At 41.3% G+C, this 134,651-nt stretch overlaps 2 protein-coding genes and 1 pseudogene across 3 annotated transcripts; 2 read left to right on the top strand and 1 right to left on the bottom strand.

The window, feature by feature from the left end:
• Positions 1-21,747: 21,747 nt before the first annotated feature.
• Positions 21,748-61,869, top strand: Cpb2 (carboxypeptidase B2). The gene is made up of 12 exons (XM_059274295.1): positions 21,748-21,802; positions 22,829-22,919; positions 26,273-26,348; positions 27,925-28,049; positions 31,292-31,400; positions 38,019-38,120; positions 41,278-41,382; positions 50,681-50,791; positions 52,020-52,113; positions 54,464-54,666; positions 57,321-57,408; positions 61,681-61,869. The coding sequence occupies exons 1-12, from the start codon at positions 21,748-21,750 to the stop codon at positions 61,863-61,865; spliced, it is 1,344 nt and encodes a 447-aa protein (XP_059130278.1). The 3' UTR covers positions 61,866-61,869.
• Positions 61,870-62,777: 908 nt separating this feature from the next.
• On the top strand, positions 62,778-132,374 carry Zc3h13 (zinc finger CCCH-type containing 13). Of its 2 annotated transcripts, none has more exons than XM_059273329.1 (19): positions 62,778-63,118; positions 70,334-70,459; positions 70,949-71,058; positions 72,931-73,042; positions 90,053-90,161; positions 95,441-95,580; positions 96,093-96,250; positions 101,600-101,797; positions 105,964-106,271; positions 107,342-107,905; positions 110,224-110,415; positions 113,693-114,263; positions 116,133-116,236; positions 116,539-117,741; positions 118,296-118,811; positions 122,614-122,766; positions 123,869-124,069; positions 126,337-126,510; positions 131,145-132,374. In XM_059273329.1, the coding sequence occupies exons 2-19, from the start codon at positions 70,343-70,345 to the stop codon at positions 131,219-131,221; spliced, it is 5,007 nt and encodes a 1,668-aa protein (XP_059129312.1). In that variant the 5' UTR covers positions 62,778-63,118; positions 70,334-70,342; the 3' UTR covers positions 131,222-132,374. The 2 variants fall into 2 exon arrangements, with proteins under 2 accessions (XP_059129312.1, XP_059129311.1); XM_059273328.1 differs by having other exon boundaries at positions 62,780-63,118; positions 126,337-126,500.
• On the bottom strand, positions 104,708-104,947 carry LOC131919225 (large ribosomal subunit protein eL43-like; annotated as a pseudogene).
• Positions 132,375-134,651: the final 2,277 nt, after the last annotated feature.

Raw genomic sequence — 134,651 nt, 5'->3', positions numbered from 1 at the left:
AACTGATGACGAGGTCCCATTGCTGAAGACAACAGCCACACAATTCATTGAACATGAAGAGGTTGAACTGGTGCCTGCACAGAGCCTTCACCCCTATGTGCTAGCGTCTTTGGTGCAGAAAGGCACTCTGTATGCTGCCAAAGAAGAAGTGTAAACACCAACCCAGCTAAAAACCCATGGATCTACCGTGGTGTCCCGCCTGCAAGATATGCTAGTGCAATGGTGACATGAAGCTTGTCGGAGTCACCGACCAATATATGACCTGACTGAAGGCCCGCTCCACTCCAGGAGATGGAACCCATATCTGACACTGCTCGAGTGACTAAAGAACCTGAAACTAGATAGCCCAGGGATCTAGGGTAAAACCAAGTACTACGATTCTACTAAAAGAACATAGCAGTAAAACGGCTCCTAATGACCTTCTGCTACACTCGTAGATCAGTGCCTTGTGCAACAGTCATCAGAGATCCTGCAGTAGATGGGGACAAATACAGAAGCCCACAGACAGACAACATGCAGAGAGTGAACGTGGGAAGTCTCCATCAAATGCCTCCCTTTGGGGATCAGGGAACCCTACAGAAAGGGGGCTGAAAGAGTGTAAGAGCCAGAGGGGATGGAGAACACCAAGGAAGCAAGGTCCTCTAAATCAACAGGATCAGTGTACGTATGAGTTCACAGAGACTCAGGCAATGTGCATGGGGCCTGCACAGGTCCTTTGGGTATATAGTATGGTTTCCAGTTTAGTGTTTTTATGGGGTTCTCTCATGTCTATATTTGTTTCTTGTGTCTTTTCTTAGGCTCTTTTCTTTCTGATTGTTTGTTTTGTCTTATTCTGGTGTATCAGTTTTTGTTTTATCTTATGATGTTATATTTTATTTTGTTACTATCCCTTAGAGGCCTATGTGCTTTCTAATGAGAGACAGAAAGGGGTGGCTCCAGATGGGAGGGGGATGGGGAGGAACTGAGAGGAGTAAAGGGAGGGGAATCATAGTCAGGATATATTATATAAAAAAAATCCATTTTCAATAAAAGGGAAAAAAGAATTTAATGAAATTAAAAAAAAGTCATGACAGGCACAAATCCTAGGCAATTTTGTTAATGCACACTCGCCGTCAACAATTCAGAGACAAGAAGGCAAGATGATGGTAATTTTTACGTTATCTGACATTTGAAAACTGAAGAATTCCATTTAAATAAGTAGCTTGGTTAATAGAGAGCTATCACACATTATTTTGGAACAGAAATCTCTAGAAAACTACAATGTGAGCAAATATTTCATTCTAAGGCTCTATGGAATCTGACATAAAATTGAATGACTCCATAGGCAGCTACAACAAAGGCTCACTGTTTGTTGTAAGTCCCAACTATTCAGTACTTTCTGTTCCAATTGTGGTACCTGGACAAAGTTCACTTGGAACCTGTCTGGAAATTTGGATCTCGGCCATCCACAGAATCTGCATTTTCAAAGACCCCCACTTGATTCACGCTTTGGTTTGAATGTTTCTCCAAAAGATTCACATGCTGCAAATGTAATCCTCAAGGTCATATGTCAAAGCTAACTGGAGGTGGGATCTTTGGGAAGTGTGGTGGTTTGAATAAAAATGGCCACCATGGGTTCATAGGGAGTGGCACTATTAGAAGGTGTAGCCTTGTTGGAGTAGGTGTGTTTTTGTCAGAGGAAGTGTGTCACTAGTGGGTGGGCTTTGAAGTCTCAAATGCTCAAGTCAGGTCTAGTGTGACATTCACTTCCTCATGCCTGCTGATCCAGATGTAGAATTCTCAGCTCCTTCTCCTGCACCATGCCTGCCAGCACACCACCATGCTTCCTGCCATGACCTCTGAACTGTAAGCAATCCCCAATTAAATGTTTTCCTTTATAAGAGTTGCCTTGGTCATGGTGTCTCTTATTATGTGGTGAGGGGACTTTTTTTTTGGGGGGGGCAGTCTATTTGGTGTTCTGTAAGCTTTTTGTATCTTCATAGGCATCTCCTCCTTTAGGTTGGGAAAGTTTTCCTCTATGATTTTGTTGAATATATTTTCTGTGCTTTTGAAATGGTATTCTTCTATCCCTGTTATTCTTAGGTTTGGTCTTTTCATGGTGTCCCAGATTTCCTGGACATTTTGTATTATGACTTTGTTGGCTTTAATGTTTTCTTTGACTTGCGAAACTATTTCCTCTATTGTATCTTCAATGCCAGAGATTATCTCTTTCATCTCTTGCATTCTGTTGGTTATGCTTGCATCTGTAGTTCCTGTTCATTTACTCATTTCCATTTCTAGCATTCCCTTGGTTTGTGTCTTCTTTATTGCCTCTATTTCAATTTTCAAGTTTTGAACTGTATCTTTCACCTGTTTAATTGCTTTTTCTTGGTTTTCTTGGCTTTCTTTAAGGGATTTATTGATTTCTTCCAATTTTTTTTTGTCTTTTCCTCAATTTCTTTTAGAGAATTTTTCATTTCCTCTTTAAAGGTCTCTATCATCTTCATAAAGTTATTTTTAAGGTTGTTTCCTTCTGCTTCTTCTACGTTGGGATGTTCAGGTCTTGCTTTTATAGAACTGCTAGGTTCTGGTGTTGCCATATTGCTCTTTATGTTATTGAATGTATTCTTGCACTGGTGTCTACCCATCTCTTCCTCCAATTGGTGCAAGTGTTATCAGGGAGCTGCTCATGGTCCAGTCAGCACTCTTGGTCTAATTGGAGGTGGCAGAGTCTGTGTCTCAGGGAGCCATTGAGGTCTGGGGGTGGGTGGGTTTGGGGGATGTAGTGGGGCTTTTAGATTGCAGGGTCTGATGGGGGATGGTGCTGGGAAGGCCTGCCCACAGGATTCTTGCCTGCTGGCCTGCAACTGAATCTGCAATGGGTGGTGGTGGGGGGGGGAGTAGGACACGGATTGTGCCTCAGGGCCTAGGGCCTGGAGACTGGGCTGACCAGCTGAGAGAACAGTCACTCACCTCTTGGTCCAATCAGATCTGGCAGAGTCTGTCAGTCATGGTGTCTCTTTACAGCAATAAAACTCTAAGACAGGAGGTGATTTGTAAACTAGGGGGTCTACCCACATATATAGATCAATCAACTCATAGATTACTGGGGTATCATGGGAATAGCTTTACTATTAAAAACAACAACAACAAACAAGCTCTCTTGGTCATGCTTGCTCAGTCTCACCAAGGTGTCTTTTGTCACCTTGGGACTCTACAGAGAAGACCTTCAGCAGAGGTAGTTCCTTGGTCTTGGACTTCCCAGGATCCATAATTATAAGAAATAAAAGTATACTCTTTATGAATTGCCAAGGCTGCGGTGTTCAAGTGCAACCTTGGAGAATGGACTGAGATGCTTCACATTCACATCAAAGCTTGAGAAACACTAAGAGGAACAGAGGTCTTCATAAAGATGTACAGCTGATAGGAAATGAAATCAGACAGGATTAAATTACCCTTTCCAACAGATGCTGGGCTTGAAAGATGAAAACATCTTTCCAGGGCCCTCCCACCGTTAGAGCTTGAGACAGCCAGGGTACCTTTTCCCTCCATTTCTGCATCCTCCACAACCCAGCTTGGCCTTTCAGTGTTCTCCTTCCTCACGCTCCCTCTCTTACAGCATCCTCTCTTCACACAGGTCCAAAGCTGTGTCTTCTGGTCCTCTTGGGTTCACTAAGAGTGTCTTTTGGCACAACCTTCTCCCAGCGGCTGGGCACTCGCTACCTTCTCCCAGTGGCTGGGCACCACCTTCTCCCGGTGGCTAGACACTACTTTTCCTGATGGCTGGGCACTACTTTCTCCCAGTGGCTGGGTACTACTTTCTCCCAGTGGCTGGGCACTACCTTCTCCTGGCGGCTGGACACTCACTACCTTCTCCTGTTGGCTGAGCATTACCTTCTCCCAGTGGCTGGGCACTACTTTCTCCCGGCTGCTGGGCACTACCTTCTCCTGGCGGCTGGGCACTCACTACCTTCTCCCGGTGTCTGGGCACTACCTTCTCCTGGTGGCTGGGCACTGCCTTCTCCTGGTGGCTGCCTCATTAATGGATCTAACCTAGTCTATGCCTAATCCCACAAATCTTCCCTCTCTCTATCTGCAACTCACCTCAACCTCAGATATTTTTCTTCAAGCGTCTCTAGGATGATTTGTCTATCATGCCCAGTGACAGTCAGGTAACTTGGTAAACAAACTGCCCCCAAACCTCCATCCTTACTCTTCTTCTCCCCAGATGTGCGGTTTACAATGACTTCCTAGGGTTGGAACTTCATTGTTGTAACCTCTGCCAAATCGCCCACAGCAGGGGAGGGAGAAGGTGTGTCTACCAAGTAGGGTAATACAAAAGGTACTCAAGAGGGAAAGGGTTCAGCATCTTTGAGGAACTAAAAGCCCAGTATGGTGCTGGGAGGATCATTTGTAAAGTGTGGGACCTAAGTTTGATCTCAGAACCTATGTAAAAAGCCCAAAGCCAGTGTAGTAGTGTGTAATTGTCATCCCAAGCAGAGGGAAGCTTGGGACCAGTAGATCGGGGCTCACTGGCCGGCCAACCCAGCCTGCTTGGAAAAATCCCAAGCTAACAAGAGACCCCGTTTCCAATAAAGGGGAAGGTGCCTGAGGAATGATATCTGAGAGATGACACTGGAGGAGGTTGACTTCTGACCTCCTTGTGCATTTACAAACACACACACACACACACACACACACACACACACACACACACACACACAAAACAAACAAACAAAAAAAGACCAGTACGGCTGGGACTGGGAACTGCCTTATCTTGGGAAACAGGTAGATAAGGGAAAAGCTTTGGAGAGATTCTCACACTTTAAAGTATGTAGGAACCACCTGGAGCTCGATCCCACAAACACCTCATATCCCACTTTTGAGACTCAGTTCCTCCAGGGCTGATGAGGTCTGTAATTTACCCCCAAAAGATTCTACAGCTTGTGTTTCATGCACCACACTTGGAGAGGGCTTGGCTGACTTGGATCAACTGCCCAGCAGCCTGGCGGCTCATTGGAATCACCATAGGAACTTTAAAAAAGTTTGTGCCTATCATCATTGTCCCAACATTCAGATACAGTTGGTTTAAACATGAATATTGAAAAGATCCCTATGTGACTGAGTGTACATGGACGTTTGAGATCTGCTGTTTTATATCTGGAGTATTGCTCCAAAGGGCAGGCCTGGCTGGAGCTTCTGGCTGGAGCATCCCAGCAGGCGAGCCGAACATCAAAGTGAGTATGAATTCATGGAAATGTCCCAACATTAGCCTTGCTCTCTCCACGGCTTTAACCAGCCAGCCAATGAGCACTCTCCTGTGTGGGTACCAGGCAACCCTCCTGGTGCTCCAGATCTCAGGCTCCGTATTTTGCTCACCACAACAAGGAATTGGAACCCAGGATTGAGCTGTCTGCTGTCAGCTTTTTAAATGTCTTTTAAAGTGTGTCTTCTTTCCTCCCCTTTAGAAGTAGAAGAGGCCAAATACCCCAAGACTTGGTATAAATTATAACACAGATTCATTTTCTATGAATAAACATGAGAGAAAATGTGTGAAGCGTAAAAAGATCTATCAATTATGTTCTTCAAAGCCTCCCAAGATTATGCAGCTTTAATGGCTGAGTAATTTTGAAAGGAAACCTTGGAAATTGAGCTGCACCTGAACTCATATTTTTTTTTAAAAAAAGGCATCCAATTAATTGGCTCTCGACGCTTCCCTAACAATGAGTCTGAAGTGCATGTTTGAAATGAGCTGCCGAGGCCACCACTGTGGCCATGGCCCTGGTTCTCACTCTGCTTGAAGTCGGGAGGAACTCCAAGGCAGTAATCGGTGCAGAAGCATCTGCCTTAATAAAGACAGAGGATTAGGAGGCTTCGAGACATCCTTGTTAGGTGATTTTTGCCTCCTAATATTCCAAATTAGCTGGAGAACCAATCTATGAATGAGACTGATCCCACAGAGGGGCCATGATCCGATTCGCTGTATTGACCAGGCTATTTCTTTGCTGGTCATTTACCGCCTGAAATAGCACAGAAAGAGGGTTAGCTGTTCTGGGGTCATGATGGGCCAGGCGAGGTTCTGAGTGGAGCATACACTGGCCTATGCTCACGCTTTTTCGCTTACCTCTTTAATATGAATGAGCTGTGCTGAGCGCCTGTTTTGTGGTCGCTTTCAAATGTCACCGCATTCAGCCCTCACCACAGCTCTCTGATATAAGCTCTTACTAACCTTATGTTTTCAGAAGATGCACTTCTATGAGATCAAGAGATTGTGTGTGTGTGTATGCATAATCTATATATATCAAAGTACTGAGTTCCAGAAGTAATAATTCCTACTCATTAGTAATAAGACAAACATCTGATTAAAAATAAGATAGAGGGGCCAGCAAGATGCCTCAGCAGGCCAAGTAAAGTACTTACTGCTAAGCCTGATGACCTGAATCTGATCCCTGAGACCAACATGGTGGAAACAGAAACAACTCCTGCAAGTTGTCCTTGCACACCAACCTCCACATTTGAACAGTGGCGTCTGTACTACCCATACAAAATCCCAAACAAAATCAGACACATGATTGGAACCAACACTTCTCCCTGCCTATGCCTACATAATGACTATATACACACTGAATATATAATACATATACACACTAAATACGTATATACGTATGTAATATATCAGATATATGCTATCATTTTTCATATATATCACCACATATATCATTCTCCATATACGTATATGTGTATACACACACATGGTTGATAGGAATGGAAAAATGTTTCCCAACATTACATCATGGAAATATAAATTAAAACCAAACTGAGAAACACCACACACTTGCTTTCCGGTGCCAAGACTCAATGCAGCAAATAATGAGAAGAATATGAAGTGGTTAGGACTTTAACAACTACACATGCTTGTTCCCTACCAATGGCACTCATGCAAAAAGCCTTGTAGACAAATATCCAGAGCAGCTATATTCATAATACCTCCAAACTGAGAGCATCCCTGGTGTCTTTTCACGAAAAAATTGAGTAAAGAGTGTTACAGTTATAACTGAATGCCACCCAGCAGTAAGAAAGAATCAGTTACTAGTGCACAGAATGATGTGGAAGATTCTTTTACATAAACTAACAAATGAAGCCTGAGAAAAAAGACAGCTCACAGCATGACCATTTACGTTCCAGAGCAGGTGAAGCTACACTACAGAGGTAGAGTCATAGCAGCGGCTGCTGTGGTAGGGGAAACTGACTGGGGTAGACAGGGTGACACTGCTGTACCTTGATGGGGGGTGTGTGTGTGGCACTCCAGTGCAGACATTTTGTAAGGCAAATCCAACTTCAGAGATCTGTGTGTTTTTCTGTACGTCCACAATCAAAAGAATCTCAGAGGGCTGCTCACTGATACCTGGAGTGGTTTACAAACAGCTGCTGGTTTGCAGGCAATAAAAGAGCAAATAAATCAGTAAAGGTGTCACTTTGCCCTCCCCTGGTGCCTGCATTTCAAATGCCATTAGCATTAGTTTGACATAGGAAATCCAAAATCTGCTATAAGCCAAGACTTGGAGCAGACGTTCAAGAGTTACTTGCAGAGGACGGGTGGATGTCTGAGTTCCGGGCCAGCCTGGTCTACAGAATGAGTTCTAGAGCAGCCAGGGGTACACAGAAAAACCCTGTGTGTGTGGCATGGGGGAGCTACTTGGGGCTGGTAGTGGGGAGTACAGAACATCAAAACGTGAGCAGAGAGAGAGAGAGAAACAGAAACTTCCTATGCAAAAGTCACTCTGCTCAAAATGAGCCTGCAAATCAGGACTCTGTCCTGAAAACACAGACGCTAATGAGGCCAGCAGCAAAATCAGCAGTAGGCACAGATTCGCTCTGAATGTAATTGACTTGGCAGAGCAGTGTGACCCTGACTTTAAAGAAATATTCTGAGTACTCTCGTTATCTGAGAGAGACTGGCTGAGGGCACAGGGCGGCGAGGTACTTGTCAAACACAGGCAAGGCCCCGGAGTTTATTCCCAGCACAGCAGCAGAAAGAGGGTGGAGAGGAGAGAGGAAGGCAGGGGGGAGGGGAGGACGGGAGGGAGACCTTAAGCAATCTTACTGTAAAAGATTGAGCAATAAAGTAGTTTGACACAATATTGTAAAATACCGTTATAAAAACAAAATTGGTAAGCATATAAACTCCCGATGAAAGGTTTATAATTGCTGAGATCATTTTCCAGTGACTATGTGGCCACTGTTGGAATAGTGAATCTGAAGATAGTGCAGAGAATGCACCCAGTATGGAATATACAGGGACAAAGGTCATGATTTCCTCAAACGTGAGGGGACAGATCTAGGACACGAAGGAGTGACTGACAGACTCCAGTAGAAGTCCCAGCATAGGACTAGCAAAGATTTAATGGCCAAAGAAGGAAGAGTGATTTTTCTAAAATTGAAGAGACACCTAAATCCTCAAATCAGAAGATAATAACAAATAAAACCGCATCTAGACCAGAGGGACAGATCTGAGAAGCACCAAGAAGAAAGGACAGCCAGCCTGCCCGGGAGCAACAACGATCCTGTTGCAGAGTCCCAACACGGCAAGAGATACTACCAGACAGGAAGCCTCTGTCACACACGCTATGGGCAGCTAGACTAGTGTTCGGGACTAAGGGAAGAAGAAGTTAAGGTCAGCGTTCTGGGTGGTTTTATGTCAACTTGACACAAGCTAGAGTCATCTGAGAGAAGGGAACCAACCTCAAATGAGAAAATGCCTCTGTGAGATCAGGCCGCAGGCAAGCCTGTAGCATTTTCTTCATTAGTGATGATGGGGGAGGGCCCAGGGCATTGTGGGTGATGCTATCCCTGGGCTGGTGGTCTTGGGTTCTGTAAGAAAGTAGACTGAGCAAGCCATGAGGAGCAAACCAGTAAGCAGCGCTCCTTCATGGCTTCTGCATCAGCTCCTGCCTCCAGGATCCTGCTCAGTTTGAGTTCCTGTCTTGGCTTCCCTCGGTGTACTGTGATTCAGTACATAGAAGCTGAATAAACCTTTTCCTCTGCAGGTAACTTTTGGTCATGATGCTTCTTTACAGCAACAGGAACCCTAACTAAATATAGTCAGACACAAAGAACATAGAAGATCATGTCACTCTGTAGAGTTTTGCTAAAGAAATGTCCAGATTACTTCAACAGAAAGAGATGTAATTCAAAACATATTGATTTTCATACTTTCTCTAGGAAACACAGAATACAAAATGCATAGTGTAAAATTTGTTACCTCTTGACTACTTCTTGTGCTAACAAAAGGAAAAACTTATGCACACATGCATATGTCCACCAGACCACACACACACACACACACACACACACACACACACACACACACACACACACGCATTAAAAACTAGCACAGATGTATTTTCAGAGACTGCGGCAGCATGCACAGGCTCTGCATTGCTTGGGCTAGATGGGGTCCCAGTGCTGGGAGAGCAAAGTGGACACGAACTCCCATACCCAACCAAGAAGCCATCTCCAATTGATAACTGCTCAAAAGTGAAAAAATAGTTTTCTCCAATGGAGTCTCACTGAATAATCAAACCACACTTAAGGGTAGGCCCTCTATCCAGCAGTAGATGGCTAACTCAAAACAAACTCAATGGTATTTTTGTATTTTTATTTGTTTATTTTTGAAGACAGAGTTTCTCTGTGTAGCCCTGGCTGTCCTGGAACTCACTCTGTAGAACAGGCTGGCCTCAAACTCACAGAGATCAGCCTACCTCTGTCTCCTGAGTGCTGGGGTTAAAAGTATGAGCTACCATCACCAGGCTGCTTGGGCATTTTTACTGTTACTGGTTTTTTGCTTGTAAATTATGGTTTCCAGTTCTGTGTTTTTATGGGTTTTGTATGTTTATGTATTTCTTGTGCTTTTTCTTTGTTTTGCTTTATTTTATTCTGTTTTGTTTGGGTTTTTTTTTTGTTTGTTTGCCTGTTTTCTAAAGAGAGAGAGAGAGAAAGAAGGCATGGAGTTGGAAAGGTGGGGAGGAGGGGAACATCTGGGAAGAGACAAGGGAAACCGTGATCAGAATATGTTGTATGACACAAGTTTATTTTCAGTGAAGGAGAGTTATGGTCTACTTCCCCTCCTCTCCACTGTGTCTACTATCTATGTCCTCTTATTTGCACTCATCATTTAAATTTATGCTCCTTTATTTTGGTGATGTGAAAACATAGCGCGACCCTATTCAAAAGGTTTATTCAAACAAATGTCTCTCCTTTGCCATTGCTACTCTGATATCTTTCCACGCGTGCCTGTGGAGAGCAAACCCATCAATTTATGACCCATCCTTCCTGTATTTCCTCCCCACAAATGGGCAGATGTGTTTATATTTTCTTATTTCTCTTTTGCTTTACAAAAAAAGAAAAAACAAACAAACAAATAAAAAACCATTTTCAGTAGAGGTCACCTTAACCCACTGACTTTCAGTTTCGGGGGGTTTTAAATCTCAGAAGTCTTCTGAAACATCACATCATTTCTTTTTTCACTCTCAAGTGTTTGTTGTGGACTCTTTTGCAAATTTTCCTGCCCTCACCTCAGGAACATTTACAGGTATTTACCAGGTGGAACATGGGGAGGGCTGTCAGGACTCTGTCCACTTACAGAGGTCAGATGTGGCCCGACGCTAGACAGAATGTTAGATGATGCCACCTGCAGAATGACGGGTGGTGGCCTTGCTGGAGGTGGTGGCTACTGTGAGGACTTTCTCTGAACAAACTGTAATTCAGAGCCGCCTAAACTCTTTACTGCTTGTACCAGTACCCATGACAGCCCCAGCCCCGATGGGCAGGCCTGCCGTTCAGTATGGTTAAGGAAAGGTATTTTTATTTATTTATTTATTTATTTATTTATTTTTTTTTTTTTTTGGTTTTTCGAGACAGGGTTTCTCTGTGCAGCTTTGCGCCTTTTCCTGGAACTCACTTGGTAGCCCAGGCTGGCCTCGAACTCACAGAGATCCACCTGGCTCTGCCTCCCGAGTGCTGGGATTAAAGGCGTGCGCCACCACCGCCCGGCTTGGAAAGGTATTTTTAATGGAGACTCTAGAAGCCCCTACACAGACTCTGCTACTGGGTTTTTTAAAGCCACAACTTTGAAAACACCCCCCCCCTACACACACACACACACACACACACACACACACACACACACACACACACACACTATAGCTTCACCTAAGTTGAAAACACTGAAAAGGACAAGGTCAGGGAGGATAGCTCTGGGCTTCACTGGAGGTCTCCCCTTGACATGGCCCATGATCCCATCAACCTTCACAGTTGTGAATCTTCAGACCACGCCCTGCCACAGAACTTTTCAGGCCTTCTTTTCTGGGGGAACTAATCATTTTCCTACGTGTGTCTTCCCTGCTAGCCACAGGCTACACACAGCTCTAAGAGGCCAAGGATACCTATGAACGAGGGCCAATACAAAATCACAAATTTACTTAGAACATTATGAAACTTTTTGAGTTTGTTTTGTAACTCAGTTGCGTGAGCTTTGTATATGATGTCACAGTGTCAGGGTTGAGATTGTCTAAATTAAACACAATGGTGTTCCTTATATCTTATTTTGAGGATTTAGTTATCAAACAACCTAAGTATATGTGTATGTTTCTTTTAGATTGGAAATGAAGCTAAGTCAACCGAGCTACAGAAACCAGAGGGAACCCACTGTTATACTTTAACCAGTGTGTAAAGAAGACTCTTTTGCAATCTGTTATCTGGGACTTTCTTCCTTAGGGAATTTTGCTGCTCACCAAGTCACTGCTGGGATGAAGCTTTATGGCCTCGTCGTCCTGGTAGCCATCCTGCTCTGTGAGCAGCATGGCCTCGCCTTTCAGAGGTAACACCAGGGTCCTAGATGGGGCTGGCTCCTTGTCGCTTGTTTACCTCTCACGGAGCAGAAGCAGGTTCCTGGGCTGGAAAGAAAAGGGTTACTGTGTGCAGGCCAGTTCTTTTGGAGACTTAACATGATTTTGGGATGATAGGTTATCACTAGATTTGTTTTCATTTTCTGCTCTCATTTTTACCAGTATGATAAGTCTGTTTAGTGACTATAAAGATTAAATAAATAAATGGGGGGGGGGATCTTGATGAATTAGTGGTACCTTCTCTTATCACATGATTTATTATATTCTTCCTGTCTTAACACATAGATGCATCAACTAAATACATGTATTATTTATTTTCATCTTGTACATAGAGCAGAGGAAGGAAGAGAGAGTAGAAATGTGAAATAGATCTGGATTGTGCAGTTATTGAGCATAGACTATGCAAGGAAGTTGAGTTACAATGGACATATAGAGGATCTTAGCTATTTCTTCATTTGCTTAGTAGAGTGATTTCCTGAGGATATTTGACTGTAAACTGCTTAGAACACAAATGAATGCATGTTAGAGCATACATAATACATGAGTAACGGTTGCAGCATACATGTCCTGTTATAACTAACAAGTCAATTGTAAGCTTTAAAATTTATATGTAATTTTGGAATTGTCTTACTTTTTCTTTGTTTGGCTTCTATAGCCCTTGTCTAATTGTCTTTGAGATAGGTCCTTGTCTCCCCTTACTGAATCACAGTGAGAAAAGTTGAACATAGTATAGATAGGGAAAATTCTATCCATAAAATCCTTTTCTGTGTCATCAAACCCATAGAATAATCAGTCATTCTGGTAATATTGTATGTCTGAAGCTGTGTTTATAATAGCTGGTTGATTCTGTTCTGTTCAGTGTGATTGTCAAGTACCAAGCAGTAAATTCCATTGTGAAAAGTGGTTGTTAATGAATTGATACAAGGATCAGAATTGCTAGAACAGCTGGTGGCTCATATGTCTATATTTTATGTATTGTCAAATAAGTATGATTTTAAGATCTTTGTTGGTTCTAATGTTCCATAACCTAGTGATCGTCTTTTGTTAAAAGAAAGGTGGGTTGAAGTAGCAAATCTGTTAACACCATCTCCAAGTTGCTTATTGATTATGAGGAGAGAGGGAGGAAATCCATTGTTACTTAGGAGTGTGTTTGACTCATATACCAGGCAGTTAACCAACTAAGACTACATGGAAAATGTTTAGCACTTGTACATACCCGAAGGACCCACATGTGAGAGAGAGGAAAAGGAGCAGCCACATGGGAGACAGAAGCATGTCTGAGCTCTGGACTCTCACCCTTGCACTAAAAATAATATGAGCCCCCCCCTCCCCAAAATGTTTCAGAGCTTTGCTTTTTTCAGGAGTAATCTATTACTACATCTGAAAGAGAAATCCAATTTCACTCAGAGCGACAGCCTTTGATAAGTCCTTATTTCTGGGGTTTAGAGTTTAGACCTTTCTGGAAAGCAGTAACCAGCTGGCATTTCCCTGAAGTCGTTCTTTGTTACTGTTTTCCTGCCGTGACCGTTTTCCTAATAACGATTTGTGTTCGAGCAATCTCCTTGCGGCTAATTTGTAGGTGCATTTTGATAACTCTCATCAGTGAAATGCCCTGGAACGGCGACAACAAAACAGCTTTTTTGAAGTCATAAATACCATATGCCCAAGAGGAAGACAGCTGAAGTCCACATTTCCGTATTCAGTTGATTTGAAGAGGCCAGATACTAGAAATGGTAAAAATAAAATACTAGCAAGACTCTTGTAAACGAAGTCATTAACTGTATTGTGCGATGATTATCTAAGTGAAGCAAGTCAGCCCAGGCCATTGGAGAAAGGAGAATGAGAAACATGGATGGAAAGGAAGAGAAGGGTTTAGAGAGGAAGGCATGGGCGGCATCATAGACCACAGCACGTGTGATTTTTGTTGACATCATGTTCTGGCTGGGTACCCGTACCAGTTACTCTCTTTCAGTCATTAGTTCCACTGATACATTATTTTCCTCTCGAGGTAAAGGACACCAGTGGCCCCCAAACACTGCAAAGCATATAACAACATCACCTCCTGGGACTGTCTATCCATCTATTTATCTATCCATCTACCCATCTATCATATCTCTACCATCTATCTCTATCAACTATCAATGTGTCTATCTATGTATCTCTAATCTCTATCATTTGTCTTTCTCAGCTATCTATCCATCCATCCATTTATCTATCATCTCTCTATTAACTATCTCCATTTGCTATCAGTGTGTCTATCTACCTATCTACCTGTGTACCTGGGTATCTATCATCTATCATTCACCCTCTGTGCTTATATTTTTCATTCCATTTTTAGTGTAAGTTTTTTTCCCTCAAATATTTCTTGTGCAAATGCTGTAATTATGACTATAGAGATTCAACAAAACACACCTTTATTTTTCATTTTTCATTGCCCCTGGGCATTCTGCATAGTAGGATTATTTTTCCTCACTGATGCACAGAAGGTCAGAAAATAAATCTCATGGTTTTTCAGCCCATTCTGAAGTAATTGACAGACCTTGGGTTATATTAAAATACAAAGTGTCTCCATGCAGAAGTTAGAATACCATCTCCAGTGAAGGCACTATTCAAAATTTTCAGTCTTTCTTGTTAAAAGAAAAACTTAAGGTTTATTCAATGAATCTGTTAATTGGAGTGAAGAGAGCACCTTGCAAATTCCCCACCTCTGGAAACATGTTCAGAGGATACCTTCCTGTTAGATACAGAAAACAGACATGCAGAGCGGAAGAGCGCGCTTTACTGACTGCCTGGGTGCTATTTCAGCTGGTCTAACCAGGAAGCAGCCTGTGACTGGCTCAGCCTCAACTGCTATTAGAAGCTGGCTCAACCTCAGCCACTGAAACCGCAGAACCAAAACCAAACAAGACAACTCCTAAGTCAGACTTTTCGTTGGTTGGCCTGTGTGCTCAGCCAATCTGTATTCTGGTAGCTAGCTCTCTTGTAAGATTCTGTGGCACTTTTTTGTGATTTATCTCACATAGTAGAATTGTATCTGTTTCTGGCCAAATTTCCCAGGAAGTAGACTCTGAGATGGAGATTGACATGCAGGCAATTTCCTGGAAAGGGATGTCATCAAGATCTGTGGAGGAATGAGGGAAGAGAGTTTGGGGTGGGCATGGGGGTGTTGAACTGTGATGCTGTCACCACAGATGTGCTGCTAAAATCAGCCACCACCACTCCTCCCTGTCCCCTGCCACACTGGTGCATTTTAAATTTTCCCTGTAAGGGCTGCTGAGAAGGACCTTTCAGGTCCCTCCCCCAATACACACACTATGATAGCTTTTACCTTAGGAGCAAAGAACCATGTGGGGGCTATGCCAACTCCCAGTATGGTCATTGTGATTCCACAATGGGGACTGGGGAAATCCTCACTAGATCTGTGGATCTAGTGCACCCACTTTGATTTGGGGTTAGTCTAGGGCTCCAGATGCCCAGAGTGAAATATCAGCGTAGACCCCACGGCCAATAGCTGCAGACTCTCAGAGTGTTTTAGGATCTCCTTTGTGCAGTGCCCAGAGTAGCTGGAGTTAACTGCCACAGAACTCTTGTTTAAAGGAGTCAAGATTCCTTTAGACCAGTGGTTCCCAACCTTCCTAATGCTGAGACCCTTTAATACAGTTCCTCATGTTGCGGTGACCCCAATCATAAAATCATTTCATTGTTATCTCACAACTTTAATTTTGCTACTGCTATGAATCGTAATGTAAATATCTGATATGTGACCCCAGGGGGTCGCAACCCATAGGTTGAGAACTGCTGCTTTAGACATTTCTGATAGTGCGGGAGCTCTTTGGGGAGTATCTGAACCCTCCTTCTGGCGAGAAAGTTTGGTGTAACTAGAGACTCCAGTCTGGAAACTAGACAATGGATTATGACTTTCGGTTGTGGTCGCTTGTCTTCAGTCCCTCTCATTGCTCATCTGTGACTTACTTCAATTGTAAAGATTGAGAAATAGTTTTATTGGCTCTTCATCCATCCTGGCCCTGGGAACGTTGCGTTCTCTTCACCCCAGAGCTCCCTGAAGGTCATGTCTTTCTGGCTTCTGCTCCGACTTTGCTGCTCATGAGGGCAACTGTGCCCAGCTTGTTACCGATATGTGAGCTGAGCCATCCAGAACCAACAATGGAGGGTCTCCTCAGCTCTGTTGCTATCAGGAAAATCCACTCTGTGGCAGAAGGTCCTACACTGGCTCTCTGAATCTACTGCACTTCCTTGTCTGGCTTCCAGGACAGTCAGAAGGTTAAAGCCATAGCATAGCCTGGCAGTGCAAATGCTGGACATGACAGCAAAGGAAAGAACAGTTCCCTGAAGGAAATCCACGCTCATGGATTTGACACTCTAGTTAGGTCCTCGGAGAGGGTGCTAGGATGGGCTTAAGTCCTTGGAGAAAACAATGGCTTGCACTAACTAAACTAAAAATATCAGAATTAAACCTAGGTAGGAGGCAACTATTCATAGACTGAGACATGTTAAGATAAATGTACTGTGCCAGGGTGGCACTCTGTTTATTATAGTAATAAGGGACAAAGAGAGAGGCCCCACAGCGCTGGGGTCCACGGTGCCTTCTTTAGTCAAGGAATACTTTAATGTTTTGGTTTTTGTTTGTTTGTTTTTTTCTGATTCAATAAAATAATAAGATTTCTTTTTTTACTTTTTTTTGTAAAGAAAGAAGTTAGAGAGAAAAACACTAAAATTATGCCACTGGGATAAAAATCTCTTTAGCGTATCAGTAGCCATTCTTTCGTGAATTTCTTATTCATTTATGTCTCTCTGTATAATTCTACATCAGTTGAATAGCCTAATTGTTTGTAAACTTTTAGACCTTTCTTTCTTCCTTTCTTCCTTCCTTTCTTTCTTTCTTTCTTTCTTTCTTTCTTTCTTTCTTTCTTTCTTTCTTTCTTCTTTCTTTCTTCCTTCCTTCCTTCCTTCCTTCCTTCCTTCCTTCCTTCCTTTCTTTCTTTCTTTCTTTCTTTCTTTCTTTCTTTCTTTCTTTCTTTCTTTTTTCTTCCTTCCTACCTTCCTTCCTTCCTTCCTTCCTTCCTTCCTTCTTTCCTTCCCTCTTTCTTTGTTGTTGTTTGTTTTGTTTTGTTTTTGAGACAAGGTCTCTCTATGTAGCCCTGGCTGGCCAGGAACTCACAGAGATCCGCCTCCCTCTGCCTCTCAAGTGTTGAGATTAAAGGCTTGAGCCACCACCTTCAGCTAGACCTTTCTTTTTAAAACAATTGTAATTAACTGTGCACTTTAATCCCAGATCTTGGGAGGCAGAGGCAGGCAGATCTTTGTGAGTTTGAGGCCATCCTGGTCTACAGAGTGAGATCCAGAATAGCCAGAGCTACGTCGTAGTGAGACCCTATTTCAAAAAAACAAAACCAAAACCAAGCGAACACTTGTAGTCTGTACAAGGCCCTAGATTTGATGCCTGTGATGTAAAGCAAACCTGTTTGCCCTCTCTTCTTCTCAGACAGCTTGCAAGCTGGGGTTTACAACATGTTCCTTGTCTATTCAAAATTTTCTCCTGCTTTTCACATGTACTAGTTTTCTTTTCCTTTTCTAAATTATTTTCTTCAAAAATAGGACCATATTTCATCTGTATCATGTTGTTTCATTCATTCATTATATATTACAATATATCAGAAAATCATCCCCCAAGTTAACTGTTATAAATCAAACTAATTCTTTATAACTGGAAAACGCCCCAGGATCTCTGCAAACACGTTTCCAGTCATTGACACTTTGAATAATGATTTAATACATCGCCTAAACATATGCCCTCAAGCAGTGGTTGAATGGATTATGCTAAACCTCTACCAGGGATTGACATCAAATTTCTCAGGCTGTTCTTTTATGAACCACTTTTTTCCTCTTCTCAGTGATGTCCAGAATTCAGAATCATTTTATCAGTTCTCCAAACAAAAGCCTTCTCTACTCTATTGTCAATCCTGTCTCTCTCCTTACTGCTAGTTACTGTGAGATGAAGTCTAATTTTATCAATATACTTTCAAAAGTCTTCTCTATGGAAGGACTTCCTGAATTTTTCCATCCTTGATGCCTTTTACCTGAGAAATTTTCATGTGACCCTGAGTATATAGGTCTATAAAAAGGTATACAAAGCCAGCATCTACCAAAAAATAAGACATCAAGAAATTTGTTTTAAAACAATTCTTCAATATATATAGAATATTATTATTTCATAAATATGAAAAAAATTGCAAACTAATGAGATGGAGGTGTTTGTTTACTTTTACACAAATGAGTAAATGCTGCCGGAACATGTGATACTACAGGATACAGAACATTTTCGACTTTATGTTAATCAGTATTTTAATTTTATGTAGTCAATGTTGAGAACGCTGCTTCACATAAATACTTCTTACAAAAATGGGAGACGTATGTTAGAACCATTTTAGAAATTGTTGGTAGTTCTGTCCTAACCCCAAGCCAGAATTCATGTAATGGCTTGTTGTGGAACTCAAGTCAGTGACTCAAAGAGCAAGTTTTAAAATCAGATATCCTAACACAATACAATCCGTAGGTAGCACTGCTGTGTGGATGCTGAGGGGAAGGAATAAAAGACGTATTAAAACCCTTTGTTTTCAGTCACTAAACTGCCGTGTTTTTAAAGAGCAGAAAACCACGGCCGCACCACAGTTCATGAAAACAGCATCTGGGATCTGAGTTGAAGTGCTTCAGGCCACTGAACCCTGAAGTCATGTCACACCACACAGGAGAGTGCTGCCACCAACACACTGGATTCATCTGGTGTTCGGTTTTAAATTAATTTTTGGTCTTCATGCATTCAGAAACCTTTTACTGTTGCCAAGTTTTAGGAGCTCCACACTCAAGTTCCACGGCCTCAAATTAAACCCATGGTCTAAGAGGTAGAGATTCAGGAGAAGATTAACATAAGGTCCCAAACTTGTTTCTGTGTAGTTACTATTCTTCTCTTTCCCTGACCACCCATGTATTAAACTTGGAAGAATGAGCAGGTTGCCATTTTCCCAGCAGAGCCCTATGACCTCCTGTGTTCAGCCTCAGACAGTCTATCTTAGCCTATCATGCCGTCTGCCTTAGTTAGGGTTGTTATTGCTGTGATGAAACACCATGACCAAAAGTAACCTGCAGAGGGAAGGGGTTATTTGGGTTATATATCCTAAGTCACAGTCCAGTGAGGGAAGCCAAGGCAGGAACTCAAACTGGGGAAGAAACCTGATGCAGAGGCCATGGAGGGGAGCTGCTCACTGGCTTGCTTCCCCTGGCTGGCTCAGCCTGCTATCTTACAGAATCCAGGACCACAAGCCTAGGGTGACCCCCACCGGCTGAGCCCTCCACCATCAATCACTAATTAAGAAAATGCCCTACATGCTTGCCTACAGCCCCATCTTAGGGAGGCATATTCTCAGTTGAGGTTCCCTCCTCTCAGATGACCATAGCTCATGTCAAGGTGACATAAAACTATCTGGCACAGCTTCTATGGAGCCTTTGGTGATAACCCCTCCCCTCCCCAAAGCTATTATCACCTCTTCTGTACTTACACAGTTCTTGGTATAGTTATTGAATAAAAATCTTTTATTCAATGTATTTTTGGGGAGCTGGAGAATGGTTCAGAGCTTAAGAACACCTGTTACTCTTGCAGAGGACTGGAGTTGGGTTCCAGAACTCATAGCAGGGACTGCTCACAGCCACCTCCAACTCTAGCTAAAGAGGATCTGGGACCCTCTTCTGACCTCTGTGGGTACATATTTATGCACGTAGTATAACATTGACTCAACGCTGACACACACACAGAGTGAGAAAGAGACAGAGAGACAGAGATAGAGTCAGAGAAACAAAAAATAAATCCTAAAAAATAAGTACTGACAGGAAATTTGCAAAGGAAACACAGTGCAGTTGTTGCTCACCCCCCGCCCCCGCAGTCCCTCCTAACGCCATCATCTTACATCATCTTCCCACATTTGTCAAAACTGAGAAGCCAGCACTGGTTGGCCATTGTTCACCGAACTCCAGGGTTTTAAGAAACAATGGCGCGTTTTTCCATCAGCACCTTCCTCGCGTTCCAGGCTCCAGTTCAGGTTACTGCATTGCCTTTGGTGGCATTGCTGATGTCCGCTGTCTGCAGTACCCTTGCTTCTTCCATTTTGCCTGGGTTGTTTTTAGTTATTCCACATAGAGGGTATATCTGATGCTTATTTTTCCATCTCAACTGGAAGCAAAGTCGAACTTTTTTCAAAATTATTTTGTTATTGTTAATGCTATTCTGTTAGTGTTTTACTGTTACCTCAGACTGGTCTTGAACTCATGCAACCCAGGCTTGCTGAGAACTTGCAATCTTACTGCCTCAACCTCCTGGATACTAGGTTGCTGGCATGTACCACCACACCCAGCTTAAAGAATAATTTTAAATAAAATGAGAATTTTTTTTAATTTAAAAAGTATGTATTTTTATATTTCAATGAAAATATTTGTCCAAAGTTAAAAAGGAACACCTCTCCGCTGGAAAATGCCCCTGACATAGCTTAATTTTAATTTAAATATCACAGTTCTTGCAATGTTACCCAGAGGTATAACTGTAAACCTGATAACCCTATTGTAAGTAACATATTCCATACATACCTACAATTCCCCAACCCTTGCTTCCTTTTTCTCTTTATATAATTATCTCCCGCAGCAAAATTGGATGGTGAGCTGTAGAAATGAATCTGCTAAGAAATCCTCCCTCTCTGAGTAAATGGTTTACAAACATAAAGTCATTTGACACTGAGTCACACTAATGTGTTCCCCAGACTGTGCAAGCATCACTGGGAATTCCTAAGTCCTAGCAAGTGTAGCACTGCAGAATGAGTGCAAAGCTTCTTTTACACAAAGCAAAAGTGAGGAAACAGATCCCATCACGTCAGTACTGAAACCAATCCACTCACCAAATTAAGAAAGTAAGACAGAAAACCCATGTGCTCAACCCATGAAAACACGTCAAGCCCACAGCCATCCATGATAAACACTCAGCAAAGAGAAAAGGCACCTACAATAAGGATTCTAATGGTGAAACCTTAAAAATTATAAATCACCATTCATCTCCCCTTCTACTCAGTATTTTATAGAGTGCCAGCCAACAGGATAACGTAAGAGACCCTTCCTCCACCAAAGGCTCTAGGAGCATTCACATGAAAGAAGCATAGACGTGTGTGTACATTTGTAATGACTGTTTGCAAAGAGAAAGATCTTCAAATAACTACATTAAAATGATCAAATTACTAAGATATCTTAATTCCCTTTCTAGTCACTGTCTACAAAACACAATGACAAAAGCAATTTAGGGGAGAAAGAGTTTATTGTTGTTCACAATTCCAGGTTACAGTCCATCATTGTGGGGAAGTCAAGGCAATAGGAACATGGAACAGCCGGTCACACCTCCCGTGAAAAGCAGAGAGAATGAAGACATGTGGCACGCAGCAGCTCACTCCTCTCTCTCTGTACAGTCCAGGACTCAAGTCAGGGAATGTTGCTGCCCATGGTAGACTGAGTCTTCCAATGACAATTAATGTAATCAAAACAATCCCTCTACATGCCAGCTTGACTACACAATTCCACTTGAGACTCTCTTCCCAGATGATTCCAGATTGTGTCTGGTTGACAGTTTAAACACCACACAATGAGAGTAGTAAGAAAACTGATAGCCCAAATCAACTTTATTTGTAAATCTCCGCAACAAAGGACTATGATATGGAATATTCAATTACCATTTAGAAAAGAAAAGTAATGCTGTTAGAACAAGCATGATTTTAAAATATGCAATAGATTAATGGATAAAACTTTTTCAAAAGACATGAAAGAGGGCCAAACTGGGAAATCTGTGGGTCTTGATAAGAAGACTCGGAATTGTGAGTACATCCATCCTCCTCAAATTATGAACCTATACATTCAATAAACTCATGGGTATTGATTTTTAAATTTTATGCCAAAAAGCAGATCTCCCCAAGAGGCTTTTCTAGAGGCAAAGGAGTGAGGAGGCCGAGGAGCTCATTTTGTAAGATGCTGAGGATTAGTTGGAAGATTGGAGTAACCTGCATTTGATCCCCAGGACCAGTGTGAAAAAGCCAGGCATGGTGGTCTGTGCTTTTAGCCTCACACTGGAGAGACAGACAGAGAACAAAACCCCAGTAAAGCACAACAGCCCGGAAAGAGCCACACTATATTGGTGAGGAGCACCCCAGATTATGCTACAACAGCTAATAATAAGTCCTGAAATAGCCTTGCTCAATGCAATAAAGCCTCAATTAGTAGTCCATTTGTCTGTTATGACAACCACAAAATGCTTTCAACTACAGGCTTATACAACAGAAACATCTCACTGTGCTAGAAACAGGAAGCCCAAGGCAAAGGACAAGCAGAGTTTTCCAAAAATCATGTCTTTCCACCACGTGCACAGGGCGGGAGGGGATGGGTGGGGTCACTCTCAGGCTTCTGAGACACTAACCCTATTCAAGAAGGCTCTGCCTTTTGACCTCTTCACTTCCCAAATCCCTCACTTCTTAATGCCAATACTTTGGGGATTAGAATTTCAACATACAGATTTGAGAAGGACACAAGCCTCCACACCATGACATTTTTTGTGTCACCTATCAAGAGAAAACATAGGCTCTCCCTTGTACCTTCCATCCTGAGGGGAGGGGAGGTGTAAACTGTTTCCATTATACAACTCGATGTCTTGACATTCTTTGCTCCAGCCTCAGGAGAAGAGCCCATGCACATCCCATACATCCCAACTGCCTGAAACCCCAGGCCTCGGCATAGCCATGCAAAGTCCTGGGGATGCAACTCTTCTGCAGCCCAGGAAGAAGAAGGTTTGAGGCACGTTTGCTCTGTCAGCTGGTATGGAAACTTAACCCCTATCAATATTGACATAGATGTCTATCGAAGGTTTTGGAGACGCTTAAATGATGAAATGATGTTTGTTGTGGTGTCGAAAACCAGGGGCAAACACCAAAACGTTGCAAGGTAAAAATTTGTTTCATGCCCAGGCCACACTTGCACTCTCCTCAAGAGTAGGAGACTGAAGCAGCCCTGAGTAAAAAGTAGGGGAGCCTTTTCATAGTCAAGCTCAAGCCTGAAGAACATAGCAAGTGATTACAAAAGTGGAAATTTTTGCAGTTAGTAATTTAGTTAGTTAGTCAGTTTTTGAAACATCTTATGGTTAACCAATTCTTGGAACATGCCATGAAACAATGTATGTATGTATGTATGTATGTATGTATGTATGTATGTATGTATGTATGACATGTAAATCACAAGATTATAGAAGAAGAAAAAGTCAAAAAACAAAAAACAAAACCAAAACCAAATTGACCATTATCTTGGGACATGATTAGAGAAAAACACCATAGGGAAAAATATAGAAATAAATCAGATTCTAACATTATGCTTAACTAGGAAAAGGAAGAAAAAAATGGAGTCAGCTGGCCCCTAACAATGATAAGAGGGAAAGGAAAGGAGAGGGGGGGGAGAGAGAGAGAGAGAGAGAGAGAGAGAGAGAGAGAGAGAGAGAGAGAGAGAGAGAGAGAATTCCTTTGCTACACTTCCTACCAATAACTTCCAATGGCTAGAAAGATGAAATAGGAAAGACAATGGGGTGGGGGACTGGAGGGATGAGGGATGGTTTAAGGGAACTGGCTGCTCTTCCAGAACCTGGATTTGATTCCCAGTACCCATGTGGCAGCTCACAACTGTCTGTGACTCCACTTCTCAGGATCTGACACTCTCTTCTGGCCTTCATGGTCACTGCACACAAATGTAGGCAAAACACCCATACACATAAAATAAAAATTAAAAAGAAAGACCAAAGACATAGATGACTATTATTGTGTCCTAAGGTTTGGAAAGAGCTCTTATGCACACAAAGCTATAAGAAAATGATGGATAAAAATACATCTTCTAGAGAAGTCAGGGATGTGGCTCAGCAGCAGAGCACATGCCTAACATATGCAAGTCCCTGGGTTCAACCCCAACACTAGAAAGAACAAAAGAAAATTAAGTGGGGGCACTAATTGAAAACTGGTAGAAGACATTTGTGTGTGTGAATATCTGATAAGGATTACTACCCAGAAAAGAAACAAATGATACTAGTTAATTTATTATAAAGATACAAAGGAATGAGTAGAAAAAAATGAGCAAATAACCTGGATAAAAATAACACATAAGTATAAAATTGGAATACTAAATAATTGGAACATAAAAAAATATATGTAGCTGATAGGCCAGAAATTTAAAGTGAGTTAGTCAGAAAATTAAAATATAAGATCTCTGTGCTAGGTTGATTGGAGAAGTGAAATGGCAAATGTCAAGTGTTGGCAAGAGGAGACCAAAGGAAACTTTTCCCACTGCAAACACAGATGAATGAAAAAAGTGAAGGACTACTTTGACATCACCCTGTAAGATGAAAGTGAGGTGTATCTCATGAATCAGCGAGTCCACTTGTGAGGAAATTCTTGTAACATGTGCACTATGACAATAACCTTGAAAATACAACTGTAAAGTAAGAATAACATTCAGAGGAGGACATGTAGTATGGCCTTTTAAAAATTTAAATTTGTGGTACGTGCAAGGCAGGCACCCTACCACTGAGCTACACTCCTTACTTTTTCTAAAATAAAAATCAAATAAATCCAAACAGTTCCTCAAGAGTCCACACAGACAATAACCCACAGCTGTGTGTAAGAAGCACTGCCATAAAGAAAGACAAGAGATGAAGTGTCAAGGTGAAAAAATGGGATGTGGGAATGTGAGAGAGAAGGAAAAGCCCACAGGGACCTCCAAGGGTGTCAGGAAAGCTTCCCTGTGTCTTTCTCTTCCTGTGTGTGGGGGTGGATGGAGGTGTGGTGGTGTTTGAGACAGGCTCTCACTATGTAGCTCCGGCTGGCCTGGAACTTGCTCTGTAACCCAGGCTGGTCTCTGGATTACAGGGTGTATCATCATACATGTGGATATCATGTGTCCCTCTGCGCCTGGATTTTCACTTAGCATAATCTCTGTTATCAAACACAACAGAGTCTCATTCTTTTTTAAAACAATTAATTTAATTTTATTTTATGTGCAATGGTGTAAGGGTGTCAGATCTCCTGGAACTGGAGTTACAGACAGTTGTGAGCTGCCATATGGGGGCTGGGAATTGAACCTGGGTCCTCTGGGATAGCAGCCAGTGCTCTTAACCACTGAACCATCTCTCCAGCCCCAGAATCTCATTCTTTTAAAAACTGTTTGCCTTTAGATTTTTTATTTATGTGTGTGAATATTTTGCCTGTGTGTGTGTGTGTGTGTGTACATGTACCATGTGCATACCTGGTGCTTAAGGAGGTCAGAAGTGGGCATTTTATCTTCCAGAACTGGAGTTACGGATGGTTGTGAGATTTGTGGGTTCTGGGAACTGAACCTGAGTCCTCTGCAAGAATAACAGGTGCTCTTAACCACTGAGCCATCTCTCCAGCCCTTGGATCTCCTTTTTAAAAGACTTATTTGTTTTATTTTATGTGTATGAATGTTTTGCCTGCCCTGCAAGCATGTGAGCTGTGTTCATGCTGGGTGTCTGAAGAGATCAGAAGAAGATGTCAGATCCCCTGGCACCAGAGTGACAGGTGGTTGTGGGCTGCCATGTGTGTGCTGAGAATCCAACCCGGTTCCTCAGCAGAACAACAAATGCTCTTAACCACGGAGCCATCTCTCCAGCCCCAAGGATCGCATTCTTTTTAATGACTGGATATTATTCCATTGTGTGTGTGTCTGTGTATTTATCGCATTTTCTTTATCGACTTATCCACGGATGGACACCCAGATGAACGCCACAGCAGTGAGGAGTATTGCAACAACAACAACAACAACAACAAACGAGAACCCATGTGTCTCTCTGACATGCTAGTTTTATTTCCTTATGCCCGGCAGGACTGTCAGATCATATTCCAGCTGTATCTTTAATCTTTTGAGCAGACTCTGTGCTGCTTTCCATGATGGCTCTACTGATTCACACTCCCAGTGACAGCAAACCAGAGTTCTGCGTTCTCCATGTGCAAAACTAAAAGCAGATTTATGTGTTAGCTTTTTGTCCCACACGAGTCCTTGTACACCTGCACACACAGGAGGGAGAGGAGAGAGGCCAGTGCTCTGTGGACTTGAGAGCTGTGGTTTTGTGGTTGTTTAGTGGTACAGACTGTAAGAGATGCTGTTGACGTTTCACACCACGTCTGCCTACATCCTATACTCTTTACGTGTTGTTTCTGTCTTATAATGACCTAGAAGCTCCTTCAGTAAATGTGCACCGTTTTCACATTGTTATTTAACTCAAACCCTGTTTTCCTCCCCAGTGGCCAGGTGTTATCTGCTCTTCCTAGAACCTCTCGGCAAGTTCAAGTTCTTCAGAATCTTACTACAACCTATGAGGTAACGTCCCCTAACTTACATTTACATTAGCTTCCCCCCCCCCCCCGTGTGCCTTGTAAACTGTGTTCCCCCTCCAGTCCATCTGTATGTATCTAGCTGTAGCTACCACATGACCTTTTGTTTCCAGAACCAAACCTTTACCCGTGGTATCACCTCAAAGCTGTGAGCAGGTCAGTACAAACTGCTACAGTATCAGACGTTTGACAGTGTTTTGCTTGTAGAAAAGTGGTTCTTAGCCAAGGAGTAGGCTTATAAGCCACAGGAAACTTTTCTTAAAATGCCCGTTCCTGGAGTCCATCTCCCCGGGAAATCCTAGGTGTGGAAGACTGGCAGGCAGCAGAGAATGAATGAACCTGTGCTTGTTAGAGACAGAGGTCAGATCAGTTTGGAGGTGCAAGTTTGGAGATATAAGGGAGTGCTTGCTAAGGCTAAAGAGGGGAGAGGGAGCTGGAGGTGGTGGAGGTGCCTTCACTGGGGTGGGGGTGGAGGGTGGGAGTGGGTGAGGTTGGGGATGACTCTGTGGGAAGGAGGGTCATGATTCTCAGACTCAAAGCAGTTCCCAACTCAGGCAGAAGCAGCTGCAAGTGCTTTGCTTTAGCAAAACCCTTGGTTACAAGAATCCTCTGGGAAGAATGGCTCTGCATGAACACATTCACAGTGGGCTGGTGGCATGAGTAGCAGCCTGGGGCAGCATGGCCTTGGCCTGAGGTTATCACATGGGTGGCCATTAGGAGTCCCCTGCGCCTCTGACAGGAGCAGAACTGAGTGAGACATGTTCATAACCCTTTTGCAAGATAAAAATGAAACATCTCCACCAGAGAAAGGGTGAAAAATATCACAAAATTTATTTCACTTTATTCTTCTCATTTATTCTTTAATTTCATTGTTCAGTTAGCTTACAAAAAAAGTTGAGATTTGCTGTGACATTTTCAAACATACGTCACAATACTGCATTCTCATTTAAACCTTAGAAGCTCATTGCTTATTCTGATGCCGGATATATGATTTTAGGCAAATTAGCTCTGATCCTTAATTGGCTCATCTTTACAAAGAAAATAATAACATCTGCCCGGTTGATATCAAAATGGTATTCTAATGAGCGAAGGAAATGAGTCTGAAAGCACTTTGGAGAAGTGCCATAAAATGAGAAAAATGTAAATATTCAGAGGCATTAGATGAAAGAGACACTAACGTGATACTAATATCAAACACATGGGATCTCTACTAAGCAAAATCAATATGTAATCAAACTTCCTTCCTAGAGAGAATTTCATTTTTCTTTTAAGCACCTGAAACACATATCCAGCTCCACAGTAGAGTCATAAGTCTATTCATCTTCTCATCAAATATTAAGCATCTGGGGTGTTCCAGGGCCTGTTTGGCAACCAGAATGCCAGTGAATGAAAAGAGCTCCCTGCCGGATGACTGTTTGTATTACTGTGTGTGGGGTGGAGACCGTGGCTGAGAGGTGTCCTTGTCACAGCCCTTTTAGAGACATGGCTTTTATGTAACTACGGATGCAAATGATGTGAATAACTCAGCTTTTGATTTACTGATTTCCTCCTGGAAACTGTAGGTCGTTCTCTGGCAGCCAGTGACAGCTGAATTCATTGAAAAGAAAAAAGAAGTCCATTTTTTTGTGAACGCATCGGACGTCGACAGTGTTAAAGCCCATTTAAATGTGAGCAGAATCCCATTTAGGTAGGTAACCTTGGCAACGTCCATTCAACAGCTATGACAAACACCTACTATGTGCTTGACCAAAAAATGGTATAATTGCTTTGTGGGGAAAATAGAGTGAATTAAAAATGGTGGCATGGCAGTCTCTGAGAGGCTGGTGATAAGACCTAAGACCCAACTCAGTGACAATGGTTTAATCTCTTATCACTTCAATCCTTTATCTGAATTAATACTCAGTGGTCTTCAGAACCTCTCACTCATCCTCTTTCTTTGATTACTCTATTCCTAGATCTAACAGGCACAACTGTCATTCACTGTGGGTACTATTTGTCTCCTTGTTTCATTAAAAAACCTAACACAAGAAACCTAGGGAAAGAAGGAAGGTGTATTAGTCAGGGTTCTCTAGAGCAACAGAACTGATAGCATGAATATATACGTACATACATACATACATACATACATACATATATACATAATAGTGGGCACACTTGCAAAGAATCTTATTGACTTTTATGTGCATAGGTACTTTTCTTGAATGCGTATCTGTACACCACGTGTGTCCCTGGTGCCCACTGAGCTAGAAGAGGTTATCAGAGCCCCTAGAACTATTTGTATCAGCTGGTCTTCAGTCTACTTTGGAATCCTGAGAAAGTAGGCTCTAATACCAGTGAAGGAACCTCAGCATCGGGATAGATGGACTTGTCCGTGAGAGTGAGGGCAAGTAGGCAAAAAGCAAAAGCTGCTTCCTTCTGTGTCCTTTATGTAGGCTGCCACCACAAGGTGAGGCCCAGATTTAGGGTGGGTCTTCTGCCCTCAAATGACCCAGACTTAAGATGAGTCTTCCTACCCCAACTGATCCAATTCACTAAAACTTCCTCACAGACTTGCTTGCTGCTTAGGTTGTTTGTTAATTCCAGATGCAGTCAAATGGACCAGCAAGGATAGCCATCACAGGAGGGTTTGTTATCACACACAGCCCATCATGGCAGGGAAAGCGTGGTGGCAGGAACCGGTCATACTCCATCCACAGTCAGGAAGCAGAGAGCAATGGATGCTGCTGTTGGCTCCCTCTCTCCTCTCCATCCAGTCCTGGCTCCCAGTCCATGGAATACTGCCACCTACATTTAAAGTGGGTCTTCTCTGGCTCAACCTAATCTAGAAAATCCCTCACATGCCCAGAAACCCATCTCTTCAGTGACTCTAGTTCAGTGGTTCTCAACTTTCCTAGTGCTGCGACCCTTTAACACAGTTCCTCATGTTGTGGTGACCCCCAACCATGAAATGATTTTCATTGCTACTTCATAAGTGTAGTTTTGCTACTGTTAGGAATCATAATGTAAATGATATCTGATATGCAACCCCCAAAGGAGTCGCGACCCACAGGTTGAGAACTGTTGTTGCAGAGGCTGTCAAGTGGACAGTATGAACCATCACACCGTGGTAGGCTTCTGTCACCGATACTTTCTTCTCAAAGTTAGTGAATGTTTCTGAAGATCCAGCCCTGAACTAGAAAGATGGTCTGACTTGGCAGCTTGGCCCTGCCACTTAGTCACCTCTGTGTCATTGTAGGAATTATAAATGCACGCTGGAGATAAAATGACACTGACCACAGATCGTAAGTGACTTGAAAAGACTTTTTCAAAACAGTGTATTGAGTGTTGTTTCTGTTCATAGTCCATTCCCTCTTTTAGTTTCTCTGGTTTACTTTCTCCTCTCCTGATCCACTGCCTAGGAGCCAGGGTCCCTTGCTGTCCTTTTGTAGAGACCAGGGTCTTATGTGTCCTGATGGATATCCTCTATATCATATGCTGGGAGAATTATTGATAATTTGTTAGAGGCATTTACTGCCCCTTTCCAGGAACTGTGTAAGGTAGATGCTTTTCCCAGATGCAGGTGGAAAAGCGTTCAAAGGTTCATTTTATTTTTATTTTATTTTATGTGTATGTGTATTTTGCCTGCGTGTATGTGTATGCTCCACCTGTGTGCAGTACCCACAGAGGCCAGAAGAGGGCACCAAAGCCCATGGACTGGAGTTAGAGATGGTTGTGAGTCACCATGTGGGTGCTGGGATCTGAAACCCATTCTCTGCAGGAGCAGCCAGTGCTCTGCACTGTCTCTCCAGCCTTAGGGAAAACATTTTTTTAGCTTACAAGGAAACTTCCCAAAGTCAGCCAGTTGAAACATGGAGGCAGAAGTCAAACTCAAAACATTCAGACATCAAAGTCTTGGCTTTTAGCCATTGGCCTAAATAAAAAATCTTGCAAAATATTTGGTCATCTTTCATCCTGCACAACATCTGGGATACATCAGTGAAGCACAGGAAAGAAAGGCAGGCTGCTTCTCCTGTGTCCTACACTGAAAACTGAGATATTGACCTGACTGAAGCAGGTGTCCATCAACCTCTGTATTCTTGTCAAATTTCTGTTGCTGTGATAAACGCCAAGACCAAAAGCAACCTGGGGAGGAAATGGTTTATTTAATCTTACCTAATTACAGTTCATCATTGAGGGAGGTCAAGGCAAGAACTCAAGGCAGGAGTTTGAAACAGAAACCATGGGAGAGTGCTGCTTACTGGCTTACTCTCCGGCTTTTCAGCTACCTAAACAAACCTGAACCATCTGCCTAGGGATGGTGCCGCCCATAGTGGGCTGGGCCTTCCTACCTCAACCAGCAATGCAAAAAACAATGCCCCCACAGACTTGCCCACAAGCCAGTCTGGTGGAGGCAGTTCTTCAGTTGAGGCTCCCTCTGCCCAGGTGTCAAGTTGACAACCAAGATCAGCCATCACGGTTTTCCTGGAAAAACACACCGAAGAATCCCTGTCAAGACATAGAGATACTGTCGGGTGGTGGTGGCACACGCCTTTAAATCCCAGCACTCAGGAGGTAGAGCCAGGTGGATCTCTATGAGTTCGAGGCCAGCCTGGGCTACAGAGTGAGTTCCAGGACAGGCACCAAAACCACACAGAGAAACTCTGTCTTGAGAAAAAAAAAGAAAGAAAGAAAGAAATAGAGATATTGGTAGAGGAGGATAAGATCTGGATAGTCCTGAAGCTGTACCTTTCACCCGTGTCCACAGGGCTCGGCTAAAGAGGTTTGTGGGGTCCTCTCGTCTCCATTTACAGATGTGTCGTTTTACTTGCTAAACTGCTCATTAGACCTGCTGGTAACTCTCCCCCAAGCTCACATTCTGTGCGTGCTACGGGCCATGTGGGAAGGCCAGCCCTGTGCTTGCAAACCACTCACCTTCTGCTTCGTCATCAGCGTCCTGATGGGAGATGTGGAGGCTCTAATTCAGCAGCAGACGTCCAATGACACTGTCAGCCCCCGGGCCTCCTCCTCATACTACGAACAGTATCACTCGTTAAATGAAGTAAGTCACCACGCCGTTCCCGAAAGGTCCTGTTTCAATTAACCGGCGTTGCCATTTCAGCCACGGGGGATTATCCAAGAATCATAGCCAACCACTGTAGCTGGAGAATTTTTCTCCAGCTCCCGCCACCAAGTCCCGCCAGTCCCAGAGCCCACTTATAAAATAAACACATAGACTCTTACATTATTTAAACTGCTTGGCCATTAGCTCAGGCCTGTTATTGTCTAGCTCTTACTCTTATATTTAGCCCATTTCTATTAATCTTTACTTTGCCACATGGCTCATGGCTTACTGGTACCTTACATCTTCCTTGTCCTGATGGCGGCTCCCTCTCACTCCGCCTTCCACTCCCAGAATTCTTTTCCTTGTCCCGCCTATACTTCCTGCCTAGCCAATGGCCAATCAGTGATTTATTTACTGACCAATCAGCAACACACTTGACATACAGACCATCCCACAGCACTTCCCCTTTTCTTTTCTTAAAAAGGAAGGTTTTAACTTTAACATAGTAAAATTACATATAACAAAACAATTATCAAGCAAGAATTACAGTTACAATATTAAAGAAGAGATCCTATCTATCTTATATTTGTAAGTTTAAGGTTTTATATCTAACTTATCTTTTATTATAACTAAGGAAAATTGTAAGTATCTAGTCTTTAACCACATCAAAGACCTCAGAAGGATATACTACTACCTGAGAAATGGAGAAGGATATAAGCAACTTTTAGGAGTCTTGTAGGGTAGACAGAGACAGCTGGCAGCCTGGACAGTCATTCAAAGTTCTCTTGTAAAGTTGGGGCATCTGTCTTCAGCCCACAGGCCTAGAGTCTCTTATTCACTTTTCTCTGTGTCCTGTAGAATGTCTGGCAGTTTTCTCTGCAAAGCAGGAACCTGAAGGACCATTTTGTCAAGCAAAGTTCAGTGGTCACCTTTGTATGGGTCCTGCATGTCCAGTTGATCAGGCAGTCCAGGCAAGAACAGTTTCTTGCCCAAATGGCTATTTTTGTCAAGGTGAAGATAAGCTCCGTATGGAGTGTCTTCGATGCCCATCCTCCTCTCTGAAGTAAATCGGTGCTGTCAGGAGCAGACATGTCTCACTGTCCAGAAAGTCTAAATTTTTAAAACATTTTAAATGCCATATTCTGTAGGTCTTTGAAGTGTTTGAAGACTACCTATCTATCTGAAATATAACTATGTATACCTAGAAGACTTAACTAACATGGCTACAAATATGATTATCATAGATGACTAATTATTAATCTATTTTTTAATTATCCATTATAATTTTAAATGAGTTACATAAACATAATACCTCAAACAAGAATAGAAATATATATACAGTATAACAAAATTAAGTTTAAACTTGTATCAATAAACTAAAATCTATAGCAATGTAAAACATTTTAAACAAGTTGTTACTCTTTAAAAGTAGGTTCATTAATCTACCCTTTCATCCTATCATATTTAAACTATCCCCCTTTTTGTTTTAGAAAGAGATTGTATTTATAATCAACCTGATTTAAATAAAAATATTGTTTTTTCTCTGTCCCACACCAGAGGGCTCTTCTGATTTGGGACACAAGAATCTCTTAACCATTTTTTTTTTTTTTGAGCAATATGTCTGGGTTTAGAGGGGGAGTGAGCCAATTCCATCTCTAAAGCCAGCTTGGTATATTTGGGAATTAGGGCGTAGTTTTTCTTACTACTTCCTGCTGGAGGGGGGCGCTGTATCTTATGGGGATACAAAGAAAATTTTAGAATTATGGAATAGTCCATGAGGGTATGTCGTCTGAGCCAGTTGCCTTGAAACCATTCTGGATGTTGGATCATCAGGGCCATGGTGTCATTGGAGACCTTTCAGGTGGTCTTGGCTGGTCAAACCTGATGTATCTTAATCTGGAACAAATCCATAGCCTCTGGCTTTCTGTGGAAACAAAAGAGACTCTTTTCCAAAGCAACATATCCTTATATCCAAATTTTGAAGTCAAGGTATCTTTAAAATATACATTTTGGCATAACTCTATAGCTTTTACAATCAAATGTTTTTCTGCAGTTAAAAATCCCAAAGACAACACAATCCAGATTCTCTGTGTAATATCCATTTTTACGTGGCTTATTTTTTATACTACCTTTACTGTCTCTTTAATGACTTTATTTTTTAAAACTATGTATTTGTTTCTATAACTCTATATATCACCTTTTTTGTCTCTTTTAAGCCTACGTATCTTTTACACACATTGTAAACTATTACATCTGAATCTGTCTTATTGTGAATCTCTTGCCTTAAACTGCAGCAGCTGTGGCTGCTGGCTCCGCCCACCTCAGCTTCCCAACATGGCTACATTTACCGCCAGCTCTGGGAGCTATCGTGGGTCAATGCTTTTATCCAAGCAGCGTGTAGCCCAGAAACCTCTTTTTTTGTTTTGTACCTGCAAAGTCTAAATCCACCATGCAGCTTAATGTGCCACTTGCAGAGGCCTGATTCCCGCCATACTGCAGGTTGAGCGCACACGCCAGGAACCCGCCAGTAGCTCAAACCGGCAGCTGCTGCTCATTTGAGAGAGACAATTAGGAAGCTGTTTTTAGCTCCGTTTTAGAATCTTTTTTCTCAGTTTTTAGGTGGAAACTCTTGCCACCACGTTGGACGCCATTTGTTGCTGGAGAATTTTTCTCCAGCTCCCGCCACCAAGTCCCGCCAGTCCCAGAGCCCACTTATAAAATAAACACATAGACTCTTACATTATTTAAACTGCTTGGCCATTAGCTCAGGCCTGTTATTGTCTAGCTCTTACTCTTATATTTAGCCCATTTCTATTAATCTTTACTTTGCCACATGGCTCATGGCTTACTGGTACCTTACATCTTCCTTGTCCTGATGGCGGCTCCCTCTCACTCCGCCTTCCACTCCCAGAATTCTTTTCCTTGTCCCGCCTATACTTCCTGCCTAGCCAATGGCCAATCAGTGATTTATTTACTGACCAATCAGCAACACACTTGACATACAGACCATCCCACAGCAAACCACACTTCGGTTGATTAAATGGTGGGAATTCATCCTTTTGCTGGTCTCTCCCCTGGGAAGGTCGCCCCCATAGCTGACCAATTGGCTCTACAACAGCATGTGTATCTAAGGCTGAGTATCTCACACTGCTAGGGCTAATCCTGAAGAAAATATTGAATGCTAAGAACAGCAGAAAGTGAAGAATAGGACAGCTCCATTGAAACTGCCACAAAAATTACAATTAAGTTTATTATTAATGAATAATCACCAGATTATTAATTCACCTCACAGAAATAAAGTGATATATTCACTTATATTTAATATGCTACAAAGGAATACATTTAATCCTTCTGGGTGGGAACCTTTAAAACAGGATGTCTTTGACTGGGTGCCTAAAAAGACAGCAGGGACCACATCTCAGGCTCAGGTAATAAGAATCAATTTTATATTTCATCTCTGAAATCACCTGCTTCTTTCCAGTTGGTTAATCCAGAACCCTGTCTACTTCCAGGGCCTGTGCGCCTGGCTGATTGATGCGGGTCTTACATGCTTACACCACCACATTAATTCTCTTTAGAGCATACACCTATCTCTTGTCCTTAGGCCACTCCCCTCAGACCTCTGTCACCAGCAACGTGTGACAGACTTGATGCACAGGCTGGGCAGGAGTTTAATGGGCAGAGGGGGACGCCTTAACTTTTTAATTATTTTGTTCCAGAAAGTTCTATTGTCTTACCACATACCCACGAACGACTGGGAATGGCAAACAAACATACTCCATGACTGCATTCATTTCCTGGGGATTCCGTAGCAGAATGACACAGACTGTACAGACATTTCTCTATTTCATATTTCTGGAGGCAAGAAGCCCAAGATCTTGGCAGTCTTTGGTTTTCTCCTGAAGCCTCTTTCTTCGGTTTGGAGTCAGTTGTTTCCTCATCCTCAAAAGGTGTTCTAGTTTTCTTTCTACTGCTGTGATGAACGCCATGACCAAAAGCAACTTGGAGAGGAAAGGGTTTATTTAGTTTACATGTTCTGGGTCTCAGTCCCTCATGCAGGGAAGTCAGGGCAGGAGCTCAAGGCAGGAACCTGGAGGCAGGAACGGAAGCCATGGAGGAGTACTGCTTTCTGGCTTGCACCCTATGGCTTGCTTAGTCTGCTTTATTATGCCACCCAGAACCACTTACCTGCCCGGGGGTGGCACTACCCCCAATGGGCTGGACCCTCCTCTACCAGTTCATAATCAAGAAAACGCTCCCATATCCTTGCTTACAGCCAAGTTGATGGAGGCATTTCTCAATTAAGCTTCCTCTTCCCAGCTAACTCTAGCTTATGTCAAGTTGGCAAAAGCCCATCCAGGACATGTGGCTTTTCTCTGTACATCCCCACGTGTCTCCTTCCATCCTGATCTCTCCTTCTTTGGAGGACACTGGTCAGACCGGATCAGTGCCTGCTTTGAACTTCAGTACAATCACATTCTATGGTGCTGAGCATAGGGGCTTCAACATACCTGTTGGGGAAATACACTACATCATCACCATGATATTTCAGAAAGCATTTCAAATCTCTCCTCTCCCTACTCTAAATCCTTTCTAAAAGGCTCATGGGAGATGTGGCGATTTTACTCTTAGGAAATTCTTTTATTTCTTCCCTTCTCCTTCTACTTATGGTAACCTGAACATGCCCTCCACTCAAGGTGGTCTAGTAAGTTCTTCAGTGACACTGACTACATACAACTCTATTGGAGGAAGTCTGCTGAACCATTAGTGCTATAGCATTAATTAATCCATGTACTAGCTTCCTCAGACTCATTCACCGCTGGATAACTAATGTAGGAAATGGAATTCTAGTGAATTCCATTTGTTGGTTAAGTCTCTGACACTTTAGAAACTGATAGTGTCAGAACTTGGTGAACAGGCCCTTCAGGAGCACCTTTGTCCCCAGCATTGGTACAAGAACTCACACATGCTCTTGCTGTTTATGCCACCACAAGAGAACCTGAGGTAAGTGATGCTCCAGTTGCCATCAGCCAGGACTGCTGTGTGAAATCATCACTAGGAAAGCTCTCGGAGACAAAACCAAAGAGTTGAACATCATGAGTTCAGAAGGTCCAAGAGTACCTGGGAAGTTGGTCTGTATTAAGATATGACCAAGTTTGGTTCCAACTATCCCAAATCAGATGACAATTCAACACCTGCTTTAAAGGGGTTGCTAAACTCAGCCCCAGCAATTGCTTTTTCCTCCCATTGTAGTTTCCATAGAGCCTCAAATGCTGCTGGACTTCTGTGCTGGAGAGAGTCCGGAATGAAGCCACCTCTCCTGGTAGAGTCCTTTCCTTCAGCTTACCCTCGTATTTGCCTTTCGTTATCACAACAATCTCACAGGTTTATGGTGGGAAACAATAATGCTGACATCTTTCCTGTGTAAAAATGGTGCCCAGGTTGCCTTGGTCCTGAAAAGTGAATTTGTACGTGTGTGTGTGTGTGTGTGTGTGTGTGTGTGTGTGTGAGCGTTGTGTGCGTGCGTGCCCATGCATGTACGTGTGTTTGGAGGCCAGAGGTCTACATTTGTTATTGTCTTCAATTGCTTTCCACATTATTTTTTGAGACGTAGTCTCTGGATCCGTAGCTCGCTGACTCAGCTAGACTGGCTGGCCAGCAAGCTCTGAGAATCTGCCTGACTCTGTCCCTCCCAACATACTCCCCCTCTCCAGGAATAGGATTACACAGGCATGCTGCCGTGCCCAAACTTCTTACAGGTGCTGGGGATCTGAACTCGGGTCCTCAAGCTCACTCAGCAACCACCATAGCAACAGCAATCCCTAGCCCTGAAAAAAAATTTTTTTTAAGCCTTATAATGTTAGCTCCAGGATGCCTGGTAGGAGGACCCCATACATAGAGATAGAGTCTCAATGTGATAAGCCTCTAAAAGGAACTCTTGAATGGGCCATGGTGGCTCAAAACCACAACCTCAGTACTCAGAAGGCTGAGGTGGGGAGATGATAACTTCAAGGCCAACCTGGGTTACATAGGAGATCCTGTCTCAAAAGACAAAACAACAAAGAGCCCAAGGCCTAGCTCAATGGTAGAATGCTTGTCTATCACGTGCAAGGCTCTGCCTTCAATCATCAGATCTAGAAAATGGATAAACAATAATGTCTGGGCTGGAGAGCTGCCTCAGCAGTTAAGACACTGGCTGCTCTTCCATGGGACCGGGCTCCGATTCCCAGCACCCACAGAGCGGCTCACACCTGCCTGTAACTCCACTTTCAGAGGCTCCAATGCCCTCTTCTGGCCTCCACTGGCACCCAAGTGGTGTACAGACAAACACCCATAGACACAACATAAAATTAAATCAAAGCCAATCATTTCCAAGGCCACGTTTCAAAGATTAACTCTTTGTTCCACGCTTCTTACAGCCGTTTCACTTGCCCCCTAAAACTTAGATTCTTTCGGCGGCGGCGGAGGAAATACTCCATCCCCAGTGTTTTCAGCTCTCCTGTCTGCAGAGAATGGAGAGGGATCTCCTGTCTGCAAGGAAGCTGCCTCCCTCCTGTGCTCAGGGATGTCCTGAGAACTCGTCCTGTGACTAACCTGTGATTTCTGTCCTTGTAGATCTACTCCTGGATAGACGTTGTAACCGAGCGGTATCCTGACAGGCTCCAAAAACTCTACATTGGCTCATCATATGAAAAGTACCCACTTTACGTGTTAAAGGTAGGTGGGGAGAGTCACTTAGAGGGGGATATTAACTGTGCAATGATGTTTGTTATAGCTTAGTTCTACTTTTCTTTGAGCTCTGGAAATGTTTTTGTTTCAAGTGTATCTTAACTTTAATATCCAGCTACTTAGGAATAAATTACCTTTGTTTTTCCTTGAGTAATGAGTTTATGAGTGAAAAACACCTCTAGAATCAGACTCCCCTGTGTTCATGCTATGTTAGACAGCTAGATAAACCACTTTCTGTGGGTTTCACTGGCCACACGCATAAAATGACGGGAGTAGTCTCGCTACTCCTCAAGTCCTTGCTCTATTTATATTACTACCTCCTCAAATCGGCTGGGAGAGATTGTGTATCTTGAGTTGCTCTTGGACAAACAGTAGCCTAGCTTTTGAAAAACCAAAATAGGAGCCGAACCACCATCCAGATAAACTCAGAGAGCCGGGCAATTCTGCAGGGACCGCCTTAGTCACCAGAGGTGTGGCTATGTACTTTCAGTTGCAGAGTCTTGTGAAAGAGAATTTGATTTTTAAAAAATTAGTTACAAAAATAATTTCAGGATATGTAAATAAGGGAGAAGAGTTATAAAAATTAATGAATATTTACAGTAACCAAAACAAGAAGAAAAGAGGATTAAATATTGCCATCTATACCATTCTAGGAAGGCTTCTTTTCAACCTTGTGATTAACAATATCCAAAGAAAGGAGAGAGTAATATGGCCTTGGTCAAGGTGTCTTCTTTGAATATATGCTTAGGGAAGATCAGTGAATGTGAATTCTAGAAAAGCCGTAGGTATCATGACCATGAAAACATTTACTGGTTACACCTTTCCAATTCTGTAGTTCTGTTTTCTCCCACACTCTCTCCCTTAAGAAATGAAAGAAATGCTCTGTAGAAATGTAATTAATAGAAAAACACATTTGCTTTTAGTGGTGCAGAATTGGTACATGATGACCTGTAGTAGGTGAGCATTTGCAGGTGCTCTAAGGCAAGACTTTGAATCAGGATGCCTCAGGTTCAATCTGTCCTTCTTAGGAACTTCCAGGGCAGACTCAAGGCAGAGATGAGGCATATGGATTCCTTTAGCGAATCAGTCAGTTAATAGGTTAGTTCCACGGGAACTGTCATGCATGCCCACCCATGACACTTTCTCGTTTTGTGTGCATCTTGCAACTGGATGTCTGGAAGCTGGATGAACACATGGGGAAAGTCATCCATCCTGGTTGGTTGCATCAAGTTTTACTCTAGTCTCTGCAGACCCACAATGTTGTCAGTGTCAAGCCGACAGGCAATTTATCCCTAAAGCTGAAGTATGCAAATATGAATGAATGATCAAGTAAGGCAACTAACCTGGACAAGTAAGGACTTTCCTGACTCTGACTAGATAGAATCACCCGCATCTGTTTGATTAGATGATTTGACTATTAGTGGCCATTTTTCTTTTTCCTTTATTTAGATATTGCTATTAGGAAAGGCAAGTTAGTTAGGGTTTCTATTGCTGTGATGAAACACCATGACCAAAAAGCAAGTTGGGGAGGAAAGGATTTATTTGACTTATACTTCCATATTGCTGTTTATCATTGAAGGAAGTCAGGACAGGAACTCAAACAGGACAGAAACCTGGAGGCAGGAGCTGGTGTAGGGGCCATGGAGAAGTGCTGCTTACTGGCTTACTCAACCTGCTTTCTTATAGAACCCAGGACCACCAGCCCAGGGATGGCCCCACTCACAATGAGCTGGAACCTCCCCCATCAATCACTAATTAAGAAAATGCTTCACAGCTGGATCTTACAGAGGCATTCCCTCAATCGAGGTTCCCTCTTTCAGATAACTTTAGTTTGTGTGCCAAGTTGATGTAAGACTAGCCAGCACAGAAACCTTCCTAGGAGGATGTAAATGACGATATTCACTCGCTTTTCTTCTTGATTTGGTTACACTACATATTTGTTTGAGTTTATAATCCTTCTCCCTTTTCTCCATATCCTGAATTTATTTTTGTAAATAATTTCAAAGAATCAAATCTATGGGGTCTGTAGAGTTGGCTCAGTGGTAAAGAGCACTGGCTGCCCTCTCAGAGGACCCAAATTCAATTCCCAGCACCCACAAAAATAAGGAAAAATGTTTTAAATCAAATAAATCACGATTGATTTTGGAAATGTTCTTGAGAATTCTTTTTCATTGATAATTTCATGTGTGCATATATTTGGTCAAAGCCCACCCCCTCCCCTTCAATTCCTCTCTATTTCTCCTCCCTTCCCCTCCCAGCTTCATGTTCTCTCTCTGTCTCTCTCTGTGTGTCTCTCTGTCTCTGTCTCTCTCCACACTTATGCACCCATATGTGCACGTATGTAGGACCATCTCCTGGAGCATGGTAGACTTGCAGGGGCCTCAACCCTGGAGAAAACTTACTCTCCCTCCCTCAACAACCACCAGTTGCCTCCATCCATGCTGGGAGTTTGGCTGGCTTGACCTCGAGAATCCATCTACAGATGTCAAAGGTTGTCACTGTGTAAAGACTGATTCTTCTTGCTCCACAGAGTTGACACCTTGTGCTAGCCCTCCACCCTGTACATCAGATCAAAGCCCCTGTCCCCAATCTAATGGGACCAGTTTACGAATCAACTGGTGATATTTCATCCTTTGGGGGTGAAGTGCAGAAATAGTAGTGCATAAAAAGTGTACTCCATGGAGGAATTTTGAGGGCTTGTATATTCCCAAAGTCTCTATCCTTCCTGCACACAACTGCCCACCAGCAAATAGCACCTACGTACGGGGAGTAAAGACACACTTGTGATAATGCTCTTTGCTTCTCTTTCTGTCTGCATGCCTACGTAGTGCAGGGGCAGGAGTTCTGGCTTCAATTTCATTCCCAATTCACACATGCATCAGACCTAAGCAATCCTCCCATCATCTCACCAGCTTTTAAATTTGCTCTGAGAACTTTCAAAGTAACACAGAGAACAGTGTCTATGCAGTAAGTCCATTGAAAGGATGGAGTAAAGGAAAAGACATGATAGGGTTATACTGTTTGCGGTTGTATATTTATTTGTTTGTTTGTTTACTTCTCTCTCTCTCTCTCTCTCTCTCTCTCTCTCTCTCTCTCTCTCTCTGTGTGTGTGTGTGTGTGTGTGTGTGTGTGTGTGTGTGTGCAGGTTTCAGGAGAGAAACAAACAGCTAAAAATGCCATATGGATCGACTGTGGAATCCATGCCAGAGAGTGGATCTCACCTGCTTTCTGCTTGTGGTTCATAGGCTACGTAAGTACTTCCCATGGGCCAGTGTTTCAATTGTGTTATGACTAAGCTGCACTTTCCCACATCACAACCTGGAATTCTTGGTTCAAGTTTTACAAGTGAAGCTTGGGAAACTGTCATGTTCACATGGAACGATAATTAGGAAACAATAGTCTATCAAGTGATAAGCTTCCTAAAGTAGAAAAAATATTTGAAGAAATTATTTTTTTGGTCTTAATCATCATCATCATCATCATCACCATCATCATCATCATCATTTTGGTTCGTATTGTCTAGACACCTTTTGCCACATCCCACCCTTGGGAACTGAACATGAAGCACACACTTACAGATCAGATAATGCTTTTCCATGTGTCATAATAAAGAATTCTGTCCTTGAAGAAGGGATTGGCATTAAGAAAAAGCCATATACAGTCGGGTAGTGGTGGTGCACGTCTTTAGTCCCAGCACTCGGGAGGCAGAGCCAAGTAGATCTCTGTGAGTTCAAGGCCAGCCTGGTCTACAAAGCGAGATCCAGGACAGGCACCAAAACTACACAGAGAAACCCTGTCTCGAAAAACCAAAAAAAAAAAAAAAAAAAAAGAAAGAAAGAAAGAAAGAAAAAAGAAAAAGCCATATATAAGACAAAGGGTATGCCATAAAAGTGATAATTAGGAGGGCTATCAGCCTCCACAATGAATAAAAACAGTAAGATTATGCTTCAAATCCTACAAAATGGGCATATGTACCATCCATTCTGATTAATAGAAAGAGACGTACTGGAAAATTCAAAATGCATACCTTTTGATAACACTACTCACAAAGACTATAACAAAAAAAGATCAGTCAGAACATTAGGACATCATTGGTTAGATCTCTCTTACCAAACAGAACACATCAAACATAACACATCAAACAAAGTTATTTCTGCCTGCACTGGGTCCTAACAAATGCAACACTCCTAACCACTGTCACCTGCTTCACATCTTCCCTTCTCCAATAAATTTGAGTTTGTTAGAAGTCTCAGGGGAGACTGTTCCTGGGGAGATGTGAATAAAATGTCCACTCAACCCAGAAATCGAAGCAATCACAGACCTACGTAAGGACACCGCTCAAGAACCAGCGGGTTTAGTGGGGTTACTTCCGGGAGCAGAAAGGACATAAAGGCAGCTGTTATTACCGAAAGCCTGCCCCAGCACAACTGACAGCTCATGAAAGCCGGAACCCTAGAGCTCACTGCACACTTTCAGGCAGCTCTACAGGTTGAAGAGCGTCCCTTGTAGGTGACTTGGCTAGTCTGATCATCAGCCAGGTAGTTCATCTGATTTCTGTCTCCCCGGAGAGCCTTACTTTCTACTTGATAAGTGAGGGACCTTGTGTGTCTGGTCAGTTTCAGGACTTTCCTGAAACTCCTGAGTTGTTTAGAGCTTGAGTCATCATCGCCTTCTTCTTCTTCTTCTTCTTTTTCTTCTTCTTCTTCTTCTTCTTCTTCTTCTTCTTCTTCTTCTTCTTCTTCTTCTTCTTCTCCCTCTTCCTCCTCATCCTCTTCCTTCTCCCCCTCCTCCTCCTTTCCTTCCTCCTCTTTTTTCTTCTTTCTTTTTTGTTTTTTTCCAAGATAGGGTTTCTCTGTGTAGCCCTGGCTGTCCTGGAACTTGTTTTGTGGACTAGACTGGCTTCTGCTTCCCGAGAGCTGTGATTAAAGGTGTGCACCACCTTTGCCCAGCTGCCTGAGTCTTCTTAATAAGCCTTCTTTTAGAACTTCCTGGGTTTCAAAGAGCTTTTTTAAAAAAAAAAAAAACATTGTCCAACAGTACTGCAGCATCCCTGAGCCTACTGAATAGTTTTCACCCGCCATTGAAACAATCTGGACCAAATGAGATTGGTTCCAACTCACCCATCCCTCAGCAGTGCAGTCATTTGGTTGCCTTGCACCTTACCCAAGCTGGATAGCTTTAATAAAGGGGTCATCGGTGCTGTGGGATGGTCTGTATGTCAAATGTGTTGCTGATTGGTCAATAAATAAATCACTGATTGGCCAGTGGCCAGGCAGGAAGTATAGGCGGGACTAACAGAGAGGAGAATTGAGAGAACAGGAAGCTGGGTGAGAGAGACACTGCCAGCCGCCACCATGACAAGCCGCATGTGAAGATCCTGGTAAGCCACGAGCCACGTGGCAAGGTATAGATTAATAGAAATGGATTAATTTAAGATATAAGAACAATTAGCAAGAAGCCTGCCACGGACATACAGTTTGTAAGCAATATAAGTCTCTGTGTTTATTTGGTTGGGTCTGAGTGGCTGTGGGACTGGCGGGTGAGAGAGATTTGTCCTGACTGTGGGCCAGGCAGGAAAACTCTAGCTACACATCGGCTAGTGGAGAACGAAAGTGAGAACATTTATTTTTCACTTATCTCTGAAGCTGAAAATGGCCAGAATGAAACACCAGTTCATATTGGCAGTGGTTCATTTTGGCAAAATTCCCCCAATACGTTTCCTTCTCAACACAACGCCTTTTCTTCCAGCTACCCTTTACCCATTTGCTGACTCTTTGTAAGACTATTTTATTTATTCTACAAATATTCATAAGTCATCCCTGAGAACCTAGACTCTGGAGAGACGGGGAGCAGACTATGGCTTGAGGATTTTACCATCAAATATTTTATCTTAGTGGTACTCAGTAGATACTTTTTTACTCAAGTCAATAATCATGTCAGTAATTCCCACTGAGTGAGTGAGCATTCAAGCCTCATCTGCCTACAACTAATGCAGGCCACTGACTCTTAAAATATTTCAAACCACTGCTGGAGGAAAAGTCAATCCAAATACTTTCAAATAGTTTGAATGGGACTGTAACTCAGTGGTTAATTATTCCAATGGCCCTAGGTTCAAAACAGGTTTTGCATGGGTGGATTCTACCTTTAAAGGTTACCTGAGTCAAAGGTGAACTGAAACCCTTAGCTCAATTTACTTTACTCCCTCCGAGATCTTAATAAGTATTGGAAACCCATATAGTCCACCCTCAATGATGGCATTAATTCACTTTGAGAAGCCCAGGGTTGGTCATGTCCCCCTCTCTGTTTCTCACTAATTCTCAAGGGCCAAGTTAGATTCCTTCTATTTCTGCAAAAAAAGAAGCTGAGACTAGTGTGTCCGTCCCTACATCACCACAGCCGAGCCCCAGCTCATGGTCTGGTCATCATAGTAGCCCAGTATATGCACACTGAGCACCACACCTCACTCGGCACTTTCTCCAACAACTCGCTCTTCGACCTGCAACTTTACCCTGGAAAACTCTCCCCTAATTGCCCACAAAATTGGCCCTTCCATCCTCATCATTTTCCTGCTTCTCCTCACCTGATCTGATGTATGCCTTCATAGGAACAGTGCCTCCTGGGAGCTCCATCCAGCACCTCACCATGTGCCAAGAGGCCTGGAGGACTGCATTAATAGTCTGCATCCTGATACCACTGGTCTCTTTCTGTGTCTTCCTCAGATTTCATAATATGGTTGCACTCTCCCATCTTTTCTGCCTCTTTTCATCCACTGGCCTCCGGATCAACCCTCGGGACCTACTTTGTGGTTCTTTACTCCCCCAGCATCCCTTTCCACCATTCTGACTAAAGTTAAAGCTCGTGTGTGAGATCCATCGACCAGGTGAGAGTCTCACTTCCTTGACATCGGCATTACTATGTCGAGCATTATTTCTAGCTCAGTGGATTTCTCCTGTGGCCGTCCTCTGAACAACGTCAGACATTGTGTTTTCCCACCCCTACACCCAGAGAACCACCATGAGAAGCCAGGAGCCACTAAACATGGCTTCCTCGTTTCATCTTCAGCTTTCCTCAGTCTTGCAGCTGTTTAGAAAACACACTTTCAGAAAACCCAACTAGATCTCTTGGCTTGAAGATGTGTGTTTCTAATTCATCAGATCTTCTGAGCGCTCTCTCTCTCTCTCTCTCTCTCTCTCTCTCTCTCTCTCTCTCTCTCTCTCTCTCTCCCCCCCCTTAGGTTCTCTGTTATCATATTAAAAACTTCTCAGTCACCTGAATCCTAAATTCTCTGCTCCATTGATGTGACATTCAGAAGTTTCAACTTCAAACACCTCCAGAATTCATCCTCATCCTTTTCAGTCATTTGTACATCCTATACTGTTTATCGTTATAGTTACAGAATTGAATTGCTGCAACTCTTTTCTAGCCATAGGGCTATATGGTACTGTTTTTGGTGTTCCCATGACTCAGTGTATTGTTTGGTTCCTTAACCAGTGCCCTAAATCCCTCATGAAATTTGAAATTTAAATTACTGAATTGGGTTTTGAAGTACAAGCATGCCTAAATGGTACCTACTATTGGCCAAGTACGTCATTGTTATTGGCTGCGTTCTGAATTATCTGAATATGTACAGGGATTGATAAAAAGATGGTGACATCTCTTTCCTGTATCTCTAATCATGGTGGGTGTGGCTATGAAAAATGCATGGCATGTGGAAGGTTTTTATGTTACTTTAATCTCTATGAGATGATTATTGGCTGATGCTTTGGTAGCTTTGTTATTTAGGACACGTAGGAGAGAAAGCGTCAGGATGAAAAGCGGAGTCTTCGTCCATCACAGCCCAGCAGACAGGAATCAGCTTGGCCTCCTCTTCCATCTTCCAGTCTTCTGTCCTCTTCTCCTTACAGCATCTCTGTGATTTCACTTGGGCTACTTTTCTTGTTGGAAAATCCTACTTCCAGCAAATATTGAACTGTTTTCAAATATTGTGTGCCAGGTACAATTCCTTCAACTATCTACCTCATTAAAAGCAATTCATTCACTAGATATAAATACCATGCTCACTATAGCAGTGATTTATTAGATGACACACTCATGGAGATGAGACACTCTTCTCAAATCAACACCAGAGAATCATTTGAAATCTGAGTAATGTAAATAAATAAAATGTCAAACAGGTTAAACATAGAATTGCCATATGATTCAGCCATTCCACTCCTAGGTATCTCCCCAAGACAATGAAACACACACACACACACACACACACACACACACACACTTACAAATGTTTACAACAACTGCATTCGCAATAGTCAGAAGGTGAAAACAGTACCAATGCCCGACCACTTAGGAGTGGAGAAAGGAAATATGGTGGCTCTCTACAATGAAATTCAGCACTGCAAAGGAGCGAGATTCTAACTCATGCTATTGCAGAGATGATCCATGAGAGCATTATACTGTCAAAGAAGCCAAACACGAAAGCTACACATCTCAATAATAGGCAGACTCACAAAGACAGGAAGCTTAGCGGCCGGAGAGATGGCTCTGCAGTTAAGAGCACTGGCTGCTCTTCCAGAAGACTTGGGATCAATTCTCAGTGCTCATATGGCAGCTCACAACTGTCTGTTACTCTAGTTCCAAGGGGCCCAATCCCCTCTTCTGACCCCCAAGGGCACCAGGCAAACACATGGCACACAGACATTCATGGAGCCAAAACACCCCCTGTACATGTAAAATTAAAACAAGTAATCTTAAACCCGGGGGGGGGGGGGGGGGGGACACGGACGGACGGAAAGATTGGCTGTGGGCAGAGTCTAAGGATGCGAAGGGAGGTGGAATCGGAGTGACTGTCATGGAGGCTCTGAAATCAGAGAGTGGCGACATTTACACTGTCCCGTGAAAATGCCAAGGACCACTGAGTTTCACTTTTAAAACATCAAATTTCTGGTATGTCAGTTAAGTCTCAGTAAATCTATTAAAGGCAATAATAATTCCCCTTTCCCGTGGGATGACTGCTTCAGAGGCATATGTGTGGAGGCATGGGTGGGGCTTGGACCAGGAACCCAAGCCTGTTCCAACCCATCCTCACTCCATCTCTCTGGGTCCTTCATTGTGGGATAAAGAAATCCAAGGGCTAACACTGAATATCTCTCAGGGTCCAGCTTTGCTGGAAGACTGTTATAGAATCAATCAGTGATAAAGGAGGGTGAAGCAATGAAGAACCCCATCATGCCACATTTATCAAAATAAGAAACACTGGGGGCTGGAGAGATGGGTTAGCAGTTAAGAGCACTGGCTGCTCTTACAGAGGACCCAGGTTCAATTCCCAGCATCCACATGGCAGATCACAACTGTCTGTAACTCCAGTTCCAGGGGATTTGACATCCTCACACAGACATTCATGTAGGCAAAACATGAATCAATGCTCATAAAGTAAAAATAAATAAATTACATTAAAAAAACACCATGAACATTAAAATGATGCATGCTTTATTACTTTGAAAGTAATAGGCTCTTCTGTTACTCTTTTAACAATGAATACTACATTCCTCCTGGAAAATGACATAAACATAATTCACAAATTTGTAGCAGGAAATGTATTTAACTTGTCACTGAACTACTTCAAAGAATTTTTTCCTCAAATGCAAATTCTCCTTCCTTTCATTAAGCTTTTATTTCTTAAACTGAAGATTTAAGAAAACACTTGCTTCTTTCTTCTATCCTTTTCTGTTTTATTTTGGCAAGCAACTGTGGCATGACTCACCCAGTCATTATATAGGAATGTTGGCCTGGCATTTTAACTACTTAAGGGTAAAAATATAGATGCGGTTAAATAGTGTTTTCTATTCTTATTGTTTTTAGCTACTATTTTATTATTTCTCATTTTTACTACATAAACATCTTATTATTTGTATAGTATGGATACTGTAAACAAATCCGATAAGCAATGAATGGATTTAGGAAAGTATTTGCACAGAAGCTGAATTATCTATAACATGAATAGGATTCTTACAAGCAATTGAAAAAGAGGATAAGTAATTCAGTAGAAAAGTGGGTCAAGCACATAAATTGGCAAATCAGATGGGCCAAGAAATCTCTGAAAAGAGAATTAAACTTTCTAATATGGCAGTTAAAATTAAGGTCTAAAGTTTTCAGATTGGTACAACTTAAAAACGATGACATTGTTACAGGAAATGGGCATGCACACTGCTGGTGGGAATACATCATTTACTCACTGACTCTTTATAGAAATCAACCTGGCAACAACAATTAATATCTAAGTGATGTACTTCTGAGCAGCCGTTCTGCTTCTGGGATTCTCCTTCCTACAGAGATAAAGGCATAGGAAGTGTGTGAGAGGATGTTGATGCTATTGCACAGCACAATTGTACAAACATATTTTATTTTCTGAAGCTTTCATATAGGAGTATTATATTGGCATCATTTCCCAATTCCTTCTGTGTCTCTTCCTCTACTCTTTCTCAACTTCATAGTCCTTTATTCTTTAATCATTATTGTCACACACACACATACACACACACACACACACACACACACACACACACACACACACACCCCTATAAATACTGAGTTCATTTAGTGTTGCTCATATGTATACATGTTTAGGAATGACTACCAGGGATTGGATAATCTATCAGGGTCCTTGAAGACTGCCTTTTCCTCTCTCTGAAGCCATTAAATACTGGTCTCTCTACCTCTCTGTCTCTGTCTGTCTCTGTCTCTGTCTCTGTCTCTCTCTGTCTCTCTGTCTCTCTGTCTCTCTCTCTCTGTGTGTGTGTGTGTGTGTGTGTGTGTGTGTGTGTGTGTGTGTGTGTGTGCAGGTGCCCATAGAGGTCAGAAGTGCCAGATGCTCTGGGGGCTGGCGTTGTAGTAGCTGTGGACCACCTGATATGTGTGCTACACATCAGACACCAGTTTATGATCTGAAGTGTTGAGCCATCTCTCCCAGCCCTGAAGTATGATTTAAAAGAAACTTGTAAAAGTTAATAATGAGGAAAAACCTGTTTCTTATCAATACCTTTTGATTTGTATTTAAGACAGCAAACAATTCTACCCAAACTAAATGTATCAATAATACCCAAACTAAAATGTATCAATGTTATTGCAGTATGGCAATGTCAAACCAAAGCTTTCTAGGTGAAGTGATTTAACCAGATAGAGAACCTTCTATGAGGTTCTGCTGTCTGTGTTTTTGATCATTTGGGAGGGAACTCTGTGGATGTCCTTGCACCGCACTGAAAGACGCACCTCTAAGCTGGTGTGAGACAACAGGGGAGGACTGGGGGCCGGTTGATGAGTATCAGCAACCAGAGCAAGTCCTCCGAAGACTGCCAGCCGTGTTACAGCCACGTGACAAAATGTGAGGGAAAGGGACTGGAGACAAATTTATGACCAGTTCGAAGGACTGTTAGATCATCGTCTAATTAAGTCTGGGTCTAAAACAGTGGTTCTCAGCCTTCCTAAAGCTGTGACCCTTTAATACAGTTCCTCATGTGGTGACCCCCCCAACCACAAAATTACTTTCGTTGCTACTTCATAACTATAATTTTGCTACTGTCATGAATCATAATGTAAATTGTGTTTCCTGATGGTCTTAGGCAGCCCCTGTGAAAGGGTTGTTCAACTCGCTAAGGGGTCTCGACCCATAGGTTGAGAACCACTGGTCTGAAACAAGTTAGGAAGAGCCCTGGTTACTATGGATTATTGGAAAGGAGCGGCACTATACTGAGTTTTTGTTTTTTAAAAAGTCTTTGTTGTAAGCTTTATGGGTTTAAAGGGTATCCTTTCTTGGTGTTTGAAGGAGAATTTAGAAATGGGTAGTTCAATTTTTCTGCCATCATTAAATAGGAAGGTTTCTATTGACCCATGTGGTATCAGAGTACCCTAAGTTCAGTCACTTTAAGAAACTGGTATTCACAACAAGATGCTGTGAGATTTCAGAAGGAATTGTGATCGACATGTAGATCTCTGTTATGGGAGGGAGATGGCAGATGAGGGCAGGCAGCAGAGTAGCTCTGTGAACAAGGATGCTATGTCCAGGGGAATGTGTGAGTGAGGCAAGGAGAAACCACCTGCCATACACAGGCATAGGGAAGTAAGAAGAGCAGAATGTGAGGACGCAAAGAGAAGGTGTTCAAAGCTGCTGTGAGGCAACAGAAGCCCAGCTGTAGTTAAGTAGCTGTTATTAATTCTCAATGAAAAATCTCAAGTCCTTTGAAAACAATAAAGCAGTGAGGGGGGGGGCCGTAAGACACAAAAATCCCCAAGTGTTACAGCAGTCAATTTGTATTACAATCAATTATTTGTGTTTGTTTACAGTTTCATTAGTATTTGAAAATAAATTTACCTAAGACCCATTTTTTTTTTTTTTAAAAAAAAAGAGAAAGAAACTGTTACTCTTCTTGCAAATTAAATCTACACATCAAAAGCTGTCAAATAACTTCTTCGGAAGAGAGGGAAACTCATTAAAACCAAGGCAAAGCTTAGAAGGACCCAAAATGAGACACTAAACTCCTTGATTTAACGCACAGATCACCCAGTTCTATGGGAAAGAAAAGCTGTATACCAATCTCCTGAGGCACGTGGATTTCTACGTCATGCCAGTGATGAACGTGGATGGTTATGACTACACATGGAAAACGGTGGGTGAAAGCCAAGGACGCAGAATACACCCATTTGGGGGCATACAGAGATGCAGGGTTCGTGGAATCCTGGACCTTGGTGACGGGGTTTTGCTATGAAAAAAGTATTCAGTTGTGGGAAATTTCAAACATCCATAAAAACAGATGTAATTGCATAACAACAATACACTAGACATCCGTCTCACCGCCTCAGTGATGACGATTGGCTTTCTGCTGCTGTGACAAAATGCCCGAGAGTAAAAGCTTAGAAGGAAGAAAGGTTGGTTTTGATCCAGAGTTTCAGGAACTTCAGTCAATGAGGCGTGTGACAAGAGGTCATGGCAGGGAGCACATGATAAAGCAAAAGTGTTCATGTAATGACAGCTGGGAAGCCAAGAGTGAGACGGGCATGGGGGGGGCGTGGGGGGGAGGCGTGAGCGGGGGGTGGGGGGGGGGGGGGTGGAGCCAATGGCCCCTGCAAGGACACATCCTGCAGCGGGCTCAGTTTCTTCTGCTAGAACCCACTTCTTCCCAATAATGCTGTAGGCTGGCAGCCAAACCTGTAACGCCTGGGCTTCTGGGGAATGTTACAGACCCAAGCCACCCCACAGCTCAAGGCCCACTGTGTTTCATTTATGTCCTGTCAATACTATTTTAAAGAAAATCCAAGACACTGTACCATCATTTTATTAATAAACACATCATCGTGCATCTCAGAAATAAGAAACTCTTAAAAAATAAAAGCTCATCCTTGTAGCAGTGGCTCATGTTTGTAATCCCAGTAGCTAGGAAGCTGAGGCAGGAGGTCGCTGGGAGTTTGAGGTCAGCTTCAACTAAATAATGTTCTGTATGCCAGCCTGTGCAGTGTAACCAACCCAACGGTCAACCCATCCCAACCCAAAAAGGCACAGTGTGGAGAGAACAGAGAGAACACTAAAACGCATGGCCGGCTCGTAGTTTCAGACTGAGATACACGCTATTATACTTTTCTTTGAAGGAGTTCAAAATGAGCTTGCACGTGAAAGTAATTGAAAGGAGGCGGGGCTAAGTAAGAAGGCGGTGAGATGCTTAGTGGAAACAAATGAGTTTTCATACTTGTACAGTCAAAATCCATGAGATATTATCATTTTTTTATTTGGCTCAAGCTAACAGTTCGAGTGTGACTGGGACCTGGATGGAGATGGGGCTGTGTGAGAGGACCGTGGCAGATGGTCCAGCTTGATAACCTGTCCCCGTCTGGTTCCTTTAGAACCGAATGTGGAGAAAGAACCGTTCTGTCCACAAGAACAACCGATGTGTGGGCACAGACCTGAACAGGAACTTCGCTTCCAAACACTGGTGTGGTAAGCGTTTGCTTCATGCATCTCTTCATGAAAATGGTGAGAGATGCCCATGAATTCAAAGTAATTACAGGGGTGTGTGTCAGAAACAGGAATAATCTAATAACGAACATCTGAAGTAAATATAATGCTGTGACTGTGGACTGGAGCCCAGCAAACCGCTTTAACCTCTCCCTGATGCTGCGGGCTCATCTTTAAATAAGGACATTGAACAGGTTAATTCTTACTTATTCTTCGATAATCTTTCACATATAGACAATGTAGCTTGATTGTATCCATTTTCAACTCCCCTTCTCACTCTCCCCAAACTGCCCTAAATATGTGCCTCTCCCATCTTAGTTATCCCTCTTCTTCCCCTTCCTCTCCTCCTCCTCCTCCTCCTCCTCCTCCTCCTCCTCCTCCTCCTCTTCCTCCTCCTTCTCCTCCTCCTCCTCCTCCTAGTTCACTGACTCCAGTGACAACATCCACAAAGAAAAACGGCAACCTTCTCCCAGCAACCATCAATTGCAAATGGCCCCTCAACTAGGAAATGGTCCTGGTGAGCTCCAGCCATATCCACGCTAGCATTTTGACTGGTCTGATCTTGTCCAAGTGAGTACAGCGAACCACAGCTGCTGTGAGTTCCTGGTGCAGCGTCATGTCATGCTCAGATGACAGTGCTCCCAAGCTCTCCTCAGACTCCTTTGGCTCTCCCATGCTTCATTCTTTTTCCTGCCTCTTTCTCAGTATTTCCTGCTCCTTGTAGGGATTGATAGAGATGATCCACTTAAGGCTGAGGACTCAATCAGGACCAGTTTTTAAAGGTCTCTTCTAGTTTCTAAGTTAAAAAACAAAACAAAACGCTATCTCAGACTAAGAAGGGCATTATCAGAGATCTTGCTTTAACATGTCATGTTCATCCTCAGGACATCAAAGACTAGGGTAGGGGACACCCTCTCATTTTCAGTTGCACAGGTAAACTTTTTTTTTTTGTAGAAACATTTTCTTTTGTGTCCGCTATTGTCTTTCTTAACAAGTTCATCCTTTCATGAATAACATAAAATACTGAGAAGTAATAACAATATAAAAGGTGACGCAAAGACAGGCAAGTGGGAGATTGTCATCCTTTGGTTTGAATGAGCTGAGGTGCTCGGTGAACATGGACTTGGGTCGTGGAAACAATCAGTTCTCAGGGAGGCAGGTGTAAGCTCACCCTTTTTTCCCACTGCATCCAACATTATAGTTCATCATGCTACAGTTAAGAAGCAGCTATGGGCCAAGAAGGAATGGTATACATCTGTAACTCCAGCACTCCTGGGCTGAGGCAGGCAGGTGGCAAGGTTTAAGGTCAGACTGGGCTACACAGCGTGACCCTGTAAGAAACTACAAACAAGGCCCTAAATTATACAATGAGCTTCAATCATCTGCCATATTGAGAATATATACACATGGCTTGGGTAAAATGTGGCTCTCTGAGGCTTCAGTCCTGTGTATTAGAGACATGAGGAGAAATACTGAAAGGCAGGTGTATTAGTCAGAGTTCTCTAGAGGAACTTAACTGATAGAATAAAAAAAAAGGATGTGTGTATAATATATATATATATGTGTGTGTGTGTGTGTGTGTATGTATATTTATGTATATATGTATATGCATGTATATATACACTCCACTTCAAATAATTGTTAAGAAAAATCCCTCACAGGTGTACCCAGCCTCTTGGGTTTTAGTTAACTCTAAATATTGTCAAGCTGACAACAAAGGAGAGCCATCATATCAGGCTACCATACACAGGGACACACATTATGAATTAATTAAATGGATTAATAAATGAATTAATGAGTTAATAAAGCTTAAATGAATTAATAAAGCTTACTCTGGTACCAAATATCATGGTCACATTTTAAGTCATAGTCCATGTATCTAAGTGTAAATTAGATCTGGAGACTTATTTCCATGGTCTCACTCTGGTTGAGGGTTCTTTTTTTTTTTAAATGAATTATGCTGATTTTTAAGCTGTTAACGTCAGAAAAATGCATCTATAGTGACTAAGGAAATTCAGTTTATTTTCCCTCATTTTATCAAAAGCTTGGAAACAAGTTAACAGCTGAGACCTTCCTGGTTGTGTTTTCAGGATCCAAGATGGCTCCCCCCAGGGATTCAGAGAGACCCACCTAGGATGGCCTTAGCAAGCCTGATGTAAATATTTGATTTCAAAAGAAATACAGATGACATTTACTGGATATCAAAACTACATTCTTTATAGAGCCTTCCCTTGTCCATTTTTCTGCATTTGCTGCACTGTAGATTTAAGGTGAATCACAAAGCACAGAACACACAACTTCTAATAACATCTCTTTAACCATTTTACCACAGAGGAAGGTGCATCAAGTTTCTCCTGCTCTGAAACCTACTGTGGACTTTATCCTGAGTCGGAGCCAGAAGTGAAGGCGGTGGCTGACTTCCTGAGGAGAAACATCAACCACATTAAAGCTTACATCACCATGCACTCATACTCCCAACAGATACTGTTTCCCTATTCCTATAACAGAAGCAAAAGCAGGGACCATGAGGAACTGGTAAGCACTACTTGTGAATTTCATTATAAGCATTTTAGAAATAAAACAATATTCTGTCCAAGAATCAAAAAAGGTAGGAAAATGTTTTTCCTTTAGGGAACAATAAGTAGGTGTTTTCCTCTACCCTCTAACTCTGCCAGGAACCAGCGTGGGCCCTAAGAGAATTCCAAGAATTGCTGTTAAGCTGAGGACAGGAACTTCGTTCTCAGGGAATGGCTTCCCTGTTACTGGAGAGGCCAGGAGGGCGCTGTTCCACTTGACTTACGTGGTGGTCACCCACTTCCTAGGCCAGCTTGCCTCTGGCTAACTCCAAGCCCCTCACTCATTTGGGTGCCAGCAGGGAGAACTATCTCTGTACTGCCCTTTTCAACTCCCAAGGGTTGGTGCTATCCAGGAACCGTCAGTGTCTACACCAAGACAGACCTGTTTGGAGTGTAGCACACAACACAGGACAGTCAACGAAGGCCCACACAGTCTGCTGTCTTCTTACAACTTTTTGGTCCCAGATGCTCTGTTGGGATGGACAGTAAAGGATACAGGACTCTCCGTGGGTTATACCCAGACTTAGTCAAGCCCTTGTCCCAGGTGCTTCCCAGACAGTGGCGGTGCCCTGGCATGGGCAAAGCCTGATCTCTCTTTAGTGGATTGTGCTTATCGCTCATTGTTCCCTGGCTCTCTTACCAGAGTAAAGTATACCTGCATTGAGTAGGCTGTTTACATACCTGGGCAGGTATTACTTATGACAAATACTTTTTTTTTGCATGTTCTGAAAATAGCTTGTTTGAAACAAAAACATACTTAATATTTATACTCTTTTTAATTCTCAAAGAAAACATTTTAAAGACATGTTTATCATTTTTTATTTTTATTAGTTTATTTAGTAGCACTGTGTATAGAGAGATAAAAGGACATTTGCCATGATTTAAGTGTAGAATTAGTCTGATTTTGCCTTATTTGGTGGTTGCTATCAGCACAACTACTTATTATGGGTACAATTCTGTATTCTGTCAACATTCAAAGAAGCATTAGGTAAGCCCTGCAATTAAGGATAATTCCATATGATCAGAGAGCTGGTCCAAAGTGGGTACCACAGACGGCTGTACTTATAGACGATGCACCCTCATTACCACAAAAGCGCAACAATGGCAGAAGTCACCACGGCCTGGGATGCCAGGAAAGGAAGAGGGTAAAATGAGCCCCATTCGTGACAAATTATTGTTCACTAAGGGGCGAAGAAACAAGAATAATAAAGTTTATTGATGTCAAGGGGCAGATGCCATTGCAACCAGGCACTGAGAGATTTCTATAGGCCAGGGAGGACCTTCTGTGCAGAGGAGATGGTGTTTCCCACAGGAATGTACTCAGGGGACTGTGGGGGCCACAAGCAAGTAGATGAAGTTAGCTTGTGAAGGTGTTTGAACACCAATCTGTATTTCATTATGAGGATAATGAAGTTCCATTGAAGAGTTTTTCCATCTTATTTTATGGGTGTGGGTGTTTTGTCTGCATGTGTGTCTGTGAACTCTGTGCACGCAGTGCTTGAGGAAGCAAGGGAAATGCACTGGAGCCTCTATCTAGGGCTGGAGTTAGAGAGCAGTGAGCTGCCTGTGGGTGCTGGGAATCAAACCTAGGTCCTCTGTAAGAGAAACCAGTTGTTCTAAGCTGCTAATCCATTTCTCCAGCCCCCACAAGCTTATTTTTAATTTTTTTCTTACATTTATTGTGTGTGTGTGTGTGTGTGTGTGTATGTGTGTGTGTGTGTGTGTGTGTGTGTCTGTGTGTGTGCATTTGCACATGTGAAAGTATACATGTGGAGGTCAGAGGACAACTTTCAGGAGTTGGTTCTCTCCTTTCACTATGTGGGTCCCAGGGACTAAACTCAGGTCGTCAGACTTGGCAGCAAGCACCTTTATGAACCCATAGTCATCCCATTGGCGCCTGAAACCTTTTTTTTTTTTTTTCACAAAAAACTGGCACAACACAATAGCCATGGATAGTCGTCTGGGTCCTCAAGCAACTGAAAGTACCATGATGTTAGCTCCAATTTTAGGAAAGCTAAGTGTTAAGTGGGAACTTCAGAAACCATTTCTAGGAGTTGGGATCACATGTAGTGGAACTTGCTTCATATCAGCGGCATGGCCCATCATTTGATGAGCCTTTGGGAGTCGTTAGACAAATACACAATAGAGTTGGTGAGAAGCAAATTATGCATACAGCGGATGCGTGTGTGCACTTTAGAGAAGTGGAATTCAGAGTCTGGTGATAATTTTGTCTAGAAATGGGATAGCTGCCAGTATTATAAATATCTAGTTCATTTTACATAATTAATTCCTGAAAAGCTATGTCAGGTTTTTAAAATGCAAATTTAAAAAAAAACATTCAATGTATTGGCAGAATTTTTTTTTTCTTAAGCTACTTAGTTGTGATTGCCATCGGAGGAAAACATTTTTTAAGTTAATGTATTCTTTTTAATTTACACTTTGGATAAATCCAGGCTTTATATATGTGTTTTATATATGTATGTATATATGTATATGTATAACACATATATACACACTTGGATTCAATTAATGTGATTACGATTGTTTAGAAAGGTCAATCTCTCCTGTTTCAAGGTTGCAAACTGACCAACCTCTCTCTCCAACTGCTTCTAGTCTCTCGTAGCCAGTGAAGCAGCGCATGCGATTGAAATCATTAATAAAAACACCAAGTACACATATGGCAGTGGCTCCGAAAGTCTATGTAAGTATTCCTCCTCTTTCCCTCAGCCCATCTTTCCTTCCTTCTTTTCCCTTTCCTCCTGCTGGAGATGACACCCCAGGCCTTAGGTACGCTGGACAACCACACTGGTGCTGAGGGCAGTCCTCATTGTTTCTTCCTGAGAGCTTAGACCATGGGGCCCAACAGAGGCACCCACTCAGTTTTCTTGTTTAGGTTTAGACAACAAAAGAAGCCACAGTGGCATTTAAGATGGGAAGCTTATCACTATAGAGCGGGGGTTATATAACTAGTAATCACACTAATTACGTAAAGAAGAAAAGGCTACAGCTATCATGAGATATATCAATCTAGAAGATTCCATTTACCTTGCATGCTGTTTAGTGACAGCCTGTTTCCTGACTCATAGTGAGAGCTTGAGCGTGGCAAACTCAACAAATGTTTCTGACCCATTTCTGCTGAAAGTATTCATTGAGGAAACTCCCGCATAGGTGGCAAACATTGATTCTGTTCTTCTAAAGCTAAAAGATAGATAGGTGTCATGTGACACAATTCCTGGAAAGATAGGAACAAGTGTCTACTCACTCTAGATAGGGAAACCGACAACAGATCAAAGTAGAGACGACATCTTTGTCCAGTCTGGTGAACCCAAGAGTTTGGGGCTTGCTTACAGAAATATGGCTAAGGGGTTCCTTACAGGAGTAGAAATGACTCAGTGGCCACAACATGACCAAAGCCCACCCAGCATGGGTGATAGCTTAGGGAAGCTGGAACCCTAGGACACACAGCTGGAATGTTGTATCTAGAGAAAACTGCTACACAAAAAACGGGATGAGAACAGAAAATAGACATGTAAACAAATGTCAGCAAACTGTAACTCAATGGCCAAGCCTAGGTCACTATGTGTTTTCATAGCCTTTGAACTAAGAATGCTTTTCCTATTTTTCTAAATATTTGAAAAAAGCGTGAAAATAATTAATTTTTGACACATCAAAATGATATGAAATTCATATTTGTTTCCATGAATAGTTTTATTGGAACACAGCCGTGCTCCTTAATTTGCATATCATCTATGGCAGCTTTCATGGCAGCCCAGATAATTGCAACAGAGACCAGATGGCTCACAAAACATAAACCATTTCCTATCCTGCCTTTTTCAGAAAAAAAAAAAGCCTTGCCAACTTCTGATGCAAACAAATGGTAAAATAAAGTACAGTTTCCCTCAGTGATTTCAAGAAAATAAAGTGGATTTTTAGGTTTGAGAATTATTGTAGCTGAGAGAAGCTATTGGCGAATGTGGCCTGGCAAGGCAGTCCCTGGAGAACTAACTAACAAGTAGCTGCCAAGTAACAGTGTAATATGTCCTATAAAAGCATGGAAAGGATTTTGAGACAACATAGTGAAAGCTCAGGTCTCACTTAATAAATATGATTGACACAAGGCTATAACAACAGTTGCACCCAAATTCTTTTCAATACCCCTTTACGTATCAAAATGCTTTATTAGCAGAAGTCCAAGCTCTCCCTCTTCCTTCATCTTCACCCGCCCCTGGGTTGTCTATCAGATTGGGCCACCTACTTCTGTCCCTTTGGTGTCACTGCCCCATGGCTGCCTTTGTTGACATAGACCATCTTCACACACTCATTCACCTAGGATGCCTCCCTCCCTCCCTCTCTCTCTCTCTCTCTCTCTCTCTCTCTCTCTCTCTCTCTCTCTCTCTGTCTATGTATGTCTGTCTCTCTCTGATGTGTGTGTGTGTGTGTGTGTGTGTGCGCGCGCGCGTAAGCATAGGATAAAAGTTGGAACTATAAATTAGGTGTTTGTTGATCATAATTATCAGAAATACTGGTGGATGACTGAATGCATCCACTATTCATGGATATCTTAAAAATATTAGAAATTGTGCATAAACCATCCATAATACCAGCACTCTAGCACTCAGGAGGTGAAGTAGAAGGACCAAGAGTTCAGGGACATCCTGGGTTATGTGGAGAGTTTGAGGCCAGCCTGCACTATGTGAGACTATATCTCAAAAAGAATAGAAGTAATGTTTCATTAAACAAACCTCCCAAGCAATCCAAGCACAGACAGAAAGAGGCACACTATATAATTGCTTAATTGGAAAACTTTAGAAAATCAATCAAAACTATTTGTAACATACTTTAAGTAAGGTGGTTGATGAGTCACTAAATATATACAAATGTACATTTCATATATGTTCCAGGCAGAGAATAAAAGTAAGGCATGGTGGCAATCTCAGCACTTGGCGGGGCTAAGTCAGGAAGATCACTAGCTTGGAGCTAAACAAACTATAGAGTGAGTTGCAGGCCAGCCTGGGCTATATAGTCAGACCTGTCTCAAATACACACACACACACACACACACACACACACACACACACACACACACACACACGACAGAGAGAGAGAGAGAGAGAGAGAGAGAGAGAGAGAGAGAGAGAGAATAGATCTGACTGACTGCCACAACATGTATGAATATATATATGTGTGCATGCATACATATACATATGGGTTGTTAAATGTGTGCATGTGTATACATAAACACAATAAATCTGTGGTGCCTACAAAAGAAATCTAAAACTTCTACTGAAAGACAAATAACAGGAGAATTCTTCATGTTTTGAGCAATAAGAAAATACTATTAACATTTTCCTAAATTGATTTGTATAGTTGATGCAATTCCATGAACACTTAAATACTTTTGAAGGAAGCCTACATGCTTTGTGATGGGGAAAGAATATTGAAATTTTCCTAAATTGATTTGTATATTTGATGCAATTTTATGACCACTGACATGATTTGAAGTTCATTTGGAAGCATACATTTGGTAGAAGAATTCGTAAAATGCTGACAATAGGCTAATAAGGAACAATTTGCCCCACAGAGGTATTGAAGCATGTTATAAGCACAGGATAATAGGGTAGTGTAGAACAGCCTGGAGGAGACAGATCATTAGAAGGAAATAATGGGCATAGAAAGAACTCAAATAAATAAGAAATCCTGGTTTTTCATAAAGGAGACACTTTTAAGCCAGTTAAATTATTTAATTATCAGCCCTAGAAAAACTGACAAGTCACTAAGAATAAAAACTGAATTAAGCTGGGTGGTGGTGGTACATACCTTTAATCTCAACACTCAGGAAGCAGAGGCAAGTAGATGGATATCTGTGAGTTTGAGGCCAGCTTGGCCTACAAAGTGAGTTCGAGGACAGCCAGAGCTGTTACACAGAGAAATCCTGTATTGAAAACAAATAAACAAACAATAACCAACCAACCAAACACAAACTAAATTATTAATACATCTTTCACGGAAATAAATGCCAAATTTATCAAATAATAAAGTACAAAAACCCCACCACAAGCTAAAAACTTGAGTGAGAAAAGCTTCACATGTTACACGGATCTAATAACACTAATGCTGTTCTTATAAACAATATATAGAATGAACCATGTAGAAAAGTAAGCAAGGACATTGAAAGAAAAATACAAAGATGAACAACAAATATTTAAAAGCATGCACTTCACTGATAAGGAAATCTAAACCAAAGGCAATTGCATATTATTATTATTATTTATTTATTTTTATTTATTTTTTTTTTTGCTCAGAAAATTGCCAAGATCATGATTCCTGCCAATGGTGCAGGAGCTGGCAGTGAGTGTACTCACACCCTGCTAGGAGGAGTACTTTCCATTCTTTTGGATAGTACTTGGTAACAAGTGTGGTAACTGTTAAAGATAAACAACCTTAGACAAGTAATTCTACCTCTAGAAAACATTCTGAAGTAATAAACATCGATTTATAAACAAAGGTCTCACTCTAAAGAAACTAAGTTATTTATCAACAAAATTATGTAAAAAATCAGTTACATGTAGTTTTACAATGCAGTCCAATAAAATCATTAAAAATGATGTAGCTTCAAATTCAGTTATGATACTTTTGGAAATGTTACAATAATTATGTTTAGAAACGTTACAAAATAGCAGACAGGCACTGTGTGACTTTGTGTAATAAAAATTAAGCCAGAAGAATTCGTTTAGTGCACTGTAAAATGCACTAAAATGTTATCGGCACTTATCACACTCCTTGGTCAGATTATTGTTGAGTTCTGGGCAACATCTGTTTTCTTTCTCAACATGTTTTCTTCTCAATGTCCACAATTTTTGGATAAGAAATTTAGGTAACTTAATTAGAAGAAAGCAAAGTTATTTTCATTTCTACAAAAAAAATTGAGTTGAAATAAATATATTTCAAAATATTCTTTTTCGTCTTCTTTTAGACCTAGCTCCTGGAGGTTCTGATGATTGGATCTACGATTTGGGCATCAAATATTCATTTACGATTGAACTTCGAGATAAAGGCAGATATGGATTCTTGCTGCCTGAGAGATACATCAAACCCACCTGTGCAGAAGCTCTGGCAGCAGTCTCCAAAATAGCTTGGCATGTTATTAGGAACCTTTAATGCCTGTGCCTCTGCTCCGGTGTTTTTATTTTACTGATTTCAGCAACACCAAATTGTTGAACTAGCTTTTTTCTAAGTCTAATCAGTTTCCTTGGTTTTGTCAAAGAATAAAATACATAACACTTGGAGCTTAAGGGTGACAATGGCTCGTGTGTATTTTAACCTTTTTATTGTAAGGGGCTAGGTATTGATCCCCACTCCCTCATCCCTTGATTTATGATGACCAGTTTTAAGATTTATTATTTGTATGTGTGCGTGTGTGCCCCTGCGCGAGTTTAAGCACCTGATTCGTGTTGGGCCCCAAAGAAAGCGCTGGATCCACTGGAATTGAAGTTACTGAAGGTTATTAGTAGCTACGTGGGTGCTGGGAACCAAATCTGGTCTCTGCAAGAGCAGCAACTGCTGTTAACGGCTGGAGCCATTTCTCTAGCCCCTCTTAAGTTACTTTAATACTAATTTTATGCAGATCATTGGATCCAAAAAGCAAAAGCAAAGGCCCTTTGAAGCATCTTAAGGATTTCCACTCCAAAATTGCAGTCAATCTCTGCTCGTGTTCCTGAAAGCACAATGCGTGCACAGCTTTTAGTCCAGCTATAGGCCCAGGCGGGGGAAGGGCGGATGTCAAATTCTGCAGCTCAGAAGCATGCCAGGCTGTGGTCACTGCCAGTGACAAAGTGGCACTTTATGCACTGGAAAACCGTTAAATCGAGAACCTTTTCATTAATTGAAAAAATTTCAGCTATCCCTAGCCAGCTCCCAGTTTCCTTTCCCAGATCTCTGAACGCAGGAGGCGTTCGCACGCCTCACCGCCCTCGTGACGCCGGAGGGGGGGGGAGGGCGTAGTCTGGGAGGGGCGGGACTTACTCTCTGACGACTAATCTGGCGGCCGGAAGCCGCCTGGCCTGTAGAGGAGCGGGGCAAACCCGCGACTTCCGGCCGCGTTTAGCTGCTCCCTGTCTAGCGGCCTGGCAGAGATGCGGTCCTAGCGCGTTGCCCTGCTGTGGCCTCTGTGCGTCTCGTCTTGCGTCCCGAGCTCTCTGGAGCCTAGCGAGGATCCGGGCGGCTCCGCTGCTCCCTGTTGCCGGCGTCCGCCCGCCTGCGGAGGACCGGTTCCTGGGAGCCGCGCGTGCACGTCCTCCTCGTTGTCCTCCCGGGGCCGGGCGCGGGGACAGTCGGCTGGCTGCCCAGCTTCTTGGAGCGGAGGCGGCAGGGACGCCCGAGGACTGCGCTTACTGAGGGTGCTCGGAGAGGAGGTAAGCGTTCTGGGAGCTGATCGGGAGAGGCCGGGCTCAGGTGGGAGGTTGGCGCTGTGTTCTCCATCCTCTCGCGTCTTACGCTCCTTTGCTATTCTGAACTCTGCTTGAGCATCCCACTCTGAACTCTGCATTAGCTCCCAGTGCTGAGATGTGTCGTCTGTTGCTCTAGTAGTGGTCCTGGAGTTCGTGTCAGGGGGCAGGCGGACTTGGATACCCTGGCGCGGTGGTCTCGTTTGTGTGTGATCAAAGGGTGCAGCGGTGCAGTCTTGGATTTAGAATTATCTCCACGTGTTCTAGACCTGTTGGAGAGAAGTCTCGCTTTTGATTGTTTCTGTCTGGTCTTGCATTTTTCCCGGCTGTAATAAATACTATTGGGAGTGTAGGAGTTCTACTTTATCTTTACACTCCCTAGTCACTTTTGACAACTGTATCAGAAGCAAGGGAGGGTGGAATGAAGAGAGAATGTATGTCTGGCAGTATCTTTCTCTAAGCCGATTAACACTTAATGTGGCTGGAAAAGTATTCAGAGTTGAGAAGACTTGGATGATATTGGTAGGATCTTGTTTGTGAAGGGCAGTATCTTGTTAATTAGTTTTTATTACGAATTATGGACATGTGGAATCTTCTGGTTTGTGGGGTTTTGAGGAAGTAATTTGAGAAGTTTGGAACTTTTAAGTCTGGCATTTAAGATTTTAAAAGTCTGTGATACTGGGCGGTGGTGGCCCACGTCTTTAGTTCCAGCATTCGAGAGGCAGAGGCAGGCGGATCTCTGTAAGTTCCAGGCCAGCCTGGTCTACAACAGAGCGAGTTCAGGACAGCCAGAGCTACACAGAGAAACCCTGTCTTGAAACACAAAACAAAACAGTAATAACAACAATAAAACAATCAAAAACTCCTTAGAAAAGTCTGTGATATAGTTGCTCAGTTAAATCCAAATGATGATGTGGTTCTGCCTGTGTGTTCAGTTTCGCTACGTAATTTTGACATTACTAGCTTTAGTATCTAAGCAACATGTTTTGCAGCACAGTGTATAGATCTGCAAGCAACTTCCAGCCTTGTATGGCTTGATTCTATCAGATGACACTTTCAACTGCAGGCTTAGCAGGTGGATGTAGGCATGTAGCGTAGCAGTTTGTGCGAAAACGGTTGTGCCCTGAAACTTGAGTTTCAGTGTGAGCACCTGGTAGGATGCATTTGTTCAAAACACACAGTTGACATCCACCCATAGCTTGCAGCCTCAGATACCCAAATGTACAGACACTCAAATCCCTTCTAGAAAATGATATAATCTTTGAACATGTCCACACCTTGTGTTTTTTCAGTCACCTCTATACTTCTAATACATAATATGATGTAAATACTATATACTGTTTAGGAATAATATAAAAAGGTTTGTACATTTTCATGTAGGTTTTTTTTTAAAGTATTTTCAATGCAGGGATACAGCCTTTTATTTGCTTTCTGTTTGCTGGTGATTCAGAGTGATCATAACTGCTTATTTTGAGATACATATTCACGGCCACACTACCCTGAATGCACCTGGTTTCAGAAGCTAAGCAGGGTCGGGCCTTGTTAATACTTGAATTGGAGATGTCTGTAATATAAATTTAAAAATACTAAAGCACAGTGTAACATATATCAATTCATTTTATTCAGTTGTTAGTGTTACTTAATTATGAATTTTGAATTTAAACCTAGGTCACATCCTCGAGATATTTAACTTCCCAAATTTGAATCCAAAATATCCCTAGTCTCAAACATTTAGGATAAGGGTTCTCAGTTAGCGTATGTTTTACTGACAGACTTTTAGCAGACCTTGGAAGTAATTATTGGAAAGAGCCGCCTCTGTGATGCCCCTTTCTCACCGTGTTTATGGTGTGGAGCTCAGGGTACCTTGTTCCCTGCAGAAGGGGGAAGGGGAGCAGTTCTCATACTGGAGATACATTTTCTGTCTTAGTAGGTTCATCATTAGTGCCCCAGAATTTGCTCTTTTTAATTGAAGGGGTTGATGAAAGCCCCAGATGTCTATTAAATTTCAAAGGAGAGCAGATAAGGAAAACATCTGCGTAGTCGTTTGGTGTAGTTGAGAAACACATGACGAAACAGGTGACGACAGCTTAAACAAAAGAACAGTTTGGATACCAAGTGAAGGGACATCTTCAGACAAGAGTCAGTTTACTAGCAGGTGACTGGTTTAAAGACATTGGCATCCACAATTCCGGTTCTTGTGTCTACTATTTCTCCTCCACTTTGAAGCATTTATATCTATACCATTAATGGTTTTTGTCCTCTAATCAAATCTACACTCCACTCTTTTGTGGTATTCATCTTTCTTTGAACCCATCATTTAGGATTGAAAATTTTGAGCTTTCACATCAGTTGATTACATGGTTCTGAGTTACATGATTTAATATATAAAAAAGAAATGTTTTTCTGGTGTATTTATTTTCCAACAAATGAGCTTTTAAGTTATATTATTTTCTGTTCAAACAAAGTGTTTATTCATGCAGAGTCATAACTGTGTGGCTACTAACATTTAGGATAGTGTTGTGTTGAAGACTGCTAGTAGGAGTTCTTAGGTGGACAATGTATTAATTAACTATGTTACTGTAATGAAATTCCTGATACTTACGAAGAAAGCTAATTTCGACTTCTGGCTTTAGAGATTTATGCCTAGGATTGCATCCATTGCTTTGGGCCTCTTGGGTGGGTGGCACAAGCCAGGAAGTGAAGTTAGAAGGAGAGATGAACAGACAGGTTCTACAGTTCCCTTTGAAAGCATCCCTTTGCCTCATGATGCAAGGATTTTCTATTATTCTTTACCTTTAAAAGATCCACAGGACCTCATGTTACCACCACCCTGAGGACCAAGCCTTTACTGATAGTCTTTTGGGGGTGGGGGTGGAGACTCATCCAAACCTTAGCAAATGATCAGAGGTGTTCATTCCAGAACCATTGTGGTAATAGATGCCTGTAATACCAGAACCCAAGAAGCTGAAATAGTAAGAGTCATTCCAGATGGATAGCTTTAATTCTTGTTTTTACCTTTTGTGCCTCATGGTTTTGTCCTCTCTATAATCTAGACCCATTACCGAAATACAGTGTAATTGTAGGACAGAATCTGGCACTATAGGATTCTGAGGCAAAAGGAGAATATACCTTTTACTTCATTGTATTTCCCCCTTCATTTGGAAGGCTAAGTAGTAGCTGGGAATAAAAATTCCTGGGAAATTCCCTTATAGGTGAATCTTTTTTTTTTTTTTTAAGATTTGTTTATTTTATTTTTTATGTATATAACTGTTTTGTCCAGATGTATCTATGTATGTGCATTGCCTGTGTGCCTGGTGCCTTAGGAGATCAGAAGAGGGTGTTGGATCCCTTGGAACTGGAGTTAGTTGTGAGCTACCACGTGTGTGCTGGGAATTGAACCATGGCCCTCTGCAAGAGCAACAAGTTCTTTTAATTGATGATCCTCTACAGGTGACTCTTGACCATTCTTCATGCTCTTTGTAAAAGCAATTGATTCTGTTTGTATGGGGAGCAGCTTTTTACTGATAGGAGTACAAGGCTGGGATGTGGCTTATAAGTTGGGGTCTGTAATTCTTACTTCATTTGGTGTAAAATTCCAGTGGGATCTAGGCATCTAGGATTGGAGAGGAGCTGTGAAGCCATGCATTCTAGCAGTAGGTCAGGGAAGAGAGCGGTGATGAGCTCTATGAGCATGTAGAGAAGTAGTAGCAAGGGAATACCATGATCCTTTAGAAGACCAAGAAAGGAAATGGCAGATGATCAGTACTTCAGATATAGTAATACATAGTGTCTTAGTCAGGGTTCTCTAGAGAAGTGAGCCTCAACCTTCCTAATGCTGTGACCCTTTAACACAGTCCTCATGTTGTGGGGACCCCCAACCATGAAATTATTTTGTTGCTACTTCTTAACTGTAATTTTGCTACTGTTATGAATCATAATGTAAATATTTGATATGTGACCTCTGTGGGAGTCTTGACCCACAACTTGTGAACCACTGCTCTAGACAAACAATGGATACATATGAATGAATATATATTATAGATATTTATGTATTATATATACATGTGATATATGTGTATCATATATATGTATATATATATATATATATATATATATATGATTTATTAGAGTGGTTCACAGGCTGTGTCCACCTTGTCCAACAATGACTATCTCCCAATAGAAAGTCCAAGAGTCCAGTGGTTATTTAGACCACAAGGCTGGATGTCTCAGCTGGTCTTTAGTATACATCAGCATTCTGAAGTAGGTTCTGTTACCAGAGAAGTGAGAGCAAGCAGGCAAAGAGCAAACATTTTCTTCTTGTCCTTTATATAGCTTCCACCAGAAGATGTGGTGGCTCTTCCCACCTCAAAACATCTGGATTTAGGATGGGTCTTTCAACTTCATATCATTCAATCATGAAAATTCCTTCCCAGATGGACACAGCCCCTTGGGTTTTAGTTAATTTCAGCTGTAGTCAAGTTGACAACAAGAACAGCATCACAAAGCTTCTTGCTTGGTGGAATTGGTTAGTTTCTGGTAGGAAGGGGTGGTAGAAGTAGTCCCATTGAGGGTAGGAATGCTGGAGGCAGAGCTAACTTATTTTCATTAATAGTGGTGGTGGAGGGGAAAATGTAAAGTAGTATTGTAGGATGAGACTACCTACTTAGGAGGAAAAAGATTTGCATTCTTTAGGTTCTGAATAACAAGTTCATCAGGGAACTTAGAATCTGTTCAGTTTTATTAAATGGTTGAGGATCATGATGTGTACTCATATATTTATTGATGATAATAATATAATGGAACTTTAAGAAGCATTTTTAACTTCAAACTTTTCTGCCTGCCCCCACCACCACCCCCAGTTTTTCAAGACAGGGTTTCTCTGTGTAGACCAGGCTGGCCTTGAATCCACCTACCTCTGCCTCCCAAGTTCCAGGGTTAAAGGTATGAGCCACCATGCCTGGCTAGCATACATTTACTTCTTATTACCTTCTACATTGATAGAAATTGTATATTTCTAGGTGGTTTTTTTTTTTTTTTGAGCTAATCAAAGCTCTTATTTTCTAGGTCTTTTAAATCTGCACCACTTCTCTAAGTTTTCTGTTCTGTTTCTTTGTTCCTTTCCATAATCTACTGGATATCTGATATGGCTTTTCAGTATCCTCCCCTGAACATTTATGTTTGTGCTGAGAATGAGTTCAAGAAAAATTAAAGATACACATTATGTTGATGCTAATATATATTTGGCTCATTTGTTTTCTTTTCCTGGAGAATAGCTGATATAACTGTTTTGCTCACCTATGTGGCATTCTACACTGTAAAGCATCTTATTACTTCAGAATTATTTTCCAACTTGTTTTAAAAAAAAGGTTACATTTTATGTTAAAGACTTTATAATCTAAACTTCCCAATTAAATCCACTTTGATGTATCACTTTATGGTTTCCTCTTGATTTGTCATCTTTTCTCACTTGGTCTCACTTTTTGAATCTTTATCAGAATGTGACTTGAGTGACCTAGTTAAGTGGAATATTTTTATCATCACTATTGAGTTTTTGGCTTTGATTTTCTATTCCAGGATATTTTTCCTTTTTGTTGTTGTTGTTTTCCAAACAAGATTTTAGTATTTATTACTAGCTGACCTGGAACTCACTATTTAGAGCCCAGGCTGACCTTGAACTCACAGCAGTGCTCTTGCCTTAGTCTTCTGAGTGCTAGGATTGGAGGCATGCCCTACCACACACTCAGCTAGTGCTGATGTGATTTCATGTCCAGTAATATATCTTTATTTTGAAACCATATTAAAGATCACCTGTGATCTTTATAAAGACTAATTCTGTTGCTGGGGTTGTAGCTCAGTTAGTAGAGAATGTAGGGAAGCCCCCTGTGTTCAGATCCAGCACTGCATGGTGGTCCATTCTTGGAATTGCAGAATTGGAGATGGAAACAGGAGGAGAGAAGTTAAAGACTGCTGGATGTTGAAGTTGAGGCCAAACTGGGCTACAGGAAATCTTGTCTCAAGTGTACACACACACACACACACACACACACACACACACACACACACAACTACTTGTGTATACCAAGTAGAACTTACTTTTTTCTTAAGCTGCCATGGCTCTTTCTGATAATCTGACAATTAGATTTCTGCTCATGCTCAGGTGATGTAAAATGTGCAGTTCAGCTTGTCTTGCTTTTGCTCACGGGACAGTTTCTTCCTTCAGATCAGTATGAGTTATTACTTGGTCTGGACTTCGTTTCCTATTGTGTGCTGTCATCTGAATTTTTACTTTCAATTAAATAACTGGATTCGTTTTCTGATTATAGTCTTAGTTTTTTAATGCTTTCTTTAGCTTTTTATATACTTTTGCAATTTTTCTTTCTTATTGCTAATAATGACCCATTCCTTACTTTTAGCACCTTTGACTTTCATGGCAGTGTGTGTTGGATTATAGAAATACCTTGGAGAGTTTTGTTTTCGGTATTACTGAAAAATTAACATTCTTCATCAAATTGCCTTTCCATGACCTTTGCAGCAAAGAATACTTAAACAGCACCCACTTTTCTTCCATATTGTTGTTTGTTTGTTTGTTTGACTTTTGATTTTCTTCCAGACATGGTCATTCTGTGAACTGGAGATCCTCCTGCCTCAGCTTCCTGAGGCCGGGGATTACTGACGTGCGGCACCACCCCCAGACATTCCCATACTCATTTGAAGCAGTACTTTTGTAGCCGCTGAAACAGTGTAAAGAGTTGTTTCCACTTTCAATTAAGATTTCACCTGGGTTTATGTCCCATGTTCTTTGACTTACATATCTTTTATGTTTGTTAAACATAACAGTTTGTTTATGTTTAGGCTAGCAATCTTCCCCTAAAGGACAGAGCTACCAGATTTTACGACGGCTTTTATAAGTAACTCACAAAGTAATAACTGTAGTTGAATGTCCAGTACAGAGGAGGTCCAGGTCCAGCCCACGGAGTCCAGAGTTGCTAGACTTAGAAGCGTGGTATAGCAGGCAACATGTCTACTAGCATCCTCTTGTTTCCCTCTGTCCATGCCCTGGGCTCAGGAAAACACTACTGGTTTTAGAGTGTTACCCGTAGCTTTGTCTGGTTGTAAGTTTTAGGCTCAGGGGTATAAAATTGAAAGATTTTACAGTTTTAACTCTCTCTCTTTTGGTTAAAGTAGTTCAAAATGTCAAAAATTAGGAGGAAGGTCACAGTGGAAAACACCAAGACCATATCTGAGAGTACATCCAGAAGACCTAGTGTGTTTGAGAGGCTTGGACCCAGTACTGGCAGCACAGCAGAGGTGAGTTGTCACTACTGTGGATACAGGAAGCTTAATAGAGGGGACTAGGAGTGGGACTCAGTGGCAGAGCCCTTACCTAGCCTGTACGAAGGGGCCCCGCCCTCAATCCTGTGCCCTGGGGGAGACATTTAAAATACTATTATTGAAGTACTAATTGCTATTATAAAGGAAAATGGGTTGTTTTGTTGTGGGGTTGATGTAGCAAATTTTACTCTAGGAAAGAAATGAAAGAGGGGTTATGGTTTGCAAATTTCTCATTGTTTTATAAGGTTTTTGTTTGTTCTATATATACAGTGTATTTTAATCCTATCCATGCCCCATTCCAGTAACCCCCCCACCCCACACACATACCCTCTCGTGGTTTATCATTCCTTATGGTATTATTATTGGAGGAGCGTGTGCTTAGCTGGCATTTGGGTCGCTTTGACTTGACTTTGCCCTGGTAGCATCTTTACTTCAGACATTCACATAGTAATATCTGCCTCCTAGACCCAGTGCCGGAACTGGCTGAAGACGGGCAGCTGCCTCTATGGAAACACATGTAGGTTCGTCCATGGCCCTTCACCTCGTGGGAAAGGTTACAGCAGCAATTACAGAAGGTAAACTGAGAACGGAAGCATTTGCTATAGTATTAAAAACCAACTTTAGCAATTTAGTGTAAAAATCTGAAATTGAACCGTATATTTGGTCAGATTTCCTGTCTTGGGGTAGTCTTGACAGTCATAGATTAGCCAGATCTTTTGGTTGTTACTTTTGAGATTAATAAAATGTTAGCTTTAAAATGTACATGTTTGTATGTCTTGATAATAGATCCTTTTTCAATGTGTTTATTCAAATCAGTGCACACCTGTAAGGAGACTGAGTCTGGGGATAAACACCCCTAAAACGCCTGCCCCCTACCTCATACTACCCCAAGTTTGTATTAAATCTCCACTTAAGCAGAACTCAGAGGTGTGAGAATTTATTTTTAGTAAAGTTAGACTAGTCATTCTTAACAAAGTAAAATTTAAATAAGATTTAGTTGTAATTTTCCAAAGGCCTTTTAAATTTATATCTATTTTTTTTTTTTTTTGGTTTTTCAAGACAGGGCTCCTCTGTGTAGTGCCTGTCCTGGATCTCGCTCTGTAGACCAGGCTGGCCTTGAACTCACAGAGATGTGCCTGGCTCTGCCTCCCAAGTGCTGGGATTAAAAGCATGCACCAACATTGCCCAGCTTAAATTTGTGTCTTCTACAAGCTTTGTTGTAAAATCTGCTTGCCAAACCTCTTAGGGCACTGTGTTAATATAAATGTCTTTAGGGGCTGGAGCGGTATAGGTCAGTGATTAAGAACCTTGACTGTTCTTCTAGAAGACCTGAGTTTAGTTTCCATCACCCTCATGGTGGCAAACAGCCGTCTGTAGCTCCAGTCCCAGGGGATCCAATATCCTTTTCTAGACTCAGACACCAGGTACGCACATGGTGCACAGACATACATGCAGACAAAACACCCATACACATAAAGCAAACAAATAAATAATTTTAAGTGTGTTTATATATAGATAAACATTTTCTTTGCAGAACATCATTTTGCCTTTGATAGAAACTTGACTAAACTGTATTTGCATAACGAAGATCTTTTTAGTGTTCCTTTTGTCCCCTTATGATGATTTTGTAATATTTTTTAAATGTAATAGATACAATGTTTCTTACAGAAATCATTTAATCGGTAAATAGATTTATATAGTCCTGAAATTGTGCGTGCTGATTGCTTTGCCTACAGCATTAGTAGGAAAACTGAAAGTTAGTCATTGGAGATTTTTTTTTAAGAGAGAGAGAGAGAGAGAGAGAGAGAGAGAGAGAGAGAGAGAGAGAGAATGTGTGTGTGTGTGCGTGCGTGCGTGCGTGCGTGCGTGCGTGTGTGTGTGTGTGTACCACATTTGAATGTGAAGGTCAGAGGACAGCTTTTGGGAGTCTGTTCTTTCCTTCAGGCCTGATGACAATCACGTTTACCCATTGAGCCTTCTTGATGACTGTTGGCTTTCCTTTTTAAGATGCAGGAAATATTTTCTTAGTTGATAGTATGTCCAACTACATACATACATAGAGGGAATTAATCCCTCTGGAATAACTTTGCTTCTTTATAACTTAACCTTTCTCTTATTGCCCTTCATCTACAATGTGACTGCTGTATTTGTGTGGTGAACAGAAAGTAACTCAAGCTGCTATTTGCATATTCATTTTCTTCAGTTCCTTGTTTCTCGTATTATCAGTATTTACAACCCCATGGAAGTTAACATGCATTTTGATTGGCATTGGGAGAAAACTTGTGAATATTGTTCATATTTTTATATAGTACTACTTAAGCTGAAACATTTTTCAGAAGTTTAGCCACCAAAGACAGAAAATTGCATCAGTATTTATGAGGTTATTTATTTATATTATTCTTATAAAATGTCATATAAATACAGAATTTTGTTGTTTTATATCAAAGGTCACCGGAAAGACCTACAGGTGACCTCAGAGAAAGAATGAAGAACAAGCGTCAGGATGTGGACACTGAATCCCAGAAACGGAACACAGAGGAGTCATCCTCACCTGTTAGGGTAGGCTAATTTACGACTCACCTAAATTTCAGTAGTCATTTAGTCCATGATTTCCATTTTAAATAGGAAGTGGTGTGCTAAACACACGGTAAAGCCATGACTAGACATTACAATGTCCTGTGTGAACACATGTAAGTTTTTTTGGTTTGTTTTTTTACTTTTTTTCAAGACAGGGTTTCTCTGTGTAGCACTGGCTATCCTGGAACTTGCTCTGTAGACCAGGCTGGCCTTGGAATAAATGTAATTTTAGGGGCAGGGAAAATGGTCCGTTCTTCTATGTATTTAAAATGAAAGGGATTGACCAGCAGAGCTCAGGCTGCACTTAGAAGGTTTTATACCTCCCAGAACTCAGGAGTGCCTAAATGCAGTGTACAGTTTCAGAGTTCAAGGAGCTGCTGTAGTTCTCAAGGACATTTACAGTTGTGTGGCTAGCCCTGTGGTCACTTTTCATCCCTCTGCAAAGAAACTCCACATTTTCTAGCAATCACCCCTGTTGTCCCACTGACTATGAGCCCTAGGCAGTCATGAAATCACTTCTTGTTTTATGAATTGTTCACTCTCTGTGCTTATGTAATGTGTCATCTCTTGTGACTAATTTCCTTTACCCAGTTTTTAACATTTATGGAAAATTATAAGATGCATTACTCTTGTCTGGTTTTTTCAAAGAATATTCCATGGTATTAGAATTCCATATTTTGTTCATTCACTTCTCTTTGATGACTATTTGGGCTCTTTTCACCCCCCCCCCCCATATTGTGAATGAGAACATTCATGTACAAGGTTTTGGTTAGCATATGAGTTCATTTGTCTTGGTTTAATCCTGGAGAACAGAACTGGTGAATCCGCAGTCTCTTAGTTACTCTCCTGCTGCTGTGACAGAATATCTGACAGAAACAACCTAAGGAAGGGATTCTTCTGGCTCAGTTTGAGGGCCAGTGTGCACATGGCATGGCTGTGTGGAAGCAGGAGCACAGGCCATTTGCATCCACAGCCAGCAAGCGGAGAGCAGTGAGTGAGTGCTGTGCTCAGCCCCCTTTCTTCAGTAGGATGGAGTTCCCCACTTCAACCAACCAGCTTAGGAACTCCCTCACAGAAAGCCCCAAGATCTTGTCACAGTGGGAGTCAGTATTAGCATGCAGTGTGAATGCTGCTTTCTCTTTGGAGGGTCTGCTAAAGCAGTGCTTCTCAACCTTCCTAATGCTGCGGTCATTTAATACATGCTGTGGTGACCCCAACCACCAAATTATTTTTGTTGCTACTTCATAACTATAGTGTTATGAGTTGTAATGTAAATATCTGATCAACACACACATTGAGAACCGCTACGCTAGACTGTCATTTAGAGGTTGCATCGTTTTACTTCTAGACAGTAGGATATGAAAGTTCCAGTTTCCCCATATTTTTTTCCAGCTCCTAATCTCCCTAATAACTAAGGATGCCAAGCATTGTGTGCATACTCACTGGCTGTTGGTGCATATTTGGAGATACTCTGCTCATTTTTAAAATTGAGCTGTCTTTATTGAGTTGTAAGAGTTCTTTATATTTTGAGTACAGATAAAATATATTCTTTGAAGGTTTCAAGTTTTCCATTTTTTTCTAGTTAGTAATAATGTGAAATAATTGTATATTTATATATCATAAAATTTCTAAGCTGGGCAGTGGTGGTGCACGCCTTTAATTCCAGCACTCGGGAGGCAGAGCCAGGCGGATCTTTATGAGTTCGAGGCCAGCCTGGGCTACAGAGCGAGATCCAGGACAGGCACCAAAAACTGTACAGAGAAACCCTGTGTCGAAAAACTTAAAAAAAGAAAAAGAAAAAAATTTCTAGGATGAATTGTTTTGCTTTACCAGTGTTTAATACAAATCTGGGTAATTTCCTTTTAAGTTAAAAATAGCAAAAAATAAAATCACTGTTCTAAAATTTTGTTTTTATTCCTTTAACTATTTTTACTCTGAAATAAGTTAAAATTTAAGAAAATTTATCAGAATCAGCATACATTTCCTATGTTTGCTTTCATTTTTAAGATGCCTAAAACAAATTTTCTACTGTTCTGTGCATCGTTGTTACTTTTCTTTTTTTTTTTTTTAATTTTCTAAGTTGGGGCAGTGTCTTACTGTGTCACCTGGCCTGCAGTAAATACACTAGGCTCCTGGGCTCACGTGATCTTCTTGCCTCAGCCTCTCCAGGAACTGGTACTGTATAGGCTCTCAGCATCAGACACAGCTCTAGTGTGTGGTGTGTGTGTGTGTGTGTGTGTGCATGTACATGTACATAGCTGTGCACTTGCCCATATGGGCATATGTGAAAGCCAGAGATTGAGACTGGATTTCTTTCTTTGCCATTCTCCACTTTATTTAAAAAACAAACAAACAAAAAAACCTTTTAAAAATCGTTTAAGACTTCCACACATGTATATAGTATGTTTAAATTCAGTCTCCACCAGTTCCTCTCCTGTGTCTACCACACCTTTCACATAACCTTTTCTTCTCAACTTCATGTGTTCTTTTTCAAATTCCACCAAGCCCACTTAGTGCTGCATGGCATTTCAACACCCTATTTTTGAGACAGGGTCTCTCACTGAACCCAGAGCTCACCATTTGAGCTTGACTGGCTGGCCACTGAGTTCCTGGGATCCACCTGTCTCTGGTCTCCAGTCCTGGGTTACGAATGTATGCCACCATGCCCAGTTTTTACATGGGTACTAGAGATCAGAACTCATGTCTTTAGGCTTGCCCACCAAGCACTGTATGAGCCATCTCCCCAGCACCTTGTCTTCAAATTCTGGATCGTGTTCTTTAAAACTCAAAAGGTTTTGATTTTGTGGAATTCAGCTTACCTGTTTGTTTGTTTAATTTAATGTTGCTTACTCTTTGTCATTTGAGAAACTTTCATTATACAGGATCATAAAGATTTATGACTGTTTCATATATTTCACGTAGAATATAAATAATACCAAGAGTAAAATGTCCTAAAATATTAAAGAAGTGAGTTCTGAACCTTCTCCTCTGTGTGTGTATGTGCATGCGCACATCTGATTTCTTAAAAGCTGACATAAGTCAGCTTTTCTGAGTTCACGTGACATGTGTTGACTAGATGAACTGTAATTAGTTAATATAAGGATTTACAATGTGAATACAGTACCTCTAGGTATTGTTAGCTAAACTCTGCTACCAGTCTCCTCATCTATAAATTAGGAACTGGCTTTGTTGGTATGTTATGATGATGGGTAGGATTGGCCATTTTATGCTGACTCTTAATAATATAATAATAATATAATGGTTAAAATGGCTTTTCTGTTCTCTAAATTGACTTTAGTCTCTTAGCAGAAATTGGATGTGAGCATTAATTTAGGTTGTTAACACACACACATATATTTTATATATATAAATATATATAGTTATAAAGATTTATATGTTTAGATCACATTAGTAGACAGCAAAGTTGACTATTAAGAAATTTAAAGTCTAGGGTTAGAGAGATGGCTCAACAGTTAAGAGCACTGGCTGCTCTTCCAGAGGACCTGAGTACAATTCCCAGCAACCACATGGTGCTCACTACTGCCTGTAACTGCTATCTCAAGGGATTAGATTTCCCTTGTAGCCTGTGAAAGCACCAGGCATGCAAGTGATGTACAGACACACATCCAGGCAAAACACTTATGCACATGAAGTGAGTAAACCTTAAGAGAAAAGGAAGTAAAGCTTGATTCTTGCTTTTATCTCTGATGTATTCAGCAGCATGTGATGCTGATCTCCATGTAGTGGCTTCCTGTCAGAGGTCAGATTGACTTTAAGGAAGGGCAGCATCATATAGAAAACACAGGCAGAGGTGAGATAAGCGTGTGATTTTTCAGGGAGTTAACAGATTTACTCCTCCTTTGTCACTGATATTTACTCCAGTATGTCTAAATTATAAGGTTGCTGGATTACCCTTGATTTTGTGGAGAGGCAACTTCATAAATAAACCAATTGTAATTCCTTTTTTTTTTTTTTTTTCTTTTCTTTTGGTTTTTCGAGACAGGGTTTCTCTGTGTAGTTTTGGAGCCTGTCCTGGATCTCACTTTGTAGACCAGGCTGGACTTGAACTCACAAAGATCCGCCTGGCTCTGCCTCCCGAGTGCTGGGATTAAAGGCATGTGCCACCACCGCGCGGCCCAATTGTAATTCCATAGTGTGTGAGATGCAAGCAAAGTGCACAGTGGGCAAAGTAAACAACTCCCTGCAGACCCCAAGAACCACAGGGAAGGAGAGGTTTGTGGGTGAGTAGACGAAAGGGGGTGGGGGGAGTGATGCAGTTAACTATGGAGAGTTTCAAAGGACTACTACCATGCTTGAGGAGCTGGGATGCTGGGTGCTTGTGTCCTGCTGTCGCATTGGAATGAAGTTGAGTGCTAAGTAGGTACTGGTCAGTTCCCTTAAACAGAAGTGGTTCTCATGTACAGCCTCAATTGGGAAACCTTGGTGGCCTTGTCTCAATTGAAGTGTGCTGTAAGTATAAAATATGTACTGAGTTTCAGATACTTGGTATGAAAAGTAAATAAATCTCAGTTTCTACTGGATTTCATATTGGAATGACAGATTTTGATGCATTAAGTTAAATGAAATACATTAACATTTAATTTTACCTGATTTATTTTTCTTTCCGATGTGGCAGTGAAGAATGGAAAGGTTGCCAGTGCACTTATTAAAGAGGGTGCCCTGCTTGATCTGAACCAAATGTCATGCAATTGAATCTACAGAACCTTACAAATACACTCATTGAATTGTGTTCTAGTCTCTGACAGAGGCTTGTTATTTTACAGATTTTGAACATAGCAAAGAAATTATCACTGAGAGAAGAATTGACCCTGAATATAGTCAGTGAGAAAATTTGTTAATGATAAAGGCATAAGTGTGTCCTGGGAGCTGTCCCTTAAGAGAAGCTGTGCAGCAACATTTCAGAGTAGGTTAAATGATTCATCATAATGGGACAGTATCTGTTAGAGTTTACAGATCCTCTTTGGGTGTTCCCTTGTTTGTGTAGACCCTTTCCTCAGGATAGATGGACAAGAGCAGTGGTTTAGTTTTACTTCTACATGTTGGTTTTTTTTTTTTCCCTTTAGTTTCTATTGTGATAAAATAGATACAAGATTTGTCATTTGAGACTTGTTTCAGTTGTTGTGTTTTGTGGGGTTTCTTGGTTGCTTTTGAGACCGGCTCTGATACTGCCAATCAGAGTGGCCTCAAACTTAGACTCCTCCTGCTTTCACTTCAGCTCCTCAAATGCCACCATGCCCAGCTATGATGTTAATTTAAATGTTGATTAATTCAACTGCTTTAACCTGTCATTTGTATGCCCATTTCTAGTTCCTGCAATGAACAGTTCAGAGATTTTTATTCTGAAGCTTAGAGTGATACTCCCTTTCCATTCTCCAAAATTGTCAGTTGCTTTAATTTTCTGCCCTCAGCCTGATTACTTATTTTGAGATAGAGACTCTGCTTTAGACTTGATTTTATCATGGGTCAATTTAATTGGACTATTACTTAAATTACTTTTTCAGATTTCACTGTGTAGGTAGAGCTCAAGATAATTGGCCAACATCTAGCCTATTCTAGGTGCGTTATTCTGACGTCACATACATACTCTACTAGATCTTTTCCTACTACTCTTAGTTGCCAAGTTCTGTCCTATTATGAATCAAAACTGTTTCTAGTACAGAGTGCATTGTGTCTGGGAGAGCTTTCTTCAAGAGTGCACTAGTTTTGTCTAACAGTCCCCTCCTTAACTGTCTTACACACACACACACACACACACACACACACACACACATACACACACACCGCCATGTACTTTGTCCCTCTTCTGTCAGAGTCTTAATATTTCTGACTAGCTGAGGTTGGAATGACCCTGGCTCGAGAAGGGGGTGGTTCCATAGCTGCTGCAGTAAGGAGGACTTCTTGCAGTGGAGAGCTTTAAGGTAGAAGGTTAACAGTTACTGACCACATCCAGAGGAAGCCTCCACCTTGCTTTAAATCTGTAATATTAAGTACAGTGCCTGTTTCCACATGCCACAAGTTATGGTAAAAACCAAATGGGGAAATACAAGTAAGAAGTCTTTAGAAAGAGTGAAACAGTCGGGCGGTGGTGGCACACGCCTTTAATCCCAGCACTTGGGAGGCAGAGGCAGGCGGATCTTTGTGAGTTCGAGGCCAGCCTGGTCTACAGAGTGAGGTCCAGGAAAGGCGCAAAGCTACACAGAGAAACCCTGTCTCAAAAAACCAGAAAAAAAAAAAAAAGAAAGAAAAAGAAAGAGTGAAACAATGTACTTGCAAAACAGAAAGAGTGGAAAGGCACGAAGCTAACAGGAAGCTGATTGCTGTGGGAGTAAATTGATCAAATAAGTGTTTACTGAAAAGGATAAGACATAGAAGAGGAGGCTAGGAGCAAGAGTGTAAGCAGAGATATAAATATATTTCTTGGTGGAAATTTCATAGCAAACAGTACAGAGATAATTATGACATTGTTTTCGTCATACAGTTTCCTTTCATAAGAAACCCCACATGGTTACATAGTATCAAGCATTTGCTGTGCTAGTTAATCCTGTCCAGATTGAGAAAGTCAAGAATGGACATCTTGACTTCTTGATGTATGAACCTTAGCAAAAGGCTGAAAGAATGTGGATTGAAATCATTGAAAGGCTTGTCTGTTCATGTGTCTCAAAGCTGATGCCAGTCATTTGGAAACCTCACTTCTTCATGTGGATCTGGTCATGTGGATAGCTTCAACTTCCTCTCACCTGAAGGCTGGATACCAAGGATTAATAACTTGTTTTACACACACACACACACACACACACACACACACACACACACACACACTTACCCCTGCATAGCAAGGAAGAGCAAGTGTGCATGTGGCCTCGTTCCTGTTACTATAAAATGGTATCAGAAACCAAAATCTGGGTGATGTTAGGATGTCTCAGCCAGCAGCCTACAGAAGTATGTACGCTAACTAGTATTATATGTGTTTCTAGTGACCACCTGTCTATATTGTTGAGCTAAGCCTGAGTTCTTGCTGATGTCTTCAACTTTAATCTACCACCATTATTGTTACTTTCCTAAATTGACATGTTCTACGTCCTCAGCTTGTGGGCCATCTTTATATTGGACACAAGTCTTTTTTAAAAGCTTACTTTGTTGAGAGATACAATGTGCAAATAAATTGCACCCATTCTAAATATATAGTCTTGATTTTTGACACATGTACATATTATTCTTAACAAGGTGTTACTTTACAGTCAAGATACAAAGTATTTCTGTCAGCTCAAAATTATGTCTCCACTCTCCATCCTTTATCTGTTCAGAGCTGTCATTTGATTGGAATCCTGTAGTATATATCTCCCTGTCTGGATTCTTTCAGTGTAATTAATTAATAAATTTCAAAATTCAACCACATTATTGTGTTCATATTTTGTTCCTCTTCTTGCTTAGCAGTCTGTGATACAGCAGAATTTGTTCATGTTACAGTTGATGGGCATGAGAGTTTCCAGTTTTCAGTTACTTACATAGAACTGAGGAGTGCTGTCTAAGTCTTTACATGGACGTGTTTTCACCACTAAGTACCCAGTTGTAGTGTGGCTGGGCCATATGCATAGTGTGGCCTCATAGAAACTGCTGAACAGCCTTGCAGAGTAGTTCTTACATTTTCCATCTCCATGTAGGCGGTGAGTTTCTGCTGCTGTTCTTGCCACCATTGGCAATGTTGAGCCTTTTCATTTTAGCTCTGCGGGCAGGCATGTAGTGCTTTTAGTTGTTGAGAGTTAAAGGTGTTGTACATCTTTGAATTTTGTTGGGGGGGGGGGTTATTTCTCTCTCTCTCTCTCTCTCTCTCTCTCTCTCTCTCTCACACACACACACACACACACACACACACACCTACCTTTTATTGGCCCTTTGTTTTTGTGTTTTGTGGTGTATTTTCTTCACAGATTATGACATTTGTAATTCTTAGGTTCTGGATACCTTCCTTTGTGAACTATAGTATTGCAGATGTGTTTTCCCAGTGTGGCTAGGCTATCCTTATCAGTTATCTTGTGTTGTTTTGACACCTCCCTCCTCAGTAGTCTCTGGTAGTTCCTTTGTTTCCATTAAAGTCATGTGTCCAGCACATTGCATACATGTACTCAGAGGCCTACTACTGTTAGTCATGGCCTTTAAGGCCTTTCATTAAGCACGATCAGGAAGTAGGTGTGTATTTCTCTTAAAAACAGACAAGTAAGTCCTAATCATTCAGATTTAGGATTTCACGGCTTTTACAATTGTATTGCTTTCTTGTGCAGAAAATTCTAGTGCCTCTTTACATTATTACAGATTTTATATTTAGACAATATTATTACTAGCAAGGTGTTACAGTTTGCATGTAAAATGCCCTGTACAGGCTCATGTGTTTGAAAACTTGGCCCTCAGCTGGGGACAGTTTTGGTGAATTGCAAGGTGTTTGGCCTTTTGACATTGTAATTCACTTTAACATTTACAAAATTCATTCCAGAACCAGGCAATTGAATTACAAAAACGAACAACAAGCAAACAAACAAAAAAAAAGCCTTTTACAATGTTTTAATGAAGTTTAGGGTGGGGGAGGCATGGGGATGGAAGTTGGGGGGCGGGGACATGCGGGAGGCTGGAGGCCTGTTCTTGTGTAGGCCAGGCTACCCTGAGCTCTTGCTCCGCCTGCCTCAGCCTATGCAGCTCTGCAATTCCGAGCATGCGTCCCTGCTCTCGGATATGTTTACTATGATTCTGTGTTGTACCTGTATTCGGCAGGTTGGGGACACGCCCCGGATGGGGAGCTGGGCTGTAGAGCTTCATGGGAGGAAGTGGGTCACTGAGGGTGGGCCTAGTGGGTTCTAGCCCATCCCTGCTTCCGGTCTGGTCTGCTTCTGGTCTCCGGTCGGATGTTTGTTTCTTCCTTGCCATTGTGAGTTGTACCCTCGAACTGTGAGCCAGACTGAACAACTTCAGGGTTCAGTTCTTTTTCTGTCTAGTCTTTGTTATAGAAATGGGAGAGGCACTAGTGCATAGGTTATCGAGAAGTTAAATCTCTTTGTAGTTCTTAGGGTATGCCTTATTTGGAATACATCTGTTAAATTTGGTCGATAGGGTTTTTAGCTAGTTACTGTATTTTAAACCACCAAATTAATACATGCATGAATTAATCCGTGTCATTCTGATTTAAGTATTGGGATTTCTTTTCAATTTTGTAAATATACAAAATGTGGTTTTAAGACAGTTTACTTTTAAAAAGTCTGGCTTCCATCTTTTGATTGCTCTGCCTTGTTCCATATAGACCACATGTATTTTTCCTTATGCTTTTATCTGTATATACGTGCACTTGTATATTTACATATGTTAAATGCATATGTTGATAGAGATGGTGTAAATGCACATAAATTTGTGTGTAATGTTTTTCTTTCTTTCTTTTTTTAGTTTTTCGAGACAGGGTTTCTCTGTGTAGCTTTGTGCCTTTCCTGGAACTCACTCTGTAGACCAGGCTGGCCTTGAACTCACAAAGATCTGCCTGGCTCTGCCTCCCGAGTGCTGGGATTAAAGGCGTGTACCACCACCGCCCGGTTGTGTGTAATGTTTTTCACACATAAAAGATGACCTTATATTTCACATGGCTTTTTAAACGTTTTTCTTACAGGTTCTTACATTCCATAGCAATATATTGAGAGATTTCTTAGGCTTTTTTTTAGTTCCATGGTGTTTCATTGTTTGACTAGACCATGCCTTCTGTGCATGGGGATTTAGGTTATTCAGTGTTGTTCCTGCTGTAGAGCTGTGGCCAATGACTGTATATGTGTTATACATTTTTAATGTGTCTTAGAACAAGATAAATCTGAAGAATAGGGCTGGTGTGCCAGAGGGTCAGATGGTATGTCAGGTTAGTTTTAATTTATATTTCTCTTGTGAAATTTAGGCACCCTTATGAACTCCTGTCTCTATCTCTTCCTCTTCCATTGCCCTTACCCCTTGTCAGTCTCTTCTCTATTTCTCATTCTCCGTATTTTAGGGGTCAAAGTTGAATATGATTTATCTGATAATGCTGGAGACCAGAAGTGTTTCCAGTTTTTGATCCCCCCACCCCCAGATTTTAGGCTATTTGCTTATACATAGTGAGCTGTCTTGAGGATGGCAACCCTGTCTCAATATGAAATTGGTTTGTATTTCATGCAATGTGTACAGGAAGCTTGAAGGTAATTTTGCTGGTTTTTGTGTACCTTTGTTTTTAGTGAAACCTTTATGTGAGGACAGCTGTTGTGCTGGTGCTTACAGGCTCAGATCTGGGGCATTTCAGATTTTGGAGTTTTGAATTAGGGATGCTCAGCCTGCAAAGCATTTTGTTCACGATATCAAGTATAATAATTTTCATTTCTCTTTTCAAAACTTAATGGGAGCCGGACAGTGGTGGCGCACACCTTTAATCCCAGCACTCGGGAGGCAGAGCCAGGTGGATCTCTGTGAGTTCGAGTCCAGCCTGGGCTACCAAGTGAGTTCCAGGAAAGGCGCAAAGCTACACAGAGAAACCCTGTCTCAAAAAACCAAAAACAAAACTTAATTTTTTAAAGAGCAATTTATATATTAGCCATTTGCCCAATGGAGGTGTGTTGATTGTCTCCCAGTTTTGGCAATTATAAGTAGTCCTCTGCAGACATTTTGTGCTGATTTTTATGTGGGCACAAGGCTTTGGTTAAATACCAGGGAATGTTGCTGCTGCATTGTGTGGAAAAAGAAGTAAAAGAAAAGAAAGGAAGGAAGGGAGGTGATGGTAGTGGAAGAAACTAGTTTAGCCTGGCCTGACAACACAGGTTTTTAACACCAACTTCTTGGAGAGCCTAAGGCAGGAGGATGGCAAGTTTAGGTCCTGTCTAGGTAACTTAGTGAGGCCCTGTTAAGGAAACAAAGGAAAAGAATGGGAGTGAGTATCTCTGTGGCATAGCACTTGCCTAGCCTAGCCTGTGTGCTACCATAGATTCAGTCCTCAATGAAACACAGAGAGAGACAGAGAGAGAGAGAGAGAGAGAGAGAGAGAGAGAGAGAGAGAGAGAGAGAGAGAGAGAGAACGCAAGGATCTGAGGGGAGAAAATAGACCCCCTACCCAATAAAACCCGTCTCTGCCAAGCAGCCCTCAGGATCCATTCCACTGACAGTGAATGTGTGCTAGTATGAACTTTTTTTATTCCCTGCAATTTTCACAGTGACTTGCCGTGTTGAACATCTTTTCATATACTTGTCTGTCATCTGGATGTCTTCATTTTGGTGATACACTTTTCTTTTAATCAGGTTTTTGTGTTGTTGAGTTTTAAGTGTTCTTTCTGTGTTTTAGATAACATAGTTTGTATGTTTGCAGATGTCCTTTGCAAACTTTTTCCTCATTTTTCTGAATTGTTTTCTCATTCTCTTGACAGTGTCTTTCCTAGTGTGAAACTTTTCTATTTTAATGAAGGCCACTTAACATTATTTCTTTGATGGACTGTATCCTTGATCATTAAAATCCCTTACTTGAGATTATTTAGATATTTTCCTTCAGATTTGCTCTTTATATTTATGTCTGTGATTCATTTTGTGTTAATTTTTGTGAGAACGGTAAGGTCTGTGTCCAGCAGCACTGGATACCTAGTTGTTGTGCACGTCCTTTGAAAGACTGTCCTTTTTTCATTGAATTGTCTTTGCTTCCCATCCAGATTTGTTTATCTGTGAGGGTCTATTTCTCAGTTTTCTGATGTGTTCCTCTGTTAATTTGTCTGATCTCACAGTGTCTTGATTACTGTCACTTTATATTGAGTATTGAAATCTGGTGGGTTTCAGCTCTTCAGACTTGATCTTCTCTTTCCATACTTTGATTTACTTCTTGTAAACTTCAGCATCAGGCTGTCTAACCAATGGCGACCTGCTGGGTTTTTGTTTTGTTGGTGGTGACTGTATTCAATCTTAGGTCAGTTCTATTGAAATATTGTCGTGTGTCATAATCGGCATCAGTTGTTACCTTGACACACCTGGAAAGAGGGAAGCACGTCAGCTGAGGAATTGCCCCCTTGAGTTAACTTCTGGGTATGTCGTGGGGCATTTTCTTAGTTGCTGATGGATGTGGGAGGGCCCAGCCCGCTGTCTCTAGGCAGGTGGGCCTGGGCTGTATGGGAAAGGTTGCCGAGCAGGCCCGGGGAAGCATGCCTCCGTGCTCTCTGCTCTAGTTCGTCTTGAGCTTTTGCCTTGGCTTCTCTCTATGTAATAATCCCTTTCCTTCCTCAGTTTGATTTTGGTCAGTGTTTTATCATAGCAACAGAAAGCTAATTAGAACAGCATATTAGTATAGAGAAGAATGGTAGCTTAATGAAAGTATGAAAATCATGAAATATAAATCTGTGATAAACATGAGGTGCCTTTGGCTCTTGGTCTGATAGAAAAAGGTATTGAAGGGATTTAGTAATGATGTCCAAATATATAAAGAGTAAGCATGTAGAAGTACTAGATCTGTTTTGCATAACTTCAGAGATTAGAACTAGTCTTATAGAATTTGGAGAGATAAAGATTAAGAAAAGTTTCTGATAATCAGAGCCCTCTAGAAATAGGAATAGCTGTCACTGGAAACCTTGGGGGCTGATTTTTTTCCTGTTAAATTTTCTAATAAAGAACTTGTATGATTATATAGTATTATTAGACATTTTCTTCTGTAAGATTGGAATTGGATTAAATGTTCCTTTCAAAAACATTTTATTTGGCTACTAACCCACTTATAATATTGGTTTTCAATTGTTAGCCCCAATAATTTTTATCTCAGATTCTTTGTAATGTCTCCTTACTATGTAAGGTAAGACTTATAATGAACATAATCTGCCTCACAAGTAAATGTTCAAGAAAAGTGAATATTACCTGAAAGTAATTTAAAACTCCACAAACATTGGATCTCTGAAATCGAAGAAAACTAAAACACTTTCCTAAGTTAGGCACAGACTTATTAGTTATCACAACTTGGTCTTAATTGAAATGATCCAGTTATAAATCTTACTCAGTTGATAAATTCTTAGGTATTACTAGAAAAAAATTAGTGTGTTTTATTATAGACTGCATTGTTGTTCAATATGCTTTGAAATTTTTACTAATGTTATTTGAGAATTTCATGTAATATATTTTGATCATGTTCATCCTCCTCCCTCACCTCCTCCCTGTAGCATGAATCCTAATTGGTCTAAATAAAAACCTGGCACCGGCTATGGGGTAAATGCTAGAAGATCAGAGAGACAAAGGAACAAGCCACAGCCACCTCTCACCTCACCAACTCCTCAGCCAGAAAGGAAGCTCCTGTCTCCTCCCACCTTATATTCCTTTCTCTGCCAGCCATATCACTTCCTGTCTCCACCTCCCTAGTGCTGGGATTAAAGATGTGAGATCCCGAGTGCTGGGATCAAATATGTGTGCCACCACTGCCTCTTTTAGACTGGATCAGTCTTGTGTAGCCCAGGGTGGCCTTGAACTCACAGAGTCTGCCTCTGCCTCCTGATTGCAGGGATTAAAGATGTGTGCCACCACTGCCTGGCCTCTATGGTTAACTAGTGGCTTAGCTCCCCACTCTGATCTTCAGGCAAGCCTTATTTGTTAGATCACAAACAAAATATCACCATACCTCCCAGATCTACCCCACCCCACTGGACCTCCCAGACCCCCTCCCAAACTTCTTACCCCCCACCCATCTTAAACCCATCCAGCTTGTGTTGGGTATGGGGCTTGCTCTGGAATGTTATTGATGCATTAGGGTCACACTATTAAAGAAAACGGGCTTGCTTTCTCCCAGGAGCAACCAAATGCCAATAGTTTCTTAGCTAGGAATAGACTTCATGCTCACCTTCCCTATTCCACTATGGGATTTAGTCTGGCTTGAGTTTGTGCAGGTCTTGTGCATGAGTTGAAATTGTTGTGAGTTCATATGTGCAACTGTCCTGTTGTGCCCAGAAAACAGTGTTTCGTTGAAGCTATCCACCACCTCTGGCTCTTACAGTCTTTTACCCCTGCTGTTGAAAAGGTCCCTGACCCTTAAGGGGAGAGGTGTGATATATAATTGTCCCATTTAGGGCAGAGCGAGCACTTTGATGTTTCTTGTTTTCTGCACTTGGACCAGCCATGTACTGCAAGAAGACGCTTCTCTGTGAGGGTTTAGAAATGTACAGAACTATGGGTATAGCAAGAAGTCATTAGAAGTCATTTTAATGCTTTAACCATTTAGCAGAATAATAGAATCTCCCCTTGGGCCTGTGACTTATCTAGCTGCAGGTTCTTGGCCTCATTGATAGTGCTAGGTATGAGTTCCATCTCGTGGAGTGGGCCATCAGTCCAATCAGAAAAGTGCTTGGTTACTCCCATAGCATTTTTTGTCAGTATTGTGCTAGTAGGTGTATCTTGCTGGACGGGCCATTATTGTAGCCTACAGGATTCACAGCTGGATGAGACTGATGATTACATGTTCCAGCACTGTGAAAGTTAGCCATTAGGGATGAACCTTTCAGTTTAGTACCAGCTAGATTTCTTTATGTTCTGTGACTTGGGTGTGTGGTGTCTTTAGCGAAAGAATCTTATCAGGTTCTGATCAGGATAACCTATATCAATAGCTTTTACATTTTTAAAAATTTTGAATAATCTGGTCTGAAGTGTTTGACCCAAAATATTGTGGTTGCTTAACAGCATTCCAATATGAATACTAACTTTAGAGTATACAATAAAGTATAAGAAGGTTATGCTTCTAACAAGTATGTTTGAGATTCAAAGAAGATATCAAGCCATTCTGTTAAGGAAATTAAGGAAGCTGAAAGGAGACCATGCCACATATGTGATAAAGGAGTGGTGTGCCTAACAAGTTATAAGCTAATAAGTAGAGAAATGGAGGAATAGGATATTCTTATTGTCTTAGGGTTAGTGCTGTGATGAAGCACCGTGACCAAAAGCAATTTGGGGAGGAAAGGGTTTATTTGGCTTATATATCCCAAGTCACGGGTTCTTCCATTAAGAAAAGTCAAGGCAGGAACCCGAGCCTGGCAGGTATGTGGAGGCAGGGGATGATGCAAAGGCCATGGAGAACTCTGCTTTCTGGCTTCCTTCTCACGGCTTGCTCAGCCTGCTTTCTTACAGAACCCAGGACAACCAGCCCTGGGGTAGCCACACATACAAGAGGCTGGGCCCTCCCGCATAATCATTAGTTAACACCCTACAGGCCTACCTACAGCTGGATCTTAAAGGTCATACTCTAATTGAGGTTCCCTCCTCTCAGATGACTCTAGCTTGGGTCAAGTTGACATAAAGCCAGCCAGCACACTTGTAAATAAGCTAAAGCCTCAGTGTTATCAAAATAATTTCCTGTATTATGATTTTTTAAGTAGAATGGTTACTATATATTAGGAAAAGACATAATCTTCTAACTTGAAATTCTACCACATGTTGAAGCCTGAGTATAGACTGTATGACATGTAATGGAAGTTCTGTGTGATCTCTGGGCAGAGTCGGAGTTGCACTGAAAAACATGGGCAACTCAAGATTAGACAGTTCTAAACCTATAAATATGAACTGTTGTATAACTGGTGAAATCTATTGATTATTGTATTTCCAGTTCATAATGTGATCTAAATAACATGACATACAGGATTACAGATTATCTTGTGTGTTTTGCTACTCTGTAATCCTTGTTATTTACATTAGTAGCTGGGTTTTGTGTGGCACCTTAGAAAGTTGGTTGTTGTATTCAGTACTTTGGAGGTAATTTCTTGTTAAAAAATACTTTCAGTATGGGTGTATGCTGTGTATTCCAGGGGTTTAAATCACAGACCATTTAGAAGTTGCCTTGGACATAGGTCCGTTCTTCCTGGTGTTCCAGAGCCTGCACTTTATGCTACAGAACTGTCTTCCTTGTCTTCCTTTTGCCATCTTACGAACACCATTTCTTTGTTCTTGGTCTTTGGTAAATTTCCCGTGGCAGAAGTCTGAGCTACTTCTTACATTTATCATATTGCATATTCTTATGTAGTCCTTTGTCAGCCTGTGTTGTCTGGCAAGCAAACATATAATGTGATTTTGGAATTAATGTTTGTAAGTTATACCTAAATGTATAAAATGTAGAGGGATTCTTTAAAAAGAAAACTTTAAAGAAAAATAATTTGTGTTTCAGGCAACTAAGTTTTATGACTAGAAGTACTCGGAAGTTTAAGCACTTAATCTAACTGACAGTCGTAGTGTTTAGATGATTACATAAAAGTGGTAAGTCACTGTGAGGGGCTTTGGTCATTTTCTCACTCCCTAATAAAATGTGGTTTGGAATCTTATAAAACAAGGTATTCAGTTGAATTATTGAATTACTTTATAAATTGAAATACTGTTTTCCAGTTTGGAGTGTAGGTTCCTATTAAGCTGAATATCCAAACCCTAGTATTTTATAGTATTTTAGCTATAGTATTAAGAGTTAGTACATTAGTTATGTTTAAATATCATTTGCTTTAACCCCAAATAGGGTTTGTAAAAAGTCTTTTTCAAAGCTTTATACAATTATTACAATGAATTTGAGCTCATCCTTTGGTATATAGGGAATTAGCTGTGATTTAGGGCATCCATTTTAGATGGTTGAGTCTGCTCACTGGTTTAATCTTTGAAAGTTGGATTTTATATGTGGTCAGTTTGCATCTTTCCATTGTACTTTTGCCATTTTAAACTGGTTTTTACCCAGTGGATTTTCACATAGAAGCTTAGTATGGAGTAGAACATCAAAGTATTGGGTTTCCTTGCATTTTTAAAATGTGTGAGCTCCTTCTTACATTTATCATATTGCTGTTCTTTAGTAAAATCAATTCTCTTCATGGGGCTTCATATAAATGACACTTACAGATCATCCCCCAGAAGCAAAGCTGAGTGAAATGGAAATGCTGTGCACTCAATAATGGCCTCATAACGTCTTAAACATATGGTAACTTGAATTTTGTGTATATATGTCCTTTTTAGAAAGAATCTTCAAGAGGGAGACATAGAGACAAGGAAGACATAAAAATTGTTAAGGAGAGAACTCCAGAAAGCGAAGAAGAAAATGTAGAATGGGAGACGAACAGAGATGGTGAGTTTGAAAATCTTGGCTTTGCTTGTAGGATCTTGGTTACTCACTGGCCTAGTGTGGGTTTTGAGATAGCCTTTCACCTGTCACCTTCACATTGCTTCAGAGTTATCATGTCGATTAGAACTGAGTTCTCAGGCAGAGACAGGAATATAGTAGCAGTTCAGGGGCGAAGAGGAGGTGTATAGTACCTATTTCAACTTGCTCATTCTTTATCCCCCACTTCCAGAACTTTATTGTATCCTTTGGGATTTCTTCCATTTATACACTTTCAAGTTCCGCAATACTAAGTTTTAAAAATTTAAATCTAATCTAAATTTTTACAGAAAATAATTTAAATGAGATGGTTAAAGTTATATTCAAGAAATTGTTGGCTTTAAGTTTTCAGAAGAAACTGAAGTTACATAATAATTGAATCTTGATATTTATTTATGAAAATGTAAAAAACCATTTTTGACTCATTGTCTTGCCAGTTAAGCACCAAAAAAATCTGTTCTCTACCTCTTTGATGTTCTGGTGAGTGAGCACTCTAACCAAGGAATCAGTATTTTTGAATGAATTTTAATATGACATATCTTCACTGAAGAGTTTTAGCTTTAAGAACTTCAGTACCTTTTCAGTGTAGGCTGAAAACAGACAGTGCGAGGCACTACAATATGTGGACACAGACTGTTGTCTGTGACTGCAGATAAGCTTGCAACAGAGCACAGCCCTGCCTGTCTGGTTACATACTGTTTATGAGTTACAGTGGCTGAGTGCAGTCTTGTGACAAGGACCTAGAGCTCACAAGACTAAAGTACTTGTGACTGTATTTTAGAGTGTTATCCGAGGATGCAGCGAGACTAAGATGGAAAAGTACTTATTGAGGAAATTACCAATGCTGTCTATGAAAAAGTTGTTTCTAAGAACATGTAGGGATTTTGTTTATGATTTTCATTGAGATTTTATAATATCTCTTCTATAAAAATAACAGTAAAAGTACAATATCCTGTTGCAGTTGACGAATTATTTAATATATTGAAGGATTTATTGCTCTTTCATTCTATGTAAGAGGCCTTTCTGTTACTATATAAAATCAATATATTACATTGAATTTGAAACCTGATTTCCTTCTTTCTCATCAATTTAGTGCAGTTATTATATGTTCTTTTTCTATACCTTTGGTTTTCTTATGTGTAGATTCCTTGTACATACAAGTGTGTGAGGGTGTTGAATGAGAATGACCCATAGGTTCATCTATTTGAATGCTTGGTCCCCAGTTGGTGGAACTATTTGGGAAGGATTAGGAGGTATGGCCTGTTGGAGGAGGAGTGTCACTGGGAGTGGACCTTGAGATTTCAAAGCCCAAGGCCATTCTCAATTAGCTTTCTCTGCCTTCAGCTTGTGGATCAGAATGTGAGCTCTCAGCTGCTGCTCCAGCACCATGCCTGCCTGCTACCATGTTCCCTCTCCCATGATGGTTGTGGTTTTTTTCCTTCTTGTTTCCTAATTCTTCCCTTATTTGTTCATCATGTAGAACAACATAAAAAAAAAAATAATAATAAACATTTCATTACAGGAGAGGAAAATACATGAAAGTACTTTGATAATCTTGGAGGCAGATTCATTATCCTAAAATAAACTATAAAACCCCAAAGCCACAGAAGATTGGAATATATGAACATTAAAAATGGGTTTATAGCTAAATGAAGAAATTAAAAGTAGATATTACACCAGAAGAAATACTTGACATATGTAAGCATTAATAAAAGATACCATATAAACATATAATGAACTGTCACAGATATTAAAGAAGACAGTCCAGCTTTAAAAACTGATGAAATTTTAAATAGATAATGCTTAAGAACTAGAAATGGCTAATAAGTGTTCAGATTTACTGCAGGGAAAGGTTCATAAAAGCAAAGATAGAATTGTCTACTCATTAGTTTCACAAAAATGAAAATACTAATGTTTTTAAGTAGTAGTTTCCATTGGTAAAGTGGTTTGTGAGTCCAGTTTGGCCATGGTAAAAACAGGAATTATATGTTGATTCTAGCAAACCTAGTTGGAGAAAATTCATAGAGAAATATTTGCACTCCTGAGTCAAGGCAGTTACCATTGCAGCCTTGTGTATAGCAACAAGACATGGCATCCCTCAGGAGGAGACTGGCCCCAAAGCTGTAGTGTACTTAGCTTATGAAATGCTTTGCAGATACTGAAGTGAAGATAGTTGAGCTGTGTGTATGTGACATGGAGAGACCTTGTGTATATATATGGCAGTGTTGGTAGTTCTGTTGGGGGTTTTGTTCTTTCCCTGGTTTTGATACAGGATCTCCTTGTGTGGTTGAGCCTGGCCTCAAACTCATAACCCTGCTGCCTCAGCCTTCCCAGTGCTGGATGGACAGGTGTGAGCCAGTGTCCCTGGCAGTTCTGTTGTTGTAGTGGGAATTTTGTGTCTGCAACACCAAGCTGTCGGCGATGTTGACACTATGAGGATGGCCACTGAGGGATCTAAAGGGGATTTCTGTTTCTCTTTGTCCTCGCTCGGATTTGTTTAAGACTTTAAGTGAGAGTGTGTCATAAAAACAAAGGGAAATCTCAAATATTTAGTCTTTAGTCCTTTTTATAGTTTTTAAGACCCATTTTGAGATAATAAATAGAAACAGTCTTGATATATTAAAGAGTATGAATATTCTTAAGACTTGTACCCATACTAGTGAATCATTTTATAGGCTAGATGTACTACCATCTGTCTCTAGACCCTTCCTTGTGCCTTACCAAACTGTAGTTAAAAATGCTCCACAACACACGTACACGGCTTATTTATATGTCGTTTTGTTTGTGTGAACTGCTTTGTCTATGTCCTCAGTCTTCTTTTCTATTAATTAATAAGAAGAATCTATTAGCCGGGAGGGGGTGGCACACGCCTTTTTTTTTTTTTTTTTTTTTTGGATTTTTAAAATAAATACTTCAATTTTATTTATTTATGTATATATATATGTATTTTTTCAGTTAGATTTTTTTTTTAAATTTTTATTTTGCAATACAATTAAGTTCTACATACAGGCAAAGATTCCCTTGTTCTCCCCCCTCCCGTCCCCCTCACCTTCCCCCAGCCCGCCCCCCATTCCAATCTCCTCCAGGGCAAAGCCTTCCCCACAGACTGAGATCAACCTGGTGGACTCAGTCCAGGTAGGTCCAGTCCCCTCCTCCCAGGCCGAGCCAAGCGACCCTGCATAGGCCCCAGGTTTCAAACAGCCGACTCATGCAATGAGCACAGGACCCAGTGCCACTGCCTGGATGCCTCCCAAACAGATCAGGCCAATCAACCGTCTCACCCACTCAGAGGGCCTGATCCAGTTGGTGACCCCTCAGCCATTGGTTCATATTTCATGTGTTTCCGTTTGTTTGGCTATTTGTCTCTGTGCTTTATCCGACCTTGGTCTCAACAATTCTCTCTCATATAAACCCTCCTCATTCTCGCTAATTGGACTCCCAGAGATCCACCTGGGGCCTAGTCATGGATCTCTGCATCCAGATCCCTCAGTAGTTGGATGAGGTTTCTAGCACGACAATTAGGGTGTTTGGCCATCCCATCACCAGAGTAGGTCAGTTCGGACTGTCTCTCGACCATTGCCAGCAGTCTGTTGTGGGGGTATCTTTGTGGATTTCTGTGGGCCTCTCTAGCACTTTGTTTCTTCCTATTCTCATGTGGTCTTTATTTACCGTGGTCTCCTATTCCTTGTTCTCCGGCACACGCCTTTAATCCCAGCACTTGGGAGACAGAAGCAGACAGATCTCTGTGAGTTTGAGGCCAGCCCCGTCTACAGAGTGAGTGCCAGGACTATTATATAAAGAAAGCTTGTCTCAGAGAAAAAAAAAAAGAAAGAAAGAAAAAAGAAAGGAAATCTATTTAAATAATGTCAACCTTTCTTTTTACGTTGGCATCTTTTTTATTACATAGTTTAACTTTTTTTCTGTGTTAAATATACTATTGTCATCATATGTTATATTTTTCCAGTGACTTAGTATCATATTCCATACATAGGATGTGTAATCAGTCACTCAGATAATGAACATACAGTTATCAGCCCCACACCAGGCTAGGATGGACAGTTGGTGTTGTAATGCATTTGAACTATGTGCAGCAATGATACCTATTTTCCTGTGTTTAAAGTAATCAAGTGGGACTATATTTAGTGATTTTTTTTTTAATTTTCCATTTTATTTATTTACCTCTGTGTGACAAATAGTCTAAAATGCTAAGGGTGTACAGGAAGCACACTGGCTTGTGGTCAAGGCAAGTGTGGTCAAGGATAAGGGTGGAGGTCAGTGGATTCCATCCTCCAGGTTTCTTGGGTGAAGGATTGAGTGCCCGTAACACTGAGAACAACTATATACTGCAATAGAGATCTTTATAATAGACCCCTTCTCGCCTTTCCTTCTCTCTTGAAAAACAAACAACAAACAAACAAGCAGAAGTTTTCATCAGAAAAGACTGGACATGAAAGATGATATCAGATCCATTGAATGAATGGTTGGTTCTAATATAAAGAGATAATTTAAGTCAATTGAAATGAAAATGCTAGAACTCCTTAAAAATTAGCACACAGGGACCAGGCCAGGCATGACAGCAAACGCCTTGCTGATCTGAGTTCAAGGCCAGCCTGGTATACAAAGCAAGTTCCAAGACAGACAGGGCCCTTACACAGAGAAACCCTGTTTCAAAAAACAAACAAACAAACAAAATTAGCACACATTAGTGTTAAAGTTAGTTAACTTTCCTTTTAAATACAAATCAGTTGTCTCACAATAAAAAAGATAGAATTGGAGAACTAATGTTCGAAACACCTGGCTTAACCTTACCTTAGTAAAGGGTCTAAAGCAAGGACAGAGCTCTTCTTACCCTGTATGAAGGATTGAAGGCCTCAGTGTCCCCAGTGGGTGGCTGAGTACTTTAATTGTGACTTTGGGTTTGCTGTCATCCATGGTCTTCAGTGCTAGGGCTCAGAGCCTTGGCCATAAGCAGTGCAAATACTCCACCACTGCTACATTCTAGCTTGAATTTTAGCTGTTCAAAATCTCTTGTGACAAAAACCCAAGCATCTGATAACCATAAGTCACTTTTAGAAGTATAGAAACCTTAATATTGGATTTTCAGAAGAAATTAAGTTTTTCATAGAAATGCTATTCTAATGAAAGAATGTACTGTTAAAAGTTGTGTAAAAATTAGCTGAAACGCCTTAATTCTCTGTACATAATTATAATAGTGTCTAACAAATAATGGAATTTGTATTTTAAAGATTCTGACAATGGAGATATTAATTATGATTATGTTCATGAGTTGTCATTGGAAATGAAGCGTCAGAAAATACAGAGAGAATTAATGAAGTTGGAACAAGAAAACATGGATAAGAGGGAAGAAATTATCATTCAAAAGGAGGTATGTGTATTGAAGTGAATGTGTTATTAACATAGATGTGGATATTGATCACAGAAATCAGCTCCATGCTGTAGCTTACCTCGTACTAACACAGTGATAAACTGTTCAGCTCCCCACATAGCAGTTACACCATAAAAGAGTAATCATTCAATCTTTACATGACTTGTTAAGTTCAAAATGCTTTTGCTGTTGAACCAAACTGACACTCCATTGCCTGTACCTGTCAGCCTGATACAAAATGAGTTCTACACATCAGGCCCATGCTGTTTCTAGATTGCCCTGTCCACTTTTCTAAGGTATGGAAATTTATTTGGAAATAATTTCTGATTTTCCTGAGGAAATTTTGAAAAATTTTAACTTTAAACTAGTTTTTAATTTTTTTACTCAGGTTTTTTGATTTTTTTTGTTCCCCCGACTATTTTAAGATATGTGATATTATCTATCTATCTATCTACCTATTTATTTATTTTTGGTTCCGTGAGTTTCTGAATTAACTTAAATTACTTTGACAGGTTTCCCCAGAAGTGGTTAGATCAAAATTGTCTCCATCACCTTCTCTGAGAAAGTCTAGTAAATCGCCAAAGCGGAAGTCAAGCCCCAAGTCATCTTCAACTAGCAAGAAAGAGCGGAAGGCTGCAGTGGTGGCTTCTCCACTGTTGGACCACCAGAGGTCAGTAGGGTGATTTCAGTGCCAGAGAGCAGGATATTTCTGCAGGGCTGCTAGCAGAACTACTTAACTATAGAAGGGGATTCTGAAACACAATGAAACAAATATCTATATCACATTCACACACTAGAGCTTTCTAACTCTGGGATTTTGTGTATGTAGTGTGTATGCCTATTTTTTTATACTTTAGCCAATATGTATCACTTTGCAAAGTAAGTACTGTTTTTATATATTGAATTGGAACACAAATGTTTACTACAACTTTCTTTGTTCAGGTTGCCTTTTTTCTTAACATTTTCTAGCTTTTAGTATTTATGCTTCATATTTATCTTTCTGTTGTCCAACGTTTTTTATTTCATTTTTTAAGCATTATCAATTATGAACAGGGAGTGTTCTTATTTTTTTGTTTACATGTCAAGAGATTAGTTGTTTTAAAGTATGCACTCAGCAGTATGTACATTTGATTGTGTATTTGCTATAGCAGTCAGCTAAAGAAATAAAAATAGGAGTAATCAAATATAATTACATTAAGAACTAAGAACAAGACAGGAGACATTTAAATATCCCTCTACTATATAACTTTGAATTAAGGTACATACACTAATTTTTTTTTTTTTTTTTTTTTTTGACTAAAAACATGCCCTAATACTACTTGGCAAATTCTATTTAACTGAACCCACAATAAAGCTCACGTTATCTCCTGCTTTTAGACCATAACTCAGACTTCAGTTACTTTATTTGCCTACATAATGTGATGCCCACCTCTGAACAAGGCATACAGATTTTCACTCGAATACCTCAGACCATCTACTTTGTAGATGCTGTAAGAGAAATCTTAAAAGAATAATTCCAATTAAATTTTATGCTGTTGAAAAGCTGATTTTCTCTTCTTCAAATGAAACTCAAATTCCTTAAGAATGACATTTATGCTTTCACCTTTTCTGTCTTGTTGATGTTTTTATTTAATTCTGTCCTGTCTGCCTAGTTCTCAATACTCAGTCCTGTAGGCTTTAGCTTAAATTCTAAATTTTCTGTTAGGTTTCCCCGTTTTTTTCTTACTCTACATAATTTTTCCCCTATCAGAATTTGTGTAGATTCTTTTTTGTCTTAATTGCTGTTTGCATTATATTTCAGCTATGGCATGTGTGTTTTACAGCCCTTGTTAGATTTAAGCTTCTTGAAAATTGGGCCCTGTTGGTTCATTGTTCTGTCTTCCCACAGCTCCTCCTTTGCTGGAGCTTTTACTTTGTAGCAGACACTCTTGGGACCCTCTTTGTTCCTAGGATTGAGTGATACTGTGAAGGGTATGAAAGGGACCGACCTTTAGAGTGGTGGGAGCTGTCCTGACTGCTCTTCTTCCTCTTGACTTAGTTACACAACTTACACTCAGGTCAGCCGTTTGTCCAACAGGTCATATCACCAAGAGCCTGTCTTTTTCTTACCTGTTGATGCACTCTTTGACGTTTATTCTTCTCATAGGAATGTTTAATAACTGCTTAGATATAAAGGGTTAATTTTATCCAGTTTTTCATATAATCTTTTACTATTTGTTATTAGCGCATCCTTTGATTTATTGATTTGAATGTCATCATATTGATTTAAGTACTATATTTCCTATATTCCAATATGTTGGTGCCCTTAAGATGTACCTTTAAAATATAGAGCAGAAGGTTCTGTAAAACAGTACATTTTGCCGGGCGGTGGTGGCGCACGCCTTTAGTCCCAGCACTTGGGAGGCAGAGTCAGGCGGATCTCTGTGAGTTTGAGGCCAGCCTGGGCTACCAAGTGAGTTCCAGGAAAGGCGCAAAGCTACACAGAGAAACCCTGTCTCGAAAAACCAAAAAAAACCAAAAAAAACAACAACAACAACAAAAAAAAAAACAAAAAAACAGTACATTTTAAAAGCACAAGGAAAACACTAAATTAAGTATAGATTTTTTTTTTTTAATTGAGACAGTCTTATGTAGCTCAGGCTCATCTCTGAAGCTTCCTTGAACTGGTATCAGGTCTTACCCCTACCCCCCAAGTGCTGGGATCACGTAGATGTGTACCAACACACAATGTGTACTTACACAAGTACAGTGTTTATTTTTAATATTTCTTATTATTGTGTGTGGAGAGTAGGCATGCTCATACCACAGCACGCCAAGCACAAGGTGGTCAGAGGACAGCTTCTGACCTCTGGGGTAGTCATTTGTCTCCTTCCATCCCGTGGGTCCCTGAGCTCAAACTCAATTCATTGGGCTTCTGCAGCAAGTACTTTGACCTGCTGATTACCATGTCAGCCTTTGTGCCCTTGAATCTGTCAGATGGTGTGTGTGTGTGTGTGTGTGTGTGTGTGTGTGTGTGTGTGTGTGTGAGAATTAATGGGGGGGCCTTGGATGTGCTACATAATCATTGTGTCACTGAGCTACATCTGTGACATGCAGGTAGCCTACTTTTAATTTCATTGCCTGGTCATACTACAAACTGTTGGAAGACATATTAATTAAACTCAAGGATTGGACTTCCTGTTAAGATCAAATAGGCTATTTCAAGCAATGCTAGTGAATCAACTGAATGACAGAAGGATTCGTTGGTCCTTTTAGGTTAGAATAATGGACAGATATAATTACTGGTAAATGAAGTCATGCTTTTCTCTGAAAACTGACTTCTTTCTCTGATGCTCACTCTAGTCTAGTATGATAATATCTGGAGATGTGCATTACAGTGTGATTTAGAATCAAATGCATTCTCTGTTTGACCATTTGCTTTTTTAACCTAGGCCAATTTTTCTGTATAGATACTTTTATAAAGAGAAGTAGGAAATGTGTTTAAAGTTGTTCAAAATAGTTACAGAGTGATGTAAAAATGATAAAAGTAGACAGTGGGCTCTCTGCCACAAGTAGGAAGTATATTGATTTAGTGTTGTTAAAAGAATAACCAGTAGACTTTAAAATGGTGGAAGATCTTGCTGAGCTCAGTCTCTTCATTTGGAAAACAATTCAGTAAAGTAGAATTTTGTTTTCCAACCCTGTGTTTTTAAAGGTGATATGAAGAAATTCCAAATTTATTACTTTTTAAGTTTGAGAATTCCAACTTCTCATATGTCCTCTCACCCTCTTTCAAAATCATGGCCTCTTCTGTAGTTATTTTATACACACGTACACCCCTCATACACACAAACATTGATGTTGCCCTTATTTTATTAAGTTCTTTAAGACGTCTCTGGTAATATTAATAGCTAAATCCTAAGATGTTATTAGTGATTTAACACAGCAGCAGTTTCTCAGGCATATGGAATCAAAATGGATGTTTCTGTGCTGGAGAAATGGCTCAGCCACTGGAGTGCTGGCCTGCAACATTGAAGACTTGAGTTTGATCTCCAGAACCCACATAATCAGACAGGCATAGTGGTGTGCACTTGTAGTCCCTGACTGTGGAGACAGAAATAGGAAGGATCCCTGGAGCTAGCTGGACAACCAGTGAGCTACAGGTAAATGAGGAATCCGTCGCAAAGGAGGTGGGCAGCCTTCACAGGGGTGACACATGAGGACACTATGCACCCACTGACCATGTTGATGTATAAGAGAAATAACTGGATATTGTACTTATTTAGCTCTGTGGTGTACAGTAGCCTGGTATATGGAAATCCTTGAAGAGAACTGTACTGTAGAGAGTGTGGTTCAGTGCTGGGCCAGGAGGAAGATTGGTGAACATCTAGCTTGTCTCTATTATGTGGAGTAATGTAGAAATAAATTTTTGTGAAGAACTCCTCCATATATTAACCTTTTAAATCTTAGCATGAATGACAAGTATTGTCTAGTTTCTCCTTAAAGTGGGAAAAAGTTAGAAATTGAGACATTTATTACCATATTGTACATAAAGAGTTTCTATAATCTCATAAATAATGTATTGAGGTTTGTGGCTATTATGGTTGTTGGTAGAAGATAAGGATGCAAAGATTCTGTCATCAGATTTTAAGAATCTCTTTCTTATGTAAGCGGCTGTTCTTGTCTGCATTAATAACAGAGGGATATGGACCAAGAGAGCTCAATTTTCTGAAAGCTAACCATGAGTCAAATGCTTTTATGCTTTTAATCTTTTAAAAATCTTACCAGCAATTCTGAGAACTGTACTATCCATTATAATAATAAGTCAATGAATCTTGGGACTGCAGAGAACTCAAGGTCACATGAAATAAGCTCCAGTGAAACCTCACTAGAAGTATGAAGACAAGGGGCTCCTTAAAGTCCTAAGACAATGGACACTAAGAGCAGATGGCGTATTCAAAAGTGTCCACACAGAAAACAGGAATAAATTTAGATACGTTCATAAGAATATTGCAATGCTGGGTGGTTTTTTGTTTGTTTGTTTTGGGGTTTTTTGTTTTGTTTTGTTTTGAAATTGTAAAAAAAAAAATCGATGTAAAGATACTTTGGGGAGAAAAGACTTTCATGTACACTGCGATTATTAGTAGAATGATTGTGACTTAAAAATATGCAACTTGAAGACAAATGTGAGACTCTGGTAGAAGCCACTGGAGATTGCTTGCTATAGTCACATCTGTTGCTTTTCTGCAACACAAGTGTTGTGGCCAAGAAACCATTGCCAAGTGAAGTGTTTATCCTTCATGTTTTCTTTTAGGAATTTTAAATTTTGAGTTGTATGTTTCAATCTTTGACACAATTTGAATTAATTTCTATATATGCTACAAGATAAAAGTTCAGCTTCATTTTTTGTACATGTATATCTGGTTTTAAATGACTAGATATCAAAAGGAAGAGACAGAAGTATTGAAGTGTATTAAAGGTTTTTATAATAGTTACATTGGTGTAGTAGCTTTCTTTTTGTGTTTGCTTTCTTATAGGGAGAGTGTTTTGAGACAGTGTCTTGCTCTGTGGTCATGGCTGACTTAGTGGTATTCTATGAAGCACAGAGTGACCTTGAATTCATAGCACCTAAGTGCTGGGATTACAGGCATACGTCACCATGGCCACACAGGTGCTAGGATTACAGGCATGCATACCTTTTTCGTCTACCTTTCTATACAAGCTTTAAAAAAAAAAATGCAACTTTAGCAGTGGTTTTTATAATGTTAGGTCTTTTCCTGAAACCCTTCCACTGTCCCTAACTTCTCTTAGAAACTGCCATTTGGAATGATATAACTAACAAGCATTGTTTTAAAAAATAACAGTAAATAAATTCTTTGCTCCTTCTCACTTTTCCCCCGGGTATCGGTTATCACTATACAGCATAGTAAAAGAGCAAGTAATTGAAAAGAATGTTGCTGCTCTTTAAAACACACTTTAGAATCATCCAGGTGGGGTTCCAGAAATGGAGACCTCTAACTGTAGCTTTGTGTACCTTCAGGACTTCAAAAAGCAACCAAAGTAAAAAGAAAGGGCCACGGACTCCTAGTCCACCTCCTCCTATACTGGAAGATATCATTCTGGGGAAAAAATATAAAGAAAAATATAAAGTGAAAGACAGGATAGAAGAAAAACCAAGAGATGGAAAGGACAGAGGTCGAGATTTTGAAAGGCAAAGAGAAAAAAGAGACAAGCCAAGGTAAGTAGAATTGTTTAGTCAGTGTTTATGTGAAACCAAGATTCCTCACTGCAGAAGCTGTGGGGCATAGGTGGATAGCTTTTTAAAATTATTGTTTTCAACTGTGTATTGTTTAATAGTTTCCACAATGAGTCATGAGTTATATATTATTTAACATCAAATGATCTTAGTGTCTTTACTAAGTGAAAGTTGAAAATGATAACCATATTAGATGCATAAAAGTTGCATGTATGGACAGCAGTATGAGGTAGATCTCTGGAATGTCATTCTGTACATCTGGGACTGCGTTCATCACACAGTACTCTCCCACACACCATTCTGGTTTCTCTGAATTTAATGGCTTTAGATTCCTCATATGTAGAATCATTCAATATTTGACTGGAATATTTCATTTAGTATAATGTCTGGAAAGCTCATCCACATTGTAGCGTGTGGCAGAGTTTTATTCTTGGTAAGGCTGAGTATATTTCATATGGCGCAAATCATACTTTGTTTCTTTCCCATTTTGATGGTGTTTATTTATTTTTCTAACCCAATTGCTCGGGCTAAGATTTTGCAAACTACATTGAATAGAAAGAGCACCCTTCCTGTAGTGCTTGTCTTATAGGAAAACCTTCCATCTTTTTCTGTTAAGTGATATGTTAACTCTGGACTTTTCATAAATGGCTTATTGATTATCATCATCATTATTTCAAACAGGGTCTCATTATGTAGCTCTAGCTTCTTTGGAACTTGCTATGTAGACTAGGGTGGCGTGGAACTCACAGAGGCCTTAAACTGTACCTCTTGAGTGCTGGGATTAAAGGCATGTGCTACCATGCTCAGCTCTACTGAGTACTATTAAATGTTGTTGTCTTTTGTCAGATGTTTTTTGTGAGTTAGTATGCCTGAGTGATTGTTTCCTCCTTTTAGTTAATGTGGTATATTTGTGAAATACAATTTTGATGAGAGCCAGATTCATTCTTGGTCAGTTTTCACATTAATTGATCAGATTAATTCTTCTGTAAATTTAATGCTTCCTTTGAAAAAGCATAATCTCTTTCCTTCTTCCTCTTTCTTTCTCCCTCAAACAGTTGGAATTTGTAAAGATTTTAAGGAAGTAGGGAAATAGCTTGGTGGTCTGTAAGCAGGAGAACCTGAGTTCAGTTCTCAAATGCCAACAAGAATCCAAACATGTCTGTAACCCCACCACTGTAGGGTGAGACAGATGGGTCCTGAGGGCTAGCTGGTCATCCAGCCTAGCTGACGCACTGACGTCTAGTTCAGTCAGAGACCCTGTCTCAAGGCAGAGATTGTTAGAGGAAGTTACTCAACATCCTGCTCTGGCCTTCTTATGCATCCCTCTCTTCCAAAGAAGGATTTTAATACAAAAACTATAGGGGAGAAAGGCACAAAGAAAGGATACAGTACTCATTTTCCATGACAGGTGTGGGCTTCTCAAGGGAGTAGCCGGTCTTTTGAGTTTTAATGTGATCAAAATTTTGAAGTTACGCCATCAGGGCAGACATTTTATGTGACTCTGCTTTGATACAAAATCCTAAACAAGTTACTAGGTCTCTGACGTTTTTTCAGCTACAAAATATCTATAATACTCTTCATTGAGTTCAAGTCAGGACTAAATGAAGGAATACTTCTTAAAACTAAGCTAAAATGTTCAAAAAATATGAACACTCCATTTTTCTACCAGAATGGCAGAAACTTGGGATTTACTCTTGGGATTATGCTCTAAAGTTGGCTGGATTCTTATCTCCTGTTTTCAGTGGAAATGCTTATGTATTTCTACTGTATTTTAGAGCAGGCCAGCTCCGTTGCTTAGCACATACCTTTTACATAAACGTGAGAATCAGGGTCCAGTCAGGCTCTCAGCCATAGCTGCCACTCCCTGTCTTGATCTGCATGCAGTCTTTTTGTTTTCATAATTCTTGGTCATTGGCGCTTTTTTTTTTTTTTTTTTTTTTTTTTTTTTTTTTTTTAAGAGCAAGAACAAGAGGATTGATCTCTGTATTATGTAGCTCTGACTGTCCTGGAATTTACTCTGTATCCCGGGCTGGTCTTGAACTCACAGAGATCCACTTGTCTCTGCCTCCTGAGTGCTGAGATTAAAAGTGTGGGCTATCATGCCTGGCTGGCCATTGACTTTTAAAGTAGTAGAGGAGAAGAAAATGTAAGGATCTTTAAATCAACGTTTGTTGCTAGAGTTTTCCTGCCTGGCCCACAGTCAGGACAAATCTCTCTCACCTGCCAGTCCCACAGCCGCTCAAACCCAACCAAGTAAACACAGAGACTTATATTGCTTACAAACTGTATGGCTGTGGCAGGCTTCTTGCTAACTGTTCTTACAGCTTAAATTAATCCATTTCTATAAATCTATACCTTGCCACATGGCTCTCATGGCTTACCGGCAACTTCACATGCTGTTTGTCATCGTGGTGGCTGGCAGTGTCTCTCTGACTCAGCCTTCCACTTCCCAGCTTTATTCTCCTCCTTGTCCCGCCTACACTTCCTGCCTAGCCAATGGCCAATCAGTGTTTTATTTATCGACTAATTAGCAACACATTTGCCATACAGAACATCCCACAGCAAACGTTTTTCTGAAACTTAAAAGAGTATATGAGAAGGAAATATGGTTAAGATGATAAAGCCATTATTTGGTGATAGATTAGTATTCTGGCTTTAATGTGTTGTTTTGATTATTTTAAGCTTAAACTGTAGTTTTCCTTTTAGGCACCAAGATCTACTAGAAATGGACTACATGATACTTTTAAAAGATATTGTAGATTAACTGGGACTTTTGTATGTATGTTCTTTGAGCCGATCATCAAAGAATATTATAGATACTCTTGAATCAGTTTTTTATATGTACTTTAGGCAGTTTATTGCCAGATAGGCATGTCTCAAATGGTAGCACTTCTACCGGTCTTTCAATTCCATCAATTTTCTGATTGCAGACTTGGCTGTGTTGCTGTGGCCCCACCAGCCACTGTTTTCATGCAGGAACCACAGTGCCAAATGCCAGCTACTTGTCTCTTCATCTTGGTCTTGCCACAGAAGGAGCACGTGTACTTGGCATGCTAGCTGATTTCAGTTTTCTTCACCATAGTGGGTCCTAGATTTCCTAATGATCCCTACCTTCTTGGTGCACTTGGCCATATCACGAGACCCTAAGCCCAAGGGGACCTGGAGAAGACCTCTTGAATCAGTTTTCAGTGTATCCCAGAAACAGATTAAGAACTGAATTCAGTCGCAGTCATTCTTCATTTATTTATTTTTAAATACTTTTTATTTGGGGGAATCATAATATAATTACATCATTTCTCCCTATCCCTTTCTCTCTCTAAACCCTCCCATGTACTTTTCCTTGCTCTTTTTCAAATTCATGGCCTTCTTTCCTTTGGTGTGCGTCTGTGTTCTTAACTACATAAATACAACCTTCTCAGTCTGTATAATGTTACTTGTATGTGTATTTTCAGGGCTGACCATTTGGTATTGGATGACCAGTTGATGTGCTCTTAGGGAAGACTGTTTCTCCTGCTTCGAGTATTTGCTCGTTGTTTGTAGTCCTTTGTCTAGGTTTGAGGCCTCGTGAGCTCACCTCTGTCCATGTCAGCATGTGTCTTGGTGTCAACTTGTTCAGATTATGTTTAGACAGTTCTGTTGGTGAGACTTTGTGGGTGTAGCTTCTGCCATTTCTAGGAGATGGAGTCTCAACAGAGACTGCGATCCTCTGGCTCTTACACTCTTCCTACTCCAGCAGTGATCCCTGAGCTTTATGTGCAGGGCTTGTGTTGTGGATGTATCTTGGGCCTGGGCTCCACAACTGTGCATTTTGACTGGCTATGCTCTTCTGTAATGGTCTTGTGTCCTGTTACACTTGTGGGTTTAAAGACTATACATACTTAGAACGCAGTTAGGGATTAGTCTGGTTTAAAGTGACTGTTCCATTTCATCTTGGAGATTTCTCCTAGAGCTTTTGTTTGCACTTACTCATAAATCACTTACATCTTTAAAAGGTAATGCCCTTGTAATTTTAGAGCATTGTGAATTAAAATGTACCCTGCGTTCTTATCTATATTTCCAGCTTTAACTTTATATCCCATCTTATTTTTAAGGACTTTCCTTGGCTGGAATTGAAAACTCTTAAACAGGTTTCTTGTTGTTCCTCCTAGGTCTTCCTCCCCAGGACAGCACCATTCTCCTCTGTCTTCTAGACATCATTCATCCTCTTCCCAGTCAGGATCGTCTATTCAGAGACATTCTCCTTCTCCTCGTCGGAAAAGAACGCCTTCCCCATCCTACCAGCGGACTTTAACTCCTTCTTTACGACGTTCTGCCTCTCCTTATCCAACACATTGTCTGTCTTCTCCTCAGAGAAAGCAAAGTCCTCCAAGGCATCGCTCTCCATTGCGAGAGAAAGGGAGGCATGATCATGAACGGACTTCACAGTCACATGATCGGCGTCACGAAAGGAGGGAAGGTATACTCTGTATTTGAGCTTTTTGTTTTTCAGAGTTCTTGTACTTTATTTTAAAATTGCACATCCATATTCATCATTACATAAGAAACAGAAGAAGAGTGTGTTGTATTGAGTCTTCTGTGACATGCAGACTGGGTCAATAGCCAATGCTTAAACTCGGAGAATTGTAAAGTATTAAGTATGCACACGTAGGCACTTAGAGGTATGTAAATTGGTGCCTCCTGCGCCATTTTAATGAGTACTTTTGGACATCTGAGTGTTGATGTATCTTTACTTCCTAATTTTTTTTTTTTTTAGAACAAGGAGACTTGGTTAGTGGCAGAGCACTTGCCTAGTATTTTTGAGACCATAAGGTTGAGTCCCCGGCACCACAGAACGTAGACAGGCAACTTCAAGGAAGATGGAAGGAAGGAAAGCCACAGATAATTGATTGAGTTTAGAAGCGCAGGAAGGTGTGATAAAGGAGGCCAGGGGAAGCTCCCAGAAGGTCGGTGCAGTTAACGGCTGGAATTTCTAGATGGAATCAGAATGAAGAAGTAAGAAGGCTTGGGAGTGTAGCCCAGTGGTGGAGCTCTTCCCATGTCTGAGTCCTAGACTTGACTCCCCAGCATCCCATAAAAAAGTTTTCCTTTCTGGATCCCTGGAAGTTAAGTTGAGGCAGATGTGCTCTACCAGTTGAGCCTGGATGCTGTATAGAGTAATAGCTCTCATCTCTTCCTATATTGTGCTGTGTGTGCATGTGTGCGGGTTAGGTGTACATGTGTCATGGGGAGGCCGAAGTGTGCATCTGTTGGTGTTCTCCCCTATTATTCTCCACCTAATTTTTGAGACCCTCTCTGGATGAACCTCAGCTCACTGAGTAGGCCAGACAGCCCCAGGGGTCCTCTTGTCTTTACCTCCTCATCACCAAGATTACAGGTTTAATTTTGTCACTTACCCTTATTCTCTCTTTCTCTGTTTAAAAACATGAATCTCTTTTTTTAATAAAATCTTAAAAGCTGTGTGTGAAATGTATCATCTAGTTCCCTGAAACTGTAAACAGAATTAGAGTTGTTTCCTAAATGTTACAGAAACTCGAGGCAAAAGGGATAGAGAAAAAGACACCAGAGAAGACCGAGAGTCAGAACACGACCACAGGGATGACAGAGAACCTCGAGACAGCCGGGACCGGAGAGATACTAGAGACCGCAGGGAACTGAGAGACTCCAGGGATATCCGGGACTCCAGAGAGATGAGGGACTATGGCAGAGACACCAAGGAGAGCCGTGACCCCAGAGATTCCCGATCAGCTCGGGATGTGCATGACTACAGAGACCGTGAAGCTCGGGATGTTCGGGATGTTCGGGATGTTCGAGATGTTCGGGATGTTCGAGATGTTCGGGATGTTCGGGATGTTCGAGATGTTCGGGAAGTTCGGGATGCTCGGGATGCCCGAGATGCCCGGGATGGTCGGGATGGTCATCGGAAGGAGGATGCATACCAGGAAGAAGCCCGCAGTTATAGCAGAAACCACCTGAGAGAGGAGAGTTCTCGGGTTGAGCTAAGGAATGACTCTAGAAATGAGTCTCGGAGTGAAATTAGAAATGACCGGATGGGCAGAAGTAGGGGAAGAGGGCCAGAATTGCCTGAAAAGGGTAAGGTTTTTGGCATGTTAATGAACTGTATCTTGAATATTCACATAGAAAGCATTAAATATCTAAGGTTTTTTTTTTTTCTAAATGCATTATTACCTACATTTATTGTTAGTATTTTGTGAGAGTAATTTGCAATCAGTTGAATTTCGTATTGGAATTGCTAACTTGAGTAGAAAAACCTAATTACTAACTTAAGTAGAGTTGGGTATGTCATGCCCACTGTACTGACTAATGTAGAATACTGTGAAAATAGCTACAACAGAATCACAAGAAGGTAATTTCTAATAAACTAGTGTGAGTGGATCGAATGATTATTCAAGGAGAGTTAAAATGATGTATTTTCAAAATTGTTGTCAAAATAATTGATTTATGTATTCATTATTTATACTGTTTCAAACCATCGTGTCTCATTTTCTTAATCCAAATATCTGTGAAATATTTTTGACTGCAAACCACTGAGATTTAGTTAGTTTGGCCTCTCTCCTCATCCACTCCTCTAACCTCTTTCAAGCACCGCAGACTCCCATCTCTTGGGCCTCCCGCTGGCTTGCCGCTCTATCCCTGTTGGGTAATTCACATTTAAGTGTGAAGGTCTTTTGGCTTCTTTGTAGTTGTCTTGGCTATTGTTTTAGGAAATTTTCTGTTTCTTTGTTTGTTTGTTTGTTTTGGTCTTGATATATAGCCTAGGCTTGCCTTGAACTTGAGATCTTCCTTGCCCCTCTTTCTCCAGTATTGGAAGTATAGACATGCCCAGCCTCTAGGCTTTTCTTCATCCTGTACTTTTTCATGTAAATATTAGAAAAAAATTGCTATTTCATGAAAAGCTGTTGAATTTTTATTTAAAACATTTAGCATATCAATTTATACCTTTCCCATTAAGATTTTATGCATATTTAAATTTTAAAAATCATAGCTAGGGTGTGGTAGTACATGCCTTTAATCCCAGCACTTGGGAGGCAGAGGCAGATAGGTCTCTGTAAGTTTGAGGTCAGCCTGGTCTACAGAGTGAGTTCCAGGACAGCCAGGGCTACACAGAAAAACCCTGCTTCAAAAAACATAAATAAATAAATAGATAGATAGATAGATAGATAGATAGACAGACAAACAAACAAACAAACAAATAAATAAATAAATAGATAAGAAAGAAAGTAAGCAAGAAAATAAATAAATAATAAAAATCTAATGTGAAGGAATTAAGGATTCAAAGGATATTAAAAAGAAATGAAAGGGAAGCTTCTGTGTACTGGCTTTGCTAATGTTAACATCTTAACACAGCATCAAAAGAAGAAATTAACACAGCCACAAAGCCTGGGTGCATATGTGAGTGTGTACATACTGTCAAATGAGTAGTCATACTGCCTTCTAATCAGGTTAATCATTATACCATTGAAAGATTCCCATGTGTTGCTCCTTTGTAACCACATCCATTCCTTTCCCATCCTAGACTCCTGTAACCTCTAACGGGTCTCTTGTTTCATGAATGTTTTTAAATGAAATCATGTTGTATGCGTTTTGACACTGGCTTTTTTCACTTAGCACAATATTCCTAGGGTACATCCAGTTTGTTGCCAGTCTTGTCTTTCTTCTGGCCAAGTGTTATTGTATGGTGGATTTACATCATTTGTTTAACCCTTCACTGTTGAGAGAAGTTCGGGTACCTTCCAGTTTGGTGACTGTTAGGGTTAGATTACTATGAACAATGAACATTTTTTTTCCCCACATCTTTCTTTGTTGGATTTTTGTTTTGTTTGGGGACTTGGGTCTCACTGTAGCCTGGCTTTGATCTTCTGTTCCTCCTGCCTCTTCATCACAGGTGCTGGGGTTATAGGCTTGTTCAACCATGCCTACATCCCATGTCTTTTAAGAAAGCTCAGATACCAATTACCTTGGTTCTATATTGGAATATTTTCACAATAAACATACAATTAAAGCAATAATATATATCTCCATTTTTCCAGTTTTTCATGCTGTATCTCTATTAAATATGAAGTAGTTTTTTTTGTTTTTGTTTTTGTTTTTTACTGTTTTGGAAGTTAGTTTAAGTCAGTCTTCTAGCTGTATGTTCCCGTCAGATGACTTCCTTATAGATAGGCTAAACTATGGCTTAGCTTACTGTGATGTAGTCAGTCCTTGGACAGCTTGGGTTCTCTGGCCCACATAGTATCTTTGTTGTTTTGTTTTGTTTCCTCGACAGTGTATATAACATTTTAGAATTTAAAAAAATTTAAAACTTTATACTATTTTGAGGAAAGATTGTGACTGATTATCTTGTTGCATAAAATGTGTCTGTTAAATATTTTTGAACATCCTTTGTGTAGGAAGTCGAGGCACAAGAAGTTCCCAAATGGATAGCCACAGTAGTAGCAGCAACTACCATGACAGCTGGGAAACTCGAAGTAGCTACCCTGAAAGAGACAGATACCCTGAGAGGGACACTCGAGATCAAGCAAGGGATTCTTCCTTTGAGAGAAGGCATGGAGAAAGAGACCGTCGTGACAACCGAGAACGAGGTTTGTCCCATAGCCATGTATCCTTTAGTGCTCTTTAAATGGGTATCCAGCCACTTTTAACATGAAATGGAGTTTAGGATCTATACTTGGTTACATATTTGAAGCTATTCATATTTTGTGTGGTGCAGGAGTGATTATGTAAATAGCTACCAGCACCTAATCAACAGATCTGAAGAACTTGGGTTGCCCTATTGCTTGTGAATTATTGTCTGCCATTACCAGTTAAACCCCTGTAGCCAAAGGTCCTGGCTACTCAAAATTAGCTGTTGTCAGTCCTTTTTCAGAGTGTCAGAGATCAGCTAAGGGGGGGGTGGTGGAAGGAAGGAAGGGAGAGAGAGAGAGAGAGAGAGAGAGAGAGAGAGAGAGAGAGAGAGAGAGAGAATGAGAATTGAGGTGGGGGGGTCATATGGCTGAGGATTATTCAGAAAGACATGTTTGTATTCTGTCCTGAGAATCTGTACTCGATACAGCTAATTTCTTTTCTACATCTGAAATAGAAGTTTCCTGATGATCTGTTAGATGATCTTTAAATCAATTTGAAGCAGGATTACTAGAAAGTACATAAGGATTAGATGCAGAAAAGAGTCTCTGTGATACCATCTACTTACCTTGGAGTGTTTATTAAACATCAAGGAAAGATATTTAAGTAGAGGTGTAGAGGCAAGAGAAGCACCCAGCTTTGCAAAATGATAAACAGATTCTACTGAGAATAAAGAATAGGTACAAATCCCTGAGATGGGAAATAACTACTCTACCATGTCCCAGAGTATAAAAGAAAACTGGTATGGCTATAGTATGCTGAGCAGGGGGAAGATGGAGGGAGGCTGAGGGTGGATGTATGCTCAGACATAACTTGTTCTCACTTTCACAGTCTGAGTAGGGCATACACAGACAGCTGAGATGCGGTGATTGCCAGGACTATGTAAAGTTCTGTCAGGCAAAGTAACAATCCTGTGGAATGTCAAGAAAGCCCCCTTAAGCAAAGAGGTATTGTCTGCATTAGCCTAGAGATTATGTGAGCTTGCTGGAAGCAATGGGAAAGGGTGGACTTGGTATTGGTGGCATAAATAGACATACAGGCCTGAAGAGACTCATCTGCTCCCGAGTAGCAAGCATTAAGTTACAGGGCTGCAGTGTGGGCTCCTGTGATTGGTAGCAGAGCAGCTGGAGGAAAAGACTAAATAGGGGCTATAAGCCATAAACAGCCTCTAAACCAGACTGGATGGTCAGATTTCATTGCTTTTTCCTGGCTACAAGTAACTTCTTTTTAAGCACGTGGGTCTGAATTTTCAAGAGAAACGTGTGCATCTGGTCAGGAACTGAAGGCAGATACTGACCACTTAGACCGTTGATATCGTCATCTGAGAAGAGCTGAATGTCTTCTGCACTAGGTAGCAACTGTAGAGCTGGGGGCTGGAAAAGAAAGAAGTGTTGGGATGAAATCAGTGTGCCTGTGTGGAATGGGAGTGGGAAACATGAGGGGAGAGAACAGAGGATGGCAGTTTGGCACGGCGCTGTGGCACTTGGTAGAACGTTTGTATTTTTCTTTAAGATAGGAAGTTTCGGCTGGGATCCTAAAGGTTTCATCTGTCAGACAAGTGACTGGACACTCCGGCTTTTGGTGCTGCTGCGTCCACGGTCATGTCACGGATAGGAACTACTGGGAAACCGCCATACTGGGTGTTTCGTTGTTGTTTTTCCGGTTATTTCATAACACCGATTTTGTTTATGATCACAAACCAGAAATTGCCCCTAAACATGGGTCTGTTGGAAAAAAAATTGTGATACAGTAGATCCATTTTTTAAAGTTGTAATGGATTTCAGCAAAAGTAAAAAGGAGTGAGAAAAGCAGACTTTCGGTTCTGCTATTTCTGATTAACTCTGGCAAAATTACCAGAATCACTTCCATGCCAGAGTTGCTAAGATTTTACAGAAAGAACAGTAAAGACTCAGTAAGATTTCATTGTGTTTGAGCTTTAAAAGTCTATGAACTTTTGAAATGGACCTAGAAACTCTTTTTTGTTGTTGTTGGTTTTTCGAGACAGGGTTTCTCTGTGTAGCTTTGCGCCTTTCCTAGAACTCACTCTGTAGCCCAGGCTGGCCTTGAACTCACAGAGATCCGCCTGCCTCTGCCTCATGAGTGCTGGGATTAAAGGCGTGCGCCACCACTGCCCGGCAGGACCCAGAAACTCTTACGGAATAAATGTAGACAAATCTTATTTTTTGACTTTTTTTTTTTTTTTTTTTTTTTTTTTTGCAAACAAGGATAAGGCAAATTCAAGTTTCTATAATACTCTATATATTCTAAAACTAACTACTTAATAGACATTCTAGTTGCCAGCCTGTTGAACATACTGTAGCATGATTTATTGGTTAACCAGCCAGTAGACACTATTATATAGCATGAAAGTAATCTCCTAGATTGCCGTGTCAGAGACACAGAGCATGAACATAGTCTCCTAGATGACAGTGTCCTAGATCGTGTCGCAGTGTTTGCTGTTAAAAGGGTCTGTCTCTTTAGAGAAGAGCCTGTGTTTGCTGTGCCCTAGGGCACAGTTTTGATCCCAGACTAGTTTCCTGTTCAGCCAGGCATTTGAGCAGCATGTATTCAGTTTCTCTGTTTATAGGGTTTGTGTGAAGACTGGGGGAAGAGAAATATGTAAGAGGCAATGAGACAGTCATTTTAAATACATCAATAAATAGAATTTTGTAATTTGATTACTTTAAGGTTTAGAGGCATCAGTACCCCGATATAGCTTATTCGAAATTAATATTGCAGCCGCAAGTTTTAAACATTGGTTTGTTCTTTATTTTCTCACTTGATAGCTGTACTTTGGTGTGAATATATTTGGGGCCGAAATTAGGTGTGACTTACAAGGGAAATTTTTTTCCTCCAGCTCCTATGTTCTACACCTCCTGCTGCCCCTATCCTTTGCCACCAGTGTTCTCAGGTCCTGCTGGGGGGACAGAGAAGATAAGAGGTGAAGGGCGGAGATGGCAGGAAGTGGGGTTGAAGGAGTGGGCTGCAGACAGGGTAGGAGCATGCAGAGGGAACTCAGAGATGGAGCAGTACAGGGCGGCGTTGGTGGGAAGCAAGTGAACATCGTGTTGAAGAAAGTAGTGCTTAAAGGTTGCGATGATTAAGTGAAAAGTTAGTTCAGTACCTGATCTATAATTTGTTGCTACTGTGACCTGACACTATTCTCAGATAAAATTTAAGACTTACCTGTAAGTTATCTGACAAATCAATCACTGACCAACTTGATTTTTATTGTAGATCAAAGACCAAGCTCACCTATTCGACATCAGGGAAGGAGTGAGGAGCTTGAGCGTGAGGAAAGGAGAGAGGAGCGGAGAGTAGACAGGGTGGATGAGAGAAGAGATGAACGGGTCAGAGACAGAGACAGGGACCGAGAGCGAGAAAGGGAGCGGGAGAGAGAGCGCGAACGAGATCGGGAGCGAGAAAAAGAAAGAGAAAGAGAACTAGAAAGAGAGCGAGCCAGAGAGCGGGAGAGAGAGAGAGAGAAAGAGAGGGAGAGGGAGAGGGAGCGAGAACGAGAGAGAGATCAGAGAGATCGTGACCATGATCGGGAGCGAGAAAGAGAGAGGGAACGGGAGAGGGAAAAAGAACGGGAGCGGGAGAGAGAAGAGAGAGAGAGGGAACGGGAGCGGGAGCGCGAGAGAGAAAGAGAGCGGGAGCGAGAAAGGGCAAGAGAAAGAGAGAAAGAACGAGAGCGGCAAAGAGAATGGGAAGACAAAGACAAGGGCCGCGATGACCGCAGGGAGAAGCGCGAGGACATCCGAGAGGACCGGAACCTCAGGGACAGCCACGAGGACAGGAAGTCCAAGTAAGGAGGGCGGGACTTCAGTGTTCTGCTCAGCTCCACTTCCTGTACCGCAAAGTCACTGCGTGTGTGTATGTATGCATGCGTGTATATATGCGTCATATATTTATTTGGTGTTTAAAATGTTTGTAGTTGTCTAGAAAAATAGTTCTGAGTGCTGTTGTTGGGTCCCAGGGTTATAGTTTTTCATATTTGTCTATTTTTGTTCTCCACGTTAAGAAGAATAAATGCAGTCTTCAGACACTGTAGGCGTCTTTCATATGGTTTCATGCTTTGACTAATATTTTTTGATGTATCTACTGTCTTACAATAGCAATTTTTTCTGATTTTTTTTTTCATATCTAACCAACTCAAAAATTGAACCTAGAAAGTTAGAAATGATGTTACATGTAACCAAAAATAGTTAAGTGAGACTAATAATTTCATCTTTCATTGCTTTCTCATCTCAATGCTCTGAACTTACCTAGAACTTTAAAAACAAAAACATTGTTTTATGTAGGTTTGCTGAATTACCGTAGTATTTGTTTTATTATGCTAATTTCAGATTTTCTTAGAAGTAATTTAAATGGTTTCTCTTGGGTTGTAAATTCTGCCCCTTGCTGTGTTAACAGTTTATCACAGAAGTGAGCAGTTAAGAGATTCTGTAGATGAGCTATTTGACCTGGGCTCAGCAGCGTGTCTTCTGCGGGTGTCCCTCAGCACTGCTTGCTGTGGGTCTGCAGTTGACTTGAAAATTCACCAAGGCCTGGAGGGCCCAAAGTGCCTTCATTACAGGTCCAGCAATCCCAGCATCTTATTTTTCCTCCACATAACCTTTTAGCCTCCAGTAGTCCAGACTGTGACCCCAAAGCCCCCATCCTCTCCATGTTCATACAGTGTGGCCTGTAGTCCTTATTCTTGTGTATACCAAGTCTGAGCCTACCCAGATTTAAAGAGTATAGAAACAGGCCAACCCTTGGAGACAAAGCTTTACACAATGAATTGCATGGGTTGGGTCCTGTGTGTTGTCATACTGTTCCTGGGGCTGCCCTACATGTTCATTCATCTGTGTAAGGAGCTGTTCTTCTTCCTCAGCCTTTGACCCTGGTATCTAGAAACAGTGTTAACTCTTAAAAATTTAGAATTTAGTGGGGAAAAAAAGGTCAGTTTAAGAGCATGTGAGAAAACACCAGTAATTTAACCAAGGTGTTTAAGCTCTTACTCAAAGTTTAGTGACAAAACAAATACAATAAGTATATGAATTATCTTTTATTTGTCATTAAGCAAGTAATTCATTTGTTTGTAGACAAAGGGGGTTTATATAGCGTACCCACAGTGTGCACACACGGTACTGGACTTTTGTAACTAATTTAACTCACTTTAGTCTCAGGAGAAGGGCTTTTGCTTTTTCTCCAAATTTTAGATGAGAGAACTAAGATTTGGGGACCTCAAGGAACTTAGGTTGCATGGAGGTAATGTGGCTCTAAGTCTGTTACAGCTTTTAAACTTCCAAAATATTTCTAGATTTTTCTGATCCCTCTTCTCTGCATGAGGCATATAAAATTGACGAGTTGTATTATAGAATACATTATTGTATTGATTTTTCTGCTGTATATTATCAGCTTGTAGTATGTAGATCTGGCAGGTATCCCTCGAGTGTTTCATGTGTATGATCAGAGAAATGTCCCTGTGAATTTTAACTCGGTTTTATGTTTTAGCAAACGAAGTAGAAGAAATGTGAATAAATCCCCACATGCCCTTTGTGCGTACAGCTCTGACTGCATTGCTTTCCTGCGATGATGCTTCTGCTCACAGTGACAGGAGCTGGTAACGAGCAGAGTGCAGAAGTCTTTTTCCATGTGGAACTTTTAACTCATGTTTGTCCAAATTTAGGAAACGCTATAGAAACGAAGGGAGTCCCAGCCCCCGACAGTCTCCCAAGCGCCGGAGGGAGCATTCTCCCGACAGTGACACCTACCACAGCGGGGATGACAAAAGTGAGTAGTCCGTTTTCGGTCTGCGCATGCGCATTGTAGCCATGAGCCATCCTTTGACTTCGATCGCAGCTGATGAGTCTGACTTTTGAAAAATGCCCCTTTTCTCTGCTACTAAGTGTTTCCTTGTGTGAGTAAGGTGTGTCAGGAATCCTGTTTTACACAAGGCCACTATCTTTTCCTAATTTGGGTTGTTAGAGATGTGTTTTTATTGCCATTTTGAAATGAAAAGTGAGTTTGTAGTTTAAATGTGATGTTCTGTTTACTGACCTAATGGGGATGTGACTGCTCTTATTTTTGTGTAGATGAAAAGCATAGACTCTTAAGCCAGGTTGTACGGCCACAAGACTCTCGTTCCCTCAGCCCGTCTCACCTCACAGAAGACAGGCAGGGTAGATGGAAAGAGGAGGATCGGAAAGCAGAAAGAAAAGAAAGCTCAAGGCGCTATGAAGAGCAGGAACTCAAAGAGAAGATTTCTTCTAGCGACAGGCAAAGGGAGCAGGCAGACGGCATGGACAGTTCCAGAGCGCGTGCACAAGACCTGATTAGCCACCGCCAGCCTGAAGACCGTGACCGTGACCGCGACCGCGACGGGCCTGATCGAGCCCACGATGAAAAGAAAAAAGCAAAAGCTCCAAAGAAACCTATTAAGAAGAAAAAGGAAGATGATGTTGGGCTAGAGAGGGGCAACCTTGAGACATCTGAAGATGCTCAAGTGTTTTCTCCAAAAAAAGGACAGAAGAAGAAAAACATTGAGAAGAAGCGTAAAAGATCCAAAGGGGACTCCGATGTCTCTGATGAAGAGATGGCGCCGCAGAGCAAGAAGAAGAAAGGCCCACGCACGCCCCCTCTGGCCATCAAGGAGGAACTGATTGACATTTGCACCGACAAGGACGGCATGCTCGAGGAGGACCCGCTGAAGAAAGAAGAGACAGCCTTTAGTGACTGGTCGGATGAGGATGTGCCGGACCGCACAGAGGGCATGGAAGCTGAGCACACCGCGGCCGCGGCCACTCCTGGCAGCACCCCGTCCCCGCCGTCTTCTCTTCTCCCTCCTCCGCCCCCTGTGGCTGCGGCCGGTACTGCAGCCACTGCTCTTGCCTCCTCAGCTACGGCTGCTGCCGCCTCTGCCCTCTCTTCCAGCTCAGCTGTCACAGCCAGTGCCAGTGACGACTCACACAGAAAATGCCACAGGACACGTGGAGTGGAGAAAGTAGAGGTATGCCATGTGACTCTAGAAGATACACCACATCGCAAGCTGGTGGATCAGAAGAGGAGCAGCAGCCTTGGAAGCAATCGGAGTCACCGTAGCCACACTTCTGGTCGCTTGCGCTCCCCATCGAATGATTCTGCTCATCGTAGTGGGGATGACCAGAGTAGTCGAAAGAGAGTGCTGCATAGTGGCTCCAGAGACAGAGAAAAAACAAAAAGCCTGGAAATCACGGGGGAAAGAAAATCGAGGATTGATCAGTTAAAGCGTGGAGAACCCAGTCGAAGTACTTCTTCAGGTAATGAAGTTGAGTTGTGATCCAGTTAGTGTTTTCTGTGCTAGTGTATTGGATCCAAATTATAACTCCAAAGCAGTGCCAAATTGGGTATTGTACATACTGCCTGAAATTGCGTGCAAGTTCAAAGCAGAACAGGGGCTTAACCGTTTCATGAAAATCTGATCTGCTGCCACTTTAGTACCGCCACTGTGAAGAAGCATGTGCAGGACTTCGTGATGTGTTTCCTGTTGGAGCTTCTGTATGTTAACTCTTTCCCCCTCCTGCAGCCAGAGCTACCTGTAGTCCATAGAAACTAAGATAGGGAGGAGATGGAAGACCAGAGAGTCGGCTGTGTTAGAGCCTGGACTCTGCGTTCAGGTTTTGATGCTTTGGTTTGTAGCGAAATAGACAAGGGCGCTTGTGAAACTTAGTTTAGCACTTCCGTTGAGAGTTTGGATGTATGGGATTACAGAATCTAGAGACACGGAGTATGTCAACAGAACATTAAAAACTATAGAAAGTAGAGAAGTGATAAGTTTGTTTCTTGTGCTAACTTTAATGTGCATACCCACTAGATCGCCAGGATTCCAGAAGCCACAGCTCAAGAAGAAGCTCCCCTGAGTCTGATCGGCAGGTCCACTCACGGTCTGGGTCATTTGACAGTCGGGACAGACTTCAAGAGCGAGATAGGTATGAGCATGAACGGGAGCAGCGGGAGAGGGACCGCAGAGACCCAAGGCAGAGGGAATGGGACCGCGAAGCTGACAAAGAGTGGCCACGGACTCGAGACCGAGAGCGACTGCGGGAACGGGAGAGAGAGCGAGACAAAAGGAGAGACTTGGACAGAGAAAGAGAGAGACTGACTGCCGACCCCGTGGACAAGGACAGAGACCGAGATAGAACTTTCGAGGCCTCTCAGTCAGAATCTGTGAAACGCAGTGACGCCAAACTGGAGAGTGAGCATGAGAGAGACCTGGACGGCAGCTCCCGGGACTCCGTAGCCGTGGATAAAGAGAGGCTGGACAGAGACCTGGGGTCTCTGCAGGGATTTGAAGATGTGAGTAAAGCTGAGAGAGCCGAGAGTCTGGAAGGTGAGAGCACCACTGTTTCCTCTGCAGGACTGTGTTCTTTTGAAGTCATCCATGAATAAATAGACGAAGTGACTCCATTCTGTTACAGGGGAGTAGATGAGTGAGGAAGGTCTGTGGGAGTCAAAGTGTATTCATTTCAGTCCTGTTTGTTGTAAAAGATCTTAAGGAAGTGAAGTACTGATTGAAGTGAAAGCTAGGGAGCAGAGCATTCAAAGACAGAGCAGTTGCTTCTAATTGCCACCTACAAACTGAAAGGATAGCTCACTTAGGTGCATTACCTGTAGCTTTTAATAACCATCACATCTTTTTCTTTTGTGTAAAAAAAAACAAAAAAAAACCAACAACAACAACAACAAAAACCCGAGCCGAGCATGATAGCTTACTCCTGTAGTCCTGTCTCCCGGAAGGCTGAGGCAGGAAAAGCAGATTCAAGGTCAGCCTGGCTAGCCTGCATAGCTAGACTTGTCTCACCCTGTGACAAAAACTAAAGTGAGGAATTCAATAGCCATCAGTGGTCCCTGTTTGCTAGGGCAGTTGACAGTGAACATGTTGGAACACCAGCCCCTAAAACTTTTGGATGGAGAGTGACTGTGGAAGCCTGATGGTGCTCCCTGTCTTCCAGCAAGAACGCAGGGCCAGAGCAGCCGTTTTGCCCCGTCAGAGCCAGTCTTGAGGCCATGGGACCTCTGTCCCCACTGCCTGTCCTCTCCACCTGTCATTCCACTGTGCCAGAAAAATTGACTCACTTTAGGGAGTAGGGTAGTGACTTCAGTAAAAGGAAAGTTATTATAATCAGTTCAATTTGTTACAGTTCAGTGAAGTCCAGTTGAGTTATGCAGAAAGTCTAAACCTCCTTTCAAACCGTAGCCCATGATTTCATGTTATTTATACTCAAAATCGAGGTGAAATGTAGTAGGAAGGAAGCTAAGGTAGAAATGTCTTTAAGTCAGATGGGATGTGTGTGTGTGTGTGTGTTTAAAACAGGTGTTATTGAGCTATCTAATCAGATAGCCAAGAGATGTAAACAGTCATGTTTTTAAACCTGTGGATTTTACTATAGGCTAAATGCTGTCGTGCAGCAATTCAGAAACAGTAAAAGATGGTTGTATATGTACTCATCCCCAGGCCAGAGACAAACTGACACAGGTCTTTCCAGTCTCTGACCTTTCTTCATCCTTCCTTTCCTCTTTCGTCATCTCTGCTTACTCAGACCAAACCCTTAATGTATTACTTGCTGCCTGCAGCTTTCTCCAAGTGCGGCTGCTCTTAGAGCTTCCTTTCACTGTGTTGTGTCTGTGTGAGCATCCCTGCTCTGTATAGATTGACTTTCCCGGGTCTTCCTCCCGATTCTTATAAATCACTGTCATCCTTTGTCACCAGAACTATATCAGGACGTACTGTGTTGCCAGTACTCTGCCTGTGTGCATTCTTCACATAGTAGTCCTGGGTGAATTACGTATAGCCCAAGGGAACAGGGAGAGGCTTCTCGGAGAATTCTTTGGAAGTTCTGCCTCCCTGGGACTCTCCAGTTTCACAGTCACAGTTTACATCATTGTTCTGACATAACCTTCCTTTTCAAATCCCCGGGTTATTAGTTTCTGTTTTATTTGGGGTTTTTTGATTGTTTATTTGTTGTGCTATATAATAGCATTGGCCTGTGTGGTAAAACCCCAGTCTTTAGAAAGGTGGGTTGTTAAGTCTAACTCCTAGGATGTCTACTTCCTCATGTAACAAGAACGTTTATCTGAGCTTTCATCACGTTACATTTCATCTCAGTTTGAGTCTAAGTAGCATCTGGTCACAAGTTATAGTTCTAATGGAAGTACAACCTTGGGATACAACTGAATGCAATTGAACTAATCATTATAGTAGGTCCTTTAGGACTGGAGTCACTGTCTTCATCCTGAATGTATCATTTCTTTATTATGACTGCAGGTACTATGGTATAAATATTTAGAAGTGAGTCATTTGCTCTACCATGTAAATATTTTACTCATGGTTGAAAAAAGTGAGTTAGATAAACTTGAAAACCTAAACTCTATTGTGTACATTTATTTTTAGAAATGTATTTGTATGATAATATTAGAGATGACTTGGTGGGGATATTGGGAAGGTATTATAGAATTTTGTAGTAAAGAATAATCAGTAAACTGTTGTTGTGGGAGGAGACTCTTCTGTGGAAGATTTATGCGGGGGCCACAGTGGTGCAGCTTTCCTAAGTTGTTACCATGCTGGCATGGGCTTTTCCATGAGGCCCATGTCTGAGACTCAGCAGTGCTTCTGTGGATGGATTACTCAGCTGAGAGAGGCACCGAGTCCAGCATCTGCTGCTGCACCGGCATCTGAGTGATGCTCTAGATGGCAGCACTGGCTGGGGTGCCTGTGGCCTGTGCCACAAGACACATACATGCTGCAGATCACCATAGTGGAGGCTTCGGTGGAGGTCAGAACACTGAGTCTTCAGAAAGCCTCTACCATGTGCCAGGGGCCCAGAGCCCAGCTGGTGCGATTTAAGAGAGAAAACAGTTGTGCCCAGAGTTAGGGTGACCAAAGGGATTAATCTAATCAAGATTTTCAAATTAAAAAAAAATCTAAAATCGGCTCTGGTGACCAACCAAGTTACATAGCATAAAAATGTAACTGTCCAAGAAGGTGTAAAACCCTGGTCTACAATTCTCTTGTTAGTAACAGCGTCATTGCTCAGCACAGCCAAAGAAGAAGGTATTCTCATTGTATGCAAGCCCACTACAGTGGCATACAGTGATTTCATAAACCAGCAGTATGATGTTATTACTGAGAATAATAGAGTACATAAGGGGATTTTCTTCTGAAAAGTAGAAAAACTATTGGAATGATTAGAAATATTTCATAGCCTCATACTTTTTTATGCTTCAGATGCACACCCATGAGCCTGTTGTTACAGTTTGAAAATAAGGGTTATAGATCCATAAAATATGTAGCTTAGAAATAATTAAGCATATTTATAGTTTGGGGAGTAGGTTTACAACTAGCTCAGCAGGAAATAAAAGCTTAGTCTAGGAATAGTTGAAGGGAAAAGTCAATAAAATAGTAAAATAGAATTTATACTACTGATGCCAACAAAAGCACCTACTTTCTAGTATATTATTACAGCATTCTTCCAAAAATTTCATTCAGTAAGGAAATGTAAACATTGAGACAAAAAGCAGAATTGAGAGGTAGGGAAATCAACACCTTCACATTCGTGCCTCACTGTTGGAAAGTTAGTATTATGAGCGAAATGTCATAGACTAAGATTTGAAATAGCTTTGCAAATGTTTTCAATTAATTTATTTGGATAAAAAAATTACTGTAGCTTTTTGAAGTTAGACTTTTCTGAATGTTCAAGTGTTATTGTTGAAAATTAAACACACAAAAAGAAGACATGAAATAAGAGGGGAGCTTGTTGAAGAAAGGCTCCAACAGAAAGGGAATCGGGGTGGGAAGCAGGGGTGAAAATTGCAAAAAGTCAGTATGTGTATGTATGAAACTGTCAGTTCATATGGGGTACACACTCAACATTACATCTGATATTTTAATTGTGACCTTACAGTGTGTTTGAATATTCCTCCTGTGTTTTTAATATTAAAAAATAACTAGTTAAATTTTTATTTTTCAGGTTAAAATTTTCAAATGTTAGGCAAAGAAATGTAGTTTTCTGGTTTAAAAAAAAATTTTTTTTCACATCCTTTTATTACGTCCAGTAGTTTCTGCCTTTTAGTTTTGCTATTGCTCCCTCTCATTATTATTATTTTTTTAACATGAACTTAATCTGTCTGTTTAGCAGGAGATGATGAATCCAAGTTAGATGATGCGCATTCATTAGGATCTGGAGCCGGGGAAGGATATGAACCCATCAGTGATGATGAACTAGATGAAATTCTGGCCGGGGATGCAGAAAAGAGAGAGGACCAGCAGGAAGAGGAGAAGATGCCAGGTAATGCATTGCAGAGCTCACAGAAGAACTGTGTGAGTGAATGTGTCCTTTGTTCTCTTCCATGCTCTTAGACTCTTTCTTTAGGTCTTAATTAAGGGAAGCCCATTAAGAAGAAGATTATAATACATGCATCTATATTCTTTCATCAACACTGCCTGTGAAAGAGTGTCCTAGGGAAAAGCAGAATTGTAAGATTTCTTTTCCAGAGTTTAAGATTTGTATTAATTCGCCCAGAGCCTCACCAAAACCCAGCTGCTTGCCAGTGTCTGGCATGGAAAGTATATGGTACAGGACTTCACAATTGTGATGGCCTGTGCCAACTTTTTAAACAACTTTCAAAAATAGAATTAGTTTAAGTTTCTTTGAAGACAGTTGACAAACTTCCCTTTCTGCAATATGTCCATTCCATGACTATTGTCCTTCCTGTGGTCTGTGCATTGCCTGGCCCACCTGAGTGAATACTGTGAAGCAGTGGATACCCCCTGAGACGCTCTGGGAGCCATCTGTCCCAGTCAGGGTCTCAGTGTGCAACTTTTTAATTTATTTGATTCATTTTTTTTATTTTATTTTATTTTAGTTTTTGAGACAGGATCTCATGTAGCCCAAGCTGACTTCAAATCCCCTATGTAGCTGAGGATGATCTTCACCTTCTGATTCTCCTGCCTGTATCTCCCCAAACCCTGAGGTTATAGGCATTTGCTGCCACACTTATTTTGTTTGTTTTATTTTGTTGTTGTTTTTTTACCATAGGGAGTCATTTTGATTGGTCTGGATATATAAAATAAGCTTACTTCATTTGTCCTTGTATTTCCTAACATAGATGCAGTTTGTCACATCATTTTCAATAGATAATTTCTGTGAGTTAACAGCACTGTATTACTCTTTTATATTCAGTCATTGATATACTTGCTGGAGATGGGCCATATGCCACAGGACATGTGTGACACTCAGAGGGACAGCTCTAGAGAGTCAGTTCTCCTGCCACCATGTGGGTTCCAGGAGTCACTCCGAGGTCGAGGACTCAGCTTCAGGCACACTTACTGCTGAGCCATCTCTTGGTGTAAAATAAAGTCCTGTTCTGTATTCCTTAACTCTTTTACAGATCCATTAGACGTGATAGATGTGGATTGGTCTGGACTTATGCCAAAGCATCCAAAGGAACCAAGAGAGCCTGGGGCTGCGCTCTTAAAGTTCACACCTGGAGCTGTTCTGCTGCGAGTTGGCATTTCTAAAAAGTTGGCAGGTTCTGAGCTGTTTACTAAAGTTAAAGAAACATGTCAGCGACTTCTAGAAAAACCCAAAGGTAACTTCATTTTGCTTTAACTGTGTAACATGTGACATGCTTAATTATCAGTGTGCTCTTGGGAAGCACTCCATTTGGTTGTCTTGTAGACCTTGAGCTCTAGGAATTGTTTGTTACATTATTTCTTAAGTTCAAGAAAGGCTTAATTCTGCAGAAAAAAAAAAGTTGGAAAAGTAAGAAAATGAACTTTCTGTATCAAAAATATTTTTGAGGGCTGATGGTTTAGCATAAGCACAGGACACTGGACTTAATTCCAGCACTGTAGAAAAGAGAAAACACTTTTTACAGACAGTTCGTGTGTCAGAATGCACGGAGGCTTGCTCAGGGCGAAATAAAACAGTTCCATGAAATGAGTAGTTTTTTTCTAAGCAGAGTGTGGGTGACTTGACAACCCTTTATCTAGTAATAAGCAGAGGGATGTACCCAAATGTGAATGTCCAGGTTGAGCCTTAGCAGAGTGGTTTGTGCAGTGGGGAGGGTCTCTAACCTGTCTTCCAGAGAACGCCCCACTTCTCTCCTAATCTCCGTCTGTTTGTGACAGCTGTAGTTGGAATAGTGGTGAACACCACCACTGTCCCTCGTCGGCAGTGAGCAGCAGACTAGTTTCTGCAGGCAAGACAGGAGGACAGTGCCTGGGCTGCAGCAGCTGGGCTCTGACTGTTAGTGTTTAGTCAGAGGATAGTTTATCTGAGTTAGCTTTATGGCTTCTGGTGTTTCGGGCTTGTTCTATAGCTTAGTAATAATTTTGTCAATGAGAGGCTAAGCAGATGCTTAAACAAGGGAAGGGAGGTAAAAAGAGAAAGCAACATTGTTTGACAGTTTTATGTTATGTCCCTAAAAGTTAAAAAAAAAAAAAAAAAGAAATTGGGAAAACCTTTTTTTTTTTGTTATTTTTTTCGAGACAGGGTTTCTCTGTAGCTTTGGATCTTGCTCTGTCTCTGCCTTCTGGGTGCTGGGATTAAAGGTGTACACCACCAGCACCCAGCTGAAAAAAAAATGTTTTTTTTGTTTGTTTGTTTTTTTGGTTTTTGGAGACAGGGTCTCTCTGTAGCTTTGGAGCCTGTCCTGGACTAGCTCTGTAAACCAGGCTGTCCTCGAACTAACAGAGATCCACCTGCCTCTGCCTCCCAAGTACTGGGATTACAGGCGTGCGCCACCACCGCCTGGCCAAAAAAAATGTTTTTAAAGTGTCATGAGTCCATGTCCTTTTTGCTTGTTCCTATAATCAGTAAAATTCTCAATTTTAATACTACTAATAAATTGTTACTGTGAACATTTTGTAATCTGAAAAATGACCTAAGGGTTCTTGCCGTACTCTTTTTTACTTTGGTTAGGTCTGTGGCCCTCAGAAAACAACTCCTATTAACCTCAGTTGTTTGTTTACTTTATCTTGGCTTAACAAAAATTTCCCTTCTCTCTCTCTCTCTCTCTCTCTCTCTCTCTCTCTCTCTCTCTCTCTCTCTCCCTCCCTCCCTCTCTCCCTCTCTCTCTCCCTCTCTCTCTCTCCCTCTCTCCCTCTCTTGCTCTCTCTCTCTCTCTCCCTCCCTCTCTCTCTCTCTCTCCCTCCCTCTCTCTCTCTCTCCCTCCCTCTCTCGCCCTCTCCCTCTCTCTCTCTCTCCCTCCCTCCCTCTCTCGCCCTCTCCCTCTCCCTCTCTCTCTCTCCCTCGCTCTCTCATTCCCGCTCCCCCTCTCCCTCTCCCTCTCCCTCCCCCACTTCCTCCCTTCCTCTTGTCAAGTGTTTTCTCTTTCTCTTGCATGATATGATTTAAAGCTAACTTACTGTATCTTAACACATTGTCCCAGGTGTTTATGTGACTTAAACATTTGGCTAACACCTAACTATGCTCTAAACTGAGGTTGTAGAGGTCACCTTCTCTGCCGTGACTACTTTTGTATCTTACTGTAGAAGAGTCCTGAAATGTAGAACTGTACATGATAGTTAATGCTAGGCCAGACACTGAATTTGATTTAAATGTTCTCACTTGACCTTTCTTTCAAGTCAATAATGAGTGGCCTCATTCTCCCTCTGAAGTCTGCTTTTGATACATCTTAAATTTAAAATAGCATCACACTGTTGTTTTCAGTAAGACTAGCAATGTAACTACATGTTGAAGGTCCTTCACGAGGGACCATTGCTGCTGGCCTTGACAAGTCGTTCACTAAGGTGAACTTCAGGAAGTCAGAGGTTCTAGGAGTATTCGGTTAAGTCAGTGCCAACACTTCCCTCTGTCAGGGAGACTTAACGGATGCTTGTTTTTGATTGAAAGATGCAGAGAGCCTTTTCGAACATGAGCTAGGGGCTCTCAACATGGCTGCTTTACTGCGAAAAGAAGAGCGAGCGAATCTTCTTAGTGACCTGGGACCATGTTGTAAAGCATTGTGTTTCAGACGGGATTCAGCAATCCGGAAGCAGCTTGTGAAGAACGAAAAGGTACCACGTGGTGGGTGGTAGGAATTGTATATTTTTCATCTTAACTGTTTTTGTGAATTTGCTCTCCTGTCTGCCAGACACGTCAAGGAAGAATTCACATTTCATCCTCAGTAGTATTGATGAGTGCTTGTTGTAAATGATAATTGTTACTCCAAACTTCATGCATAAAAAAGTTTATTCATTGTGTGAAATGTTTTTCATTTGATAAAAGCTTCTTGGGAGAAGCAGGCATATCAGAATACATACAGCATTTACTAGAGAATAATAAAAGTGACTTGAAAGTCAGAAAGGAGAGTTACTTTAGATTTGAGAAGGAGATGATGAGAAATTGAAAGAGTCTTAGGCTTTTTAAAGTTGGGAGACTGGGACTGTAGGTGAGTGTGGTGGACATGGGCAGTATGACAGAAGAAAATTGGTCCTGTAAAGTTAGAAAAGCATTACTTACTAAGATTTTACAGGACTAGATAGGAAAACATTGAATTGTCTTCCTTTAATATTGCTATCAATATGAAAAAGAGGCAGATTTGGGGGATTAAATTTACAAATTGAAAATATATGAACTCTTCTCTGAAGATTAAAATGAACACAGATATGAGGAGTGGGAGACATTTTAGAAAGTCAAGTGTGTGGGGCTGGAGAGCTGGCTCAGCAGGTAAGAGCACTTGCTGCTTTCCCAGAGGACCAGAGTTCAGTTCCTAAAACCCATGTTGAGTGGCTCATAGCCACCTATATAACTCCAGCTCTGGGGATCCAGCACCCTCTTCTGCTTCTGTGGGTGTTCTCAGTGCGTGCGTGCGTGCGTGCGTGCGTGTGTGTGTGTGTCTGTGTTTTCCTCTGTTTCCTCCGTCCCTCTGTCTCCCTCCCCCTCTTCTACCCTCTTGTCTGTCTACCTCTCTCTGTCTCTTCCTCCCCACTCTCTCTGTCTGTCTCTCTATCAAATATGTCTGTCTCTCTTCCACACAAATGGACTGGCTCAAAATGACTTTTGAGAAAGTTAATCATTCTCCTTTGTGATTTCTGTTTTGTATATACTTAATATCTCCTCATTCTTCTGCCTAGGTGGCCATCTCTCCTGGCAGTCTTTCTCAACTCAGCATTTCTCTTGAGAGTATTACCACCCCCCATCCCTAAACATGTATGTAGCGAGTCCTCTCTGTAGTTGGGCACTAACAGCGGTCACCATCATCCTTATTTATCAGTTGTAAATGATCACCTGTGTCGTGTTAGGGCTAGTTCCAGTAAGGAGTGCCGGTATCCTCAGGATACTGCCCACTTTGTGTACAAGATATCTCGTGGTACTTGTTGGCTCCTTCCCTAATATATCATTGTGACCCTCAAAAACTATAGCAACCCCTGAAAAATCTCATGGAGAATTGTTTAGAACCTTATACACTGTAATAGAGAGTGCACATAATTAACAAACCATGTGACACATTGTCTTAATAAATGTCTTAATTAACCCATCTACAGAAAGAATTATGAGCGTTCAGATGTCTCAGTATTGAAGACATCAGCACTAGCTGGGCCTGATAGCTCAGGCTTGTGGACACTGCTCAGGAGGATCTTGAGTTGGAGACCAGCCTAAATAGCAACACAAGCTGAAAGAAAGGGACAGAGCTAAAAAAACAGTTTCAAACATGAAATAGCCTTATGAAGAACACTGAGATTAACTTTTTTGTTACTGTAAAATAGAAGTACAGAACTGGATCCTGGGGAAGAGCTAGATTCCACTCCAGTGACAAAAAAATTGAAAAACTGTTAATCACATATTTGACATTGTCTCTTTATAGGAGAATTACTTTGAAATATAAAGCACCTTAGGAAAAATAGGTGGGGAAAGCCACTTAGCTATTGTAAATTACTTTAAATATCCTTTTAGCAAATAAAAGGAAGGAAGTAATAGCAGATTAACAGAGTTGGAGATAGAAGGACATTAGAAAAACAAACGGTGAAACTAAAAGCTGTTTTGTTTTAAAGAAATGAATAGTCTCCTAGCTAAACTGATAGAGAAGAAAACACCAACAAGCAGGAATGAGACTTGCGATGGTGCTGCAGACAGCACAGGTGACAGGAGAGTGGTGGAGGCCGGGGGGTGGCTCCCATGAGAGAGGGCAACCCCAGCACTGAGCACCAGAACAAAAGAAGAAAAGAAAAAGCATCCATATAAAGTTCGGTTTAGTAGCAATGCATAGACTGAGTACTCAGACTACCAAATCGTGTAAGAGGTAATAGAAACCGTAGGTAGCTTTATATCGAGTTTAGTCTAGAGCAGGGGCTGTCAACCCTCCTAATGCTGCGGCCCTTTAATACAGTTCCTCATGTTGTGGTGACCCCCAACCATAACATTATTTTCACTGCTACTTCACAACTGTAATTTACCACTGTTAGGAATCGTAGTGTAAATATTTTTGGAGATAAAAGTTGGTCAAAGGGGTCAAGACCCACAGGTTGAGAACCTCTGGTTTAGATACTTTTAAAAATGAAATTTCTATTCCTGGACAGTCACACTTGCAAATCTGTTAAATAGCTTCAAGAAAAATTAAACAACAAAATGAACACTAATTCTACACAGTGTTTCCGAAAGCTGAAGAAGCAGTAGCTTATGTCTCAGCTCCAGCATTGCACACACACCAAGAAAACTGCTGCTCATCCTCTCTCATGAAGATGGTCCTAATGACACTCAAAAATGTTGAGAAATCAAATCCATATACGAAGTGAATCCTGGGCCACAGTCAAATATGGGTTACCTTGAGAGTGAAAGACTGGCCAGTGTTTTAAAATCATTCATTGTGATCTGGATATCAGACTGAAAAAAAATACATGATCATATCAAGATCATGTCAAGTGATGGTTAAGATTTACTGTTCTCCCCAAGGCTGGTCTGCAGATTTAACAGAATTGTAATAAAAATTCAACCAAGATCTTTTTGTAGAGATGAACAAGCTGATTCTGGAGTTTTAAGGAGTCTGGTCATATCACTTTTACACAAAACAAAACCACTAAAAGTAAATGGGAGATGTTACCTACTCATTTCAAGACTTACTGTGAAAAATGCATTTAATATAGTATGGTATTGGTAAAAGAATATAATCTCAGTTAGATGGAAGCGAGCAGATTCCACAAGTAGACAGGCACAAGTGCAACCAGTTAAAAGGAGCAGAGGAGAGTATAAAATAGTTTTGATTTTTAAAATTATTTCTATTATGAAATAGTCACTCCTTCATAAATTAAGAGACTGATAAGAAAAGGAAAAGACAAATAGTGGGAAACAGCACTTAAAGAATATGCTTCTTAAATATCCCAAATAATGAAGATATTCTGAAGAATTAACAATAAGAAAACAACTCAGTTTTTCCAAATGGTGAAATATTTAAACAGACGTTAGGCCAGTGTGGATAGCATTAAGCACATGAACAGATATGTCTACACTAGCCATTAGGGAATGCAATTTAAGACTGCAGCAAAGTCCTACTAATTACCTATATCAGTTGCCAAAAAGATCTAACCTGTTAAGACTTGACCACACTCCTTCCAAACTGAAACCTCCAGTGTTCTTCATCGGCCAGTAGGTGAACTGTAACACAACCCAGAGAGTAGATAGTCACTATCAACAAAACATAACCAGTTGTTAGCACCTGGGGCAGCATGCATGAATCCAAAGGCATTATGCTGAAGAGAGGAACTAACATCAGTAGGTTAAGCCTGGCCTGTATTTCTGTGACATTCTGGGGAAGGTAAACAATGGGAGACATCAGTGATTGTCAGCATTAGGAGTGAGAACTTGGTGTGAATGCTTCATTAAGTAAACCAGCCCCTGTCTACTCTGATTGTTGCCATGTTTGCATGAGTCTGCATTAAACCTCATAGAAAAGCACATAAAAGTTATTTTTACTCTGCCATATCTTAGGAAATAAAATACTTTTTGAAAGAATGCCAATGTGGTTCAGAAACCATTCGTAGTCATTTGTATTTGGGATCCTAGAAAATAAGAGTAATAGTGTAGTGCTCTTGCCCTTTTCATTACATGTAGCTAGGGGCACAGAACAAAATGTTTGACACTGATTGTCCCATCCAGTGTGGCTTTAGGCTACAGGAGCAGAGACCCACATTATGTCTGAATGAGGAGTAGCTCCTCAACATAGTGGTGACAAGCTGGCCTCTAGAAAATGTGTTCAGTTCTATGGCCCAAGTGCTGTGAGACCAGTAAGGAGTGAAGAATGTTTGGCGTGTGAAGGAAAAATGAGGGGGAAGTTGGGATTCTTCTTTCAGAATGTTCACTTTGCTGGGCAAAAGCAAGATTGAATACAAGTGTTCAGCAGGGACCCCTTGGGAGGAGCAGAGCCTCGGCACACACCGCCTGCTTCGCTCCAGTGCTTGTTTTCTCATTAGAAACGGTGGAGGAAATGCAGTAATTACTTGTTGGGGACTGTTGAGGAGCCCCACTTAGTAAGAGCTAGACAGGGTGCCCTCTGAAGCTTGCTTGCTTGCTTGGTCTTGAGCAGAGTCCTAATTTTGCTTTAACATCAGCAGAGTTCAGAGTCGGTGCTCAGCTAACGTTGGGGTTGGGGTAGAGCTGTCTGTCTGTCTTTCCCACTACGGCCCAGCAGTGTATGTACAGCGTGTGGCTTTTGTTTTCCCAAACAGGGAACTGTGAAGCAGGCGTACACCAACACTCCGATGGTAGACAACGAGCTGCTTCGGCTGAGTCTTCGGTTATTTAAGAGGAAGACCACTTGTCAAGCCCCTGGACAAGAGAAGACTGAGGACAGTAAATTAGCACCCTCCAGTATCCAGCAGGAGCTGTGCGTGTCCTAGGCAAAAGCCTGGGCAGCCCTTTGGTTCAGTCTTAGCAGTGCAGAATCTTTCTTGAAGTGCTTTGTTTGAAAACATTGCTAATTACAGAGACAGAAGACTTATCAGCCACACCAGAGTGAAGAACTTGGACCTTTAGAGACATGAGTTTTGGTTCCTTTAAGATTTTACATTAATTTTTATACAGTACTCTCAGCCAAAATAATGTGAAAGCATCTAGATTTAGTAGTTTCGTCTGTGTCTTCATTAAAATTGAAGATTTTAGGAAAGCAGATCAGTCCTGCTCTTCTAGCTTGTGAATGCTTCCTGTGAAATAAAAGGTTTGTATTCTGGATCGTCATTCAGAAACTGACCTTAGTCCGAAAGGCCGTGTTGATGGGGCCGCTGCACACGCTACTGTGCTGTGTACAGAGCACCACGGAGCCGCCGCCGGGTTTAGGAGTGCGCCTGGAGGCGGTCTCCACCACAGGGGAGCCCGAGGGAGGCTTTTTGTTTTTTCTTTGGAAAATTCTAAAAAAAAAAAAAAAAAAAAAAAAATGCCTGGGATTTTCTACACGTGTGCATTGCTACATTGTCTATTGGAAGTCTTTGGACTCTTGAGTGGGGTTGAGTTGTTCATTATCAAAGACTGTGCTATTTTATTTTTAATAAACATGTGTTCCCTTTCCTTGTTGTAGATTTCCCTTGCTCTTTATTAATCGGACTCCAGACCCCTAGAAACATGTATCATCAGCATTATAGTTCCACGCTTCACGTATTTTCCTCCTTTTGTACTGAGCACTGGACAGCTGCATATGTGTGTGAGGATATTGGAGCGTGTGCTTCACATCCAGCTCTGTAATTCTGGAAGCAAGCTTGTCATCTGAGGGTGAAAGTGTGACCACTACAGCTCAGTGCTGAGCCGCCTCCATCCCCCCCTTACTTTGTAAAATTTACTCCTTTAAAGGTTAAAATACTTCGTTCTCTGTACATCTTTAGCTCGTGAAGTAGACTCTTCGGAGGACTTGGACTGGACTGCAAGTTCAAGAATTTGGGTGGACAATGATACTGAGGTGATAATAAAAGAAACGTTAGAATTTCCTCGTGGCTCTTCGTGGGGTTTTGTTAAAACCACGAGCCTGTGTTGACCGTCTTTGGTCTCATAGTCCCTTCTCTGAAGATTGCACAACGACACTCGGACAACGTGTCTGTTGATCTTGTTCTAGGAATAAGGTGCTTCTCAGTGAGGTCACTGTACACTAAGAGATGAAGGAGGAGCTCTTCACTAAGGCTGAAGCCCAAGGAAGAGTCATCCTCCAACAGAAGATTCTTAAATCCTAAATCATCCTTCCATCTCCTTCAGGTCCTGGACCCAGGTTACACTTGGAACGAATTAAACAGGCACAGGAGACTGCACGTCTGGCTACTTGGGCAGATGGGAGGTTTACACAGCAAAGATATTGTCAGAATTAAATACACCAGTGTTGTTCTTTTGGATAATGGTCATCTTGTCCATCTGGCAGAATTATGATTTTCTCAAGAAGAGAACTGGGGGCATTGTGGCAAGCCAGGACTTACCATTCACTGTAACTCCAGGCTGCCTCCTTGGACTGCTTGTTAGAAGCATACTCTTTGGGGAAGGGCTTGATGGCTGATCCATCCTAGCACTCTAAATTTTGCTTGTCTTTAACAGGCTGGCTAGGAGACTGCTTATCTTTGGGGTATTTTGGAGGCAGCGCTCCCTTAGCTGAATTCTGCTTTGTGTGACTTAATGTCTCCTGAGCAGATGTATTGGTTAATCCTTCATAACATCAATTCTATTTCTTTCAGTTTCTTCTACATCAGTCTCAAGAAACATTTGTTAGGTAGGATATCTACCTAGCACAGGAAATAATCTTATTTTCAAGTAGCTTTGAAACTGCTTCTAAGAAAAATCCACCAGAAGAGCAAGGAGAAAGTAAGCAAATTTCCTGGTGTCATTTTCTCTTTCTGAATTCTCTAAATAAAAACAACAGAAAGTTATGACCTCAGAGAGTGTGTGCCAGCAGGACGCCACTTCCTGATTGTTCTCCAGCATCAAGATTTCAAGTTTAAAAAGAAAGACATCTCACGTCCTAGAACTAATAGCTACCAGGATTGTAGAGCATAACAAAAACTATGGCTTCTTAATTCGTCCACTAATGCTGGGAATATCCTAAATTACTTATTTATGTTAGATGTGGTGGTGCATGCCTTTTAACCCATTACTTGGGAGGCAAAGGTGGGTGGGTGGGTTTCTGTAAGGTCAAGGCCAGCCTGGTCTACATAGCAAGTTTCAGTACAGCCAGGGCTACAAAGACCCACCCCCTCTCTCTCCTTCTTCCTCCCCCCTCTCCCTCTCTTACACACATGCGCGCGCACACACACACATATGGAAACTTTCTGACTGAATAAGCCTGTCTTTGGCTGTAGGGAAAGATTTAGAACAATCCACTTTGCATGAGATAACCGTTTCCATAGCTGTGGAGAACACTATTCAGTCTTGTTTCCAAACTCAGTATTACACAGATGAAATGCTACCCGAGTCTTGTTGGGTGTTATAAAAGCTCAGGACCTAAAGTCCTGGAAACACCTTCCAGTAAGTATGGGCTGTTGTACGGAAAGCTCTCATAAGCTCGTTCCTTTGCTGTAATGGCGCCTCCCAAGTCCAGCTGCTGGTTAGAAAGGACAAGTGTATCTGGAGTGCAAGGTAAGTGAGAGCTGCGTGGTCAAATAATCAAATCAGCTGGTCTGTGGGGCACCCATCCACACCGTGACACTAGCTGACAGCTTTTTAATTTGACGTTTTGCAAGTATGCCTAAGTAGTAACATAATGAAAGGCTGGCCACTGAGCACAGAACATCCTCATCCTGGCCACTGAACGCAGAAGATCCTCATCCTGGCCACTGAACACAGAACATCCTCATCCTGGCCACTGAACACAGAAAATCCTCATCCTGGCCACTGAACACAGAACATCCTCATCCTGGCCACTGAACACAGAAAATCCTCATCCTGGCCACTGAGCACAGAACATCCTCATCCTGGCCACTGAACGCAGAAGATCCTCATCCTGGCCACTGAACACAGAAGATCCTCATCCTGGCCACTGAACACAGAAGATCCTCATCCTGGCCACTGAATACAGATGTTCCTATCCTACCTCACAGCCACATTGGGAATTCTGTGGAACATTGAGTCTGTAGAACATCCCGCTTTGTTCCTTGCTGTCCATTGAGTGAAGCAGCTGGGATACATTGACCGTTGACGATGCTTTAGAACCTCAGGAAGGAGCTGCCAGCAGAACCCATGCTGCTTTTTTTAAAGGTAGATGGGGTTTG

This window comes from Peromyscus eremicus, chromosome 9 (genome assembly GCF_949786415.1).
Source record: "Peromyscus eremicus chromosome 9, PerEre_H2_v1, whole genome shotgun sequence".
In the NCBI taxonomy this organism is placed as follows: Eukaryota; Metazoa; Chordata; class Mammalia; order Rodentia; family Cricetidae; genus Peromyscus; species Peromyscus eremicus.
The sequence above is the reverse complement of the archived record's forward strand: the minus strand, read 5'-3'. Positions and strand labels throughout refer to the sequence as shown.

What these genes read in the sequence shown, in the direction of transcription:
- Cpb2 (XM_059274295.1), top strand. Translation starts at nt 21,748, where the DNA reads ATGAAAGAGGGCCAAACTGGGAAATCTGTGGGTCTTGATAAGAAGACT. An exon ending in TGATAAGAAGACTCGGAATT is followed by an intron (nt 21,803 to 22,828) that starts GTGAGTACATCC and finishes ATATTGACATAG; the next exon opens with ATGTCTATCGAAGGTTTTGG. An exon ending in GCAGGGACCATGAGGAACTG is followed by an intron (nt 54,667 to 57,320) that starts GTAAGCACTACT and finishes AACTGCTTCTAG; the next exon opens with TCTCTCGTAGCCAGTGAAGC.
- Zc3h13 (XM_059273328.1), top strand. Translation starts at nt 70,343, where the DNA reads ATGTCAAAAATTAGGAGGAAGGTCACAGTGGAAAACACCAAGACCATA. An exon ending in GTACTGGCAGCACAGCAGAG is followed by an intron (nt 70,460 to 70,948) that starts GTGAGTTGTCAC and finishes TCTGCCTCCTAG; the next exon opens with ACCCAGTGCCGGAACTGGCT. An exon ending in ACTTCTAGAAAAACCCAAAG is followed by an intron (nt 124,070 to 126,336) that starts GTAACTTCATTT and finishes TTTGATTGAAAG; the next exon opens with ATGCAGAGAGCCTTTTCGAA.